We start from the raw sequence: 111,685 nt of genomic DNA, 5'->3' as shown, positions 1-111,685 counted from the left end.
TGGGTTTACCTCTGTTTCCTTTTAAAATCTAAAATGATAGTAAAGACATAAAACATATATGTCCATAAGGATAAACAAACTAGAAGGGAAACAGGAATAGACCAGAGAGCCTGAGGACATGCTGAAAGATGGGAAGAGACGGCTCATTTCCTCTCTTACCAGAGAAGTAGAAGTTAATTCCTAGAGGGAGGGGCCGAGAGGCAGCCAAACTGCGCCCCAGGGCCCTGGAGAGGCTCAGAAACTCCTGGCACCAAGAAGGCAGGGCTTGGGACTGACAGTAGGGACTGACCCAAAGTCTGTATGAGAAGCAGCTAGGTCACCCCTCCCCACCCAGGGTCCCCTTGCAGCCAGGCAACTACCCCTCTGAGGTACAGGTGGGGGTCACCTGAAGAAGCTTGGGGTCTCAGGGGAGGGTGGGGGGTGAGGGGCTGGACCAAAAATGGGGTTAAGTGAGAAAGTCTACAGTTGCTGCCTGGGGTGGGGGAGATGTCATCCAGTGATAGCAGGCCTGTCGCCCAGGAACCCTCAGAGAGGCCCAACCTTCTGACAGGCCCTGTCCATACCCACAGAACTTTGAGCTGCTAGGACTTCTTGGTTTCCCCAAATGGCATGTTCAATTGCTAGTTCTTAACAGTTAGGAATGTGGCGTGCCTGGCACTTGGTGCTGCACAGAAGCATTGGCCGACTTCTTGTTTCTTCCTCTGCTTTCTATTGTTTTTATTAAGTAGTAAGGAGATGCAAGAAAATATTTATAAAATAAACTCCCTCCCTCCCCCCATTTAAGAAATAGAGACCCTTTGAAGCCCCTCTGGAAGCCCCTGCTGTGCCCTTCCCGGGTGGAGAAAACACTGCGCTGTCTGAAGCATTCCCTTGCTTTGCCTTGTAGTTGTATTACCTAGGTTTGTATTGGTTTTGCATGTATTTGAATTTCATGTAAATGGAACCATACCGTGTTTATTCTTCTGTGACTTGCCTTTTCACTCAATATTATGTTTCTGAGATTTATTCAGATGAACGTGTACAGCTGTAGGGCATTCATTCTCCTTGGTGTATAGTGAGCCACTGACTATACCACAATTAATTTTTCTACTTTGTCCACCTCTATTGTATGACTCCTTGTCTTGGTCCTTGCTCTTCCATATAAATTTTGGAATGCACTTGTCAAGTTCCAGCAATAAAAAATCCCTTTGAGATTGTGAATGAAACCCAAGTGAATCTATAGATCAGTTTGGGAAAGATCAACATCCATATGAAATTGAAATTGCATTTTTCAGTTCATGAACATGGTATGTCCATTAAATGTTTTCAATAAAATTATATACTTTTTCTCATAAAGATCATGCCTTTTTTGGGTTAGATTTATTATTATTTTGAGAGAGAGAGAGCATGAGTGTGGGGACAGAGGGGCAGAGGGAGAGAGAGAACCAGGCTTCCCTCCGAGCAGGGAGCCTGATGCGGGACTCGATCCCAGGACGCTGAGATCATGACCTGAGCCAAAGGCAGACGCTTAACTGACTGAGCCACCCAGGCGCCCCACAGATGGATTTTTAAAAATCTAGACAAGACTTTCTTCCAGTTAAAACATTTGGTCACTTAAATTTATTGCAATTAATGTACTTGGGTACATTATTTCTACCACTTGAGTTTGTGCTTTCTATTTGTCTCACCTTTTGTAGTTCTTAGTTTTTTACCCTTTTTATTTAAAGTTCCAGGGTGCCTGGGTGGCTCGGTTAAACCACTGCCTTTGGCTCAGGTCATGATCCTGGAGTCCCAGGATCAAATCCTGAATCAGCCTCCCTGCTCAGAGGGAGTCTGCTTCTGGCTCTGACCCATATCCACCTTTGCTTCCTCACACACTCTCAAATAAATAAAATCTTAAAAAAAAAAAAAAAAAAGTTCTATGGGATGGAGTCCTGCATCGTGCTCCTTTCTCAGCAGGGAGCCTGCTTCTCCCTCTACCTGCTGCTCCCTCTGCTGTGCTTTCTGACAAAATCTTAAAACAAAAAAAGTTCCTTTTTGCTGGGTGCAGAATTCTAGGTTAATAGTTATTTCCTCTCAATATGTTAAAAATACTGTTCTGTCTTTTGGTTTCCATTGTTGCTGTTACATCAACTGTCATTTTTTGTTTTTCCTTTGAAGATACTTTTGTCTCCAATGCTTTTAGGATTTTTTGTCTTCAGTATTCTGCAGTTTACTGTTAAGTAAACTCACTGCGTGAGTTTGGTTTTCTCTGTATTTACCCTCATTAAATTCCTTGGGTTTCCTAATTCTGTGAATTGATGTCTTTCATCAGTTCTAGAAGATTCTTAGTCACACCTTCACATATTTTCTCTGTCCCGACTGAAGCTCTGATGAGACCTTTCTACTCCATCGTCATATTTTCTATATTTGGAATTCTGGATAATTTCTACAGATCTACCTTCCAGTTAGGTCTTTGTTCAGCTGTGAAACCCATCTATTGACTTTCTTTTTTTAATGGTTGTGCCCATTCCTCCATGAGTTTTACACATCAAATATTTTATTCTCATTTCTAGTTTCGTTTACTTCTTTTTCAGATTTCCTTGTTCATTTTATATCTTCTCTTGCTCTCTACTTATATTTTAGGTTTTTTTTTTTTTTCTTTAAATATATTGAAGACACACATTTTACATTGTTTGGTAATTCCAATATTTTAAGCCTCTGAGGCCCGAGTACACGGGCTATTGTTTACGGTTGCTCCTCTTCACAATGTCTTATTTTCTTGCAATTTGTGGGTTTGACTAGGAGTTCATATTTCTTGGCATTTTATCAAGAGGGATTGTTTTTGAGAATGGGTCAATAGTAAATTCCTCCAGAGAGGAAAATGTGTTTCTCAGTCACCAGATGACAAATCCTGCACCACTTTATTTTTAAAAAAGATTTTATTTACTTGGGAGAGAGACAGCAAGAGAGAAAATATAAGCAGGGGGAGTGGGAGAGGGAGAAGCAGGCTTCACGCTGAGCAGGGAGCCCAATGCGGGGCTCAATCCAGGACCTCAGGATCACGACCTGAGCCGAAGGCAGACGTTTAACAACTGAGCCACCAAGGTGCCCCTGCACCACTTTATACTAACTTTTCAGCTGTGGGTCTTTCGGACCACCCAGGTATTGTCAGTTTAGGTTGTAAACCTAGTCAGGCGGGCTTATGGGCAAAAATTCTCAGGAGAGGTTTTCCTCCTGCTTCTACCTCACATTAGACTGGAGATAAGCAGTTGCCCTGCTGGTTTTGATGAGATTTCCAAGAACCAGCTTTTAGTTTTGTTGATTTTGTCTACTAATTTCCTGTTTTCAATTTTATTGATTTCTGCTCTAATTCTTTTTTCTTTTCTTTACTCCTGCTTACTTTGGATTTATTTTGCTCTTATTTCCTAAGAAAGTTAAGTTATTGATCTTAGATCTTTTTCTTTTTTAAAACATGTGTTCAGTGCTGTACATTTCCCTTTAAGCACTGCTTTTGCTGCATCCCACAAATTTGGTAAGTTATGTTTTCATTTTCATTCAGTTCAAAAGATTTTTAAAATTTTCTTGAGATTTCTTCTTTGACTCATGTGTTATGTAGAAGTTTGTTGTTTCATTTCCAAGTATTTGGGGATTTTCCAGCTATCCTTCTGTTAGTGATTTCCGGTTTAATTACATCTTGACCAGAGAGCAATGTATTCTTTTGATTATTTTAAATTGGTTAAGGCATATTTTATGGACCAGAATGTGGTCGGTTCTGGTTATTGTTCCATGTGAGCTTGAGAAAAAAAATGTGTATTCTGTTATGATTGAAGTAACTCCCTAGAAGTCAGTTGTTGACTGATGGTTTGCTGGGCTCAACTATGTCTTTGAAGAGATACTATAGATAAAGATTGAACAAAGAACAGAAAGAGTTGAGAATTAAAATAATGGAATTTTAAAAACAGTTCCAGAGAAGAGCAGAAAGATAAAAATCCCTCATACAGACACTGTAAGAACAGAGAGAATTAAAATAGACAATCAATCCTGTTCTCTCTGGAATTAACCATTTATCAGGTGCTGGGTTTAATGAGAATTCCAGAGTGAACAGAGACAATGGGAAGAAATAAAGAAAACAAGTGTGTAGAAATGAAGGATAAACATCTCTACCCCACAGCACAACAAATAATGACACACAGTAAGGCACATCCTGACATTTCAGAACCTCAGAGAAAGAAAAGGTCGGGAGCAAAAATGGTATGGAACTTCTCAACAGCATTACCAGGAATCTGAACACAAGGGAATAACTGCCTTAAAAATGATTTTTTTAAAAAAGATTTTTATTTATTTATTTATTTGACAGACAGAGATCACAAGTAGGCAGAGATGCAGACAGAGAGGGTGGGGGAGGCAGGCTCCCTGCTGAGCAGAGAGCCTGATGCGGGGCTTGATCCCAGGACCCTGGGATCATGACCTGAGCCGAAGGCAGAGGCTTTAACCCACTGAGCCACCCAGGTGTCCCAAAAATGATTTTGTGTGAAATTATTTTCAACTTCTAATTTTATGACCTGCTATCACAGGTGGATGAATGGAATAAAGATTTTTTTAGACTATGTTTAAAAACTTTAAGTCTAGTGACTTTTTAGAGAAGGTACTTGTGGATATGCTTCACCAAACGAGGGATAAAAGAACTATGAAAGATGAAGACACGGGGCCCGGGAACCAGAGGATCTCGTCAGAAATGCTCTGCCGCAGTTTTCGGGAGCAAACAGTTCTTACTGAGGCAGAGGATGAAGGAAAGTGTCCAGAAAGAAAGAACTGTGAGACTGGATGCGGGAAGAATGAACAATTGGTATATACAGAAAACGAAGCAAAGGAAAGAAAAAAAAAGGCTATTGTTAACTCCATGAAAAATTCAAAAGTAATCTAATTGTCTCCCAATTTTTGACTCTGCAGTGAATAACTTTCACATAGTAATATAAATAGCAATTGAAACAGTGCGTATTAATTTACCTAAAAATTGGGGCAGGAAGGGAGCAAGGTCCTGTCACCAGAGAGCTGAAGGCTCATCTGTTACAAGAGAGCCAACAGTGTCTAGAATGAGAAATCAAGCAAGAGTAGTATACGCAAATATATATATATGTATTTTTTCATTTTTTTCTTAGAATAAGAGCAGGGGGCAGAGTAGGAATAGAGGGAGAGAGAGAGCTTTTTCTTTTTCTTTTTTTTTTTTTTTTAAGGATTTTACTAGAGAGAGAGTGAAAGAGCTCAAGCAGGGGGAGGAACAAAGGGAGAGGGAGAAGCAGACTCCCTGCTGAGCAGGCAGCCCGATGTGGGGCTTGATCCCAGGACTCTGGAATCATGACCCAAGCTGAAGGCAGATGCTTAACCGACTGATCCACCCAGGTGCCTGGGAGAGAAAGAATCCTAAGCAGACTCCTTGCTCAGTGTGGAGTGCGACACAGGCAGGGCTCGCTGTCCGACCCTAAGATCGTGGCCTGAGTCAAAAATCAAGAGCTGGATGCTTAACCAACTGTGCCACCCAGGTGCCCTGAAGCATATTTTTAGAAGATTTTATTTATTTATTTGACAGAGATCACAAGTGGGCAGAGAGGCAGCAGAGACAGAGAGAGGGGGAAGCAGGCTCCCTGCTGAGCAGAGAGCCCAATGGGGGGCTCGATCCCAGGACCCTGGGATCATGACCTGAGCCGAAGGCAGAGGCTTTAACCCACTGAGCCACCCAGGCGCCCCACTGAAGCATATTTTTTAAAATAAATAGCTAATGGGGTGCCTGGCTGGCTCAGTCAGTGGAGCACATGACTCGATCTTGGAGTCGTGAATTCAAGCCTCACGTTGAACTCAGAGAAATTACTGAAAAAAAAAAAAAATAAAAGCTAAGAGAACTGAAAATGACTGTAGCAAGGGAGCAGTCGTGGGTAATGGGCAGAGGCTATTTTCTTGTAAACTAACTCCATAGTTCTATTTTTTAGAAAAATACTTTTTACAAAGATACCAACCCCCCTCATCCCCAATGTCGACAGCCTCCAGAAGCTCTGACTAGTGAGGGCCCTGGGTGGCACCACCGCCCTGGTTTCCTGCTGCTCCACCCGTCCACAGCGACACAGTTCGCACGGGTACGTCGTATCACATCACACAGACTCTCAAGAGGCGCTGGGCTTTGGAAGTTTCTCCACTTTCCTCATCATGAAAGAGCTACGAACAGAATCCAGATCAGACTTTCTGTTCCAAGTTCACACAGTCATCCCTTGATTGGGGTAGAAGAGAGTCTACGGTCACGTGGCCCAGCTCACAAACCCTGCGAAGAGCTAGCCCCGGCCCAGAGACGAGGGGCTCATTTCCTTCTAGGGCAGGTCTTTCCAACTCTGCTAAGCTCCCTCAGGAAGTTCTTCAGGTTAAGCTGAAATCCCTCCAACTGACCGTGACACTCCGTTTCTCTCTCCATTTCCGGGTAAACCGCCTGCTTGCTCCAGCCCTTGGCTCCATCTAGAGAGCCCTCACCGTTCGAATCCAACTGATCTATGTCTGCGGGCGGCCGGACTGTGCACAGAGGAGGGGGATGGGCTCTCTCTTTGGTCCAGACCTCATGCTTTCCCTTTTTCAAGTAGGCTTCACACCCAGCACGGATCCCAATGCGGGGACTGAACTCCCCACCCTGAGATCAAGAGTAAGATGCTCAACCGACTGAGCCACCCACGCACTGCCCCCCCCAACCAACTTGCTTCTCTTAACCTGGCCCCAGAATGCATTCCTTGGAAGGGTTAGGGGTGGGCTGTGAGCTGTGGACGCCAATCTCTCACTGGTGTCCTGGACACAGAGGCCACTGCCTGGGCACAGCAGTTAGGTTGGGGCCCTTGGTATCAAGGGCCAGAGCTCTACAGTTATCCTGTAAAATATCTCCTTTCTGCAATTGACTTATTTCCTCTAGAGGGGCTGCCCAACTCCCAGGATGCCAGAGCTAAATCTGCTCTAACTGCCTCCTTCTACATGTGGGGAAAGCACCCCGGAAGGGATCGGTTCCTTCCCACACACCTGAGATGTCTACCACATGCGAGGCTGCTCCTGGTCAGAGAGAGGAAGATCCAGGTCCTCAAGGGGCAGGGTCCTGGCCCACAAGTGGCTCGGGGTGGCCCTGTAGCACCAGCCTTGCAGAGGGCTGAGAGGTGGGCCAGGCAGACCGGCCAGGGCTCCAGGAGGCCCCGAGGGCCAGGACTATGCATCTCTGGTCCTTGTGGTCTAAACATGTGCCTTTCCTCAAGGTTAAGCCGCACTCCGCGCCTCCGGTCCATGCCTCCCCGGCTCATTCTCTCACCCTACCGCACTGCCCAGTGAACTTCCCACCTACATGACTGATCTGGGCTCCAGGGCACAGAAGAGCCTCCCGTGCTCTTCTGGGCTTCTGCCTCCCATGCACCTCCCCAGGACCCCAGAAACACCCGTGCACCCTAGCCCCACCTCTGCTCTAACTGAGCCTTCTTCTCCTGGGATGCCCTTTCTGGGCACAAACATCTGAATCAGGATAGCAGCTGTGTGGGCTCCAGAAGCCTGGTGGGGACGGCGGGGGTCGCTAGCTCTCTGCACGGGCCCTCTATGCCCTCCTGCCCCAGTTCCTCCCGTGGGTATTGTCATGAAGCATCACAGGCCTGAGACCTTCGTTGAGCCCAAATTTCTGGAAAGCCCCCTGCGGGGAGCCAGCCACTCCCTGGGCCCCCTGAACAGAAAGAGGAGGGCCCTTGTTCAGCTCACAAGGAGAGATCAGAGCAAGTGATTTGCCTGTAATCTGAGCTAGGTGTCAGTCAAGCCTCTAGAACCCCAGGCAGCAACAGGGGGCTCAGTCTTGCTCAAGAAAAAGCTTCTGATTATCCCAGGTCAGGCCGTAGCCAATTCTGGCCTCGACCTGCAGCCACACACGAGTCAATGTGTCTAAGGAAAGCAGCGAAGGAGAAGGCTGGGCCTATGCCCCTCCTCTCGCCTTTACCACTTCCGAGATCTTCCTTCAGCCCCGGGTGTGATTCTGGAGCAAAGCGGGGAGATGGAGGAGCGGCAGGTGTCCAGGGGGCAAATGCCTGGGATTTCCTGAGGGGAAGGAGCTGAGCCTCCTGGGGACTCACCGGCCTGCTTCTACAGGTCACCCAGCAGCCAGGGTGGGGAGAAACGAGACACATGGGAGAAGGAAACTGTAGCCCCAACACTGGGGAATGGGCCTGGGGCCACTCGCTCCGCCCAGCTCGGTGCAAGGAGCTGTACTTCCTGGTCCTGATTCCGCAGGGCTCTCTCAACACCAGTCCAGGGGTCAGGCGGCTGCCAGTCCCTCGCTCACGGGCATGTTGATATGGGCACTCAGCAGCGGTGCGCTCTGGCCTTCTCGAAGCACCAGCACCTACAGAGCAAGTGCCCGTGGCAGGAGGGGCAGGCCCCTTGTCCTCCCTGCTCCCTGCAAACCCAAGCCTGGCCTGGTCTGCATTGGCCCCTGTCACAGGCGACCAGGGCTCTGTCGAAGGGGACTGGGAGGCTGCAGATAGCCACCCTGACCCGGCCGCCACCCGGGGGCCTTGTCCACCTCGGTCTCACTGGCCACTTACCTTGATGATGTCTGAGATGCCCTTGTCACTGAGACTCTCCACAAAGGTCTCCAGCGGGTAGCTGAGTCCTGGCACCAGCAAGGGGACCTGAGTTTGGCGACACAGAGGGAAGGAGATCAGCCCTCGTGCGTGGACAGTGTTTGCCAGATTCCAGGGTGCTCTCACGCCTGCTACAGAAGCTGCGTTCGCTGTAGCCTGAATCTGGGGGGCAGCACGGGCAGGGCAGGGCAAGCCCCATTCACGGGGCATGGGGTTCAGGGAGGGGAGGAGATGCTCCAGGGCCACATGGATGTCCAGGATTAAACCCAGACCTCTTGACTCTCAACCAAGTCCCAAGGTCTTTCTTGGGTTCTGGTCCTCCCAACTTAGGGTCCAATCTGGACCTGCCGGGAAAGCAGGCCCCTCACTGTGGAAAAAAGTCTCCTTGGGGCAGAAAGAAGCTCCCATTCCCACTGCAGGTGTGGCTGCAGGGCAGGACGGGCTCGGGGATCCCAGCACTAACAGGTTTCCGAGAGAGGCACAGCTGGGAGCCCGAGTCTAGCGGTTCTCTCAGAACCTTCTGTGTGGCTCCCCGAAACCTCTCTCAGGCGGGAAGAAAAGCTGCAGGGCATGTCTTGGGCATCGCCCCCAGAGGCCTCTGCCTTGCCCCAGCCTGGTCTGCGGCTGCAGCGCCCGGGCAGCTCCCTCACCACCGATCTGTTTGGGTCTGCGGGCACCTCCCCAGGCCCCAGCCCGGTCTTTCTCACTCTGTGTCTCAGTGAGGCCCGGTACCTTGAAGAAGGCCCGGGGCAGAGCATAGAGCACCTCGTTGTACAGGAAGCAGACCAGCAGCCCCAGAATGGGCCGGGCTGCTGATGTGTTCTGCAGGTGAAGCGTGAGCTTAAAGGTGGGGCCCAGGCCCTGAACCTGTGGAGAAGGTGGAGTGGGTGGAGAAAGCCCTTAGAACCGGCAGCCCTGGGCGCTGGATCCCCCGTGCCCTGCGCTCCAGCTTTCTCACCAGTGTCCTCGAGTCACCTTTTCCCACCTGCTCTGACGCATGGTCCTGCCCTTCATCCAGGGCCCCTCAGGAGGCCGGCTCCTCTTTGTACGGGGACCAGCAAAGGCCCGGAGAGGGGAAAGGGCTTGGTGCAGGCCACTCAGTTGTCAGAGGCAGAGCTGGCCTGGGGACGGAAACCCCAGCTCCCACCTGTGGCCTCACCACCGCCCCTGCCCGTCTTCCCAGGCTGTCCCCACTGCCTGCTCTCGTCCTATGGTGGCCACAATGACTTCTTTTTCCTCCCTCTTAGCCTCAGTTGCTCTGCAGCCTGTTTCCCCCTCCCCCCAACTTCCTTTAGGGAGAGAGAAATCGGAAACCCGGTTGGGTCAGGCAGCACACCTCCGGGACCCACTGAGCCCTGGCCAGAGCCCAGATGACCTCGCGGTCACTTGTGTCGGAGTGCAGGGCTCCTCCTCCTGTGCCTGGGCCAGTCTCAGGACTTCCCCTTCCGGCACCAGTCAGTCCCGACACCTCAGGCTGCCCGCGGGTACTCGAATAAACCGCTTTGTTCCTCGTCGCCTGGCTGCGAGAGTTCCTCCAGTGCCGGGAAGAAATGTCCCTTAGTAGCCATTAATGTCCCTTCGCAAGCCACTACTTGCGAAGCCTGGCCCAAATCTAGGGCCTTGTGTGAGGCACAGCATGGGCCAAAGGAACTGGGGAGTCTGGCCCACTCTGCAGCCACTGAGGAAGAGGCAGCACAGCAGAGAGGAGAGAGGGCGCCCGCTTGAAGGAAGATCGAGACTTGGTCTCTGGGCCTTCGGGGCTGAGACGCAGGCACAAGGCCTCGTGGGCTCTGAATTGGCTCTGGGGCTGAGGGGTTCCTACTCACCCTTGACCTCTGTCCCTCCAGCCCTGAGGTGGCCTGACCCCCCCCCCCCCCACCGGGGTGTTCACTCACCACAGCGTGCAGCTTGAGGGGCTCCCGGGCCGTCACGGACACGGGGTTCAGGCTGGACTCGAGGGCCTGCACGTAGGCACGGGCGGCCCGGAGGCGCAGCAGGTAGAGGTCGGTCTGGAAGGCTCGGTGCATGGCTGAGGACAGGGACACAAAGGGCTGGTGCCAGAGGTCAGGAGGGAAGGAGGGGGCAGGGGTGGGGGAGAGGGGTCTCCCGCGTGGGCGGCCGCTCAGACACGCGAGGGGAAGGCCGCCTCTGCGCGCCAGGGAACGTGGGGAAAGGGAGGACAGAGATGACATGGCCTGGCCTCCCGGTGACACAGGGCGCTGTGGGCCACACGCGGCTCCCTCCTTCCTGACTTCCGACCACCGCGCTGCCCTCACGCACAATCCCGGTCTCCCCGACCGCGCCTGCGATTCTGCCCGAAGGGCTGGTGTCCTCTCGAGTCTCGCCCTCCATCCGCCTCCTCTGAGCAACCCTGACGTCCCACCGACACCTCACCCTCAGCACCGTGCAAACCCACCCACCAAGTCACCCAGGTCCTGCCCTCGAGGCTCGTCATTCGCCAAGGCTGGAGGCCTCTCCCTCAAAGCCGGCCCCGGAGTCCGCGCTCCCTCTCTTCCCGCTGGGAATCTTCCAGACTTCGCATGCTCGTTTCCCAGGCTGATTCTGCTCCTTTCCTTGTGTGCAGGGCCTTCTGCCGCTCAGAAGTTCTCTGTCTTTACGGTAGCCCACCATTAATCTTTCCTTTCTCCTCTGGTGCTTTTATAATTTATTTTAGTCTACCCAGAATCAATGTGTTTGGTTTGAAGTAGAGTTCTGTTTGGTTTTTCTAGAACCAAATTGTCCTAATCATACTTTTTGGACAGTCTCTCCTCTCCCCACTACTCTAAAACAACACCTTTAACATATATGGACCTTCCACTTGGAGGAGGGTCCGTTTTTGGACTTTCTAGATGTGGCCCGGATCGGCGACAGTTCCCGTAGTCCCACCACTGCCGATTCCTACAGCCTCACAGATCATTCTCCTGACGGCCAGGTCCCCTCATTCTTTAACTCCCCCCTCCCCCTGCCAATTCTTAGATTTACTCTTAAAATCAACTGGTCAGGGGTGCCTGGGTGGCTCAGAGGTTAAGCCTCAGCCTTCAGCTCAGGTCATGATCATAGGATCGAGCCCCGCATCGGCCTCTCTGCTCGGCAGGGAGCCTACTTCCGTGTCTCTCTCTCTGCCTGCCTCTCTGCCTACTTGTGATCTCTTTCTGTCAAATAAATAATAAAAATAAAATTAAAAAAAAAATTAACTGGTCAAGTCCTCAGAGTAAACCCTATTGGGATTTGCCCTGTAACATCGCTATGTTCCTAGATTAATTTTAGAAGCTATTAATCAACAGCTTTAGGCATCAGGTCCTGCTACCCTGAGCCTTGCGAAGTCTCATCATTGAAATATTCCGGTAGTCTTTTATGTCCTGGAGAGTTTTGTAACTTTCTTTCTTAGACTGCCATTTTCTTGTTAAGTTTATTTCTATGGGTTTTGTTGCTATTGTGAATGGAAACTCTGCATTATATTTTCTGAATGGTTACTGTTGGTATAGACCAAATTACTGATTTTTTGGTATATTTTACACTTGGTTACCTTACAGAACTTCCTAATTATTTCTCAAATGTTTCAACTGCTTCTCTTGGATTCTCTAGGCTGTAATAGCCTGCTAGCTCTTTTATCCTCTAATTTCTCCCTTAAAAGTATAAGCAAGGTCCCTTTATGAGACAGAGCTGGCTGAGTTACTGTATTTTTCTGTTTGACATCCTTCCCAGCCCCCACTACCTAGAATCGTCCAAATATCTTAGCTCTGCACTCCAGGCCCCTCGGAGTCTGCTCTGACCTGCCTTGCCAGCCTCTGCTCTGGTCACCTTCTGCTTGGGTCGCCTTCCTGCACGGCGCCTGGGACTACATGCAGACACTCCTTGGATCCAGGTAGCGTCCTGTGCCTGAATCGCCCTTACCCACCCCTTTCTGGTGGGTGGACTTGTAATCATTTCAGGGTGAAGTCCAACGTCAGCTCTCTCTGAAGCCTCTCCCAGGCTCCCAGGCCAACTCCCTCACTCCTGTGAGCCCCACCAGAGACCTCTCCTATACCTCCCATGCAGCATGAAATTAGCAAGGCGGACAGAGCTCCTTGGGTCGGGCCTAGCCTATTTCAAGGCACTGGCAGACGCTGGGCATAATCCCAGGTATTGGATGAATGGAAGAATGATGCTAGAGCAGGGAAAAACCGAATAGGAAAAGGAAGAACCCTGGTCCAGTTCTACCTCTCTCGTAAGAATTCCTGCATCTGGAAGCAACTGTTTTCTCTTCCGCATTGATAAGGCGCAAGCCTTCACCCCCGACATCGTCCACCTGGAGGGAGGTACTGCAGACAGGCTGCACCTCCTAGGCTCTCTCTGTGCTTCCAGAGACCTGCCTGGCTGCCCACGTCTCCCAGGGCTTAGGGCACCCAGGTGGGTTCACTGTTTCTTGCTGCTTCAGAGCCACGAAGAAGGATGAGAAAAGACCTAGTCTGAGTCTCACCGGTGCCAGCCTCCCGCTCTCGCAGTGTCTGATCCACATAAAGCCGGGTCTTTCGGGGCACACTGAGTTTCATCGCCTGGGCTGGTGGGGGGCCCACCTCACCTCCTGCTTCCACAAACACTGCCGTACGCTTCAGGATCTTGATGATCAGGCCACCGCCTGGGGACATGGACACACAGGAACAGGTCTATCCTTCCTAGTTCTACCCAACCTTCCCGGCCTGTCCTCCCCAAGCAATCTGCCTCAGATAGAGCCATTTCTGTCCACATCTGTTTTCCTGCTGAGATTCTGGGTTTCTAGAAGTAATACAGTGTGTCTTAACAGTGTCTTTTCATTCATTCATTCAGCAGTTACTTATGGACTGCGATGTTCCTGGCATTGTGTAGGCTCTGGGGAGACTGGGGGTTGCTGGAGACACTGTGTCTGCAGGCCTTGCTTCCAAACGCAGGCCTGGCTGGGCGTCACAGCCACCTCTTCCTTCCCAGGATCTGGCCCATCACCTTGGCGCCTAACTCTAAAACCCCTGCCCGGCCTGAGTCCGCTCACCCCGTGTAGTCATGATGAGGGTGTTGTCTTCCCGCCCGTAGCGGCCGAAGCAAAGGCTGGTCACTGCATCCTAGGATGGAGACACCAGCGTTTGGGGGGGAAGATAGCTTGGAGAGGAGAGCAAGACTGGAGTGGGGTGATAAGGCCGGGAGACCCCAGATATGAGATAATAAAGAGATGTCCGGTAAGGCCTGGGGCAATGAGGCCTCCCAAATAAGCCTTGTATTTCTCACTGCCTTTCAACCTCACTGCCGCAGCCACGGTTCCAGAATAAACGTCACTGCGCTTCTGGGGTCAGCTTTCTAATAGGCCCCCAGCCTAGTGTTTCTCCCCAGGCTGTCCTTCACACTGCTGCCTTTCAAAAATGTGATCGTGTCTATTTTCTGCCAGAAAACTTCCAGTGGCTTTTATGCTTCCCGTTAGAACAATCCAAGGCTTTCCGCATCTGACTCCAACCTGCCTTTTCTGTTCTCCTCTACCATTCCCCCAAACGCCCCCCCCCCCCCCCCCCCCCGTCTCCCAACAGCCTGCGGTCCAAACCAGCTGCTTTCAAACTTGACACTGTGACGTAGGACACTTTATATATATCTATGTGCAAGTTCACATGTGATATACTCTGAGCTTTCTTTCTTCTGCTGCTGGTTGTGACCCATTAAATGAGTCGAATAAGTCACAACTCAGTGTTTGAAAAACTCTGGTCCAAACTCATCAAACCACCTGGATTCCTTGATCAAAAATACTTATACCTCTCAGCCTTTGCTCATGCTGTTTCTGGTCTAGAAGTTTCTTCCTCCATGTACCCACTTGCCAAACTGTTTTGAGGCCCAGCAGAACTGTCACTCGCTCTGGGAAATGACTTGCGAGTTCCACCCCATGCTCCCCCACCACCCCAGTCACCAGGTCCCCTGAGCTCTGTCAGTCCTCTGCTTGGCTTTAGTCTTGCTTATATTTGAATTAGCTGTGTCTCTGGTTGGCTGTCACCTCAGATTATAAATTCCCCGAAGGCAGGATTTAGACATCATTTTATCCCCAGAATACAGTGAGTTATGCTTATGAGATGCTCAACAAATGTTTCTGAAATACATCAAGGGACACCTGGGTGGCTCTGTTGGTTAAGCATCTGCCTTTGGCTCAGGCCATCATCTTGGGGTCCTGAGATCGAGCTCCATATCAGTCTCCCTACTCAGCGGGGCATCTGCTTCTCCCTCTCCCTCTGCCTGCCTCCCTATGACCCCTGCCTCTGCTCATGCTCATGCTTTTTTTCTCTCCAATAAATAAATAAAATCCTTAAAAAAAAAATGCATCAAAAGTCAAGGTCATCAGGTGGAGAAGGATCAGGAGAGGCAGCCAAGAAGCCCCAGAGGTGGGAAGCAGGGCCAAGAGGAGTGAGCAGCTCACCGGGGTGCGGATGACATTCAGCAGGGCCTTATCATGGTAAATGCGGACTTCTCCATTGGCCAGCCCAGCCATGACGGCCTGCAGGCCCCGCGAGCGCTGCTCTAGGAGGTTCATGGTCAAGATGGCTGCTGGCATCTGCACTGTCCACAGCTTCTTACCCTGGGAGGGAAGAGCTTCTTAACTTGGGAGGGTTCAGGGCACGGCGTGGAAAGAAGGGGCGGCTGGAGTTGCAGGGACAGGGACACCAGAAGGAAGCGCTTGCCGAAGGGGAACCAGGGAGACATACGTGGACGGGGTGGGGAAAGCCACACCTTGTGGGTGAAGCCATGCAGGCTCTCTTGGGTGCTGCCCACCACCAGGACCTTGTGTACCCGGACGAGCCCCACAGGCTGGGCACTCAGCTCGATGCAGTACTTGGGGCGTGTGGAGTCTCTGTGGGATAAAGACACACTCTCCAAGCCCCAGAGGAACCTTCCCTCTTTCCCTGGCAGCCCTCCTCTTTCTAAGCCTCACAAACTATCCCAGAAGGAACCTTGGCCCCAAAGTAGATGACCGTAGTATTATTTCCACCTTTACCACTTAGCTCCTGTGTGACCTTGGATCACATAAAGTGTGTTTTCTTTCCCGGTCTCCCTGCTGCCTTCATTGCAGTGATCTGTGTGAGAACCTGGCCTTGAACAGTTTACCGTGAGTGGACCTTAGGCTAGATGAGGTGCTAGAGGAGGCAGTTCACCAACTCATCAGAAATGCATGCGAAGTCTGCTCTGTGTAAAATGCCCTGTTTTCGGTTTCCTGGCTTCTGAATCTTAGTTTCTCTTATCCAGAAAGAAGGGGTAATTCCAGCCAACCAATCACAGGCTATGGCTCCCCTTTCTTCATCACCAAGTCTGATGATCATATCCCATCTGAGAGCCTCCCTCTGGTCTCTGGCCTCCTTCCAATCTACTCTCCAGCCAGCAGAGCAATCTCTTAAAAATATAAATGGCTCGCGTCATTCTTCTGATTAAAACCCCATAATAGTTTTCAAATTCTAAATCCGTAGCATGTCCTAGCAGGGCCATGCACGAGTCAGACCTGGTCTCCACGCACCTCCTTGCCCGTCAAGCTTCAGGAGCGCACACCAGTATCTTTCCCATCCTGCGTTTGCTCAAGTTTTCTCTGCCTACAACACTTCTTCCCCACTTTTCGAACACGTGGCTCCTTCTTAACCTTCCACGTTATCTCCGCAGACGGGTGCTCACCGATCACCCTGGCCCCGCTATTTCTTCCCCCTGAGCTTGTATTTTTCCTCCAAAGCACGCAGGGACTCCATTTATACCGTTTAACAATACATCAATACATCCCTGATGCCTTACATAATGCTTAATACAGAGTGGGTGCTCAAAGATATTTCTGGAATTGGAAGACGAATGTTGTAAGGAATATCAACCTAGTGCATAAAGACACGTTCCATACCTATAAAGCCAGACGGCAACAGGAGGCTATTTCTACTTCTTCCCATCTCTGGCGGTACGTCTCATGTGTTATAGCTGCCCTGCCCAGTCTCTCACTTCGCCAGTCCCCATCACACAAGCCTCCAGATGGCCCCCTACGCACATGAGCTCAGCCTTCTCTGTCAAGTTCCCAGCTGGGGAGCTGCAATGGAAAGAGCTTTTCCACTCCCGAATACCAGCTCCAAAGCCCCTAAAACCACCGGGGTTCTGAGATGCTCCTCCTGGCCCCAGAGACCACGATGCAGCTACCTTCTCAGGATATAGATGTTCCCGTTGCGGCAGGCGGCGGCGAGCCGGAACTCCACATCGAATTGGCCAGAAACCTCCAGGAAGACGGGCACGCTGGGTAGGCTCATCTGCAAAGGAGAGGCTCAAACATTCCAGTTTTCCTGGCGCTCCTGTCCTTCCTCACCTTGAAATAACTCCTCTGAGTGGGTTCCTTGTCCTAATTCCCAAACTCCTCAGTCACCGTGGGTCAGTTTAAGCTTATTCAGTTTTTCTGGAGGGAAACTCGGCAACATGCAGCAAAAGCTTTCAAGTCTATCCCCTTTGATGAAACACTGCCACTTCTAGGAATGTATCCTAAAGAAATATTTAGATGAGGATGCACAGAAATCTTTAGAAAAAAAGGAGGGGGTACCCAGGTGGCTCAGTCATTAAGCGTCTGCCTTCGGCTCAAGTCATGATCCCAGGACTCTGGGATGGAGCCCCATGTCACTACCTGCTCAGCAGGGAGCCTGCTTCTCCCTCTCCCTCTGCCCCTCCTCCAGCTTGTTCTCTCTCTCTCACTCGCTCACCCTCTATCTATCAAATAAATAAATTCTTTTAAAAATCTTTAAAAAATGGCTGGTTTGGTTTTATATATACATATGGACAGACATTGATGGGCTACCATTATGTGAAAAGAGGTTACACGATCCTCTACCACTAAGTCATTTTTGTAAAAAAAATGTATTTATAGGTTATATATCTGTGTCGCAATATGAAATTTCTGGAAAGACATACCAATACTTTAATAGTAGATTCTGTGGGTGGTGGTATTTTCTTGGACGTGTATTTTTTTCTTAATGCTTATCTATATTTTATGTTTTCTACAACATGTATTACCAAGAACTACGGGCAGGAGATGTGGGGGAACAGAGGGAGGGAACGCAGCCTGGGCCTCAGCTGTGCCCAGGGCCAGGCCCCACACTGACCTTGGTCAAAATGGTGAAGGCCTCCGGGTCCAGTACCAGGAGCTCCTTGTTCTCGGTGCCCAGCACCAGGCAGGACACAGCATCTTCGTCGGCCAGGTTCTTCTTTAAGGTGGTCATGGTGGTGATGACTGTCTGCAGGAGGCCTTCAGGAGTCACCCAGGGGATCCCCAAACGCCATCCCCACAGACACCCCCAGAATACCAAAGGAGGGAAGAAAGAAGGCAAAGGAGGAGGAAGAGCACCAGAGACGGGATGGACGTTTCACGCGCAAAAGCGTTAATTGCGACAAATCTAATTTTCTAAAAAAGAGGCTTGTTTAAGTCAATTACAAATTTCCATTTGATCAAAAACCATGTAGTGACTTTAAAAATCACATTTTAGGGGTGCCTGGGTGGCTCGGTGGGTTAAAGCCTCTGCCTTCGGCTCAGGTCATGATCCCAGGGTCCTGGGATTGAGCCCCGAGTCGGGCTCTCTGCTCCTCGGGGAGCCTGCTTCCTCCTTTCTCTCTGCCTGCCTGTGATCTCTGTCTGTCAAATAAATAAATAAAATCTTTTTAAAAAATAAGTAAAAAATAAAAGTAAAAATCACATTTTAAAGGAAGATCCAATGACAACCAGAACATTTCTAATGTACTAAGAGAGAAAAATAGGTAAAGCGTTATGTTAGTATAATCCTAGTTTAGAAAATATCTGAATAAAAAACCATGCCGGAAGGCTAAACTCATAAATACAAAAACTGGTTATCTCTGGACAATGAAATCACAGGTGATGTTTAATTCTTCATTGTGCCCTTCTAGAATTTCTACAGTGTGCACATGTTCCTTTTGTGATTGCGATTGGAGAAAAACAAAAGAAAGAGGATGGTCCCTTTTTTAGGAATTTCTCCTATGAAAATAATCTAGCGGGACCAAAATACCTCTTTTGTAAGATAAAACTGCTCATTGTGTGATTATCTTTAAGATTAAAAAAGAGGAATCATTCTAATGCCTGGTGGAAAAAGAAAGGTTATAGAAATGTGGGTAGTAACGGCGCCCAATTATATAATCATGACATATACATCTTGGAAAGATTTCTTCCCTCCCCCAAACTGCATCTTTTAAGCAATAATTAATTTATTTCATGATTTTGTAAGTGCTCAAAGATATTGGTAACTGTGGATCCAAGCTGCTGGTCGGCAGGAGAGAACAGCGTTGGTCTAAGGCTTGCCAAAAACTAACGCATGCATTGGTCCATGCGTTTGGTTCGAGTGGCTTCTACAGAAGGGGAGGGTTCTCATGAGGCTTTCTAAACCACAGAGAGCAGCTCTGGAACTGGACTGAAGGTCAGCCCCTAGGTCAGTAACCACCAGACTTTCATGAACACGTTCACCAATAAAACCATTAAAATCATAACTAAGAAAAACATGAAGTGAATAAAAGGGATACATTTCTTATCTAGTATACATGAATAGTTCCATAAACTAGGAGTGGAATAATTAATAATCAATTAAATAATTAAGGGACCATTAAGAATAGAGTTCTGGGGGCGCCTGGGTGGCTCAGTGGGTTAAAGCCTCTGCCTTCGGCTCGGGTCATGATCCCAGGGTCCTGGGATCGAGCCCCGAATCAGGCTCTTTGCTCAGCAGGGAGCCTGCTTCCTCCCCTCTCTCTCTGCCTGCCTCTTTGCCTACTTGTGATCTCTGTCAAATAAAATAAATAAAATCTTAAAAAAAAAAAAAATAGAGTTCTTAAAGACTATTTAAATGCTCAAGATACACTGTTATGTACTCAAGGGAAGCAAATTATAAAGCATATTTATGAAGAAAATGTACCCAAATAGTAAGAACGAAGACCTCTGGGTGGTGAGATTATAGTCATTTATACTTCTCCTTTATACTTCTCTTTATTCGCTAATGAAAACATATTACCTTTACTCTTAAGACAAGAGAAGGGATGTAAAGTTATGCAACTATATATCAATTCAAAGCTGCCACTGTCAACCGGACACGGAGAGGCGCCGCAGCTTTGTGACCGTATACGTGTGCCACAGGCCGGAAAGGAAACTGCAGAGCGATCTGAGTCGCGTTTGGTTGCAGAATCTACCACTGATGTTACATTGTCTTTTAAAAACTGTCCATATTTTTTTAGAGGGAAATCAAAAGAGAAGGGACGTTACCTGCCGCTTAATGGACTTGGACTTGTGCTGGCTCACGAATGCCTCCATTTCACTCAGCTCCAGCTGTAAAAACCTGTACGCAAAGAGAACTGGCAGGTGCATGGCCTGGGCTACTTTCCTCCACAGGCCACTCCTCAGCCACCCCTCCCCCCGGAGCCTCGGGAGCCCTGACCCCCCACAGGGCCCTTACCTGAGGGACTGTACAGACAAAGGCACCTCTGCCTTCTCCCTGAAAGGAGAGGGGCAACCATGGCCGATTTAGCGGAGGAACAGGACCCTGGGGGTCAGACGGAGAGCACGGGGATGAAGGAGAGGGGCTGGGGGCTGCGGGAGGGGTGGGAGGCATATGAAGGGGTGAGTGGGCTCTCACCGGATGCCTTCCAGCATCTCCTTCAGGGTCAAGGGGTCAATCCGGTCCTACGACAGCAAGGAAGAAAGGTAAGCCTGTGAGCTCCAGAGTCAGGCAGGGAATGAGGACTCAGTGGCTGCCTTTTTGCCTTCCTCTTCCCACCGCTGACATCACTTACCTCCTTGGCCTGGTTCCAAAGATCTTGCTCCAGGGGGTTTGGAGGCAGCTGGGGCAGGCTGAACTTGAAGTAGGGCCTAAGATTCTTATATACATACACACAAGGGCCTGAAGCGAGTGCTAGAGCGGGCGTCCGGGGCTCGTGTTGCTCCATGAGGAAGGTGGCGGCCGCAGCTGGCAGTGCAGGTAGAGGACTTTCAGTCAGCACTGCGGGTCCCTTGAGCACCTTCAGGCGGGGGTGCTGCCCACCGGGGCCAAGGTCCCCCACCACCAGCTGTAGAAAGAGGCTGGCTTATTCCAGGCTCAAGATCTAAAGACCCCTCCACTGACTCCCTTCTTAGGCTTAGACTTGTTTTATTTTTTATTTATTTTTTTTTTTAAAGATTTTATTTCTTTATTTGACAGAGAGAAATCACAAGTAGATGGAGAGGCAGGCAGAGAGAGAGGAGGAAGCAGGCTCCCCGCTGAGCAGAGAGCCCGATGCAGGACTCGATCCCAGAACCCTGAGATCATGACCTGAGCTGAAGGCACCGGCTTAACCCACTGAGCCACCCAGGCGCCCTAGACTTGTTTTATTTTATTTTATTTATTTATTAGATTTTAAAAATGTTTTTGGGCTTAGCCTTTTTACTGGTGCACATTCATTCACTCACACACCAGTGTGCCAAGTCAGGGGCAAGGAGATTTTGTAATAAGGCTTGCAAGACGTGTGACCTTGGGAAAGCTGATTAAACTCACTGAGCCTCAGTCTTCCCACCCGCAGGAGGGGACTATCTACCTCATGACGCTTGCAGTGAAAATCAAACGAGGTAATGAATTACGGAGCCTGGTGAGTGCTAGTGAGGAGGGGGTGGCAGACAATGTTTTCATTATTCATTCAGCAAACATTTCTTCAGAGTCTGTTCCACGCCAGGCACTATTCTGGACAGTGGAGGGTGGCTGAAGTCAGTGGGGTGCTGGAAACTCCTATCTGGGCCTCTGAGGCCTGGTTTCCAGATGGGAACCGAGCCAAGGAAACACAAGCACGCACGCAGAGTACGATGTGCTGTGTGGACAGACAGGAGACTCCAGCTCCTCGGCCTCTCTTTTCCACCTTCTAATCCACCGTCCAAGCCACTGTGGCTGCCACGCAAGCCCATTCTCTCGAGTGAGGCTTTCAAGGCCTCTTCGATCTGGTTTCCAGCTGCTTTTCCATCACCTTGCCATCCATGCTAAGCTCCAGCCAGAATGCGGGCTGCCACAGAATGGCTCGATTCTGACAATGCTCAGTGTGCCAGGAGCCATGCCAGGAACCCCATGCATCCTTTCATTTAATCCTTTCAACGATTTATGAGACAGATGCTGTAATTAGCCCCATTTCGCAGATGGGGAAGCTGTGGCTCAGAGATGGTAGGTAAAAGTCACTCACGTAAGTGGTAGAGCTGGGACCAGACTCTAGGTTTGTCCCAATCAGTGGTCTTAACTACTATTTTATATTGGTTTCCACTTTCCAACTCCAAATGTACTCTTTCCAAATATGCTACAAACTTCTAAGCCTCTGTGCCTCCGCTTGTTCTGTTCCTCTGACTGAAATGCTTTCCCCTCCTTCCCTCCATACCTTCTTCATCCATTTCACTCATTCTTCAATACCCAGTTCACTTATCACTGCCCCCTGTCACCTCCACACAGATCTCACCATTCTCTCCCTGCTGCTCCCATCCTTTCCATATTTTTGATTTCAGCATCCACTCGTTTACTCCACAAATATTTACTGAGGACCTAATGTGTGCCAGGCACTAGGGCAGATGCTGGGAATCAACAAACTAACCATTAAAAAAGTGATTACACAAAAGCAGCTTATGTTTCATGCTAGTTATTGAGGCTGCGATTTCTCTATACACCCAGTGCCAAGCAATCAGTCACTATTATTATCTTGATATTGACCAATCAGTCAATATCATGGGTAAACTGAAGCCAGTGTCATATCTCCTCCTGACAATGTACTGATTCATTTCTTAGTTTAGTGTCTGTACAACGTGTGACACAAAATTGGGGTTCGCTGGACGCTTGCCAAATTGCAGAATGCTTTATGGACTGGAATTTGGAGGCAAAAGTCCACCGAATTCTACTGTATTCGCCATGAAGGATGTGATTCCAGAGCTATCTTCTTACAGCCCAAACAGCATGCCCACTGTGGGTTCACTGCCCACCACTGAGCAACAGTGGAATAAACACATGACCGGGAATGTGACAGGCCCAGGTCTGCCACTTTTTACAAATTCACTAAGTTTACTTATCCTCTCTGAATCCATTTTCCCATTAACAAATTGGGAACAAATAATATCTATGTATGGGAAAATGCTCAAAGAGGGTCTAGCCCGGGAAGGGATACTAAAATAGGTTAACTTCCTTTCTTTATGCCCCAAATATTTCACAATCTTAAAAAAACCAAAAAAACAAAAAAACCTGTACCTTTAATTTTTAAAGTAATTAACATTTCATTTATCTTTTTTTTATATTTAAAGATTTCATTTATTTATTTGACAGAGATCACAAGTAGGCAGAGAGGCAGGCAGAGAGAGAGGGGGAGGCAGACTCCCTGCTGAGCAGAGAGCCCCATGCGGGACTCGATCCCAGGACCCCGGGATCATGACCTGAGCTGAAGGCAGAGGCTTAACCCACTGAGCCACCCAGGCACCCTTATCTTTATGTTTTATTTTTTTATTTTTTATTTATTTATTTATTTATTTATTTATTTATTTGACAGAGAGAGATCACAAGTAGACAGAGAGGCAGGCAGAGAGAGAGAGAGAGGAGGAAGCAGGCTCCCTGCTGAGCAAAGAGCCCGATGTGGGGCTCGATCCCAGGACCCTGAGATCACGACCTGAGCCGAAGGCAGCGGCTTAACCCACTGAGCCACCCAGGCGCCCCTATCTTTATGTTTTAAATTAAACTTAAAATTTGACCTTTTTATTATGGAAGGATTCAGACAAATACAAAAGCAGAGAGACTCATGTAAGTGAACCTCCAAATACCCAGCTTTCAGCTTCAACAATTATCAGCTCATGGCTAATCCTAAAATCTATGCTCTTTCAATAAACATAAAACTCCCACTTTCCTCTCTTCTCCTTTCTCTCCAGATTCCAATGCCACACCCCCAACCAAGGGATGTGCCCTTCCAGCAAAGAATTACAAGTCAACGAGATTAAGAGGCTTTGTCTTAGTAGAATCCCCAACGGCATTTTGTTCTGCTTTCCTTTGTGCAGTCCACTATGAAATCAACAGGTTCTCTGGACTATCCACATAAAAATAACATTGCACACTAAATGTACTTTTTCAGTGTACACTTGGGTTCCAGATTATGCTGAACTCTTCTGGAGCCATCAGGAAATGTCAGTTCTCACGCTCCCCCACGCCCCCCCTTCTCTTTCTTCCCGGGGTCAGGTGCTTACCTTGTACTCCCCATCCCCGTGCAAATCTGCCAGCGCTGGAAAACACAAAAGGGCCATAAGCCAAAGTTTCCCAATCCCTGAGACTTCGCTACAGAGCCGTTATTCCGCTCCATCTCCTGGTCGCAGAGACTCACCCAAGCAGGCGGAAAAGGTATGGATGTTGGCCATGGGGTCGTAGTGTGCGTCCAGCCATTTCGAACTTGCCTCGTTGCTGCGACAGGAGGGGAAAGAGGTGGCGGCTGAGTCCCAAGGGAGGGGAAAAAACACTTTGCGGGATCTAGTCTCTGAGCGTGAGGTGTGCAGGGGGCTCTGAAATGGGGGTACAGACGCCTGAGGCCAAGTCCAGGCTCCTCCAGAGACTCACTGAGTGACCTCGAGTCACTCACACAAGCACATTCATTCACTCCTCGGGGCTCAGTTTCCCTATTGGTTCCCTAAGATCCCTTCAAGGGCTGCCAGCGCTTTTCGAGAAGCGAAGGAGCCCAGATCCCGGGGTCCAAGCTCCCCTCTTTACATCTGTAGGAAAGGCGGCCTCGAGGACCCCGGCCTTCACCTCTCAGCTCGGCCGCTGTCGGAATCCGACGAAGACGCAGCAGCCATCTTTGCAGGCGTCGCCTTGGTAACCGGCTCCGGCCAGCCGCCGCGCAACGCCCAAAAGCGCCCGGGCTCTGGGAAGTGCGCTGGGAGGAGCACGTTCAAAGGTTCCGGGCGCTCGGCTTTCCTGCCCAGGTCTGAGAGGCCACCAGGCAGGCGGGGAATGCCGGCCTCTTAGCTGGTTGAGCCGGCTGAGGCGCAATCCCTCATCCCAGATCGTATGGTTTCTCTCTGCTCCTTCCCAGCTGGAACCGCTGGGCCCTGCGATCTCTGGATTATTGGCAGGACCCTCTCGCCTGGAGAGCAGCCCTTCTAGTGTCCCTGAGAAGTGAAACTAATCCCACACCCCTTTATCCTCACGGCTAACCCGGCTGTAAAGGGGTATGATCTTTCTTCCCATCTTATTCTACAGGTCTGGGTTCAGAGAAACAAAGCACAGGGTTGAGAGATTAAATCCTAGGATGGACTGAAATGGAGAGTTTCCGGTGTCAGGGTTCCTGGAATATTTTTAAATACAGGATATGCCACAAAGGAGGACTGTAAAAATAGTGACACGTTCCTCCTTGTGCCTGTGTCTCATCCTTTAGAGGCGATATCAAAATCCTGTTGTAGAGGGACCCTAAAACTGACCTTCCCCAGGCTTTGATCCCTCTACCCTGCTGGGAGCAAAAGAGAAGTGAGGCAAGGATTCACACAAATCGCAAAGATGGTCGTTGTTTCTTGTGTTTATTTTCTGGTTATAAAAGCAACACATGAAGAGCACTGGATTGGGAGGCATTTTGAGTCCTGTAGCATCTAGACAGGTCGCTTCTCAGAACTTCCATTCCCTCATCTGGGAAGCAGGGCAAGGAGCTGGGTGGGCCTTGCCTACTCTACCAAGGGCAGTGCAGATCAAATGAAGTAACGCAGGAGAAGCGCTCGGGACACTGGAAAGTGCCGACAAACGGAAGGGGCTAGTGTCACCACCCTCGGCTGAGGTAGCACCAAGGTCCAAGCTCCAGCTCCTCCCCAGCACACCCAGGAAAGGGGGGGCTACTTGTGGCCCTGATTTGATGGAGTTGGGGCAGTTGCTGCATAAATCTGTCTCAAGCCTGGCCAGATGGGTTCTCACTGGGGAACCTCCAGAAGCGGGCATCGGCTGTGGCCAGCTGGATGAGGACCTCCTCCAACTCAGGCCCATCCTCTGGGAAGCGCTCAGAGAAGGATCGGATGAGGCCAGCAGCCGAGGCCTCGTACTCAAGAAGCTGCACTTCTGAACCTGCAGAGACGGAGAAAAAGCAGCAGGAAAAGGTCTTAATAGGAAGCAGATAATCACAATCATAACCATAGGAGCAGGTGGTTTTTCCTGACCTCTTACCCTGTGCCAAAATGTGCTCAGTGTTTTATTATCTTATTTAATCCTTGCAATAACCCTATGAAGAAGGAAGCATTAAAGGGGGAGTATGCAATGAATTGTTACATTCATTCGCTCATTCATTCACTGAATAAGTATATACTCTGGTGTCATATTAGGTTAGACAGACGGTCCTTGGCCTCCGGGAGCTTACAGTCCAACAATTGTTTTCTCTCTGTCTACTGTGGGACTTTGGGCAAGTTTCACAACCTCACTAAGCCTCACTTTCCTCATCTGTAAAGTAGGGGTGAACACAATATGTCCTCTCTCAAGAAGCTACCATGATGGGGCACAGTAATGCCTTGATGAACGCTCGAGCACTAGCTACCAGTAGCACCATTCTCTTGAGCACCCAGCAGAGCCAAAAGGGTACCCACTGAACTCATGGGCTGTTCCAAAGGTCGCCTGAACGCTCATAGGAAGCATTTCCCTCCAACATGGTTCCACTACTCCACCCACTCACAGGCCCTGCTGTGCTCCGTGGCCCTGTGGGGTATACGTGGCTAAGTGCACAGCTTTTGGGTTCAGACAGTACACGTTCAAATCCTGGCAAATGCATGGCCGCTCAGTGTCTCAGTTTCCAACTGAAATATGGGGGCAGTAACTTCCTCCTGGGGTCGATGAGTTCATCCATACAAAGTTTTACCCAGTGACAAGCACACAGACGTCCTCAAAATTCCTTGTCATCATCACCATCATCATCCTCATACCTCTGAAAACCCTACCTGCTCTACAGGCTTAGTTTAACCACTTCCTCATCAGAACCTTCCCTGATTCCCTCAAAGGTGAATGGGATCTTCTCTAAGTGTTCAGACCACTGTTTGGGCCTCTTGGATGCTTACCAACACGCCCTGGGTGTAATCATTTCTCTCCAGGTCTTATTCCTAATGGACTATGGACTACTTGAGGCAAGGGCCTGGGTCTGATTCATGTGTCCATCCGCAAGGGCCCACAACAGGGCCGGGACAATCAAAGCGATGATGTTTTAATGAGCACTTAACTATGTGCCCAGCATGATTTGTCCATTTCCTCATTTGAAATGCACTGAGCAGCTTGTGTGTGCCAGGCCCTATGCTAGCTACTTGCTGGGGATGTGCTGTTCCCGCTAATGTGGAAGCAAAGCAGACGGGAAAACAGCAGAGTGACGGTGCATCAAGGGATTGCTTTAGGAGAAGGGGTCAGGGACAGCCTCTCCCAGGAGGTGTCATTTAAGAGAGGCCAAAATGACAGGAAGGACAAACCAAAGACTGGGGGAGGACTGTGCCCAGCGGAGGAGACAGTGAGTGCAAAGGCTGTGGGAGCGGGCCAAGCTCAGGGGCTTGGAAAATGGAAAGACATGAACCTGGAGGGAAGTGAGCCAGGAAGAGGGGTCCCTGAGTCCTGCCAGGGGTCAGGACCAAATCCCCTGGGACCTCTGGAGTGTAGCACAAAGAGTCAGAAATAAGCCTCGCAAATGTGTTTTCCTTGCTAGTAGGAGGTTAACTATTTCTCTTAACCTTCACAACTGCCCGTGACTATGGGAGCGAGAAGCATTCTTTTTTTTTTTTAAGGTTTTGTTTTTGTTTTTGTTTTTGTTTTTTAATTTGACAGACAGAGATCACAAGTAGGCAGAAAGGCAGGCAGAGAGGGTGGAAGCAGGCTCCCCTGAGTGGCTCGATCCCAGGACCCTGGGATCATGACCTGAGCTGAAGGCAGAGGCTTCAACCCACTGAGCCACCCAGGTGCCCTGCGAGAAGCATTCTTTTTTTTTTTTTTTTTAAAGATTTTATTTATTTATTTGACAGAGATCACAAGTAGGCAGAGAGGCAGGCAAAGAGAGAGGAAGGGAAGCAGGCCCCCTGCTGAGCAGAGAGCCCGATGCGGGACTCGATCCCAGGACCCTGAGATCATGACCTGAGCCGAAGGCAGCGGCTTAACCCACTGAGCCACCCAGGCACCCGCGAGAAGCATTCTTAATTTAACTCTAAGTTCCTCCAGTAAAGAGCCATAAGCCTCGAGAGATTTTTGTCTCTGGGCCTCAGTTTTCTTAACTGTAAAATGTAAACTGTAACTATCTCATTGGGTTATGGTGAGAATTTGTTTTATTTTATTTTTGTAAGTGAGCTTTATGTCAATGGTGGGAGATGAGCCCGGGAGCGCTCATCTCCCACCTTTAGCAATTCACAGCCAGCTCCCTTTTATCCCATATATTTCTCCATCGTATTCTGAAGCAAATAACTGACATCATAATACGTCATCTTCTGCAAATATTTTGTTATGTATCTCTTACAGATAAAAAAAAAAACAAGACCGGGCCACCTGAGTGGCTCAATGGGTTAAGCCTCTTCCTTCAGCTCAGCTCATGGTCTCAGGGTCCTAGGATCGAGTCCCACATCGGGATCTCTGCTCAGCAGGGTGCCTGCTTCCCCCTCTCTCTGCATGCCTCTCTGCCTACTTGTGGTCTCTGTCAAAAAAAAAAAAAAAGTAGGGTTCGAACGCAGGACCCCAAGATCAAGCGTCACATGCTCTACTGACTGAGCCAGCCAGGTGCCCCCATGGTGAGGATTCAGAGAGTGAAGCCACAGAGAGCAGTAAGAGCTTGAAGGAAGGACCTCATTCGGGTTGGTTGCAGCCTCACACCTGCACATCAGCACACAGGCTTTATGGACAAAGACAAGGTCACAGCACAGCTCTAACGCTACCTGTACCACCTCGGCTGAGGTGCCTCAGTGACAGGTGTCAGGAAGACGGATCAAGAGAGAGGAAAGTGAATGCAGCAGGGGGCTTCTAAGACAACAGGTCCAAGTGCAGCCTGGCCAGGGTCAAGGCTTTGGAAACAGACTCATCACTTGAGAAGGGGGCGCATGGGGCTGCTCATCTCTCTCTTGGGCTCTAGAGAGTCACACTGTCCCCTGAGTTCCACCAGCCTGCTGGGCTCCACCTCCTGCCTGCCCCTCACCTCGACTCCACACACCGACAGGCCTCATCCTCCAGGACTATGCCTGGCCTCCCCATGCGCCTGGGGTCCGTCTCTTCCACTTGGCCTGCAAAACTCCGGTTGCTGTCTTATAAACAGCACGGCCCTGTGTTGGGGGGCTGGTGGTAACAGATGCTAAGGTTTGGGCCCTAGGTTTGGGCATGGGGAGGCCTTGGGCAGGGAGGGAGAGAGGCAGAAGTCACCCCAGGTAGCCTTTCCTGAGCCCTGGGATGGGTTCCAAGCCTCCTTTGCCCATCAAAGGGAGCTCGGGGGTCCTATTACCTTCAAGGCGAGTGTTGGGCTGCACGATGAGCTTCCGAGATTCCTTACGGAGCAGGACTGTGTCCCTGAGGGTGAGGAAGCACTCAGGGGGTGCATCAGTGACAGCTGCATACCCCTCATACAGGGCCCGGCCTCCAGCCACATCTCCTGTGGACTTCAATACCTGCAGGAAGGCAGAAGGAATTAGTGCCTACGAAGGGTAACTCTCCCCGCATCCAGGGGGCTTTGCCAGGGGCCCCAGCCGCTTGGGCCCACCTTGGACAATACCTGCTCTCTCCATATAATTGTGCTTATTAGGGGAGAAATACAGATCAAGGGCTTAGCTCCTGGTAAGGACCTAGGAAAGTGAAGCTAGTGTTTCTCATTTGAATTTCTCATTTGAACTGGAGACAGAGAAAGCATTACCATCATGCTCTTTAAAAAAAAATTTTTTTTTCACACGTACAAAATATGTAGTATATATATAGTAGGTTATAATATGTAGGTTGTAAAGAATACTTAGGTTATTGAAAAAAAAAAAAAAGACACCCATATAACTAGCACCCAGCTTAAGAATTAGTTCCCTCCTTTTTGTAAATTAAAAAAATCTTTTTAAATTTTAGTAGGCTCCATGCCCAATGTGGGGCTTGAACTCACAACCCTGACATCAAGAGTTGCAAGCTTGGGACGCCTGGAGGGCTCAGTCGGTTGAGTCTCTGCCTTCGGCTCAGGTCATGATCCCTGAGGCCCAAGATCGAGTTGTACTTGCAAACACCCCAAAGGCGAACCCCTTCCCAGGACAGGGGCCGCTTCTGCTATGCGCCACTCAGTTGTGCCACGGACACCCTGGGCGCCTCCTGACGGATGGAAGGGACAGATGCGGGTTTCTCCGGGAGAAGCCGTGGTCTACAAGCCAGGTGGACGCTCCACCTTAGACAAGCCCACGCGCCCACGTCGCTCTCCCGAGGTGCTGCACAAGCTGATGCTCCCGGAGGCAGCGGCTGGCGGTCCTCACTGCTCTGGATGCCAGGCTAGTGCTGGCACTATCCGTGTTTGCCAAGCTGGTGGGAATCAGGCTCACGTGGTTTCAGCTGTGCTTTCCTGATCGTTCAAGAGGTTGAACATCTTCCCAGAAGTTGATGCTTTTTTCATTTTCCTCTTTGGGTCATGAGTTTTGTTTACTTTTCTGCACGGTTGTCTTTTCTTCCTGACCTTTTTTTTTAAAAGTTCTTTATATATTTAAATACTAACCTTTTGTTCACACATTATGTAGTAAATATCCTATCCGCGTTTAAGACTTGTCTTCTCACATTCTTTATGGTAACTTTTGATGAATAAAAGCTACCATTGTTTGTATTTTTAATTTTATTTATACATTTATTTATTTTTAAAAGGCTTTATTTTTAAAGCCTACACCCAACATGGAGCTCAAACTTACAACCCTGAGATCGAGCCACATGCTCCACGGACTGAGCCAGCTAGGCACCCCCCAAAAAAGCTATTTTTCATGTAGTTAAAGGGTCTGATCTTTTCTTTGATGGCTAGTGTTTCTTGTGCTTTGAGAAATTTTCCTTTACTCTGAGGTCCTAAAGATACTCTTCTCAAAAACTTTGCCTTTTCTATATAAACTGTTAAGCTCCTAGGATTGTCTTTGTGTATGGTAGAAGGTAGAAATCCAGTCTGTCTCTCCATGAGGATAACGGGTTGTCTGAGCACAACTTGCGAACGGTCCCTCCCTTCTCTACTGGTCTGCAATGTCCCTTCCATTATATACCCCAGTCACTGCTGCTTCTTGGCTCTGTTCCACTGGTCAATTTGTCTATTTCTGCCCCAGGGCCACACGGAACTTAATTATCTTAGGATAAATTCTGGTATCTGGTAGAACGAGTCTCCCAACCTATTTTGCTTCAGAAGTGTCTTGGCTCTTACTGGTGATCCTTTATGCTTCTGTCTAAATTTTACATTAGCTTGTCAAGTTCCAGAAAAGCCCTCTTGGGACTTGGGTTTCTTTGTCTTTTTTAATTTTTTTTCAGCTTCTTTTCTTTTTTTAAAGATTTTATTTATTTGAGAGAGAGAACAGAGTGAGTGAGAGAGAGCATTTGAGCGGGGGGAGGGGCAAAGGGAGAGGGAGAAGCAGTGGTGTTCAGTGGGGCTCCATCCCAGGACCCTGGGATCATGACCTGAGCTGAAGGCAGATGCTTAACCCACTGAGCCATCCAAACACTCCCGCTTTAGGACTTTATTCAACCTTGTGAAACTCGCTGATTTCATTGATTTGTTTGTATATTCTTTTGACTCGCTTAGCCACATAATCTGCAACGTAGAGTCTTAGTTCTTCCTTTCTAATGCCTAAACTTCACAATTCGGTCTTGTTTCCTTCCAAAAGCTAAGCCCTTCGGCGAGCTGTTGATCAGAAGTGGAACTAGGGAACATTTTGGTATCTTTTTATGATTTTATTTAATTAATTATTATTATTATTTTTAAAGATTTTATTTATTGATTTGACAGAGATCACAAGTAGGCAGAGAGGCAGGCAGAGAAAAGGGGAAGCAGGCTCCCCACTGAGCAGAGAGCCTGATGCGGGACCTGATCCCAGGACCGTGAGATCATGACCTGAGCCAAAAGCAGAGGCTTTAACCCACTGAGCCTCCCAGGCGCCCCTGTCTTTTCTGATTTTAAAGGGAATATTCCAGTGTTTGGACAGAGGACAGTTACTGTATTTTCATTTTCTGAGACATTCTTTATCAGTTAAGAAAATTCTTACTGGGGCACCTGGGTGGCTCAAGTCAGTTGAGCCTCTGATTTTTGGTTTTCACTCAGGTCAGGATCTCGGGGGTCACAGAATTGCGCCTCAAGGCTCTGCACTCAGTGGGAATTCTGTTTTCCCCCTCCCGCTTTACTTTTTTTTTTTATTATTAAGATTTGTTTATTTCATTGTATTTTTAATTTGTATTTATTTAATGCCTCCTCCCACCTTCTCGCTCTCCTTTCCTCTTGGGGATCCGTTTACACACCCTAGACTTTTCTGCACTGGTCCCCACGACCCTTAATCTCTCTTAAATTTTTTAACTTGGTCTCTGTGCTACATGCCATATACTTTCTTTTATTTTTAGCTGGATCTCAAACCTGTCTAACCTATTTTTAGTTTCAGTGGTGTTGCAGTTTATTTCTGGGAGTTCCATTTGGTTCTCTTCCAAATATCTGACATTTTGTGGGTCTGATCCTTACTTGGGCTGCTTGGCAGGTGGTGAAGTAGGACTCCCCCTAGGGCTCACTCCAGCTAAGCCTCCCAGTGCAGAGCCAGGGTTACAAGGATTCTCCAGAGGGTTGTTGGGGGATCCTCCAGGGGGACAGTTAAAGAGAACATCTTGCCTTCCTCTCTTCCCAAGAGGATGGAGCACACAGAAGGTAGTGGAGACACACTCATGAAGCTGATAGATCGGATCCTACCAGCTTAAACCAGAGAGCTGGTAACCTTGATGCCAACAGGAGGCAGGACAGAGAGTTTGTATATGCCCCTCGGCTAGCTTCTCCTGTTGTTAACACTGTACAAAACTGGTGCATCACTATCAACTAAACTCTAGGCTTTTTTAGATTTCATTAGTTGTCCCATTAATGACCTTTTTCTATTCCAGATCTAAGACCCATATTGCATTTTGTGTCTACTGATTTTGTTTAAGATTTTATTTATTTATTTGAGAGATAGAGTGCGAGCAGGGGGAGGAGCAAAGGGAAAGGGAGAGGGAGAGAATCCCCAGCCCACTCCATGCTCTTTGCAGAGCCCAGTGTGGGGCTCGAGCCCAGGACCATGAGTTCACACCTTGAGCTGAAATCAAGAGTTGGATACTTAACTGACTGAGCCACCCAGGCACCCCTGCAGCTAGTGAATTTTTTTTTTTAAGATTTTATTTATCTAAAAGAGAGAGCAGAGCCAAAGAGAGAGCACATGAGTTGGGGAGAATGGCAGAGAGTGATGGAGAAGCAGACTACCTACTGAGCAGGGAGCCCGATACAGGATTCGATCCCAGGACCCTGGGACCATGACCCACGCCAAAGACAGACACTTAACTGACTGAGGTACCAGGTGCCTGATTTTCTTTTATTAAAGATTTTATTTATTTATTTGACAGAGAGAGAGAGAGAGAGAGAGAGAGAGAGCACGAGTAAGCACAAGCAGGGGGAGCGGGAAAGGGAGAAGCAGGCTCCCTGCCAAGCAGGGACCCCAATGGAGGGCTCGGTCCCAGGACCCTGGATCATGACTTGGGCCAAAGATAGATGCTTAACTAACTGAGCCACCCAGGCACCCCTAATTTTTAATTTCTAATTTTCTTTTACTTTAATGGCCAAACATATATCTTTCATTAAAAAATGCCTTAAATCTGGAGCACCTGGGTGGCTCAATGGGTTAAGGCCTCTGCCCTCAGCTTAGGTCATGATCCCAGGGTCCTGGGATCGAGCCCCACATCAGGCTCTCTCCTCAGCAGGGAGTCTACTTCCCCTCTGCCTCTGCCTGCTCTCTGCCTACTTGTGATCTCTGTCAAATAAATAAATAAAATCTTTTTTCAAAAAATGCCTTAAATCCTTCCTGGAAACAGATGTGAGTATAATCATGGAACTCCTTGCAGAATTGAAGATTAGGCCTTCTATCAGTTGAAAAAGCCAGCAGGGGGTACCTGATTGGCTCAGTCATTAAGCGTCTGCCTTTGGCTCAGGTCATGATTCCAGGGTCATGGGATCGAGCCCCACATCCTGTTCCCTGCTTAGCGGGAAGCCTGCTTCTCCCTCTCCCACTCCCCCTTCTTGTGTTCCTGGTCTTGGTTTGTCTCTTTCTGTCAAATAAATAAATAAAATCTTCTAAAAAAAAGGAAAAGAAAAGCCGGCAGGACCCAGCTCCAAAGGAAGGTCCTGCACAGTAAAGAGTGGGTCTTGAGTGGTTCTCAAACTTTGCTGAATGTCAGACTCACTTGGCAGGCAGCTACACGTGCAGCTTCCTGAGTCATGCTCTCACAGTTTCTGAATCAGGTCTGGGCTGGTTGCAGGAATCTGCATTTGTAGGTTGCTGCTGGGTGATGTGGATGCTGCTAGCCCACGGACCACATCTAATGTCCTACTGACTTGGATCCAGAACATTCTCCTTGCTCAGTATGTTGTGTCATTTGCTTCCTGCCAGGTGAAGCAGGGGATGTATCCCACTTAACAGATAAGTGGGGCCCAGCAAGGCAGAGCAGGTTGCCCTAATTATATGGCTGGCTAATACTGACATCAGAACCCCCAAAGGTTCCTAATGGGAGGGAAGCCAGGGCCATGCGACCACTGTCCTTCACCTACTAAGCTCCAGGCCTCCTTCTGTCCCTCAACCCACAAAGCTCATTCCAGACTTTGAGCATTTGTTTCTTCTGCTCTCGGACCTTCTCATAGCTGGTTCCTGCCTGGCACTCAAATTGCAGCTTAAACGCCATCTCCTCCAAGAAGCCTTCCCTGACCACCCAGGCTAAGGAGGCTCTGCATTCTTTTCCCCTCCAATTACACTTGTTATCATATCACCAAGTTTTATTGTCTTCACAGCTCTTGTCATGATTTGAAATCACCTCATTCACTTATTGTTTATACGTTCACTACAACATAAGAAACTGCTCACGGCTTATGCTCAGTGCCCCGCATGATAACACTCTTTATACACGCTTGTCCGATGAAAGAATGAATGAATGAATGAATGAATGAGCTGATGATCAGAAGGCTCCGCGGCAGTGCTAGAGGGTGGGGAGACAGGGTGAGGCTGGAGGGCAAAAGGGCTCCGCTTACCTGAAGTTTCCTCAGGAACCGCTCCAGGGCGGGCTTGCCCACAGGCCGGATCTTGTCACGGTCCAGGCGGACCCGGGCATCTGGGCGCCCATCAGCCCCTGTGGTGGGAGTGACAGTAACGAGTCCCTCGCCAGCCTCCAGCAGGACTCTCAGGATCACAAACCGGGCCTGCATGTGGGCCTGCCAGAACCAAGAAGAAAGGAGTCATTTACATGCTGATAAGGCCTATCAAAAGTCTGCTCCAAAGCCTCATGTACAGTATGTGCTCATTAATTAATTGTCGGTTATTCTTACTACTTCATTCTCCCTTACCCTGTGGGTCTTTTTCTGCTCTACTCATCTTCCCTTACATATTTCCTCCCCTCTCTGCTCATGAGGGAAGGCAGGCTGCCCTGGAAAACAGGAAGGCCATTTCCAGGCAGGTCCCAGAGCCCTGTGCTCCCCCTTGCCAACCACCGTGCCCTTCGCTGCTCCCGAACACCCCCCAGATGATACCAGATACCCACAGGGGTCTCCCACAGTCCAGGTCCCCAAGCACTCTCTCCTCTACAATCTTGTTTGCACTCAACAGTGGGACCAAACGGGCATCATGAACCCCAGTACAGATGACAAACCATAGCCCCAGAGAGGTAAAGTGACTTGCTCAGGGTCACACAGCTGTTAAGAGAGATCAAGGACTCAGACCTAAGTTTCCTAACTCTAAAACACAAGACTGACATAAGACTGATGACATAAGTTTATCAAAACGTACTTGTGTGACTTTGAAGAACACTCCTATTGTGAACCCTATTTCCCATCTCATAAGTGAGCGGCCTCAGCTAACCGCTCTGGAAGCGGACTACTTGGATTTGAATCCTGGCTTTGCTACTTACCAGCAAGTTACTTAATGTCTCTGTGCCTCAATTTCCTTATCTCTAAAATGAGAGTAATAATAGCACCATGTCCTAGGGCTGACATGGGGAACAAAGAGTTAATTCAGGTAACGTGCTTAGAACTGTGTGTGGCACAGAGGAAGTCTGTCGCAAGCCAGCTATGAGCGGTCGAGGTAAAATCAGCTGGTCTGGTTTCGCCCTCAGAGGTGGGCAGGGAGATTATTACCCCCATTGCACAGACAAGGACACTGAGGCTCACAACGGTGTGACTTACCCCCATAAGGAGTGGAGTCTGGGATTAAACCCAGTTCATGTGCCTCTTTGGTAGGTATGGTTGTCCCACCCCCATACCCAGAATCCTGACCTCAGACCCCACTGCAGGCCTCCTCCCAACCCCCAGCTCCCTGCTGGCCCCTACCTGTCTCCAGCTGGAGGTCTCTGGGGTATAGAACTCCAGAGCAAGCAGCCCAGCCCGAACCATGTTGAGCCAGTTTACGTAGATCACGTCTTCTGCGTCAGCCCCCTTGAAGCCGAAGATCCTGGCAGAGGGACAGGAAGGAGGCAGGGGCAGTCAGAGGCTGCGTGGGTGCGGACCCCCGCCAGTATGCCCTCCGTCCACAAGGGAGGCCCGACCCCCAAGCCTGCTGCCCATACTCCAGCACTTGGGGGTTGAGGCAAAGGTAGAGGCCCACACTTTCAGCCCGGCATTCTTCGTAGCTAGAGGCGATGGTGCTGAACTTGCTGTCCCAGGTCTCCCCGCTCCGGTACCAGCTCTGAATCTGGGAGGGGAGGCCCAGGAAGTAGGCTTAGGAACAGCTGCCACCCCAGCCAAGCCCAGCCCCCCAGCACCACGGGGGTTCTGCTGAGGCCGCCCTCACCTGCTCTCCTGTCTCTGGATTGATCACGGTCTCCTGGTCAAAGTTAAATGCTCCTTTCTCGTCCTGCACAAGCATCAGGACACGGGGCAAGTGAGGGAAAGGTGTCTCTGCCTCACCCCAGCACCTCAGCCTGGGGATTCCAGCACCATCCACGTGCTGCCGCCTCCAAATCAGAGTCCTGTGTCCCTGGCTGCTCTCCTCCCACCCTCAAGCCACATCAAAACCCAGACCTGGGACCCCAGATATGTGCCAGTGGATGGGCTAGAAAGCTTGGCTGCTGCTCCCCCTACGCGCTTCCCACGCCCTCTCCCCATGCCGGCAGAGGCCACAGCCTGCGACTCTCTACCTCCAATAAGCATCGGCCTCACTATCCACTCCATGTGCCAAGTGTCTTACGCACCACCCACTTATTCCTCACACCCCCAACCCCCGGAAGGTTCTATTACCCCACTTCACAGAGGAGGAAACGAGGCTGAGACTATGAGCCCCAGCGTGGAATCGAGCACATAACCTCCACGCACACTATCTCTTGACAGTAAACCCACTTCCAAAGGATCTACTGTGTCGGCAGCCCTAGGGCTTTGCTTTTATTCCTCAGGATGGCCCATATGGTAGGAGCCAGGGTCCCTGTTTTACAGATGGCCCAACCGAGGCTCAGTAAGGAGGACTGACTTGCGGAAGGACACAGAGTGGCCACATTTGTCCCCCACTTCCCCGTGACTTCAAAGCTTGGACAAGGCTCAGGGCCAAGCCGCCGCCCCCATGAGCTGCTCTCTGAATGGTCCTGACCTCCAGCCCCTCCGGACTCAGTGAGGAGCCCCACCTCACAGGGAGCAGACCCAAACAGAACCCCGCTCTCTCTCATGCCCGGGCTGTGCCCGCCTCTGGCCATCCCATCTGGCACAAAGGCTGCCTGTCGTCTTTGTATCCCCTGAGTGGGGGCATCACAGGGGCTCCAGCCACTCTGATTGGCTGGCAGGGAAGGCGCTGCTCTCGCGAGAAGTGACTCACTCCTTGTTAATATCTGGAAAGGTACGGGTTCCAGGGCATAGTAGTCCCAAGACAGACCATGCTGCAGCCTCAGGACTGGGAGCTGCAGAGACTGCCCTCACAGCCTCCCTGACCCTGCAGCTGAGTCACACCTCCAGGGCAGGCTTCCCGGGCCTGAGCCAAGCCACCCCTTCTGCGCAGGGGACCTCAGCTGGACTGTCCTGCAGGCCCCATGCCCTTGGGGCTCCTGGGACATCCTGGGGGAGGATGAGATAGGAACTTCCCTCCTTTAGGGGCCATTTCCCCCACCTAATCCGAAGCCGGTGAGGGCAAAGATGCTGCGGCTTCACCCTGGGTGGGGTTGATCATGGAGGAGGGAAGCTGCGGGCGCGTTCTCACCTGCACAAAGAGCTTGCCGCTGCCATGGCCCAGCAGCTCGTGTAGTCCCACCTGCACGTCAAAGGAGGGCCCCTTCCAGCGGATGTACAGGTCCTGCCGAGACAAGCGGAGGCCGATGCTGTCTGCCGCCCCACCGCAGCCACACGGCCTCCTGCTGCCCCTGCTGCCAAGCTGAGGGCCAGTGGCTTCCTTCCCACCAGGCTCCACGGGGGGAGGGGGGGCCTCTCGCTTCGCCCATCGCCTCTTTGCAACAACCCGGAGGAAGGGACCACCTCCACCGTTTGACAGGTGAGCAAACAAGCCAAGTCACAGGGCCCCGTCTTCCTGTGTCCGCCGTTAGTCCAGGCCCACGCCCAACCCTTGGGCTGCCGGTGCTCACCTTGTCCTCCTCCTCCAGGAAGGTCAGCTTCTCCCGCTGTGTGGCGTAGGCCACAGCCAGCACATTCCCCAGCGACACATTCTTGAAGCCGTCCGTCTGCCTCAGGTCGTCATCTGCAGAGGGTGGGGAGGGAACCAGGGAGAAGGGGCAGAAGTCAAGGGCCACGGATCAGAAGTCTAGACAAGAGGACCAGGCTGGGATGGAGAACTGAGTGGGGCATGTGGCCGGGCCAACTGTGTGCCGGGAGAGGGGGGACCTCTCAGGGGACACGGCTGCGGCTTAAGGAAGCTCACAGTTGGGGATGTTGATGCCAGCAGGGATGCCAGAGCCAGAGAAGGTGAGAACGTCCAGGGAGGTGAAGTCGGGGGTGAGGAACTTGTCCTTCTCGAAGGCCGGAGGCCAGGGCAGCTCCTTCAGCAGCTGTTCTGCACTTGCCACCAGGCACTCGAACTTGGCACTCATGGCCTTGTTCACCATAGCCACAAAGCCTGTAGGGAGGGAGGTGAGCTGTGGGCTGGCAGGGTTTGGGAGGGGTCCTGTGCCCCACTCCACCCTGCGACCCCTCCAGCCATCATGCATGTTTCAAAATGTCCACTGTCTGCAGTACCCTTTGCGGGCCGGTGGGGAGAGCAGGGACCCAGGCCTGGCCCTGCCTTCATGGAGATTACTGGAGGGGGTAGATGCAGAAAGAAGGCTTCACTGGATAACCTCTGCCATGGATCTTAAAGGAGAGGGCAGGGAGCCCATAGAGGGTGTGGGTAAAGAGCAGATTCCCAGTGGAAGGGACTCCTTGAGCAAAAAATATGTCCTTCTTTTGGGGGCAACTGAACGCTCCTGTAAGGCTTCAGTATTTGGCTTATGAGGGGGTGACTGAGGCTGTGCACAGGAGGCCTGGGATTGATCTTTTTAGAGAGCCTCACTTCCATTTCTGTTACCAAAGCTACTCCATAAAATGCAGTTTCTATGAGAGCCTTCCTAAAGCAAGAGCTTCCTGGTCAAATAAGTTTGGATAATTCTATATGCTCTATCTCTAAATTCTTAGAGATTCCTAATGTACTTCTGCATATTAGAGATACTGAAGAGTCCTGCAGGCAAGACCCTTTGCCTCTCTGCACTGAACCCTTCTTGGTGTAATTCCTGGGACCCCTACAGGAACTCTATTGTGGAAAGGCCCGGCCTAGACTACTGCATGGTCAGGATCCTGCACAGAATAGATTAACTTGGCCAAGGGGTTAGACCTGGCAAAGCCTCCCTGTCTGGAGCCACTGTGTCAGGTAGAATTGACATACCAGGTCAGGAAGACAGGATGATTAAAATAGCAAAGAAGAGGGGGCGCCTGGGTGCCTCAGTGGGTTAAACGTCTGCCTTCAGCTCAGGTCATGATTCTAGGGTCTTGGGATTAAGCCCCATGTCGGGTTCCCGGCTTAGCAAGGAGTCTGCTTCTCCCTCTCTCACTGCCCCCTCCTCCGCCCACTTGCCTACGCTCTCTCTCTCTAATAAATAAAAAAAGAAAAATTTTTTAAAAAAGAAAAAGGGGGCGCCTGGGTGGCTCAGTGGGTTAAGCCTCTGCCTTCGGCTCAGGTTATGATCTCAGGGTTCTGGGATTGAGCCCCACATCGGGCTCTCTGCTCAGTGGGGAGCCTGCTTCTTCCCTCTCTGCCTGCCTCTCTGCCTACTTGTGATCTCTCTGTCTCTGTCAAATTAAAAATTAAAAAAATTTAAAAATAAAAAAATAGAAAATGAAAAGAACAGGGTGGAGGGAGTCCAGCTGGCTCAGTCGGTAAAGCACGTGACCCTTGATCTCAGAGTCATGAGTTCAAGCTCCATACTGGGCGTGGAGCCTACTTAAAAAAAAAAAAAAAAAAAAAACTAAAAGGAACATCGTAGGTCTATATGTACTGATATGAAAAGATACCTGAACTATTTGGTGAAAAAAAGCAGGTGGCAGTACAATCCATAGAACATACTTGCATCTACTTGGATAAGTTAAGTTTCACGTGTGTGCTTAAACAAAGCTCTGGAAAGACCTATACTCAATTGTGTAAACTGTGCTGACCTCTGGAGAGGAGGGGCACAGGGGGCCGATTTCACATTTCATCCTACATACTTTTATATTATTCCAATTACTTACAACAAGCATGGATTTTTAAATCACACACACAAACACACATTTTAAAGCATTATTAGCTCTATCTAAAAACAAAAAAACAGGGGTGCCTGGGTGGCTCAGTTGGCTGAGTGGCCAGCTCCTGGTTTCAGCTCAGGTCATGATCTCAGGGTCCCGGGATCGAGCCCCACATGGGGCTCTAGGCTCAGCCAGGGAGTCTGCTTGTGGATTCTCTCTCTCCCTCTGCCCCCCTCCACTCTATCTAAAATAAATAAATAAATAGGGGGAAAAAACCCCGACAATGTACACTCCCATTTCTAACCTTAAAGTGGGAACAATCACGGATGATATTTTTAGTATATTTTCCAAAATTTGTGACCCTGAACATGGACTTTCCCTTTTTATTTTTTTTAAGATTTTATTTTTAAGTAATCTCTACACCCAATGTGGGGCTCGAACTCACAACCCCGAGATCAAGAGTCACACACTCTACTGACTGAGCCGGGCAGGCGCCCCTGGACTACTTTTCTAATAACCACAGTGAGTTAGGTAAAGAGATGAGCCTCTGAGATCAAGGCTGCTCAAGAGGTTCTGGGGTGTTGGCCGTCAGAGAGGCCTGGACAATCAGGACCCAGGCAGAGAAGCTGCAGGTGTGCACATCTGTCCTCCCTTCTGGTCCCTGAACCACATGTGCCCTGGGCCTGCATCTCTGGGCTTAGATTTAAGCTCCCCACTGGCTGCTGGGGCCTGTCCTCTCTCCTCCCAAGCCAATCTCTCTGGCTTCTAGAAACTGGATGCTCTAGACTCTGTCCCCAGAGGCTGGGGAAAATAAGGCTTTGTACAGAAATCTAACTCCTCAGGCTAGATGCCTGCCTCCCACAAGTGGGTCCAGTTGGGGTATGGCTATAGGCATGGGGCGGGGCCAGGGCCGCCTCCCACCTGCCCTGGGATGACAGCAGCCAAGTCAAGTTCACTATCATGATGGCAATTATGCTCCCGTTCACCCAGGACCTTTTATGTGCCTGGAAATCTGTTGAGCAATGTCTCTTCCCAGGACACCCAGAAGGGAGTGACCAATGCTCAGATATGGGGTTTACCCAGTTGGGGAGGTCACACAGCGGATGAGCGGCAAAGTTGGGCTTGGAATGGCCGTAGCCTGTGCCGGGATCAGACAGCAGAGGCAGCACAGCAAAGTGGTTCAGAGCCAAGGTGCTATGCTTGGCCACTCACCAACTATACCTCCGTAGCCACTTTATAAAGTGAGGATAGCAATTGTCACGGGAGGACAGTGTCCAGATGAGCTCCTGTAGCTAAGTGCCCAGTGTCTGATCAATCGTCCACACTGGTTCTGGTTATTTGTATTACTATTGCCAAGGGCGGAGGGAAGAACCCTCAGGGGACACGGGATAAGCATTTGCAAGCTGACCCCCCTCCTCCCAGAAGTTACCTTCAAACTCTCCACGGGAACCAAAGGGGTCTCGGTAGCTCTCGATGAACCCGATGTAACTGGGGGGAGCAAAGGGCAGAGATGGAAGAGGTCCAGGCAGGACGGGGGCAGCCAGGGTGCAGAGCCAGGAGATGCCTCACCTCTCCACGATGGGGCCTTTGTCCTGTATCCAGAAGCGGGAGCCCCTCTTATGGGCCTCGATGGAGCCCTGGGTGAAACTCTCTATGTACTGGGCCAGCATCTGTTCCTGCCGGCTGTTGGCTGCATACGCCTGGGGGTGAGCAGGGGCCGGTCAGCCTCAGGCCACCCACTCGTCCCGACACGTCTTAGCTGCCCAGAGGGATCTGGAGCTTGCGACCCTCAGCCCCCAGCCAGCCCTACCTTGGCCTTCTCCAGGTGCTCCACCACCTTCTGGAGGATAGGGGCATAGTCCCCCCGAGTCACCTGGAAATGGCTCCCCCGGAATTCGTAGCTCTTCAGCTTGGAAGTCATTTCAGAATGCAGAGCAGGCTCTGAGGGAAGAAGGATCGCTTGGGGAAAAGGCTAAGACACTCCAGCAAGCTTCTCACCATGACGCTCTTACTCTAAGATCTTCAATGACTCCCCACTGCCTACAGAAATGGTGTAAACTTTCATTTTAAAAAAATGTATATATATATACGTGTGTGTATATATATATATTAACTATGTATATAGTTAACTCATTTAAGCCTCACTTCTACTCTGGGGGGTTATCTCCATTTTACAGATGGGGAAACTAAGGCACGGAGAGGTAAAGTAAGTTTCCAAAGGTTGCCAAGAGCAGGATTCAAATCTAGGGTGGCAAATGTATTTAGAAAGACAGTCAACCCGAAATGTAAGGAGCCTTATAAGGAAATGAGAGGGTGAAGAGGAAGTAGGAGACGGGATGAAAGAAGATGCTGGAGAGAGGGCAGGAGGTGGATGGCACAGGAGCCAAAGAAAGCAAGCAGCCTCCTGAAGCTAAGAGCCAAGGAAACAGACTGCCGCCTGGAGGATCCAGAAGGAACTGGAGTCTTGTTTCTGACTGTGGACCCCCAGAACAGCAACAGAATAAATTTACGTTGTTTCGTGCCACTACATTTGTGGTGATTTCTTGCATTTTGCTTGTTATCCCTGACCAGTAGCATACACTTCTAGGTTATGTCGTAAAAAAGAAAAGAGCAGCACGGTGTCTCCCACCTCCCAAGGTGACATGCCCCGGGATGCGGGGGCTCTTTGCCCTCCTCTGGAAGCTGGGCAGGCTTGTGACTCTAGCAGAAGTGACACCAGGGACTGCCGAAGGGGGTCCAGCTTCTGGCTGGCTCTCTCTGCAGGCTCCCTCAGGGAGGCCAGCCAACAAGAGCAACGTCAGGAAGCCACGTGGGCCGTCCCGGCCCATAGCCCCTGCGGAGGTCCCAGCTGACGGCCAGCATCTTCCGCCAGGCGTGTGATGAGTGCGCCTGCGGGGGATTCCAGCCTCTGGCTGCTGATGGCACCCTGGCCTCCGAGTCTCCCAGGCTGAGGCCCCAGTCATTGTCACCAGGCACAAGCTGTTCTGATCGTGCCCCATCCCGATTCCTGACCCACAGAGTCTGTGAGTGTGAAGAGGTGGATTTATGTCCCTAAATGTGGGGGGCAGCTGCACACAGCAGGAGGTAACACAACCGGTACTCGGGCCCCAGAGCCTCCCTCTAGCACCCTGTCTTGCACACAGCGGAGCATACGGAAGCATGGGCTCGGCTTACGTTCCAGCGTGATCGATTCCTAGTCCCATGGACCTGGCGTCCTTTTCCTTAGTCAAACCCAACAACGTGCCAATTGCTAAACTTTCCCTCTGCCATGCTCTGTGCCCCCCACCAAAGGATCGGGTGCCATCTTCATCTAGTCCCACACCAAAGATCTGAGTTTCTGCCGAGTGCTAGCCACTGGGGGGACCGTGGTCAGTGAAACACACAATTCGTCCTCCTGAGAAGCCCGCGTCAACAGTGACAACAAAATGCCCACACAGCTACTGGGTATGATGATGGAAAGGGGAAGAAAGTCATGGAAAGACCGGGCAGGGTCCTGGAGTAGCTAGTGAGGTGTTCGTCACGTGTAGATGCGAGGCAGGGCTTTGAGGTGGGAAAGGGGACAGACCGGGCGAAGTTCTGGACAGCAGATGTGACAACAAACATGGGGTTTTCAGGGCCCTCTTTCTGCTGGAGTGGCCAGGCTGGTGACTATCAGGCCCCGTGTGGGAGGAACACGCCGTAGATGAAGTGAGAGAGAGGAGGCCGGAGGCCGAGAGAGAAATCCTGCACAGCAGTGACCACAGCGGCAGGAAGTCCACCGTCAGCGTCTGCAGTGACTACCGTGCCTGTCACTCCCGGCAGGACCCACTAAGCCCTGCCCTGAGTCTGGCCCGGTCCCTGCCCCGGGGCAGAGGTGCTGAGGAGGGAGCAGAAGGGCCGTGGGAAGCAGCTCACCTGCGCCAAGCACCGAAGCCAGCCGCACCTCGTAGCACGGCTTCCCGTCCTCGAGGACGCCCTTGAAGAGTCGCGTGTTGTAGGCACTGAGGTTCTGGAAAAGACCAGGGCAGGGATTGGGGGAAGAAGAGTAAGTCCAGAGCGGGCTACAAGGCGGGAGGAGGGAAAGGGGTTCACACCAGGAAGGGGAGGTCCGCAGGCAGAGCAGGCTGGGGCGTGCGGGGGAGCCTGACTGAGTCCACAGCGAGGGGAGTGAGCGGGTGGGCAGCCCCTGCCGGGCTCTCGGAGACGCTCTGCTCTGGGCGCTGAGCGCCAACCTTTACTAAGTGCTGACCCAGGGCGAGGCGATGCAGCAGACCCGGAAACTGCTTACACAGCTGCTGGGGGGGTAAACGCCACAAGTGGACTCCGGAGCCCAACCGAAGTGGCTCTGAGGTCTCCGCTGTCCTGCCCGCATTCTGTCACCAAGGCCTCCAGCCTGCGGCGGGCGGCGGGGGGGGGGGGGGGGGGGGTGCTCCGTCCCTGGCACATCTGGGAACATCTGCCTCACTGGAGCCAGGCCAACTCTTAGACAAGGATTCCCAAGTCTTTCCTACTTCAAACGCTCAGGATGCTGTGTCTCTGGACCCAAGCTGAGACCCCAGAGTGGGTGCCAGTGGCAAGGGGACCCTGTGAACCCCCGTCCCACGTTCCCTAACCCTCAAACCTGTGAGTCCAGAAAGTCCTGGGCCAGCTTGGCGTCTTCCATGGTACAGTCCCCAGAGAAGTAGGTGGTGATTCCCTGTCGGGGCAAGGGACAGGTGGGAAGGAGGAACTGCCGCGGTTGGGACACACTCCTTCCAGCTCCCACCCCTCCTCCCAGCCGCCTCTCCCCTGCCCCCTCATCTCTTTCCAGGGGACAAAACTGTAACACAAATCGCACACAGAGGCCCATCTCCAGCCCTCCTGCAGCTCTGCTCCAGCCTTTCGCAGGCTGGCCCGCCCCGGAGGCTTGCCATGTCCCTTGCACCACGTGGTGGCCAAATGGCCTCCAGAGGCGGGAAGCCCAGGCTCCTCCCTTTCCCACCTACCCCTCCGCAGCTCCCTCTCCCAGCTCCTCTCTTCCTCCCTCCTGCACACACCACCCCGGGCTGTCGGAACGGGAAGGGCATTCAGAAAGCATTGCATCCAACCTGCTTCCTAGCTTACAACTGCCAGAACAGAAGCCCACTGCCTCCCTGCCCAGTACCCTTCCCTCCATGCCAGGTGACTTCCAAAGGATGCCCTCCACTTTCCTGCATGATGGGGGGTCCTCACCTCCTTCCCCAGCCCAAGGTGTCGAAGCCGCGGCTCCAGAGAGAACATGAGCTCCCCGCAGGTCTGCCAGAGGCTCCTGACTTCTTCCGGGTGCTGCCCGGCCGCCTTACTCCCCAGGATCACACGTTCCAGCTTCTCCTGCAGGGGAGGAGGCCACTGGCTGGGCCACAGCGCCCAAGCCTGTCTTCTGCACCCTCCACATCCACCCCCCAGCTCTTCTCCCGAAGCCTAAGGCCAGGCTCAAAGTGCAGCTGAGCGACGGGCAGCGTCAGTGCTGTTGAAGGAATGCTGGAGCTCAGGCCCCCCGCAGACCTGTCAGTCAGAAGCTGCATTTCAACAAGACGGCCAGGCGACTTGTGTGGACAGCGAGTGCTGAGAGCCGGGGAGTAAGAACTGCTGATGCCCAAGACGGGCCCGAGCTCCACAGTCCTGGCCCGCAAGGGACTCACAGCGCCCCGCCTCTCCACCATCCCCAGGGATGAGATGACCAGGCTCCCTTTTTGCAAGCACTGAAGTTCACACGCCCTCAGGTCAGCACCGTCAGGAAGACACACTGCTTTCCCTCGCTAGGTGAGGAGCATGGCAGTGACCAGGCCCCCACTACTGTCCCACCGGCCCCAAATTCCTCACCTCCCCCGGCCTGCTCTCAACTTACCTTGGGCAGGTTGGGAACAAACTTGGTGTCGCCAAAGGACTTGTAGTTGCCCATGTTGGAGTAGATACCCGCCGCATAGACCAGGAATGCCTGAAGGGAGGTGGGCATCAGAGACCCAGAAGCACAGTGTCTCCCCACGCCCCACCAGACCCCACCTCAGGGAGGTTCCTGCCTGAGATGTTAACACCCAGAGGAACCAGTACAGGCGAGGCTGGGAAAGCTGGGGGCAGGACCCAGATCCCAGGAGGCCCCAGTCTGGCCCCAACATACTTTCACAGACCAACTTCACACGCCCATTGTCCAGCCAAACTGGTCTTCTCAGCAGCCCCCAAAACATACCCAACCTTTGTTCGTACTATGCCCAGCACCCTCTCAGCCACCCACGGCCATTCCATATGACCTCTGAAACACTGTGCCTCTGCCTCCTTGTGCAGAAAGCCTGCCTTCTGCTCCCAGCCAGCAGGCAGCTGGCATCGGAAGCATCAGATGTTAGAGCTAGAGGGCCCTTGGTCATCTGGACATCATCACAGGCCCAAAACTCAGTCTCCCTTCCTCCGGCAACAAGACCTCAATCTTCCTCTTGTGAAGGTGGAGGGATCTCCCTTCCCTGACTCCGGGGGTAGGCTCAGGCTCACGCTAGACAGTAAGAGCCCTACCTAGGCAATTTCCTAGTGCCAAAGAGCCTCTGTTTTTATACAAGGGATCATAGAGCCTGGGACCCCTGGACCTCCCCTGCTGCAGTGAAGAAAGAAAGCCCAGCTGAGAGATGAAGACTGCATCAGCCCAGCTGAGAGATGAAGACTGCATCAGCCCAGCTGAGAGATGAAGACTGCATCAGCCCAGCTGAGAGATGAAGACTGCATCAGCCCAGCTGAGAGATGAAGACTGCATCAGCCCAGCTGAGAGATGAAGACTGCATCAATATGGTATCCCTGAGCCCCTGAATCCAGCCATGACTGAAGCCTGCTCTAGCCCTGGATTTTTCAATTATATGAGCCAGTAACGTTCTCTTTTTCGAAATAGACTTTATTTTTTAGAGCATTCTAGAGCCACAGCAAAACTGGGCAGAAAGTATACAGATTCCCCACGTACCCACTGACCCCCCCCCCCGACATGAACAGCCCTCCCCATCATCAACGTCTCCCACTGGAGTGGCACATTTGTTACAACAGGTGAACCTACCTGGACACATCACCACCCAAGACCAGTCTACATAAGGGTTCACTCTTGGTGCACGCTCTGTGGGTTTGGACAAATGGATGGCATATGTCCACTATTACGTAAGGCATGTTACTCTGTACTACAGAGTAGTAGTTTTAGCACCCTACGATCCCTCCCCTCAATGCCTGGCAACCACTGATCCCCTCTCCTATCTCCATGGTTTTATCTTTTCCAGAATATCGTATAGATGGAATCACATGTATGTAGGCTTCTTGCAAGATTGGCTTCTTGCATTTAGTAATACGCATTTGACCTTCCCATGACTCTTCATGGCTTGATACTTCATTTCTTTCCAGCACTGACTAATATTCCATTGTCTGGATGGATCACAATTTGTCAGCTCAGCTACTGAAGGACATCTTGGTTGCTCCTATCGTTGGCAATTGTGAATAAAGCTGCTACAAACATTCATCTGCAGGCTTTTGTGTGGACCTACGTTTTTACCTCCTTTCAAGATTTCACTTCCGTCAATAACCAAGAAGCATCACTGTTGGATCCCACAGGAAGAGTACATTTCTTTTGCAAGAAGCTGTCGAATGACCTCCCACAGCAGCTATATGATTCTACATTCCCACCAGCAATGAACAAGAATTCCTGGTGTTGCTACCCCTGCAACAGCATCTGGTGTCGTCCGTGTTGTGGATTTCGGCAAAGCTAATGGGTGTGTAGTGGTTCTCTCATTACTTTATTTATTTGCAATTTCCTAATGACATACGATGTAGAACATCTTCTCACAGGCTTATTTGCCATCTGCATTCTTCATTGGTGAAGTATCTGTTACAGTCTTTGGCCCATTTAATTGGGTTGCTTGTTTTTCTTATTGTTGAGTTTTAAGAGTTCTTTATGTATTCTGGCTAAGAGTCCTTTATCAAATATTACCTTTTGCAAATATTTTTATCCCAATCTGTGGCTTGATTTTTCATTCTCTTTATAATTTCTTTCACAAAGCAGAACTTTTTAATTATACTGAAGCCCACTTTATCAACTATTTCTTTATGGGTCATACTTGGTGTCGTACCTAAAAAGTCATCTCCATACCCAAAGTCATCTAGATTTTCTATGTTATCTTCTGGGAGTTTTACACTTTTGCATTTAACATTTAAATCTCTGATCCACTTTGAATTAATTTTTGTGAAAGATGCAATGTCCATGTCTGGTCTTGATTCTTTTTTTTCTCTTCTTTTTTTCTTTTTATCAAGTAGATGTCCAGTTGCTCCAGAACCATTTGGTGAAAAGACTATTTTTAGGGGCACTTGGGTGGCTCAGTGGGTTAAGCCTCTGTCTTTGGCTCAGGTCATGATCTCAGGATCCTGGGATAGAGCCCCACATTGGGCTCTCTGTTCATCAGGGAGCCTGCGACCCCATCTCTCTCTGCCTGCCTCTCTGCCTACTTGAGATCTCTCTCTCTGTCAAATAAATAAAATCTTTAGGGAAAAAAAAAAGACTATTTTTACTCCATGATACTGCTTTGTTCCTTTGTCAAAGATCAACTGACTGTATGGGGGTCTATTTCCAGGCTCTTTATTCTGTTGCATTGATCTATTTGTCTGCCCTTTTGCCAACACCACACTGTGTTGATTACTGCAGCTTTAGAGTAAGTCTTGAAGGTGAGTGGTGATCCTCCAGCTCTGTTCTTTTTCCCTCTTTCCCCAATATTGTGTTGAAAATAAAATAACTGGGATTTTTAATCACATTGCATTGAATCTATAAATTTGGGAAGAACTGACATCTTTTTTTTTTTTTAAGATTTTATTTATTTACTTGAGACAGTGAGCGCATAAGCAGGGTGAGGGGAAGAGGGAGAAGCAGACTCCCTGCTCAGCAGGGAGCCCAACGTGGCGTTGATTCCAGGACCCCAGGATCATGACCTGAGCAGACACTTAACTGACTGAGCCACCCAGGTGCCCCAAGAACTGACATCCTTATAAATCTGAATATTCCTATTCATGAACATGGACTATCTCTCCACTTATTAAGTTTTTTGATATCTTTCATCAGTTTGTAATTTTCCCAAGTTTTAAACACGCTTTGTTGTATTTTCGAACTATGTATTTCACTTCCTTGTGTGCTACTTAGAAATAGTATTATGGTTTTCATTTTGAATTTTTATTGTTCCTTTCTGGTATATTAAAAGCAACTGACTGGGGCGCCTGGGTGGTTCAGTGGGTTAAAGCTTCTGCCTCCGGCTCAGGTCATGATTCCCAGGGTCCTGGGATTGAGCCCTGCATCAGGCTCTCTGCTCAGCGGGGAGCCTGCTTCCCCCTCTCTCTGCCTACTTGTTATCTCTGTCTGTCAAATAAATAAATAAACAAACAAATAGATCTTAAAAGAAAATAAAATAAAAGCAACCGACTAGGGTGCCTGGGTGGCTTAGTTGTTGAGTGGCTGCCTTTGGCTCAGGTCATAATCTCAGGATCCTGGGATCAAGCCCCACGTCGGGCTCCCTGCTTGGCTCCCTCTGCTTGTGTTCTCTTTCTCTCTGTCTCTGTCAAATCAATTAAAAAAAAAAAAAAAGCAACTGGTTATATCTATCTATCTATCTACATATTTAAAGATTTCATTTATTTATTTGTCAGAGAGAGAGGCAGGGAGAGAGCACAAGCAGGGAGAAAGGCAGGCAGAAGGAGAAGCAGGCTCCCTGTTGAGCAAGGAGCCCAAGGTGGGACTCAATCCCAGGACCCTGGGATCATGACCTGAGCTGAAGGCAGACACTTGATGGCTGAGCCACTCAGGTGCCCCTGACTTTTGCATATTAACTTTGCACCCTGCAACCTTGCTATAATCACTTATGAGTTTTAGGAGTTTTTTGGTCAATTCTTTTGGATTTTGTACGTAGATGGTCAATCATATTTTCTGTGAACCAAGACAGTTCTGTGTCTTCCTTAATCTGCACACATTTTATTTCCTGTTCTTGCCTTATTGCATTAGCTAGGACTTCTGGTAAAATGCTGAAAACCAGTGAGGGGACTTCTCTGCCTTGTTCCTGATCTAAGTGGGAAAGCGTTGAGTTTTTCACCATTAGATATATTAGATGTAGGGCTTCTGTAGATGGGTTTTATCTTTATCAAATTGAGGAAGCTCTCCTCTATTTCTAATTTGCTTGGTTTGATCGTGAATAGGTGACGGATTTTGTCAAATGCTTTTTCTACATCTACTGATATGATCATGTGGTTTTCTTCTTTAGCTTGTTGATGAGACGAATTATTTATTTTCAAATGTTGAGACAGATTTGCATGCCCAGGGTAAATCCTACTATGTAATGGTGTATGGTTTTTTATACATTCTTGGATTTGATTTGCTAATATTTTTGAGGATTTTTTTTTTATCTATGTAAATGAGAGAATGGTCTGTAGTTTTCTTGTATTGCCTTTGTCTGGTTTTGGTATTAGGATAATGTTGGCCTCATAGAATTAATTAGGAAGGATTTCCTCTGTTTCTCTCTCTCTCTTTTTTAAAGATTTTATTTATTTATTTGACAGAGAAAGAAATCACAAGCAGGCAGAGAGGCAAACAGAGAGAAAGGGGGAAGCAGAGTCCCCGCTGAGCAGAGAGCCCGATGTGGGGCCCGACCCCAGGACCCCAAGACCACGACCCAAGCCAAAGGCAGAGGCTCAACCCAATGAGCCACCCAGGCACCCCTGGCTGGTAGCTTTTTCTTGCAATACTTCAAATACTTCAATCCACTCTCTTCTTGCTTGTGTGGTTTCTGAGGAGCTGGATGAAATTCTTATCTTTGCTCCTCTAAAAGTAAGATCCATTTTTTCTCCAGCTTCTTCTAGGACTTTTCTATGTTTCCTGACTTCTAGCAGTTTGGGTTCTTTCTTAGGATTTCCGAGTCTCTGCCTACCTGTTCCTGCATGTTGTCTGCTCTCTCCATGAGAGCCCTTCAGCGTATCAACCATAGTTGTTTTAACTCCTGGTCTGGTAAGTCCAACATCCTTGCCACGTCGGAATCTGCTTCTCATGCTTTCTCTGTCTCTTCAAGCTGTGTTTTTTGCCTTTAGTATGTTTTGTCATTTTTTCTTGACAGTCAGACATGATGCACTGGTAAAAGGAACTGCTGTAAATGGGCCCTTTAGTCGTACAATGGTAAGATGTAGGAGCAGGTGAAGCATTCTCCAGTCCCACGATTAGGTCTTGGCAGTTTCTCAGTGAACCTTTACCTCAAAGAACTTCACATGCGCCTCTGTGTCCCATGTCCCCGCCCTCCTCCTTAGGTGGGACAGGACAGTTCTTGAACTGTCTGAAATGGGATATTCTCCTCCACCCAGGTCAGTTAGGCTCTAGGCTCTGCTGATACAGTTTCTCCCGAGAGCTAAGTGGGAAGAATAGAATGTTCTGGCATTTTTCAAAAATGGTTCCCCTGCCCCTCCCTTGGCCAGAAGCACAAGGGGCTTTTTCTCTGAAATCCAATCCATTGTGAGGACCAAGATCCTAGAGGTAAAATTCCCCAAATTCTTGAAAGTGTGGAGACCCCTCCTCTGACTGGATTCTCCTGGAGTTTTTAAACTCTTAGAGCTTCCCACACTGAGCCTCCAGCAATCTGTCTATCAGGTTTTCAGCACTGGTTCTGGGGGAGGTTTCTGCTCATGAATTTTTGCACTGGTGAGTTGTGATTCTCTGTACCCACCTGTCTATCTCTCCCATGTGGGGGCAGCAGTTAGCCCTGTGGCATCACTTACTTAAGGACAGATGAAATGTTACTGATTTTTCCAGCATATTCCACCTTTTACTTGCTAGGACAGCCTGGTGACTTATGAGCTCCTTACATGCTGGACTGGAAACTGGCAGTCATGATTTTCATTTCCACTCAAGCCAGTTTGAGGCGGGTTTCTGCTATTTGCAAGCAAAAGTGTCCCACGGAGAATAGCAACACTCAGGTCGCACTTCCCCAGCCATTAGCTCTTTTAATAAGTCAAGGTCTAGAGATGGGATGTGATCACTAAAAGTTAAAGAAAAGGAGAAGAAACAGCCTGGGCCTCAGCTCAGAGATAAGCAATTCAATCCCTTTATTTTACATGTAGAAACACAGGCCACTTTCTCATACATTGTTGGTGAAACTTTTATAAAAGATGACCTAACAACATCGATCACTTGTAAATGTACAGAGCTTTTGACCCAGCAATGCTACTTTTAGAAATAGAGCCTCCTCATACATGCACACAAGTATGCTCACTGTGGCACTAGTTCTAAGAAGAATCAGGAACAATCCAAATGTCCAACAATATAAACTGATTCTGGTGTACACTGCAGTGAAGTGCTTCACGGTCAACAAAAAGGATGAAGTGCCTTTCTATGTACCCCACGGAAGTTCTCCAACACATGGTGTTCAATTAAAAAAAAAAAAGGTAGGACTCCAAAGAACACGGAGAGTATGATCCCATTTATATAAAGGACAAAAGAAGGAACTGGTGCACATGCTCATGTACACGTAGAGGAATGCAATACACAGACAGAGGACTTGAAAGGCTGAACACGCCACCATCGAATAGGCGATGTTCATGTTTCATTTTGGGTCTTTCTGCACCGCAGCAATGCACTACGAATGCGTCTAAGTAATTCTTGGCCAATGAACCCACAAACAAAAGCCAGGGCACAGGCAGGGACCCACAACATGGTAGAGGAAGATCTGGTCCGAACTCAGACCTCCTGATTCCTACCCTGGACTCCCTCCTCTACCATCTCTGAGTGTCCATAGCTGTTTCCTTTACTCACAGTGGCCACTATTTATCTTGGAATCAGGTCACTGCAACCCCAGGAGGTACAGACTACCCTCATGTGCATTTTCTAGATGGGAAGACTGAGGCTCCAGGAGACGTTCCTATATTTGTAGCCCTTGGTCTACTCTACAGAGAAGGACCTTTGTACTCCTGCTTGTGGTCCCTCATACCCAGAAGCCATTCAGGAAATGCCAAATGACCTAAAAGAACTGACCTGATACTCCTCCTCGGTAAGGCCCTCAGCCAGGGCAAGCTGGCGCAGCTGGTCGGGGTCCTGGGCGCGGAAGAGGCGGCTGAGCAGGGCATAGATGTAGGGGGCCTCAGGAGAGGTCTGCAACAGTACTGCCAGGCCTCCATACCAGGCGGCCCGTGACAGATGGTGGGCATAGAGGCGTTCTGTGGGCGACAGCAGGCGGAAGGCCTCCCGGCAGTCCAGGCTAAACACACCGATGTCATTGGGCAGGATGTACTGGGCGTCCGCCATGGGCCCTGCTGAGAACCAGCGCCATCATCACAGCCATCATTTACTGCATACTGACTACACACCTAGCTACGCGCTCTCATGGTCTCACTTAATCCTCCCCCAAACCCATTCGCAGATATGTTAACTGAGGCTCAGAGGTTAGGCAACACACGCAAAGATATTACAAAATACGCTGGTAGGTCATATTTGGCCTGGGGCCCTCAACCTTAAAGACTGAATTAAACTACCTAGTATTACCGATGGGGAAACTGAGGCCCAGAGAGGCTAGGAGCTTTGCCTACTAACACAAAGGGAGAGGTCAGAAGCTGAGACCTGAATCTCTAGACTCCCAGCCCAGGGCCCTCAGGCAGCCCCTACTCCTGCCCTGACTTCTTAGCCTCCTCTTTAGAATTCTCCTATAAGTTCTTCAATTTCACCCAGCACTGTGGTGGCAAGGGTAGAGTTTCAGGCCACCAGCTGGAAAATCCAGGTTCCAAACCTGATTCAGCTCTTAGCTCCTAAAACCAAGTCAGTTGTTTGACTTTTCTGCGACTCGGTTTCCACCTCTATAAAATGGGGGCGATGATAAGGCCGACCTCACCAGGAGGGTGTGCAATCTGTCTCGCTCTCATCCTTCGAAACACCTTTTCTTTGACCTTCCATCCTCCAACCCTCTCCCTGTGCTTGGCCAGGGGAACTACAGAGCCACGTTAGTTCGGAGCTGGAAGAAAACTCATTTTACAGACAGTGAGACTGAGGCTTAGAGAGACCACGCGACTTACCGAAGTCTCACAATCCCGTTGGGATACGGGATCTCCCAACCTAGGACATTCTCCACACCGCCCTCCCGTCCCGGGACTGAGAGTCCAGCCTCCCCCACCGCTCCGGATGCCCCGCCGCAACAGCACAACCCTCGGGGTTAACTCTTTGCTGCCCGGAGGGTTCCTTGGCTCGGGGCCGCGGGGAACGTGGAAGGGGTCCTGGATGGAAGGCAGAAAAGGAATAATCCTGCCTTCGGTCCAGACTCGCCCTGTCCCCCGAGGATGACGCATTGTGACCCCGAAACCCGGGCGCCGCTCCTCACCTGCAGCAGCTGCTTTCATCGCAAACTCACTTCCTGCTTCCGGCTCCCCCATTCATTGGGGCTCCGCGAACTCCGCCCCCCGCGGCCAATCGTCGGGCTTCGGGGCCCGGATGGACGTCAGCTCCGGCCAATAGGCGCCCCTCGGCGCGCTTCGCCCGCCCGCCGCTCTCCGCTCCCGGGCCCTACTGGGTCGCGCGCGGCATGGCCCCTGCGGCCTTGGCCTTTGTTCGCGAGGGTGCGGGCTCGGCGGCTGGGAACCGGAGTGGCCCGCCCGGCCGCGGCCTAGTCCCGGCAGACCGGGCTGACGCTTCGAGTCCGGGCGGGGCGGCATGGATGTCATGTACGGAGCAGCGGGGACTTCCCCACAGAGCCCCAGCGCCGCCCCCCTTTGGGTCCCGGGACCTCAGTTTTGCAGGTGGGAACCTGCGCTCGGGAAGTGATGTGACTCTCCCTCCCTCAGTGGATTCGAGGGTCAGGAGCTGGAGACTTTTAGGACACTGGGAACCTACAAGGTCAGCTGCGGATGAGCCGAGGCGATCACACCCGTGGGGGGACAAGTGCTTCACTGCACCGCCATCCATTCGCCAGGGGTTGGAAGGCAGCCACTAAACGTCTCTGAGCCTCAGTTTCCTCAGCACAAAGACGCGAGGGGCCTGGAACTTGTTGGTGTTCGCCCGATGCCTGTTGGGAGAGCTGCCTGGGACCCCAAAAGGCGGACCAGGACCGAGCTGGGCCTGAGGTCCAGCTTTGCACCTCTGCATTGACTCACAAGAGGACAGCCTGGGTCAGGCATGGCATGTCCAAGCGTTGGTGCCAGGCCTGGGCTCAGTGGAGAATATTGTGAGGGGCCTGGGTCAGCGTGGGCGGAGCCAGGTCATCTAAGGTCAAATCTGGTCACCATCATCTACTGGCTGTGTAGCCTTGGGCAGGACCCTTTACCTCTCTGAGTCTTAGCTTCCTCAGCCAGAAAACCCAGCTAACAACTGCCTCCACTCCCAAGGATGCTATAGCTGGGAGTAAACTGATGACTGGGCAGTCTGCTGCCTAGTGTTGTGCCCGGAGGGGCTGACTCCGATGATGACTATCACCATGGAGAAAAGCTCAATAAATTCTCTATGTCCTTAGGAAGGTCACACCTCTTCTTCCCTGTGTCTCAATTTTTATTGTCTTTAAAATGGGTATACTCCCCTGACTTGGGTGAATTTGAGCGGGGCACCAGTAAGGGAGGTGGCGCTCTCTAGCCATCAACAGGCAGCTCAGGCTCGCAAAAGATCTCAGGACTCCTGGGATCCTCAAAGAAGCCACGTTTTTATGTTCACGGTTAACACACAAGGTCCTATGCCACCAGCTTAACATGGAGGCTATTTCATTCTTGTAAAAACCCTGATAGGATATCACCATTTTACCCATTGTAGGAGATGGAGAAACTGGGACTATTAGTTTCATTGACTTTCTTGAGGCCACCCAGTCCCTGAACTGGGGTCTAGCCTTCCTAAGAACTTCCACCACTCTGTCTCCTCCACTGGCCCCAGTATGCACACATGCATAATCACACGGAGAAATCCAGTCACTGGAGCCTCGGCCATCCCTAGCCCTGGTTCTTCCCCATGGACATGCAGGAAGGGCAGGTGAGGAATGAACATTAAATACCTGCTGTGCTACAGGTGCTCTCAGAACATTCACTGCCATCTGGTCATATAGGAATTGCTATTCCATTTAAAAGGTGAGGAGACGGACGCTCCAAGAGCTGGAAAGGGGCAGAGGTGGGCCAAGATCAGGGCTGTCTTACTGCCACCACCACCTCCAAGTTCTCCCTGGGGCGGCACCATGCTCTGTGCTTGCCTCTACTCTCTCCTCTCCTTACTGGAAACAGGATCGGAACATCCCTTACCTGGTTCCCAACAGGGCCAGAAGAGAGAACTGGATTATCAGTGTTTTGTGTGTGCATGTAGGGCTCGCAATATTCCCACAGATGCTTGAGCCTCCCCATCTGGGCTCCCCCACTGTGGTATGTGGGGGCCCGGGAGCAGGAATCTCACCAGATCCCCTTTTCACCACCCTCAGGAGCCCTCTGTCCTCTCGAGAGCCCCTGGTCTGGTCTCTGTGGCCCCCACCAGCTGTGCGGCCTGCAGCAGGCCCTCCCCTTGGAATCTATACTCTGTAAGGCTCTGGCGGCTGTCTTCAACTGGGGATGATGCCCAGGAGGCCTATACTTAGCAAACTCTTTTCCAGATTTTTTTATATTTCCAGAATCTCCATCTCCCAGTCTCCCTAGCTTGCTCCCCCCAGGAATGGTCTAAAAGCAACCTCAGCAGCACACTGAGCCTGCCTTGGTTCTCAGGGAGAGGTGCCGCTTAGCCAAGATGAGTCAGGGTCCGGTTCCGTCTTGGTCTCCATGGCAACCAAGGGCCACCAGACCCCAGCCCAATGTCCTCACCTCTCATTTCTCCTTTCTGCCCCTCCAGACCCGACTCCTTTGTGGGTGAAGCATATTCCCTGCCACACATTCGCACACGCTGTGCCAGTGACCTGGGCTGCCCGCCCCTCCCCTCCCGCCCCCATCCAAGGAAAGCAGCCCAGGGTGATGGAAGAGGCCAGGCTGAGGCCAGGCAGGCAGTCACGGATCTGGGTCCTGGCTTGGCCACTTTCTAGCTGTGGGACTTGGCGCCTGTGCCTTAATCTCTCTGTAAACAGAAACGGTAACCCCTCCCCGCCCCCACCCCGTTACTGTGAGCATTAAATAGCAAAAGCTTCTGGTTAGTTAATAGATAGTTATTAGCAGCAGCAGCACAGTGAAGGGCACAGTGGGCACTTGGTAATAGTGGCCCTTCTGTCACAGCCAGCACTCCGGGACCCCGAGTCCCCTTCCCGCCCCCGGCTCCTGACTATCCACAAATGAGGTTCCAAAGCCTCCATCCAGCATCTTCCCTGTCAGGGCAGCCCCAACCTCTTGCTCCAGCCCTCTGCAACCCCTTCTCCAGCCCCTCACTCAGGTCCCTGCTTCCTGACACCCTCGCCTGTGCTCAGCCTCCCCACTGCCCAGAGCACCCTCCCCTTCCTGTAGGGAGTTCCCACGCAAGCCTCCCTCACTCTCGCGCCTGCTTGGGAGACCAGCTCTGCAGCCCTTGATGATTCTCTGATCCTGGTGCCCAGGAAACCGTGTTGTCATTCGGTAATCAGGTCTGTCGTCCACTAGACTGTGCCTTCCACCGGGCAGGGAACCAAGTCCGATCGTCTCTGTGTCCCCAGAGCTCACGTGGCGTGGAGTCCAGCCTGGAGTGGGTACCAGCAGATGCCGGCCCCGGCCTGCTGCCCACCCCTCACTCATGCAGGGGCTGGCGGCACCGCACGCATGCCGGACACGCAGGATCTGTGAGGGCAGGCTGAGCAGCGAGATTTATAGAGGAACCCAGGGCAGCAGCGGGGTATCTGGAGCTGGGTCGGCAGGCTCAGGGCACGGCCAGCCTAAGCTGGGGGTCAGGAACCCACGGCCCCTTCACGCCCCCAGGGACACAGTGTAGGCGGCATGATGTGGGACACCCCAGGAAAGGCCAGGGCACAGGGATGGGCTTCCCTCCATCAGCCCGGGACAGAGCTGGTGCTGAGGGCCCCGTCATTCCGACCGGGGTAGGGGTTTCAGGGACCAGAGTTAAGAGGGGAGGAGCACAGCCCATCCATCCAACATGTCCATCTGGTGTGGCTATGTGCCAGCGGGTAGAGTCCCACATGCAGAGCTCCCTCTGGGCTGCAGGAGGTGGGGGATCTAGGTGGGCAGGCGGGCGTGGCAGCCGGGGCCCCGAGGGAGCCTAGTCCAGCGGCCCCTGGAAAATGAGCCGGACGCAGCCATGCTCGCCGGTGAGCCAGGCCCCACAAAAGGGGCAGGCAGCATGGAAAGCGTGGGTGCCGTGGGGCAGCGGCGTCTGGGCCCAGTAGCGGGCAGTCTTCTCCGAACACACATGGCCACAAGGTGCAAAGGCATGGCTCGGCGGCCCAGGGTCCAGACAGAGGCCTGCCTCCTGGCCAAGCCACAGGGGGACGTAGGGTCCCACGAGGCGACAGAGAGGACACTCGCGCTCCTGGGGGCCCCGCTCTCTCCTACAGCCCCAGCCGTGGTAGCCGTGGACGTGGCCACACCGGACGTAGACCCAGGGCTGCTGCTTGTCGGGTGCTGTGCGGCCCCGGGCCGGACTCGGGAAGGCCAGGGTGCTGAGGCCCACGGGGCACTGGGGCCGTGCCGCGTTCGCCTCCTGCCGCTGGGCCTCCAGCTGCTTCAGCGTGGGGGCCCTCAGCAGCCCTGCCGGCGTGCGCCACAGCAGAGTGGCCCCACACAGGTCAATGAGGGAGCCGTCCTGCAGCACGTTGGACTCATTTTCCACCTGCCAGAGACAGCAGAAGGGCCTTACTGCTCAAGAGGCCGCTCAAACCCTGGCCGTTGGGCGGCCATCCCCTCAGCCAAGCCACCTGTCCATCCCACCAAACCTCCCTGGAGAACACACCCTGCACAGGGGGGCCAGCTAGGCCAGAGGAGACAGCGGGGCGGGGGCAGGGCTGGGGCAGACTAGCGGTGAGGATGGAGGCAGAGCAGCCAGGAGAGCTGAGAAGCCACACAGGAGGGCAAGTCAAAGTCCAGGCATGCATTGTCCCTCACAGTGGGGCGGGGACTTAGTCATGTCAGCGGTCAAATCAGGAGATCTGGACCAAAATAAAGTTTCCCCCCAGGCTCTCCCCTAAGGGCACAAGTGGGAAACTCTTCAATCTGAAACTTGGGGACTCGGCCCAAGGCAGCTGTCCTCTTGGCTGTGGCTAAAAACAAGGACTCTAGAGCTAGCCTGTCTGGGTGTGAATTCTGGCTTCACTGTCTATAACTCGGCATCTGTGGTCAAGTTACTGAACCTCTCTGCGTCTTCATTTCCTTATCTTCAGGCTGGATGCTACTTCCCATACTTCCCATTATCTCAAGTGGTTCTCAGGAAGCAATCACTGTAAATGCTTAGAACGGAACCTGGAACGTTGTGGATACTCCGCAAGCGGGTGCTAGTGAAATTTACATGCACAGTGTTTTTAAAAGTAACGTTTTCCCAGGTCTCCTGGTAGAACTGATGCTCTGGAAAGAGAAGCCCTGCTCTTCCCTGCGATTTTGCCTCCATGGGCCCGATGTGCTCACACGCTGAAGAGCTCTGCCTCATGGCCCATTTGACGAGCTTGGCCCCGTGACCTTGGGCTGGCCCCTACCTCTCTCTAGGACTCTCTCGCAGCTCTGAACCTGGGTTCTCTCATCTGTGCCACGTGGAGCCTTCACTGTCCCCTCAGTCAGAACTCCTCTAAGGGCCCTTCCGGCGAGGCGAGGATAATAAGGCTAAATCCGTCTGAACGTGAGAGACACCTTACAGACTGCCAACACTTTGGGCTATAATCCGCTCACACATGGGCCAAGTGTCAGCCTCGTGAGAGGCTGTGATTCCTCCCTAAAGCCACCAGGTACTGCAGCATTCACGTCTGCTCTAACACACGCCACCCCAGGGGCCTCCAGCAGCACGTGGGCTATGTTCTGGAGATTACGGTCTGGCCCTTTCTGTGGGGCAAGTGGGGCATGGCCCCTAGATGGAGCCTGTTGGGGCTCCTTTGGATAGGAGGGGAGGAGATCAGGGGGAAGGGCCCGGCAGGGATGAGGGGAGAGGGTGGGCAGGGAGCAGGCTGCCTACCAGCTTCCCTCGCTGCTGTGCAGAGCGGCTGTCCCTCAGAGTGTACACGTTCCCACAGACGGATATCTCCCTCCAGACACCAGGGGCTGAGTCCTCCGAGAAGCCGCCTGCTGGGTGCATCACCAGGACCCCATTGGTGGTTAAGCCGTCCATCAGGCCGTCGGGGGTCCGCCACTTGGCCGCCCGCTCCTGAGACCACACGTGGGATCAGATCCTATTTCCGAGTGGCCCCCCTCCAGCCAGCTGTGAGCCAGGGATGCTGCCCTTCTACCCTCACGGTCAGAGGCGACCCAGAGAGGACTGGAATGGACACTGCACAGCCGGAACTCTCAGAGCCTCTCAGTGCTCATTTGTTAAGTGGCATCACCGGTCCCAGCACAGGTCCTGGTTAGGATGGCTGCCGGCTGGTCCATCACCCAGGGCGCTGCCCCTCCCTACCCGACCCTTCTACTCACTCTCAGATGACATCCCAGTCCCTGCCTGGGGGGCTCACTCACTCCAAGGAAGATGTTGCTGGAGGCATCAAAGCCAGCGGCATAGATGCGGGCAGTATAGGGCGGCCGGCGGTCACACAGGATGCGGCAGGCGTAGCGGGAGATGGTGCTCTGGGCTGAGGGTCCCTCAGCAGCCCCTCCCCCGGGGGATGTGTCTGTTACCACAAAGTCGATCATGTTCTCTGTGGAGCGGCCGATCTGGGACGAAGAGGGGAGCAAGCCCAGATATGCTATGTGTGCAGGTCAGTCCCAAGGGTTTCCCCCAACCTCCGCCAGCCCGGGTTCCCGGCAGCTGCTCTGTAAGCAGGGTCACCAAACAACGAGGAGGGAGCAGTAACATCCCAGCTCCCCAGGCCCTCTGGGCTCTCAGCTGGCGTCTCCAAATCCAGTCACTGGGGCCTGGGGCTTCTCTGTCTCCCCTACTTAATAAACACGAGTTGATTTTTTTTTCTTTTTTTGAATGATCAGTGGAAAGGTGACACCCAGTCTGGAAGTGAATTTTTTGTAGGTACTAGATACCAAGCCCCGCGCTTCACGTGCAGTATCTCAGCTGATCTGCCTGATAGTCCATGGAGTGGTATGTTATGGGCCCACTGTAGAGAGGAGGAAACTGAGGCCCAGAGCGAGTGAGTGACTCTTACCCAAAGTCACCCAGCTGGTAAGTGATGGAGCTGGGATCTGCCCCAGGCAGTGTGACTCTCATGTCACACTCTGAACCCCTAAGCTGCCTGTGGCCTGGGTGTCTGGTCTTGGGTTTTTTAAATTTTGATGTGGCCACCGATTTGCTGTGTGACTCCAGGAAGTCAACAGCCTTCCCTGGACATCCTGCTTCTTCATCTGGAGCATAGTCGACTGTACTGGGGGCCCCCAGAGCAACTTCACCAGGGCCCTGGTCTTCCAAGTTCACCCTGGAACACCCGCAGAGCTGGACCTCGAGGCCTGGTGGCCCAGTGACCAAGAGGCATGCAGAAGGGCCTGAGCATACCTGGAACATGTCCGTATCACTGTCATGTGTGTACTCAACGATGACCGAGTGGCTCCGGGACAGCGTGTACGAGATGCTGTGCTGGCCGCGGTTACTCAGTGCCTGGTGGGGAGAAAGGAGAAGTCATTTCCCAGGGCATGTGGCCAGAAGAAGTATGGGCCTTGGAGCCAGAGGCTAGAACCCAAGGCTTGCTGACCAATCCCAGCAAGGGGCCTGCTCTACCTTCACCAAGGAAGTGCTGTGTGGCTGGCACTATATGCAGGTTACCTTACTTGACCCCTACAGCCACCCCAAGAAGGAGGCATCGTTATCATTCCCATTTTATAGCAGAGGGAACTGCAGCTCAGAGAGGAGAAGAAGCTGGCCTAAAGACACACAGCTAGACACAGGAGAGCTTGTATCTTAACCCCAGTGCTCTGAAGCCAAAGGCTTTTCCTTTGCCATTGCTGTGTGACTGTCATGCCCCTCCTCTGAGCCGTGGCTGCCTCAAAATGATGCTGACCGTTTCCATTCAATGGCTGGGGTCTGGTCATCCAAGAAATATTTTGTGAATTGTTACTACGGTGCACTACAAGGGATCCCTCCCCTGCACCATTTCTCTGGCAGCCCAAGGCCATGAGTGAGTGAAGACACAAGGCGGCTCCCCTGCTCCAGTGCCGTCGCGTGGGGGTAGGACCCAGAAGGCCGAAGACCTGGGACTTGGGCAGAGAGCACAGGACCTTTGTCCAGGTCCACTGGGATAAGCTGCTTGCCTTGGAGACGAGCGGTGTGGAAATGTGGTGCATAACGTCGGGCTTCACACCATTGGCATGGGGCCGGCGGCTCAGCGCCAGGCGGCTTCTCCGGCGGCCCTTGTCCCCACTTGCCAGACACCCGTTGTAGCTGTGGGTGTAGGGGGTTATCAAAGAAGGGGTTGCCGGGAGAAAGAAAGAGAGAGAGAGAGAGAGAAAGTGAGCACCTGAGCGATTTGGAGGAACTGCCAACTTCTGGGCAGTCTACCTTCATAAACAAGCTCTAGAACCAGCGGAAACTAGGAGACCATACCCTACCAGTCTGCGTTTGGGGAGAAGGATGAAGGGCAGAATATCTTCAAAAGGTCTTTTATTCAATTATCCAGTTTCCTGGACACCTGACTGGTCAGCTGCTGGGTGCTGGAGTGCCACAGGGGGCACACCGCAGGTCAGTTCTGTCTCCTTGGTGGCAGGGAAGGGGTGTCCTGAGCTTTTCAAGGAAGCTGGGCACGAACTGTATACCACAGGCCCAGAGGCAGGAGAAGGGAATTCTCAGATCAGGTTTCAGAGAGGGGGAACACCTTGAAGAACGGGAAGGAATTCACCTTTACTGCAAACTTTCATTTACGACACCACAAGTACGAATGGAAACCAGAATGAAAGAAACAGACAGACCCACAATGCCACCAGCTCCATATATCCATACATGTCAAACTTCTACCTTCCTTCCAGCTTTTATCCAGAGGGAGTGACTGTGGAAGGCAAAGATGGGGTGAGTCACAGCCTTGATCACTGCCATGGACGGGAGCCTCCTGTGTTCCTGGAGTTTCACGTTATTAATTACCTAATGGAATCTGTGCAATGTCCTGCCAGGCAAGTATCTTTCTTCCCATTTTACAGATAAGGAAAATTGAGGCTCAGGGAGGTAAATTGACCTGCCTGAGGTCCCAGGCTAGTAAGTGAAAAAGTCAGAGATTTGAACTCGGGTCTGTCTGACTCCAGCCTCTCTTGCAGAAGTCCTTCCAGAGGGAAGGCTCGCCCCAAGCGAAGGGCCTGAGACTGGCAGGGTTTGGTGAGATCAGGGAGTGGTGACTTGGGTGTTCAGCTGAAGTCGAGGCAGGTGAAGCTGGGGGAAGGGCTCTGAACACCAAGCTTAGGAGTCTGGACTTTATTCGGTGAGACTAGGGAGCTACAGAAGGTTTTGGAGCTAGGAGTGCCAGGATGAAGAGGTGCCAAATACAGACAAAGACCACTTGATTCAGAGTTTTCTTGTGGGCTTGTTAAAATGTAGATTCCCTGGCTCCACCCATGAAGACTCTGATTCTGTAGGTTTGGGATGGGAGTGTCAGGGGGTCTTTTCAGTGTGCTCTCCAGGTGGCTCTATCCAGCGTGGGGCTTCATTGCTCTAGCAAGCATAAACCACAGCAAAGAGGGCCTCTACCCTTAGGTCTTCACTCTCCCTCATCAGTGGCCTCGCCCTCAACTGAAAGTCTGCCCTTCCTTTGGGACACCCAGCAGCTGTTTTTCTCACGCAAGCAGCCCTGACAGGGGCAAAATCACTTTTGCCCTCCTAAACTCTTCCCACTTAGGGGGTGTGGGCCAGTTCTGGACACAGGCTCGGGACTCACAGATGGGCCTGGCTTCAATCCTGGCTCTTCCACTTATCACATAACCTCTGTAAAATGGTGCTAATTAATCGGGACCTACCTCGCAGGTTCATTGTGAGAACTAAATGAGATAAAGCATTTGAAAATGCTTGGCACAGCGTCTGACATATACAGATTGCAAGCCCTTGATAAATGTTAACTTATTAGGAAAAAGCACATGACGTGTACATGTCAGCACACGGTAGCCACTATTATTTCTAAATAATCATAATGATAGCATAGCTCATCAAATATCTTCTTCCAGGCAGATGGCAGAGAGAGAGGCCAAAAGGAAGTGTGGATGGGGGAGGAGGAAGAGGGATCTGCGCCTGGGGGCAGCGCTAAGTGGGTGGTGCAAGGCTCCTGGTCAGGGGGAGACCAGGAAGGGAATGAGGTCTCCCCAGCCACCAGCTCATATCGCTTCCCTCCTCCTGGCCTCGGTTTTCTCATCTGTAGCATGAGGGTCAGCTGTGGCTTAGTCAAAGTGCACTCGACCTGGAGTGAGAAAGACCTAGGTCCGAATCCCAGCCTTGCCACTTACCAGCTGTGTGCCCTTGGACCAGTCACTTCCCCTCTCTGAGCCTCGGTTTCCTCACCTCCTTCCTCACAGCATCTTTGTGAAGATTGAAATGAAATAATGTCCATGAAAGGGCTTGGCACAAGCCTGCCTCCCAGAACACCTGATATGTGCCAGGCACTGTCCTACGTGCTTTACAGAAATCTCCTCCTTCATTCCTCTGACAACCCTCTGAGGTATCGTTATCGTCCCTACTTGTAAGATGGGGAAATGGAGGCACAGGGAAGTTAAGCAACTTGCAGAGGCAGGATTTGAACCAAGCATTTTTGCTGGAGAACCAGAGTTCTTCACGCCAGCCTACATCTGCTAGGTGCTTTTGAAAGGCAGATGGTGCTGCTTTTTTTCTGATCAGAAACTTAGGTGGGCAGTAAGAGATTTCTCAGTAATTTATAAAAAATGGGAAGATAAATTAACAAGAATAGAGGTGGGTTTGATCAACTCTGTCTCTCAGTTGGGAAGGTGAAGAGGGACAAACAGCAGAAGGTCATACGTGGGGAGAGCTGGGGCCCTTGGTCTGTTGCCCTGGGGGTGCCTGGTGCCCTGCCCCACCTGGACCAGGGTCGCTCACCCCAGGACGATGAGTTCGCCATACTTGATGGGCTCCTCGCCTGGCTGTGCATCTTCACCAGGAGAAGAGAGGACACAAGAGCCCTGGGTCCCTGGACGCCGGAGGTCTGAGGTTCGGGGAGACCCCACTTCAGGGTTTCCTTCTAGCACCATTCTGGGCAGAGTGGGAGAGGAGAAAAAGAATTTTGCAACCTCCCATCCCAACCCCCCTCAATGCCAGCTCAGGCCTGCTGCAGGGCCACCTAGGCTAAGTGACCTTTCACCACCTCTGTTGCTATGGCAACTGCTCCACCTCTGCCTCCTTTAAACTGTCCCGGCGTTGCCAGGATACCGGTGAAGGGAACCGGGTGGGATGGAACCAAGGGGAGAGGGCCCCCCATTCAGAGAGTCAGGATCTTTGGTGGGGCCATAGGGGTGGACCAACACGGCGTGGCAAGAGGCTTCTTTTTGGCCAGGACACCAACCAGTCTGGGATCTGCTTGGAAGAGGGACACCTCAGGAGTTGGAGGACCCTTATTCCTCATCTTAGACTTAGTTACTGGGTTGGCTCTTGGCCCAGTGGCCTCCGAGTAACCCTTCTGGGGGGTCTTTAGAATCTATTTATCCATCTTAATCATTCAGATCCTTTGCAGGTCTAGGCCTCCTGTCTGTCTATCTTTTTTCTCAATGACTCTCTGCCCTCCTGGGCTGTCCTTTTTCCGCCGTCTCTCTCCTCACCCTCCTCCCCATCTCCGTCTGTCTGGCCACCTTCCTCTCCCCATCCATCTGCCTCAGTCTCCCCACCTTGGCCTCACCGGGGCGGGCAGGCCTCTGGACCCCTCCCGGGTGCGCGCCCCCTCCCTCCCTCAGGTGTCTGTCTGCAGTCCCAGGGCCGCCCGGGTCTCTGGAGGCCTGTGGGGGCGGCGCTCCCCCCTCCGGCTGGGGCTGCAGCAGAGCCCGTCTCCGCAGGAAGCCTGTTTGGAAAACATCCCCGCGCAGGAGGGACTGCGCCGGGGCAGGCCCGCGCCCCGCGCTGGGGGCAGGCACAATGACGGCCCAGCGCATACGCAGATACACACCCGGCGGCCCCTCGCCACAAACACGCGCGCGCACGCACACAGTCCCGCACACCCCGAGTCCCGCAGGCAGTGCCCGGACGGGGGCCGAGCCCACCCGGGACCCGAGAGCGCGCAAACAGCACCCCGGCGGCGGCCCTCGGACCCACTCCCCCTGCCGCCCCCAGACACGCAAACACGCCCCCCGCGCCCGCCGAAGCCCGCCCGGCGCAGCCCCCGCCCCCTCCGCCCCGGCGGTCTCACCTGGCCGCGCTCCCGGTCCCGCTCGGCGCCTCTCCCTTCGCGCCTCGCCCCTGCTTGGCCGCGGGGCCGCTGCTGCGGGATGGGCCCGGCCCGCGGCGGCTCCGCGCTGCCTCGTCACGGGGACACCCGGGGCCGGGGGAGGGGGCGAATGCGAACCGCCACACTCCGCCCCCTGTCCCGATGCCCCGCCCCGTTGGGCCCGCCCCCAGAAGCCCCGCCCCACCCTAGACCCCGCCCCCTGCGGCGAAGCTTAACGCGGGTCTACAGAGCCCCGCCCCTCTAGGGAGACCACGCCCCCTCCCTCACCCCGCCCCAGGCTCTGGAAAGCCCAGCCCACCACTCCGCGTCAGGAACTCCCTAGCCAGTCTTCACTGGTTCGGGGACTCCCCGGTATCTTTGAGATCCATCCCCGGGTTCTGGCTCCCCAGACCCCGCCCTCATTTCTGGGGACTTACGGGTTCTCCCAGAGACACGGGCACCCCCCCACACACACACCGCAAGCCGGAGACTTCGCCCTGGGCGCGAGGCCCCTCTTCCCACCTTTGGCTGCGGGACTCTCCACCTCCTGCCCAAGACCCCGCCTCCCAAATGGGAACCCGTGGAATTAGAGGAGAGAAGCGAGGGCTGAAGGAGAGGAGGAAAATACTAGAGGAATCGGAGGAGAGGGTTGTCCGTTAGCAGGAAGGACGAGGAAGAATGCTGCTATTGACTCGACTTGAAGACCTGTCTTCAGCCTAGCTCAGTCACTTTCTCGCGGGGTGACCTCTGGACCCGGGGTGTCCGGGAACACCTCCCTCCTTCCCTCTAGCACACACACACTACCGGAGAAGCCAAAAAGAGGATGGAGACCTTGGGGAGCACGCAGCTCCTTCCGGTCCTGCAAGAGATCTCTCAGTCTATGCCAGGTGCCATGTTCTGTGATTTGAGCGCAATAAGACTTGATTTCTGGGAGGCAGGCACGATAATCCCCCATTTTACAGATGAGGAAACAGAGTTGTACAAACTTAAGTTGGAACGTGGTTATCTTGCTAGAAAAGGAACAGGAGTAGATCTCAGCTGTGTGACTCCAAAATCTGGCCTCTTAACTTCTATACCTTGTTGTTATGATGAGGAATGACAGGATGGGGTTCAGAGGTACTGAGCAGGAGAGACTCAGAAATGCATCAGATAAGATCCCTACAGCACATTATTTCTCACATTATAACCAAGAGCTGGGGGAAGCCCACAGGGTAGACCCTTAAATACTCTCTGGAGTATTTATTGAGGAAATCAAGGAAGGCTGTACGGAGGAGGTGTCCTTTGGCTCCAGTCATGAAGGAGAAGTGAAAGTTTGTCCATACATTCTGAAAGAGAGCATTCTTCCTCGTCTCCCCCCATCTTGTTGCTTGTGAAGCAACTGTCTCCTGGACCCCCCTGGGCCCCACCACATCCACACACCCCACTAACTCCTCCACCTAAAAATAGTCCATGATGCCAACTGCTTTGCCAACTGTTTGGGGGGCCCAGCAGCCAGATGAAACAAGAAGGCAGCTAGCAGCACGTCCTTTAGGGACAAAGAGAGGCTCCCTGAGAGGCCACCACTGAGGAGGCCAGACTGCTGGGCTGTCAGCAGCAGATCTTACAAATCCTGCATCACAGGAGAGCTGCCATCCCTGAATGCCTGTTCTGTGCCCACCTCCATGCCACGTACGTACAGCCACCATGGGACACGGGAACAGTGGGACAGTCTCACTCCTCTTCGCATTCCCAGCTTCCAGCACATTGCCTGCCAGAACAGGCCCTCAGTAAACATGGGCTCAATAACTATCAGAATCTCCAGTTTACAGATGAGGAAACTGAGGCTCGGGGAACCGGGGAAGAGATACTTGCCCCAGGTCACACACTCATGCAAGCACACAGCTGAGCCCCAGGGCTACCATCTGACAGCGGACTGCAGGCAGGAAGGACAGAGAAAGATTCCAGGGCACTGCAGGAGGCAGAGATTTCTCCGGTGGTACAGTGCACCTTGGAACAGAGCCGTGTGGTGAGCACGGCCAGACCACAAAAGGTCTCCTGAACCCTGGGGTGAGCCTGGTCCCAGCATTGTCCAGGTGGGAGAGAGGAAGGAAGACACCAACAGACACAAGTGCCCAAGTTCCAGCCTTGACTTCTGGCTCTGTCTTAAGAACTCCAGCTCCTGGGGCACCTGGGCAGCTCAGTGGGTTAAAGCCTCTGCCTTCAGCTCAGGTCATGATCCCAGGGTCCTGGGATCGAGGCCCATATCGGGCTCTCTGCTCCGTGGGGAGCCTGCTTCCTCCTCTCTCTCTCTGCCTGCCCCTCTGCCTGCTTGTGATCTCAGTCTGTCAAATAAATTTTAAAAATATTTAAACAAAAAGAACTCCAGCTTCTTAATCTCTCCAGACCTCATGTTCCTTATTTATAAAATGGGAATAATAGTAGTGCCTGCCTATCATGGGATACAAATTTGCACTATTGTTCTCTATTTCTTTAATTCTTGGGTCCAAGTGTCTGAAGACAAGTGGCTGGCATTAAGTTTGGAAGAAAATTTGTGTATATACTTCAGAAAAGATGCTGAAGAAAAACCAACAACAAGGAACTCTCTGGGCTAAGAGATCTGGAGAGAAGGAAGGGCTAAGATGGTGAGCTGTACCTCTGAGACCCTTGTGTGTGAGAATGGGGGCTGGGGAAAAGAATGAACCCTCGGGTCGATTCGGGGATCCAAATCCTATCCCTTTAAAGAGACCAAATTTGATTGGATCAGTTTATGGAGAAATTTATGTCCCAGGACATTGTTGAAAACAATAGAAGACTTGGCTAGCATTGAGTGGAGTTTAACCGCTGGGTGTGGCCAGGGAAAGAGTCAGTCAAGGAGAGCGCTGCCCAGACCACGGTCATCCCAGGGTGACTGTGGGCACACCCAAGGCTGCACTTCCTCAGGATCAAGGCAGGCTTTATATTTAGACTGGGAAGTGGGGGAGTTAGGGGGAGAGAGACTTCACTAAAATGACCCAGCCAGGGGCGCTTGGATGGCTCAGTGGGTTAAAGGCTCTGCCTTCGGCTCAGGTCATGATCCTGGGGTCCTGGGATCGAGCCCCACATCAGGATCTCTGCTCTGCAGGGAGACTGCATACCCCCCACCCCCGCCTCTGCCTGCCTCTCTGCCTACTTGTGGTCTCTCTGTCAAATTTAAAAAAAAAAAAAATTGTAAAATAACCCAGCCAGGGGCGCCTCGGTGGCTCAGTGGGTTAAGCCTCTGCCTTCAGCTCAGGTCATGGTCTCAGGGTCCTGGGATCAAGCCCAGCATTAGGCTCTCTGCTCAGCAGGGGGCCTGCTTCCCCCCCACCTCTCTGCCTGCCTCTCTGCTTACTTGTGATCTCTCTCTCTCTCTGTGTCAAATAAATAAATAAAATCTTAAAAAATAAAATAAAATAAAATAACCCAGTCAGTCACTAAACAGACAAATGACCATAACAAGCCTCGGAGAGGGTAGACCAGCACTGAGTTGCTACAATATAGGAATTTAAATCTTCAGTTTCCAACAACAACAAAAAATAAAATTCATGCAAAAAAACAGGAAAGGATGACCCATAGACTGGGACAAAAGCAGGCAGACGTTGTCCGGATGTGGGGAATTTGGTACCTCACACACTGCTCACAGGAGTGTAAAATGATGCAGCTGGTTAGGAAAACAGACCAGCAGTGCCTCAAGCAGTTAAACATAGAGTTACCACATGAGCCAGCAATTCCACTCCTAGGTGTATACCAAGAGAAATAGAACGTTAGAAATCAAGAAATTTGGGGCGCCTGGGTGGCTCAGTGGGTTAAAGCTTCTGCCTTTGGCTCAGGCTCAGGCCATGATCCCAGGGTCCTGGGATCCAGCGAATCGGGCTCTCTGCTCAGCAGGGAGCCTGCTTCCCCTTCTCTCTCTGACTGCCTCTCTGCCTACTTGTGATCTCTGCCTGGCAAATGAATAAATAAAATCTTTTTAAAAAATTAAAAAGTAAAAAAAAAAGAAATAAAGAAAGTCAAGGAAGTCAATAGTGTAAAAATCAGGAAGGTGGTCATAATTGGGAAGGAGCTTCCAGAGGGGTGGGGGTGGGGGCTGCACGGCTTCAGGGAGCTGTCCCTGGTGCTGTTCAGTTTCTTGACTGAGTGGTACTCACCTGGGTACTTGTTTTGTAATAGTCAAGCTGTACATTTATGTTGTGTAGGCTATTTGTTTGTTTATTATATTTTAAAATAGAAGTGTTTAAAATAAGAAGATTTGGTTCAACCAAGCTCTCACACTCTGCAATTTGAACAGGCAGGGACTTGTTCCAGCTGAAACTACAGGGGCTTTCTTTTTCTTTTCCTTTTTCTTTTTGCCCATGAGCATTAGTAAGAAAGACATTTTTATTATGGTCCCATAGACACACAGGCACACCAAACATCGGTGTGACGAGACAATACGTATCTTCTCTCCATGTGATGTACTTGGTTGTGTTCTATTCTGTTCCATTCTATGTTGTTAAAAATGTTATTTGAAATCAATTTGATAGTCCACTGATAGTCCACAATGCTAGTTTTTTAAAAAGTCTTGTCTGTGGGTGCCTGGATGGCCTCTGCCTTCGGCTCAGGTCATGATCTCAGGGTCCTGGGATCGAGTCCCACATCGGGCTCTCTGCTCAGGAGGGAGCCTGCTTCCCCTTCTCTCTCTGCCTGCCTCTCTGCCTACTTGTGATCTCTCTCTCTGTGTCAAATAAATAAACAAAATATTTTAAATAAATAAATAAATAAATAAATGAAAGTCTTGTCTGAGATCAAGATGTCAGCAGGTCTGGTTTCTTTTGAGGCTTCTCTTCTTGGTTTACAGATGACCACCCTCCTGCTGTGTCCTCACGTGGTCTTTCCTCTGTGCATGTCTGTGTCTTGATCTCCTCTTATAAGGACATCAGTCAGATTGTTAGGACCCAACCTAACTGCCCCATTTTAACTCACCTACCCTTTTGGTTTGTTTTATTTTATTTTAAAGATTTTATTTATTAATCTGAGACAGAGATAGGGGGCAAGAGAGGGAGCACAAGCTTGGGGAGGGGCAGAGGAGGGGGGTAGAAGGAGACTCCCTGCTGAGCAGGGACGAGGGCTTTATCCCAGGATCCCTGGGATCAGGACCGGAGCCAAAGGCAGACACACTTAACCAACTGAGCCACCTGGGTGGCTCCTACCTCTTTAAAGACCCATCTCCAAACACAGTCACATTCTTAGGTACTGGGGGTTAAAGCTTCAAGATATTACTTTGGAAAGAAGAGAATTCGGCCCATAAGAAACACCTTCCTGAGGGGTAGGGAGGCAGAGGGAGTCAGGAGAAAAAGGAAGAAAGAATTTCCAGGTCTATACATCTACAAATGGGGGGTATAGGGCAACAAGGGAGTGTACACTCTGGTTGATTGGTCGGTGAAGTACGGAATATGAGGTTGGAGAAGGTGGCAGGGGCTATGAAGTGTAGACTTTAGTTTGAAGAGTGTTGAGTCCCAGCAGGATCCCCTGGGACCCTGGAGGGAGATCCCAGAAAGCTGAACTTAACAAGCCTTTCAAATGGATCAAGACCCACACCTGGGAAAAGAAGCTGTAGGTGTCACTGACAAGTTTTAGATGGGGCCTGACACTGGCTGACTTGGAGAGGATAGACTTGGGGCGGGGGGCAAGAACGGAGGCAGAGAGGCCATAGCAGGGGCTGCCCTGAGTACCCAAATGCCAATACTAGTCGTTAGCTTTCATAGAGTACTTACCCGATGCCTTGAGCCATGCCTGAGCTAAGTACCCTGTCTATGGAATCATGCTAAATTCTCTCAACAGTCCTGTATGGTAGGTGCTTTTAAATTCTTATTTCGCAGTTAAGAAAACTGAAGCCCAGACAGCTGCAAGGATTCGCCTCAAGTCACGGAGCTAGGGAGAAGTGTGTGTTTGGGATGCCAGCCCTAATCTCTGGCAGTCACAGAGGAGATGGCAGAATTGGTGGGATCAGTGCTGACATAAGTGGGTGGGATTCAGGACAGATTGAACATGGGGGCTAAGGGAGAGGGGTGAACTGCACGTGGGCAGTTCTGGGTCCTTAATTCTCCATATCTGCAATCGAAAGTGGAAGGCAGCTCAGCTTACTCCTTCTCCCTCTGCCTCCCCCTTCTCTGCCTGCACTTCTGTGCTGCTCCAGGGTCTCCCAGGGTACCAGGAACAGGGCTGAATATTGTTTGCATGGCAGGTACAGATCTTAGGTCATACTTCCTGCACATAAGACACAGAATTTGCTTTTTTCTGACTCAACCTCATCTGTTTCTCTTGGTGGAAATTCGGAGTTCCTTCCCTTTAGCCCAGGAGGACACAACTGGCACCCAATGCTGTCTGTACACATGGGTCCCTGATGAGATGGCTGGACAGGACCTCCACCCTAAGAAGGCCTCTGTCCAGGCAACCTTCGTCTCCATGGCTGGTGGCTTCTCTGCTCTCTCTCCATTACACCTCAAAGCACAGGAGCCTTTCTGCTGCGCCGGGGCACAGGCATTCCTGCCTAGAATGCCTTTGTGACTACACAGCTGTTCCCTCTCTAAAGTCTTGTGCCTCCTTGCGGAAGGGGATCAGCCACCCACTGACTCCTGGCCTAAACCGCTTTTCTGGGGTCCACTACCCACCTGGAGAGCTGGCCTCAAGCTTTGCCGCTGGGACCTGCTAAGTCTCCCTGTCACACCACACCCCTCTTTTCTTCTCTTCCGTGCAGCCCAGCGAACCCCTCTATGCCAGGTACGGTGGAGTCACAGTATAAAACCCCGACTTACAATGTATTGTCCCGGCGTTTTCATTTTCTGCTGGGCGCAGGCTCAGTGTTAGCTTGAGTTCTATTTCTTCACTTCTTTTTCTCAGACTGCTCTCCTGCAGCTTCCGATACCCCACCTCCTGGCCTTCCTACTCTGTGGCTGCTCCTTCTTGGTTTCCTTTGCTTGCTCTCTCTTCTCTTCTTTCCCCTTTTTAAATGCTGGCTTCTCTTCTTTCCTCCTTGGGTGAGCTCAGTCCTGGCCCTGGCCCCAGGGACTATCAGTCCCTATGCTACAGATGCCAGCATTTCTGTGTGCAGCTCAGGCATCTCTCCCAGACCAGGCCCTGTGGCTGAGGGGCCCACATGCCACACACGCAACCCTGTTGTGTGCCAGTCCCAGCTCCTGACAACCAGTGTTGCGGCTGGACAGGCCTGGTGTTTTCTGTTTGTTTGTTTGTTCACTGTTGTTGTTTAGAGAGAGTGGCGGGGGGAGGAGCAGAGGGAGAGGGAGAGAGAATTCTTTTTTTTTTTTTCTCAAAAAAACTTTTTAAAAAAGATTTTATCTAGTTATTTAGTTGACACACAGAGAGAGAGAGACAGTGAGAACACAAGCAGGGGGAGTGGGAGAGGGAGAAGCAGGCTTCACACAGAGCAGGGAGCACGACGTGGGGTTCATCCCCGGACCCTGGGATCATGACCTGAACTGGAGGCAGATGCTTAATGACTGAGCCACCCAGGCGCCCCGAGAGAGAAAATTCTAAGCAGGCTCCATGTCCAGTGTGGAGCCCAAAGCGGGGCTCAATCTCAGGACACTGAAATCATGACCTGAACTGAAATCAAGAGTTGGGCATTTAACCGACTGAGCCCCCCCAGGTGCCTCCCACCATATGGTTTGTATTTTGAATGGACGATGCCTTCAGGAATACCATCAGGGAACTTGGCGGGGGGGGGGAGGTTATTACAAAAAAATTAAAAAAGGTTATTACTCACAGGTCCTGGAAATTGCATGGCACACCTGGGGCCACACAACCAGTTCTCAGAAGGAGAGAGAGAAAGGGGACCATCTTGAGTTCTGCTTTTATTGGGGTCCAGGGTGGGAGCCTAAAATTTCACAGACACACTATTTACTGGTGAATTTAAAACAGAAGAGCTGGAATCCAAAGCACGCAAAGACTAAAATCAAGCAGTTTGAATGCTCAGTTACCAAGATCTCTAAAACAAAGGAGCCTCACGGAGAGAGGGGACTTGACCTGAGTCTTTATATCTAGACTTGTGGCTGGCAATGTGTTTAGATAGCCATCTCTGAAATGAATGTCTCCTTCAAGGGGATGCCTCCATAACGAAAGCTTAAGCCAGGCACTGACATTACAAAAAAGAGAAACCAGCTGTCTAGGTTTATATTATACTTCCTAACGCAACTCACCATCTTCCACCCACACCTACAGCTCCCGTGTTCCAACACTGAGAGTGAAAGACCTTATCATTCATTTGCCCAAACTCTCCATGCCAGAATCTGGAGTATCATCCTGGATTCCTCTCTCCCTCTCCCCAACAAATCACCCACCAAGCACTAAGTTCTGTTGATTGACAAGGCAGCCTAGAGAGTGGTCCGGTGCACTAGAACCAGAGGTCTGGGTTCAAATTCTGACTCTGCCACTTTCTAGTAGCATAAATTTGGACAAGTGACTTGACCTCTCTGGGCTTTGGTTTTCTAGTTTTAAAGTGGAGAATAATAATAGCACTTATACTTCATAGTATTATAATGAAGTATACTTGAGTTACTATTCATAAAGACTGACACAGTACATATTGCACAAGCATTTCTTGACTAAAGTATATTTCTACCTTCTAAGTATCTCTTGAATTGGTCCCAAGCCACTAACATCTTTCCACTGTCTTCCTGCCCTGGCCTGATGGGTCTTCCTACATCCAGCCTTGCCCTCCTCCAATCCCTCTACCTACCCAAGCTAAGGTCACCTTTCAAAATGCAACTACTTAACTCTCTCCAGTGATTCCTGCTGCAAGCCACAGCCTTAGCAGGGCTGACAAGACTTGTATGATCCGACCCACACTCGCCTGTCGCACTGACATTTTCACCTCTGAACACTCTGACCTCACATGTTCCCAAAGCTAGAATAGGGAGTTGCTTCCTTAAAATCTGTAAGAGCTGGAATAATCAAAACTATCCTTCCATCGATAAAAAGTGGAAATTGGCAACAGAACCCACTTTGTCCCAAGCAGCTTTCTTGGCTCCCTGAGCACCTGCCATGCCCATCTGCTTCCTGATTCCTCCATTTAGGAAGGATTTATGTCTTTATTTGTAGATAATTTGTAAGTAAAGGCTGGGCGGTGTGGGGTGCCCAGAGATAAATCATATGTAGCTGGGCTTGTTCTGGACCGGACTCTCTTCTAAGCACTTCAACTAAATTCACTAATTTCCTGGGAGGTTGGTGCTATTATTAGCCTCGTGTTACTAGTCAGTAAACCAAAGCACGGGGAAGTTAATTATTTTGCCCAGAGTTTTACAACTACTAAATCAAAGAGCCAGCTTGATTGCAGATTCTTGCTGAGGCTAAGGAGGTAGAGCATTATAGAAAGACCTTGATAAACTTCAGAAGCAGGAACACATTTAATTAGCGGGAGTCCAAAAAAAATCCACAATAAAAAAATCTCACAGTTTACAGTGTGGTTTAACACAGATTATCTCCTTTTACTAGATGAGGCAATACAGAGTCATGGTATATGGCACAAGGTCTAGAATCAGATAACACCAATATTTATTTCCCAGCCTTTCACACACATGGTAAGTGTTTTTTACTTTTTTGTGCTTCAACATTCTCATTTTTTAAGGGTTATAATAAAAGAATTTACCTTTATATGAGATAATAATGCCCTTAAAGTGCTCAGCATTGTGCCTGGAATGTAGCAACTGCTAAAAAAATAAAAAATCAAATGACATAGTAAAACGCTCCCTTATTTTTATTTTATTATCTTATTTTACCAGGCATGGTGCATCAAACATCACTCACTCACTCACAACAGCCCTGTGAAGGTTTTGTCCTCATCGTAGAGTTCATAGCACATGCTTACTAGGTGCCAGGCATTGCTGTAACACTTTGGTAACTCAGACCTCACTACAATCCCTGAAGCTATGTCTACATACTATAATCCTCACTGAACACGGGGAGGAAACTGAACTTAAGTAACTTGAACAAGTTCACAGCCAGCAAGGTAGTTGCTTCCTGGGTGTGAACTCTTAACCATCGTGCCTTTCAACAACCAGCGAGGAAACAGGCGAGGAAAGAAAAAAGAGATTCTCACGAGAAGGTGATCTGTGTTCCTTTCAAATCCAAGGATTATAATCACATCCAGCAGATGGCGCGCCAGAGCGTAGCAACGTGCGAGAGTCGCATAAGCGGTCAAAACTACCATGCCCACAATGCTGTGCGAGCATTAGGTCCTACTCCGCCTCCAGTTTAGCCGTCCGAGGTATTGCCTATGTGTGCTGCAGGAGGAATGTGTGTATCTGAACCATTGCGCCTTCCCCTATCTCCGTTTCGCGAGTTAAAAGGTTTTTCCCCTTCATATTGCTCTCCTCGTCTTACTGGTTGGAGTGGAGAAGGGCTGAAATAACGCTCCTTTTTATTGGCCTTACCTGCCCAAACCTAATTCGAGGACCCTTGACCTCTGACCCAGGATGGCGGCGCCCGAAGCCGTCGCTCTTGCTGTCTCCCTGAGGTGATCTAAGGGCCAGGATCCTCGCGTCATGTCGAAGCTGAGTCGGGCCACTCGGGCCCTCAGGAAGCCCGAGGCCAGCGGCGTAATCCGGACCATCGTGCGGGCAGGCCAGGCCATGCCCGGGCCCCCACTAGGCCCCATCCTGGGTCAGGTGCACCCGCGGCTGGAACTGGGAGCGGGAGGCGCCGTGGGGTGGGAGCTAGGACGCGGTGGACCGTGCGGGCTCTGACGCCAGGGAGGCTTCGGCTTAAAGCTCGGCTCTGCTGCCCACACGCTTTTTGTCTTGGCGTTCGTTCCGTAACCTCTTCGAGCTTCCTCGGTCCTTCCTCAGCGGGCTGTTGGGAGGAGAGGGGCTGATGCGTGCAGGTCGTCGCGCGGGGAGTGTCAGTGGAGTCTGGGTAGCGGAAGGCGTGCGGGGACGTCCGGGGGTCAAGACGAAGAGGGAAGCGGGCGGAAGACTCTCCTGGATGTCCTCGCCGCACTAACGCCCGTGCTTCCCACCCAGAGAGGTGTTTCCATCAACCAGTTCTGCAAGGAGTTCAACGAGAAGACAAAGGACATCAAAGAAGGCATTCCTTTGCCTACCAAGATTTTTGTGAAGGTGCGCGGTCGGGACTCTGATCCTGTGTGGCTTTAAGTGTTTAGTTTAGTCCCAGTCAGTATGCAGTGTTATCTTCGTTCTGGGTGTCCAGTGTAGGGATTCATCAGTTCTGTACATCACCTGCCCCGTGCTCGTTGCCACGAGTGCTCTCCTCAGTCCCCATCGCCTAGTGGTCCTGTTTCTTTTTCTTTGCCTTTAGTCTTCTTAGTTCCTGAGGAACTGGTCCCCTGGGGTTGCTGCTCTGCTTCTAACTTTGGGAGAGGCTCTTCCCATTAGGGACTCCCACTTTCCCCATTTACAGGGTGGAGACGAGGCGGTATCTTTTCCTTTTTTTTTTTTAAGATTTTAATTTATTTGACAGACAGAGATCACAAGTAGGCAGAGAGGCAGGTAGAGAGAGAGAGAGGAAGGGAAGCGATCCCAGCACCCTGGGATCATGACCTGAGCCGAAGGCAGAGGCTTAACCCACTGAGCCACCCAGGCGCCCCGAGGCGGTATCTTCTCTGAACCCATCTTGCCATATTGCAGTTCCTCCCTTTGCCTCTCCATTTCACTGGGGCTTCTAGAGCAGAGTTGGGCCTGGACTAGAGGTGACTAAGCTGTTAGCTACAGATTTATTTTCGCTGTGGTTTCATGGTCTCTTAGATGGACACCGTTGGAAGATGAGTCAAGGGAAGAGGGGACAGAAGTTAGAGGTTCTCTGGGCTGAGGCAGCAGCGGTTAAGGGAGACAGGAGATATTCTCATGTATTTTCTTTCCTATGAAGCCTGACAGGACATTTGAAATCAAAATTGGACAACCCACTGTTTCCTACTTCCTGAAAGCAGCTGCTGGGATTGAGAAGGGGGCCCGGCAGACAGGTAAGGGTCAGGGTGGGCACCTGGGATTCTGGGGGGCTCTAGAAGGAAGCAGGGACACCTGAAGGCCGACTTGTTTCTTCCTCCCAGGGAAGGAAGTGGCAGGCCTGGTGACCTTGAAGCATGTGTACGAGATCGCCCAAGTTAAAGCTCAGGACGAGGCCTTCGCCCTGCAGGATGTGCCCCTGTCTTCTGTGGTTCGCTCCATCATTGGCTCTGCCCGTTCTCTGGGCATTCGTGTGGTGAAGGAGTGAGTGTCTCGGGAAGGTGCAGGGTGAGGGCAGGGCTTGGAAAGTTCTTGACTCTGAGGCAAAGCCGAGAGGGCCTATTACAGTGGGAGGGTCAGCTTCTGAGTCAAGGACCTTGGATTCTTGCGAATGGGGAGCCTTATTCATCCGTGTGGAATAAGAATATTAAATACTTGTTATGGGTTAGACGTTGTTCTGGACATTGGATACAGCTAGGAACGAGGTAGCCATGCTCGGCCCCACTCCCACAGAGCTCCAAGTTCAAGGCTGGAGGCAGATGCTAAGTGGAGAATTAGGCTGCTGAATAGTCCGTGTTGACAAAAGGAAATGCAGGTGTCTGGAGAACAGAGAATAGAGTTCCTGATTTGGCCTGGCGTGTCAGTGAGGACTGCAGAGAGGAGGTGACATCTAAGCAGAGACTTGGAAAAGGAGGTCAAGGACTGGGGCAAGCATTCCAGGCAGTGGAAGGTTCCCTGTGAAGGACAGAAGGCGACAAAGGAAGCAAAGAAGTGCTGTCTGCTCTGGCGTGTGGTGCTGGAAGCAGAGTGGGGAATGGGAAGAGAGGTGAGGCAGAAGGACCAGTTGGGAAGGCTGGAAGCTGTTTCTAATTGTCTCAAGTTCAAAACTGATCCCAAGGCCAACAGGGGGCCCCCTCTTGGATGACCTCAGGGATTATTTCTTTGAAGTGAGTTGGCTAGGAGGGCATCTGACTCAGACAGCAGCAGTGGCAGCACTTGGTCCTTCATGGGCCTCTTGCTGCTGACGTCACATCCCATGCTGAGGCCTATGGTTGTTTCCCCGAGGGAAGTGGGGGTTAAGCACGGTATAGGGATAGACTTGACTTTTTGCAAACCTTTGCTCTTACTAGGAGTGCAGAGGTGAGTCAGTTTGACCCCCGCTTTTGGTGGGCACAGGTGCACAGCCTGATGACTTCTTTGTACAAAGTGTTTGGGGGCCAGAGGAAGGGGGGCTGTTAATCTGGACTGGAGTATGGCAGAGGCCTCAAAGGACTGGTGGGACTTTACGAAGGGAATATAAGGTAGGGGTGGGGGTAGGGTGGCGAAGCTGTGGAGGGTGGGGAGTTCAGGGAGGGAGAAGGGGCTCTGAGACAGGGGCGTGGGCCCTGTGAGCTCCCCAGGAGTGACTGGTCACTCACTCTGTTTTTCTGCACCTGTTTTTCAGCCTCAGTCCAGAAGAGCTGGCAGCTTTCCAGAAGGAGCGAGCCGAATTCCTGGCTGCCCAGAAAGAGGCAGATTTGGCAGCACAGGCGGAAGCTGCCAAGAAGTGACCCCTGTCCCCCACGCTCCAGGGTTTTGAAGGGAGCAGCTGGCATGGAGGCCAGTTGGAAAAGCTGTGCCAAATGGGCGGAAGGGAGGCAACACCAAGCTGATTATTGTTTCCGTGACTTTAAATTATATATTTTTACGTGTATGACAGTATCAAGAGATCAAGCTTAAATAAACACCCTTTTGTCACCCACTCTTGACTTTTGCCTTGGGACCCGAGGGGAAAAGGACCAATGGCTATGGTAGCCAACATGGACAGACATTAGCTGCCATAAGGAAGCAGGGTCTTCATGCTGTTCTCATGCTGTGTAATCCGATCCTCAGCCAAGCAGAGCACCGTGCCCAGGTTCTGAATCGTGGGCAGAGGTAGCAGAGCTCCAGCCTCCTGACTGAAAATCCGAGAGAACCGGTGGAGGCCGGGGATGCGGAGGCTTAGATGTACAGAAGCAGCACAGGTTGCTTATGCCTCCATCAAAAATAGCTCATCTCTTTGGAACTCAGCACCTCCCCAGAAACAGACTGCCCTGGGGACTAAGTCACAGCCCCAAGCAGAGTTCCTGTGCAGAGCACCTCGGGTCCCAGGGGCTACTTTCGGCCCATCTACTAAGGTGACTCTTGTCCTGGGAGAGGTGCTAGCTGAAAGTGAACTATTGTGGAGTTCATGACTGTGGGCCCACAGAAGCAAAGCTTCAGTGCACCTGCCCAAGCGGGGGGAGGCCTTTGGGAAGACCCTGGCCTTTCGTTTTCCTCATTATCCAGAATATCAAGGATTCCTGTCTTCTCAAAGAGAGGAGGAGATGGGGTGGAAATGGGGTTCACGTTTACTGGACATCTCTCTGGTGCTAGGAACTTTGTTTCACAACAAGATTTGGAAAGCATAGAAGAACACAACAACTAACCTGTAATCCCACCGCCCAGTGAGACTCCTGCTAGTACTTCGGTGTATATCTTTTTTTTTTTTTAAGATTTTATTTATTTATTTGACAGACGGAGATCACAAGTAGGCTGAGAGGCAGGCAGAGAGAGAGGAGGAAGCAGGCTCCCTGCTGAGCAGAGAGCCTGATGTGGGGCTCGATCCCAGGACCCTGGGATCATAACCTGGGCCGAAGGCAGCAGCTTAACCCACTGAGCCACCCAGGCGCTCCTGTATATCTTTACTGTGTTTCTTCGTGTGCGTATATAAGTATGTAAGACTTATTATGTATAAATATATAAAACTTTTTTTCTTTTGAGAGAGTGGAGGGTGGGGGAGAGGGCAGAAAGAGAGAGAGAGAATCTGTTTTATTTTTTTAAAGATTTTATTTATGTGACAGAGAGAGCCCAAGCAGGAGGAGAGGGAGAAGCAGGCTCCCCACTGAGCAGAGAGCCAGACACGGGGCTCAATCCCAGGACGCTGGAATCATGGCCTGAGCCCAAGGCAGAGGCTTAACTGACTGAGCCACCCAGGCGCCCTAAGAGAGAATCTTAAGCAGACTTCACGTTCGATGTGCAGCCTATCGCAGGACTCAGCCTCAAACCCTGAGATCGTAATCTAAGCCGAAATCTAGAGTTGGATGCTTAGCCGACTGAGCCCCCCAGGTACACCTATATATAAGATTCTTTTTTTTTTTTTTTTTTTTTTTTAGTATATATGATTTTTTAAGAAAAAAAATTGGACTCATACTCTGGATACTGTTTTGTTCTGCTTTTACTTGTTTTTTTTTGTTTGTTTGTTTTTTTGTTTTTTGTTTTTAAGTTGAGGAGTTTATTAGGGAAATATGAGAGGCAAAGAATACCCCAAGTGACAGAAAGAAAATTCTGAACCTGTCCCTTCAAGCCAAGTAGGGGCCTGGAAGGACAAGAACTGGTGGGTTAGCAACAACATTCTCTGGCGGCCACCTTGCCAGGGCATAAGTGTCTCGGCCAGGACTGCCTCCCAAACCCCACCAAAGGTGAAAAGGAGACAAAGACTGTTCCCAGAATCAATGCAGAGTCCATGAGAGCTGTAAGAAAAGTTTGAGAGAAAGAGAGGTGGGGAGGACCTTAACAGAGTTCCAGGCGTCTGGCTCTGAGCGCCTCATACATTGACGGATAGTTCTACAAAATGTTACTTCAAAGATAAAATGCCTAATGTTGGTTCCAAGAGCTTCCCTGGATGTCTTCCCACATGCCCCATCACACACCGACGTACATGGCAGAACCCAAAGGCCACACTTTTGAAAAAAAGCCTTTCCCACGTCGGCCTGCGTTCCATGAAGCAACTTCCCAGCAGCAGCATGGCGTAGCTCTAGGTGAGGGTCTCACCTTTTGTCACCCGCGCTTCAATGTACTCTATTCTCCGTTCGAGGGCTGTCAATTTCTCGTTTAGTGTTGCAAGTCTTGAACGACAAGACATATCGAATGAGTTGAGAAAGTCCGCGATTTTCTTGATGCTGCTGGTGATGACCTCAATGTATTCTCGGTTCGCCCAGTCCTGGTGAATCTCCCGCTGCACCGGATCCTCTTGACCCGCCATGGTTGCCGCCTGACGACGAACCCTGCTTTTACTTGTTTTTTAAAATTATTTATTTTTTTTATTAAGTAAACTCCTGGGGCTCAAATTCAAAACCCAAAGATCCACAGTTGCTCTACTGGCTGAGCCAGCCAGGTCCCCTCAGTCTCTTTTTGCTTTTGAGTTGGCAACTATTTAGGGGGACCTGGCTGGCTCAGTTGGTCGAGCGTCTGCCTCTGGATGAGGATGTGATCCCAGAGTCCTGGGATCGAGCCCTGCTTTGGGCTCATGACCTGAGCAGAAGGCAGATGCTTAACCTATAGAGCCATCCAGGCATCTCTAATTTTTTCTATGCCTATGTTTTATTTTATTTTTTATGTCTATTTTTTAAAGATTTTATTTATTTATTTGACAGAGAGAAACAGAGAGGGGACACAAGCGGAGGGAGTGGGAGAGGGAGAAGCAGGCTTCCTGCTGAGCAGGGAGCCTGATGCGGGGCTCGATCCCAGGACCCCGGTGTGGTAAGCCACCCTCCAAAACTGTCCCCAAAGATTCTCACCTTTTGGTCATTAATGCCCATCCACATTGCTCCAGGGTTGGCCTATGTCACCAGTAGACTACGGCAGAAGTAATGTTATGTCACTTCCAAGATTCGGTTATAAAAGACCCCATAGTTCCCATCTTGGTTGCTTTCTCGTCTTTGTTGTCAGACCCACCCGCCCGCCTGCTAGCCCTGGTCCTTGCAGCCACCAATCTGTTCTCCACCTCCCACCTCTGTGTGAGAGAGGTCTTTGTTCTCATTTCTAGAACGTTATGTAAGCGGATTCATACAGTATGTGTCCTTTTGAGATTATCTTTCTTCTCACTCAACATAATGCCTTTTTAAAATTTAATTTCTTTTCAGTGTAACAGAATTCATTGTTTATGCACCACACCCAGTGCTCCATGCAATCCGTGCCCTCCACAATACCTACCACCGGGCTCCCCCAACCTCCCCCCCCGCCCCTTCAAAACCCTCAGATTGTTTTTCAGAGTTCATAGTCTCTCATGGTTCATCTCCCCTTCCAATTTCCCTCAATTCCCTTCTCTTCTCCATCTCCCCATGTCCTCCGTGTTATTTGTTATGCTCCACAAATAAGTGAAACCATATGATAATTGACTCTCTCGGCTTGACTTATTTCACTCAGCATAATCTCCTCCAGTCCCGTCCATGTTGCTACAAAAGTTGGGTATTCATCCTTTCTGATGGAGGCATAATACTCCATAGTGTATATAGTCCACATCTTTATCCATTCATCTGTTGAAGGACATCTTAGTTCTTTCCACAGTTTGGCGACCATGGCCATTGTTGCTATGAACATTGGGGTACAGATGGCCCTTCTTTTCACTACATCTGTATCTTTTTTTTTTTAAATATTTTATTTATTTATTTGACAGAAAGAGATCACAAGTAGGCAGAGAGGCAGAGAGAGAGAGAGAGGAGGAAGCAGGCTCCCCGCTGAGCAGAGAGCCCGATGCGGGACTCGATCCTGGGACCCTGAGATCATGACCCAGAGCCGAAGGCAGCGGCTTAACCCACTGAGCCACCCAGGTGCCCCACTACATCTGTATCTTTGGGGTAAATACCCAGTAGTGCAATTGCAGGGTCATAGGGAAGCTCTACTTTTAAATTCTTAAGGAATCTCCACACTGTTCTCCAAAGTGGCTGCACCAACTTGCATTCCCACCAACAGTGTAAGAGGGTTCCCCTTTTTCCACATCCTCTCCAACACATGTTGTTTCCTGTCTTGCTAATTTTGGCCGTTCTAACTGGTGTAAGGTGGTATTTCAATGTGGTTTTAATTTGAATCTCCCTGATGGCTAGTGATGAACATTTTTTCATGTGTCTTTAGCCATTTGTATGTCTTCATTGGAGAAGTGTCTGTTCATGTCTTCTGCACATTTTTTGACATGGTTATCTGTTTTGTGTGTGTTGAGTTTGAGAAGTTCTTTATAGATCCTGGATATCAGCCTTTTGTCTGTACTGTCATTTGCAAATATCTTCTCCCATTCCGTGGGTTGCCTCTTTGTTTTGTTGACTGTTTCCTTTGCTGTGCAGAAGCTTTTGATCTTGATGAAGTCCCAAAAGTTCATTTTTGCTTTTGTTTCCTTTGCCTTTGGAGACATATCTTGAAAGAAGTTGCTGTGACTGATATCAAAGAGGTTACTGCCTATGTTCTCCTCTAGGATTCTGATGGATTCCTGTCTCACGTTGAGGTCTTTTATCCATTTTGAGTTTATCTTTGTGTATGGTGTAAGAGAATGGTCGAGGTTCATTCTTCTGCATATAGCTGTCCAATTTTCCAAGCACCATTTATTGAAGAGACTGTCTTTTTTCCACTGCATATTTTTTCCTGCTTTGTCGAAGATTATTTGACCATAGAGTTGAGGGTCCATATCTGGGCTCTCTACTGTGTTCCACTGGCCTATGTGTCTGTTTTTATGCCAGTACCATGCTGTCTTGGTGATCACAACTTTGTAGTAAAGCTTGAAATCAGGTAGTGTGATGCTGCCAGTTTTGTTTTTCTTTTTCAACATTTCCTTAGCAATTCGGGGTCTCTTCTGATTTCATACAAATTTTAGGATTATTTGCTCCAGCTCTTTGAAAAATACCGGTGGAATTTTCATTGGAATGGCATTAAAAGTATAGATTGCTCTAGGCAATATAGACATTTTAACAGTGTTTATTCTTCTGATCTAAGAGCATGGAGTGGTCTTCCATCTTTTTGTGTCTTATTCTTCAATTTCTTTCATGAATGTTCTGTAGTTCCTTGAGTACAAATTCCTTACCTCTTTGGTTAGGTTTATTCCCAGGTATCTTATGTTTCTTGGTGCTATAGTAAATGGAATGCCTTTTTTTTTTTTTTCCAAAAAAGATTTTAAGTAATCTCTACACCTAATGTAGGGCTTGAACTCACAACCCCAAGATCGAGTCACATGTTCCACCAACTGAGCCAGCCAGGCGCCCCTTGGCATAATGTCTTTAAGATCCATCTAAGTCATCGTGTATCAGTAGCTCATTCCTTTTTATCGCTAAATAGAATCCCCACGCATGGATGTACCAGCCTGTCCATCATCCATCTGTTGAAGGCATTTTGTTGTTTCCACTTTTTTATTATCACAAATAAAGCTCTTAGGATCATGCCTGAAAGACCAGAATTTTCATTCCTCCAGACAAATGTCAAAGAGCACAATTGTTGAGTTGTATAGTAAGTGTATGTTTAGTGTTTTAAGAAATGGCAAAATTTCTTTTCAGAGTAACTGTATCATGTCACATGCCAAGCAGCAACACGGGAGAGATCCAGTTTCTGCACATTCTCACCAGTACCTCATGTTACCATCGTCATCGTTCGTCTTTAGTCCTTCTGATAGGCGGTTAGTGTATCTCATTGTGCTCTTAATTTATGTTTTCCTAGTGGTTAGTATTGTTGAGTATCTTTTCATGGGCTTATGCATATATATATTATACATATATGTTCTTTGGTGAGATGTGTCTTCATGTCTTTTGTCTGTTTTCTCATAGATTGTTTTTGTTTTTGTTGTTTTGTTTTGTTTTTACTGTGTGTCTCAAGAGTTTTAGGTAGGAGTCTTTTGTCAGTTATGTGGTTTGAAAATATTCTCTCCCACTGAGTAGCTTGTCATTTTATCCTCTGAACAAGATCTTTCACAGAGAAAACTTTTGAATTTCAATGAAGCCGATTTTTCAAAAATTTTTTCTTTGATGGATCTTGCTGTTTGTGTCACAACTAAGACCTCTTCACCCAGCCCCTAGTACCTAAGTACCTAGGATTTTCTTTTGTGTTTTCTTCTACAACTTTTTAAAAAAAACTTTTTTTTTAAAGATTTCATTTATATATTTGACAGACGGAGATCACAAGTAGGCAGAGAGGCGGGCAGAGACGGGGGGAGGGAAGCAGGTTCCCTGCTGAGCAGAGAGCCTGATTCGGGGCTTGATCCCAGGACCCTGGGATCAGGACCTGAGCCAAAGGCAGAGGCTTAACCCACTGAGCCACCCAGGTGTCCCTTCTTCTACAAGTTTTATATTTTATAGTTGTTATGTTGTTTTGTTTTGTTTAACTCTCTGTCTGCACCATAAAAACTTTTTTTTTTAATGGCCATGTCCTCTTAAACCATATCCACAGTATAATTATGTTTTACATTTAAATCTGTGACCCATTTTGAGTTAATTTTTGTTTTTGTTTTGTTGAATTAATTTTTGTAAAAGATGTCAGGCTTAGATTAATATTCTTCCCTCCCTCATCCACCCCCGCCCCAAGGATATCTAACTTGTACCATTTGTTGAAAAAACTATTCTTCTGCCATTGAAGTGCTTTTGCAGTGTGAAAGGGCCATTTTTCTTCAGCTCTGAAAGACTAGGGGGAATTCCATTCTGCCCCTCAGGGAATTTGAGCTTAGCATTCCTTCCCATGCAGGTTTGGAATCTGGCAATTGTCTTGATGGGGAGACTGACCATGTGTTCGGACAGGCTCTCTGCCTCTTAAGCGTCTTTTGTCTTTAGCACCATGAGACTAGGGGGGATTTTTTTTTTCTTTTAGCTTTCCTCTCAGTCATCCAGTCTTTCCACACCCCAGTCTGGAATATAGCAACTATTCCATGGGGGAAAACAGACCATGCATTTGGGGGATCCTCTAATTTCCAATCCATTACACCAGTCCCTGCTGGCCACCCCAAAACTCATTACCAGTGGATTCCCTCTGTGAGGACTAAACCAATCAGCCTGCACCCAGAATAGGAACATTTCTCCAGGGAAGAAGATGATGGGACTGTCAACTCACACATGAAAAGGCTCTCTCCTCTCTGGGATTTTAGTAATTGTAGCTGTTGTTTCTACATTCCGCACACAACAGCCAGAGGGATGCTTAAACGTGTAATCATATCATGTCATTCACCTGCTCAAGTGTACTCAATGGATTCCTATTCCATGTGAAATCAAGTCTGAGCTTCTTACCAGTCGACACCCTTGATAATCTTTTCCCTTTGCTGACCTTGACCCAGCCACACTGATGTCCTCGCTATTCCTTAAACAGGTCACATCTTTTCTTTTAAACACCTCTTCTCTGGCCTTCCTTTGGTCTGGAACATTCTTATTTCTGTTTCTCACCTTTTAGGTCATAGCCCGATGTTAACTCCTTATTTTTTTTAAATATTTTTAAAGTTTTCAAAAGTAATCTCTACACTCAATGGAGAGTTTGAACTCACAACCTGAGATCAAAAGTCACACGCTCTACTGATTGAGCCAGACGGGTGCCCCAATGTTACCTCCTTACAAAAATTTTATTTTCCTTTTTTTTTTTTTTAGAGAGATTTTATTTATTTATTAGAGAGAGAAAGGAAGAGAGCACAAGCGCGGGGAGCAGCAGGCAGAAGGAGAAACAGACTCCCCACTGAGCAGGGAGCCTGACCTGGGGCTTGATCCCAGGACCCTGGGATCATAACCTCAGCTGAAGGCAGACACCACTGACTGAGCCAGCCAGGCACCCTAATGTTAACTCCCTACAAAATTTTTTTCTGACACCACTCTAAGTTAGGTGAGTGTCCAGACTAGAGCTGTGGTTCTCTATCACCGGACCCTGATGCTTTCCCTTATTGTACATTCTGTGCACTCTTTAGAATGCTTGTTTATTTTTTGTTATGTCTCCCCACAACTAGAACATGAGCTCTGTGGGTCCAGCGACCTTGTCTGTCCTGTGCACCACTGTGTCCCCAGCACGCAGCACATTTTCTGGCACATACAGGTATTGCAAGTTTTTATCACATGGAAAAACGAAGCTGCGGAGTCAACACTTGAACTCAGTCTTTGACCCCAAAACTTGAGCCCTTTCTCCTACCTTCTGCTCTCAGGCCAGAGTTGGGACTGGTGGGAAGAGACTTGGCTGAGAGTAGAGCTGGCTTCTGCAGTGACTCCGGGAGAGCCATCGTGCAAGTCCTTTCCTCTCTCCCAGACTCAGTACATCCATTTGTTTCTAGTTGTGATTCTCTGAGCCACAGGGACCTTGCTGGGGAGAACAGAAACAGATCCCTCTCTGTCCAGCAGGGGGAGGAGTTGGCTTTCCTATTTTTTTTTCTCTGTGCTGGACAGCGCTGGCGCCTCCCGGGGACCTCTGGTTCGGGATGTTCCCCGGTGCCTCCTCATTAAAACGCTATCACCTGCCACCAAGAAAACCACCAGTAAGGTGATTCTTTTTTCTCATATATTTAAATTTTTAAATTTTCATTTATTTGATTTTTACTTTTTAAAAAACTTTTAATTTCAGCATAGATACAGAGTCATAGGAAAGTTAAATATACTCCATGCCTATTATTTCTGCCATTATTAACATCTTACACTTATTGGTACACTTGTCACAATTAATGAGCCAATACTGATACATTATTATTAACTAGAGTCCATAATTTATTGGATTCCTCCCTCTCTCTCTCTTTTTAACCTCTGTCTTTTTCTGTCCCGGGATCCCATCCAGAATAACACTGCGTATCTCACTGTAATTTTTTTAGGATCCTCCGACTGTTTACAGCTTCTCAGATTTTTCTTTCCTTTTTGATGACCACCAGGGAGGTTTTTAGATGGGACTCTAGTGTGTGTCTTGAGCTTATGTTCACTTATAATTTGAAGCTGAGAGTTACAACCTTTTGCCTTCTGGGGAACTCAGGAACAAGTTTTTGGGGTAGAAATTGGTGACTTTCTACTCAAAGCCTTGGACTGCTCTTCAGAAATGGTCCTCTCAGTCAAATATTTCTCGTGTGCCTGCTATGAACTCAGCCCTGTCTGTGCATGGTGCCTCAGGGGAGGGAAGCTAAGACCAGGTCCTGGGGCTTACAGTTCAGTTCTTCTGCCCAAGTGGGAGGACAGATGCACAGGAAGGCAGAGGGCAAGACTTTGCCTTTCCTGTTTCTCCCAAGGATAAATCCAAGGTGCAAAAGGGATGACAGGTCCCTGGAATGTCTTCCTTCCTGTGGGACCCTCTCAAGGGCATGATCCTGGGGCTGGAGGATTTGGAATGAGAGGAAATTTAGGGGATTCTCAGTGTCATGACCTCAGCTCCTGGAGTCCAGCCCAGTATTTCACTGGAGGACGACTGGAGTGTCCTTCCTCTCCTTGAGAAAGAAACTTCTCTGAGACTCGATGGTCACCAGTGCTTTCTAACTCACTTTAATAAGCTAAGTCTGTTCTGTACTCCTCAGCTTATAAAGACCCAGTCGAGTTCTAGCAACATCTTTGAGAAGTTCACACCTTTTCCTTCAGTCCCGTTTTACCTGTGAAGAAACCAAGGCTCAGGTCTCACTCAGCAAAAAATTGTTGGAGGTGGGATTTGAATCCAGGTCTGTCTCTTTTTTCATTCTCCCGCCTGCCACCACACCCTGTGGCCATTGGGCACTCAAGTTTGGAGGAAAATAGCATTTTTGAAAAGTTTTTCTCTTGACCCAGTTAGTTATATTTTATATTCCACACCCAAGCTGGGGGTCTTCTCTAGCTTGTAGACCTGGAGGGAAAGAGGATCCTGCCCCAGCCCAAGTCTGACCTTCTCAGGTGCTCTGGAATGGGACAATATGAGATGGTGATTCAGCAGCTTTGGGAACAGAGAGGACCCCCCAGAACTCAGATGCATTGATGTGGGTATGTTGCCCACCTGTGTGGGGCAAATCACTTGTTACCTGAGATCCGCAGTTTCTCCATTGGTGAAATGGTGCTAATATGCCTGTCTAGAGGCTTTATTGTAGTGAACAAGGGATGTGAAAGTGTTTATCCACGGAAAGTCCTATCAGAGATAACGCAGGTGGTTATCATTTCCAGCGAGAAGATGCAGAGCCCCAAAGGGAAGTTGCTTCCCTGCAGGACCAGGCTGAAGACAGACTCATGTTCTGGAACTTCAAACCCATGTGCTGGAAAATGTCAAGTTGAATCCCCTGCCCATCCCCAAGCCCTTCTGCTCCCTCCCACATTGTGAGCACTGTGAGCCTGGAGCAGGAAGGAGGCTCCAATACCCTCTAATATTTTATGCCAAAACATCTTGAAGGCAAGAGGCTGCATCTGTTTGGGCTCCAAACTCTCCAGCTTCTAGCACAGAGTGGGCCACACCCTGCACGCTCGTGTTGAGTGAAGGAATGAATGAGTGCGTGAGTGAAGGAGGAAACCCCAGGGCTCTCAGTAGGTCCAGACTTTGCCTCCTGAGCTGCAGACTCCCACCTGGGCCTCCCAACCTTCTCCGAGCCCCACCCTTCCTTTTTCAGAGCAGTGCATGACACCATGGTACCAAAAAGGCAAACTGGACTTTATTATAAAGTTGGCTACAAAGTCACCGCAGCACCACGCAGTGGCCACCTGGGCAGACCCAGGCAGCCTGGCAGCCGGGTGAGTCCCGCACCGGGTACACGCACTCGTGCAAGCACACGTGTGACAGCGGCAGGTCTGCCTTCCTCCATCGGAAAGGAACGTAGCGTCTCTTCGCGCCCCCCACCCCAGGCGCGGGGCGCAAAAGTCACAAGAAGGGCCGCCAGGGCGGCAGAGTCCATCGGAATTGAAATCCCGTTACTGGTGTGTAGAGAATTCTACGTGGGTGTCAAGAGCCCCTGAGGGCACAGGCTGGCCCAGGTGGGCGCTGCCTTTCCCCCACCAAGGCCCAGGGGTGGCTTGGCCCCCCAGGAGTGGAGAACTGGCCCAGGCCCATGGGGTAGTGCGGGGGGTGGGGAAGTGAGACTCCCCCATTCTCCGCTTGAAATCCCATTCAAGGAAACTCACTACGAGTGAATACAGATTGAAATGGAAATTGGGATTGCTTGAAGTCTCTAAGTTTTAAAAAGAAGCTCCCCTCCCTTGCCCTCCCACCTCCCCCCCCCAACATCCTGCAGGGCCTGGGGAATCAGATATATCCCCCTCTGGCCCCCAGAATCCCCCCAACAGTCCCGGGGGGGTGGAGAGCGGCTCCACGTCTTGATGACAATATGCCATACTTGACGACGTTAAGTCACAGACTTATTCAAAACGTTGGTTCCCCTCCACTTCCATCTGGAGAGAGAGAGAGAGAGAGAGAGATGACAGTCAGTAAGATCATTGGGGAAAACAGGTTGAGGATGCGGCACACTGTCGGCACATAGCACAGGCCTCAGTTATGTTGGTCCAATGACTGAGTGACCACCAGAGGCTCAGCAGGAGAAGGGACCAGTCTGGGTGAGGGAGTGAAACTACGACTACTGTTTAGGAAAGGAGGGAGCCATGGGCAAGGAGCTTCCAATGGGCCAGGGGCTGAGTTTCACTTTCCTCCTTTCCCAAACTCTTGCAAACTCTTGCTCTGTATTCACTTTAGGGGGCAGGAATACTGAGATAGAACTCTAATCCCTCTTCCCTCAGTTGGTTGTATGACCTTAAGCAAGTTCCTTTAACTCTGGGACTTTCGTTTTCTTCACCTGTGAAATAGGTGGTGATGGCTGATCTAGGTCCCTCACAGAATGAAGAAGAACAAGCCATTAACCAAGGATTCTCTTGCACTTTATGCCTCATCCCTGACCCCTGCCCTCTAGGCCTACTTGTCCAGAACGTCTATGCTAAGTTTTTTTCTAGTTCTTCTCTTCTTCTCTTCTACTACCCTGGGCAGTAAAGGTTGTTATGCCTTTAATAAAATTAAGGTACAGAAAGGGGAATTTTTACTCGTCTAATTCTACCAGCATCTCATTGATGGGGCAGGGACTTAGGGTCCCAAACACTTTGGCCGGACTCACCTTCGTGGAAGCTGTCTTGAACTTGGCTCTGGAGTTGATGCAACTCATCAGTAAACCCATCGTAGGGGAACGCTGAGACACCTGTCTCAAAGGCGGTTTCGTATGTGGCCAGGTCCTCCAGGAAGCTCTGGTCTTCTGGGGACAGGTTGTTGCAAGGCGGTGAGGCCCCTCCTGGGACCGCTGCCTCAGGATCCCCTGAACTCCATTCCCCATTGGGGTCTGGGGTAGAGAGATCCATGAAGATGTCTTCCACGGGCGTCTCTTCCAGGAATATGTTATCAGGGTCAGCCAGGAAATCCAGCTCCTGGCATTTCCAGGGTTTCAGGTCCAGGCTGAGCACAGGGGGACCAGCCCCCGGAAGGGACAGGTTGGAGTCCAGGGGTTCCAGACCTCCAAGTGGCTCCAGGCCACCCGTGCCAGCCTCAGCTGAGAAGGGCCTGTCCATGCCCTGAGCCAACTGGCTGATCTGCTGGATGAGGCGGTCTATCTCATTCTGCTCCTTCTCAGAGTAGTGGAAGAAACTCTGCTTGACTGGAGAGGCCTCAGGTGTAAGCAGGCCTTCGGGCACCAGAGGGACGTCCACAGAGAGGGGTCCCCGCAGCTGGGCTAAGGCCAGGAGCGTGCAGTCCCCATTACCAGGGCTGCTAGGACTTGGGGGCAACTTCTCATAGAGAAAACTGCATCCCTCCTGGGTGAAGTAAGTCTTGGTGGGATTGGGGCTCAGTTGCTCTGGGAAAGTTTGGCTGGGGCTGTTGAGGTGTGCTTGAAATGCTGTGCTGGGAGGAGTCAGCTGCTCATGGGCGGGGCTGCCCAGAGACTCTGGGAAGGTAGCAGTGCTGGGAAGGAGCTGGTCTGGGAAGGCAGAGGTGCAGGGAGTCAATTGATCTTCATAGCTTCTGGCTGAGGTTTCGGTCAGCTGGCCCTGAAGTGGGCTGGTCAGTGGATCTGGGAAGGTTGCACTGCTGGGCGTCAGTTGATCAGAAAATGTTGCGGTGCTTGGAGTCAGCTGTTCTTGGAGAGAGCTGGAAGGAGTGGACAGGTGGGTCTGGAAGGGCTCGTGGAGGCTGAAGAGGAAGGCACAGCCTCCTGGCTGGTGAGGAGTGTAGGGTGGGGTGCACACAAGATCCTTGCTCAGGTCTGCTTGAAGAGAAGGCTGAGAGCCAGACGGGAATGCCAGGTAACTAAAACCCAGCTCTTTTTGGGATTGGGGAAGCTCTTCTGATGTTGAAGCAGCACCCAGTTCTGGAGCACTAGGGAAATTGGTGCTTCTGGGAACCCCCAGGGCTGGGGTGAAGAGTGGGTTGGGGCTGGAACATTGCTCTTGGGAGAGGATGTTCTCAGGGAATGAGGGCAGCATTGTTGGGGTGCCCAGGACATAGGCTGCCTGGGTATTTTCAGAATTCAGCTGCTGGCGGAGGCTCCAGGCTTCCGTGTCACTGGAGAGGAGAGAAGAGGCAGATGGTAAGGGCTTGGTGGTCTTTCCCAGAGAAGTTCCCCGATTTGTATCTCCTCTATGTCCATCTCAGCTGTCCTCCAAGCCCCTGCAGTGCAGCTCACCTGATTGGGTAGTTATTAGCAGTAATGGGGCCCTCTGGACCTTCTGAGTATAACAGGCAATAAATCCATGCCCAGCCTCCAGGCTTGGCTTGCAGTCTCACGACCATCTCTGCCTGAATATCTCCACTCTCAGCCACTGAAGGGAAAGAAGATATGAAGAATTAGGACGTCCATCAGGCAACAACACCTGAACTCCCCCTTTTCTGGCCTCTCCACTGAATTGGGATATCAATGACATCTCTATTTCTGACTACCCTGACCTGCACCACTCAGCTCCCCACCTTGACCTCACCACTTGGAGTCCCCCAGTTCTGATTCTATTCTCACTTTGACTCCTTACCCTAAAGTTCATCCTATAGTATCCAAAATTGTTGGCCTCTGGCATCTCCCCAGCTAAGTCTTGAACACAGCCCTTCTTGGTTGGGTCTCCCATCACCTTTCCCAGCTCCCTGTCTTGTCCCCAGCCTCTCTGGACACTCACACAGGCGGTAGTGTTGAGCAGAAGCGTGGGCCAGGTCCTCAGGGTGCAGAAGTCCATACCATGATTTACAGAGCAGTTCACTGCGCTCAAAGCCCAGGTAGATTAGGACACTGGGAAGGTGGAAAGGGTGAGGTCAGCTTTCTGTTTTCCCTGCTTTATACCAAGGCATCTCACTCCCTCCCAGGCCCTCTGCCCCCTTATACCCCATCCTCCCTGCCCCTGACTCCAGAATCTAGGGTCCCCTCATCTCTGGCTTGCCTTCCTTTTGGAGTCTGAATGTTCTTGGCTTACCTCTCAGAGATGTCCAGTAGGGCCAGGTCCTTAGCATGACGGCTCTGGAACATGGCCAGGAAGAGTGAAGCAGGGCCAGGGCCAGGACCAGGACGAGGTCTTGGTTCCAGTGGGGCACAGAAAGCTGTAAAAACGGGGTTTCCTGCCCAGTAGGCTCCAGGCGGATGAGCATGGAATCGGCCTCGAATAAGCACCAGTTTGTTGCCTGCACTCTGGCGCCTGAGAGACTTGGAGGTGTTGAAGCGACAGCGGAAGAGGCGATCTAGGTACATGAAGAGAAAAACTGATAAGAAGGTGGATCGTTGCAAGACATAGCAGGTGGGGAGGAGCAGGGAAGCAGGAAGGAGGTTTAATTGAGGGAGGGAGAAGGGATTCTTACCAGTGTCCAGGGCAGAGGGCAGAGTGAGCTGCTGGCGCACAGTTAGGTGGTCAGCTGGGTCAATGATGTCATAGATACTGTCACCCTGGGCAACCAGGTCCACCTGAAAAAAGGTGAAGAAGAGAGGAGATGATATTTCATGAAGGAAGCAAGGGCCAATCCTTGATACATAGCGTCTGTCAAGGTATAACCCCCCCTCTCCTCAGTAATTCTCAGATTCTCAAAAGTGGAAAACTCATTGTGTCCCATATGCACCCCAGCCTAAATTGAGAGGACTCTAACCACTCACCATGGAGTGGCCCAGATGTTCGCTCACACTCTCAGACAGATAAAGTAGCTTTCCCTCTGCTGTGAACACGAGTAGAAATCCAGGTAGTGCCGCCACTATGTCTTCAAGCTCTTGAGATGAGAGAAGTCCTGTGGGGCCCGCCAGAGGAGTGCCTGCAGGGTAAGAAGACATGGTGGGTCAGGAGTAAAACTGGGAGGCAAAGCGTAAGTGAGGAAAGCATGGACTGAGTTTCAGAAAATCCGGAGGAATTTTTCATGAACCTGCCTCTGCACGAACCTGTTGACCCGCTGCCTGCAGCTCTTTCCAGGGAACCTGTTGCTGGATCTCCCTAGCCAGAGAGCCCTTTGACTCCTAAGTCGGGGCTGGATCTTTCTTAGCCCCGAATTTCAGACCCACGGACAGCGCTCAAAAACCGACTGGGTGCTCAGCACCGCGGGCAGCGCCTTGCTGCACGGTCGCGCTATCAGCACCGCGGACAGCGCTGCAAAGGCGGCAGAACAGCCCACTTTCCTCGTAGACAACCGTGGAAGCACTTGCCCGGGTTTTGGTATCCATCCCTGCAACTTCCCGGGCTCCTGGAGCGCCTCTGCGCTTGTGGGAACTAGGGCCATTCTTTCCTGGCTCTCCTCCTTCCGTAAGTCTGGCACCGGGGACCTTATCCAGGCTCTTACCCACATCTAGAACTAAGGCGAGGTCTGAACAGAGCTCATAAGGAAAAGTAGGAAGTCCTGAGTTCCCCAAGTCTCCCTTCTCTCCCCAGCTCTCCGCCACACTGCCCTGGACATGCAGCAGTCTCCGTGGGTTCCCTTAGCTCCATTGCTCCCAGTTTCCAGCAGCCCCGGTTTGCTCACCTCCAGCGAAGAAGACGCCCTTGCGGGTGTAGATGCAAGCAAGGCTCATAATGTGCAGGTAGGACAGCCGGACCTTGTCCGCTTCGGCCAGAGGCAGCAGCTCCTTGAGGTTCCGGATCTCAGCGTTGATCTGGTCGCGGCGCGCCTTGGAGGCGCCCTTGGTGGAGCGGTACATGACTAGCGGCTGCAGAGCTCCAGCTCCGGTGCTCCGAACACCTGCGCTCCGGTCCAGACGCACCGGTGGCTTCTTCCTTCTTGCTTCCCCGTCTCTCGCTCAGGCTCTCTCTCTCCTTCTCTCTCCTCTCCTGGGCTCCGCTCGGCTGCGCTGCCCCCGTCGCCTGCTTCGTTCCGCCTTATATAGCTCCTGCTAGGCGTGGGGGGCTCGCTTTAGAGAAAGGGGGGGCGGGAAAGCAGGAGGCTGGGCTAAGCAAGCTGCAGCGGGAGCCGCTGCCTGGGGAGGGGGGAGCGCTCCTCCTCCCTCCCTGGCTCCCAACGTCATCCCATGACGTAGAATGAGAGCGGGAGGGGGGACGGGAGGAGGGGGAGAACGGAGGCTGCGGAGGGGGCCGCGGCTGGCAGCAGCTGAGCTGAGAAGCAGGCGCTGCGCTAGGAAACCCTGAAAGGGGGTGCAGGGCGCCAGGGGTCCAAATGTATTCAGCTGAGGGAAGGGACAAGGGCAAGGGTTAGGGCAGTCTGAAGCCCCTGGCAGGAGAGTCTGTAGAGGGGAGGGAGGGACTATTTCCGACATCAGTTTTTCTAAGGTGATAAGGAATGGGGGAGGCGCGGGGTCGTCTACAAATTCTTCCCTGCTATTCGCCAGACAAAGGTCACGTTCACACGTGGAGAAGTAGGACCCTCCTTGGCCTCTGTGGGATGGGTCGCAGCTGAGGTTTCTCTCTAGGGATTACTCAATCTGGGATTCCCTTAGTCACTTTCAAAGAACAAATCTCCTCCCCCAACCCTTTCGAAACACAGGTCTTGGCATTTAGCGGGGGGCATTACATGGAAGTCTAAGTCTCTAGGGTGGGGTGAAAAGGGGGTCCTGAGGGAGAGGGACTGGCTGAATTTGGCCTTGGTTCTAGTTTCCCACAACCAAGAATAGCAACGCCAACACCAACGCTGTAGTCTGCAGTGATTCTCGGTTTCCCTGTCAACTCATTAACTGCAGTCACTAACAAGGGAAACTGAGGCAGGGTCCCAGGGCACCGTGAGGATCTCGGTCTGCACCTAGGTATCCCTTCCCCCACCCCGTTGCCAGCCCCCAGAGCGAGCGGTTCCCCCCGCCCGACTGCAAGCCTCGGTCTCCCGGCGGGCCGGGGGCGGGGGCGGGGCCGGGGGAATCCCAGCTCCATATTAGGACAGGAATCCTCCGGCGGCTGCCGCGGCGGCGGCGGCGGCGGGCGGGGCCTGGCTGCCTCCGCACCGCTCCGGAGGGCTCCCCCCGTCTCTGGCGGGGAAGATTGGGAAGCAGCAAAGAAACGAGGGGGCTGTGCTGCACCATCCGAGATCCCTGCACCTGCCAGGGACCCCGTAGTTCCGTCGGGCTGTCCTCCGTACCCCTCTCCAACCCCCTCCCCATCTTCCGCACTAGGACTCCTTGTTCTGTCTCTTAACCTTCAACTCTCCACATCGTCCTCCTTCGGCCCCGACTAGTTTATGAATCTCATTGCCTGCCTGGTGTTCTGTTTCAGCTTTGAACCCCCCCCCCCAAGAAAAATTTCCCCTTCTACTCTCTCCAGATTCCCCGCCTCTCTTCATCAGTTTTGTCTCCACATCCTGTCACCTTTGCCCTCTATCTTCTTCTTTCTTTTTTTCTCTTTTCAGCACAGTTAGTTGCTGTCCACAGGGGCTGAGGGGATCCTTTCTTTCCCCTAGACTTCCATAAAAGGAGAAGGCTGTGGTCTAGGGGACATTTTATGTGAAATCTTATGGTAGACTAAGGATCTGTGTGAAAGTATGAAGAGGCTGAAAATAAGACCACTTAAAAATTGGGGGAGAGGGTCTGGCCTGATGGTAGAAAGTCACATAGGAAGGGTGGAGATAAACTTTGGGGTCAAAGCAAAATTTGGGGTCAAGAAACTCCTCATCCCTTTGAGGAAATGTGGTGGCAAGAGAGACAGAGTAGGGGCAGAAGACAGCTGAGGAGAAGTGTGTCTCAGAAGAAGGCATCCGGGCACCCAGTCGTGACCTTTTGTGCCATTTTGGCAGAGGTTGGGGCCATCTCCATCATCCATCCTGTGTTCAGTGGTGCGACTGGGAGGAAGGGAAGAGGTGTGTGTGCCTGTCTGCCTGCCACTATTTCTAACCCTATTTATCTGGATTACAGAGAAATAATTCCCTCAGGAAGTACACCTCTGTTCCACTTCCATCTGTATCTGACCTCTGGTGCACCCACCCACCCCTCCCTCAAGCTTCTGTTTGGACAAGCCCTTTGGTCCAATGATCTTTGGACCATTCTTGTATGAAAATCGGGGGCAGTGTTCCTGATTTCTTCACCTAGTGATGCTTTAGCCTTGGCTGGGAGACAATCTTAGCATCCCCTTCTAGGATAAGAACTGTTGGTCTTGTCCATCCAGTCTCCAAGGAGCTGAACAGAGAATGGGGCACTGACCGCTGTCCATGGTTCTGAAAAAAAATCACCCGGAAAAATAATTTGGCCATGATTAAAGAAGAGCTTGAGTTCACACAAGCCTCAGAATGAGGTCCCAGTTATTTAATCTCCTTAGAGGATGAATGGGGGGGGGGGGTTAGGGTCCCAAGGCTTCTGAGCTGGAAGAGTAAAATTAGCATGAGAGAAGAACTAGCTCAAGGGAAGAATCCTTGCATTTTTCCAGAATGGGCTGGGGGGAAGTCCCTCTGGAAGGAAAGAAGGGTCTAGAAAAGGATAAGGGAGGGGGACGAGAAGGGCTCATCCTATTTCACCCATTCTAATTCAAGTTGAGAAGCTCTGTGTGCCCCAATGTCTCTTCTCCCTAGGCCAGCTCCCACTCCCCTTGCCTCCCACCTCCGTGAAGCTATTTTTAACTGAGCAGAACCAAAAATAGCTTGGCAGCAGCTTCAGGCCGTGGGAGAGGAGCTATTTATATCACCAGTGACGGTTCCAAAATAGCAAGCAGGAGGAGGGGGGCGGCTGGCACGCTAGAGAGCTCCTGGCCGCTGCTAAAAATACTGGCAGTGTGAGTCATCCCGGCCAGGCTGAGTCACCCCACTCTCCCCCTCCTTGAATCGGCAGGCAGCAGCAGCAGCAGAACAGAACAGGCTAAGAATTGGAAGCTTGAGATGGGGGAGGAATCAGAGCCCATTGGCTATGGGAAAATGGGCAAGAAGTGAATTGAAAGAGGGGCTTTGGCTGGGGTGTCTGGGTGGCTCAGTCAGTTGAGCATCTAACTCTTCATCTCAGTTCAGGCCTTGATCTCAGGGTCCTGAGTTTGAGGCCTGCATTGTACTCCATGCTGGGTGTGGAGACTACTTAAAAAAATAGGGGCTTAGGGGTGAATGTGCAGAAGGAATGGGGAGAACAGGAGCCACCCCGCTAAACCCCATGGTTTGAGCCTGCAGTATTCTCAGCTATGCACTGCTGTTTAGTAATTCTTGGGCAGTTGAAGAGAGGGAGCCAGACTGAGGGTGTGCATGTGTCCATCTGTCCATTTGACTGTGACTGTATTTGTACGTCTGCGTCTGTCTGCATGTGTCTTTGTAGCTGTGTGTCTGTATCCCTGTATACCTATGCACTTGCCTATGCCTGCATCTGTATCTGTCTTTGTAAAAAATGTCCTCCACTTCCTGTGCTGTATGTAGTTCTATGTTTGTGTATGTGTTCATATGTTTGCAGTTTTCTGTGTGCCTCCCTGTCTGTGTGTTTGCATCTATATGTGAGCCTGCTCTGTGCCTTTCTTTCTCAGCATTCAATGGAGAATGTGAATTTGCATGCATCCCCAACCTCAATGCACCTTCTGTTGCCCTCTCTGATATCACTCATTGGGCTTTTGCACAACGTATCCCTTACATTTCTTCACCTGGCACCTTCCTTTCTTTCCAACACTTGACCCCCAACCATTGGTGAAAGTCTGTATTGCATGTGATCTCTAGTAAAAAAGATGGAGGAAGGGAGCCCCATATGACCTCTCCCTTTTTTCTTGAATTATCCTGAATCTTCCCCGGCCTGCAGGAGTAAGTGGTTTTCCATCGCTCCATATTTGGGGAGCTGAGGGAAGAGAAGGGCTTTCTTTAGTTCTAAAAAAAAATTCCTGGTGTGGGCACAGGCATGCGCAGCACGCACACACACACATACACACACAACTGAGAGAGAATGAGAGAGAGAAAAAAATATCAAGGTCCCTTCTTTACTGAGACAAGCTCTTTGCATCTGTTGCCATGGCAACCCGCCCACTCCTTCCCCGAAAAATCACCAAGAAGAGGTGATGGCATTGAGGACGGATTGGCTGATTTCTTTCTTTATTATTTTTTTCTGAAAAAGGTCTTTTTATAGCAAGAACAGGCTGTGAGATCCCCTGGCCCTGTCTTGCATAGCTTTATTGGGGACCTAGAAAGACATCAACCCTCAACCATTCTCAAAGAGAAGTGTATCTTTTCTAGAGATTTTGGGGATGGTGGCCCCCTGAGAAGGAGATGGAGGATGACTAGTAATGGGGGGTCTGCTTCTTTAGAACGGCATGGAGACTCCTGGTTAGGGCTGCTTTTCTGGATACTTGGGTCAAGTATCTTTCCTGGCAGAGGGTTGTTGAAGTGTATCCTGTCTTACCCTGAACAAATGTGTTTGTGATGAGAAAGAGAAAGAAAAAGGAAAGGAAGGAGGGACTGTGGGGTAGAGAATCACTTAATGGGTCTTCAGAGCAGAAGACAAGATGCTTAAGGATGCAGGATCTCCTGGTGGTCAAACCAGACAGGTGGAGAAGATGGCTCAAGAATGGTCCATTAATGCAGTAGATGGACCTGCCATCACCACCAGATTAGAGCTGTGGCTACTTGACATGTACCTCAGGGAAGCTGGGGCCATAGGTAAATGCTCTAGGGAGCACTGAAGCTCACCTTTCCTAACTTTGAGTCTCAAAGGCCTCCTGTAAGGCCTGGCCACCAGCCACTGCAGCCACATCACTTTCTCAAGTGAACTGTAGCTTCCTGCCAAATGACTGGATGGTGGAAAAGAAGGGATTCCTTGTTTCCTCCTGTGCCTGGCTTGCTGCAGAAATGGGGTCACTTGAGGCTGGAAGTTGGGAAGCCAGACTGATAATCCGACTCTAGAGAGAAACACCTCTTCCTTCCAGTGGACTGCTGCCACCCTTAGCAGACAAGGACATGGCCTTGGGAAGGGAGTTAGCTCTACTTGAAGTGATGGAGCAGAGAGATGAAAGATTTGAGATTTGCTCTGACTTGTTAGGCCAATTTTCATGGCAAATCTGACTGCTATTGTTATAGTCATTTGATAGATGGTGAAACTAAGGATCAGGCACAGACAGTGACTTACCCAAAGTCACACAACAAGTCATTGGTGATTCTGAGCCTTAAGCCTAGTTCCTGCTCCCAGCTCTTTCTCTTGCACTGTAGCGAACAGTAGGAGTCTGCAGACTCTGGCTAGCATGCTGAATCTTGCCCACTGAGTGTTTGTGTAAATAAAGTCACTGGCCCACAGCCACATGCATTTATTTATTTATTGTCTATGGCTGTTTTCACCCTACAGGGGCAGGGTTGAGCAGTCACAACAGAGAAAATGTGCCTTGGAAAGCCTAAAGTATTTACAAACTGACCCTTTGCAGAGAAAGTTTTCCATCTTTTAGAGGAAAATGAGTTCACACTAGGACTATCTCCAACTCTCTCCTTCTCAGCCAGAAGCTCTCTGGGCCCAGGGCATACCAAGCTATCATTTTATCTGCCTTCACTCTTCCAAATGCCAGAAAGCAGTAATGTTCCTACACTCCTCAAGAGAAGAGAGATTGGGAGGCTCCATGGGCTAGGCTTCTTACTGGCTTCTAGCCCCCATGGAGCATCTCCATGCAGGAGTGATGGTCCACTTCCTGTTGCCATGGCAACAAGGGTTGGATTTGGCAATAAAGGGTCAGGATACTCCACTCCATCCTTACTCCAACCTCAGTCTCAGGACTACATTTTGGGAAGAAGGACATCCCATAGTTGGTGATGAAGGTATTTTCAGGAGGACAGAAAGCCCTGGTGGTAAGAAAATTATGATATTATGGGATCTTGGGCCTCCTTGAGTCTTCAATCTGACCAAGGGGGAAGAAAGGTTTAGTTAAACCTCAGAGAGGTTTCTCTTCTCAGATAGATTTAGTTAACTTTCCCAGTGTCACACAGCTAGAATGAAATGATTCTAAAATTAGAAACCAGGTTTCTTGATTTCCACTTCTTTCCATTTTTAAAAAGATTTTATTTATTTATCTGAGAGAGAGAGAGAGAGAGAGTGCACAAGCAGGGGGAGGGAGAAGAAGCTCCTTGCTCAATGTAGGACTCAATCCCAGGACCCTGGGATCATGACCCGAGCCAAAGGCAGATGCTTAACTGCCTGAACCACCCAAGCATCCCTACTTCCTTGCATTTTTACGAGACTGTTCTTGGGTTTTAAACCACACCAAAGTTTTCTAGCAGATTCTGAAGCATCTTCCCAGGCTCAGGTCTAGAGTTTGCCCATCTGTGGAGTGGAAGCATAATCCTTATGTAGACCTGGTCTGAGCAGCGGCTGTCTTTTGTTCAGCTGCATCTTCGAAGCCTGTTTTCTTTCTCCCAAGGCCTTTTCATTATGTGATCACTCCCCCAATCTACTTGCACAGGGAGATATTCAGAACATTTTATCTATTTATGGTTATGAAATCAACAAAGCTCATGTGAAGAGGGTACATGCTGGCACCCACACATTGAGACGGTCAGAGCCGGGTGAGTGGGCTGAGCCGAGAAGGTGAGGGGCAGGGAACCATGCAGTGGGTGGGAGAGTGTAGCCAGGTGGGAAGAGATGAAACTGCTCTGGGCGAGGACCTGAGGCAGGGCAGAGAAAAGGGGCCACAAGTCATACAATGAAGAGCATGTCAGAACAGCCGTATTCCAAGGAGGGGAGGAAAATCTATCACCGAAAAGGTTCTTTAAGTGCACAGCAGGGGCCCAATGAGGAGCTGGGGGTCTGGAGGAGGAGACAGACTCTCCACCATTCATTTATTAGTTCAGCCCAGTTTCAGAGTCTTCTGCACCACGGTCTCCCGCCACCGCCCCCCCCACCCCCCGCCAAATGGTGAATTCCTCCTTGCTCGGCTCTTCCTCTTGTTGGGTCCGGGGCCCTTCCCCAATGCTACCCCAGCCTCTCCTATTTCTGCATCAGTGCATTTCTCATCCTGTACCATCATTGCTTGTTTACTTGTCTGTCTCCCCACCAGCACCTCCGTCTCCTCCCCACAGTCACAGCATCTGGCATAAGACCCGGCCCAGAGCAGGGCCCATGTATGTATTTCATTCATGCGCACACACCTGAGCGCTGGGTTTGTGCCAGGCTCTGTGCTAGGCCCTGGCACAGAGTGTGGAAACACGGGCCTGGTCTTAAGTTCATGGAGCGTCCAGGCTGGTGAGAAAGTGGGAACTCCATGAAGCCATTGAAATGACTGCCGTCAAGAAGACAGGCAGCATGTGTGGGGAGAAGCTAGAGGAGGACTGACTGAGCCCATGGAGTTTGGGGTGGCCCCCCTGTGGAGGTGTGATTGAGCTGAGTTGCTGGATGAGGTCAAACTGTGCCTTCTTGTGTGGAGCAGGGTACACAGAGGAATGCAATCATAAAGGAGAGCCCAGATGGGGACAGGTAGCCACAGAAGGAGCCATCAGAGCCAGAGGCTGTGTTAACAGGTGTGGGGAGTGAAGATGAAGAGGGGGAAGCCTCTGCTGAGGGCAGCAGGGCCCCCACCTTGACCAGGAGGCTTGGCTCCTGTGCTAAGGGCAGGACTACAAGGGGGCTGTGGGCAGGTAAGTGGGAGGGAGCCTGAGGTTCAGAGAGGCAAGAGAGGATGGGGGTCCAGTTGGGGACTCTGGAGCCAATGCCCATGTGGAGTCCTGGCTCCTTCACATTGGGCAGTTGACAACATTTCATGACTCTGTTTACCCATCTGTTAAACAGGGATGTGAGGAGAAGAACAGCTCCTGCATCCAAGGATTCCCTCAAAATTTTAATGAGTTAAATTATTAAAGCAATTGGAATGATGCCTGCCCCACGAAAGGAACATAATAAATGCTGAATGAAGGAATGCCAGTCATCGTTATTTCACCTTCATGAAAAATGGAATTTTGAGCAAGTCTTGAAGACATGGCATGTGCTGCTTGAGGACATAGTACAGGCTCTGTCACTGTAAGTGTGGAACCAGCGCCTGGACACCCACTGGCTTTTTGTAGCCTTGGCCCAGCCTGGTCTGAGAGTAGCAGATGGGCTGGGCCAGGCTAAGAGCTGCGGCAGTTCCAAAGAAAAAGACAAAGATGACAGCTGGGGTCCTGGAAAAGTTGAGAGATGCGCACAAAATCTGTGTGGGCTCTGGCCTGGGTCCCGACATGACCCTTCCCCAGGCGCCACTGGATCCCACAGTCCTCAGCACGTCCAGGATGGAGGCCCCGTGAGCTCTTTCAGTGCTCAGCGACTGAGCTCCCCTTGGATTTTTCTAGAAGCCAACCTAACCAACTTATTCCCCAACTTAAAACACTTCTGATTCCTATCACTCCCAGTTACCCCAAATTCCTCCGGGCCCCCTCCCTCTTCTGTGGTGTTTAGGCCACCACAGGCCCCGGCTCCAAGGATCTGCTTATCACCTGAACACACCTTGCCACACAAGAGTTCACTGATGCAGCACTTACCTGCACCTTATATACCTAATGCGTGCCTTATGTCACTCAAACGTCATGGCAACCTGCCACATATGGGTTCTTTTTATTCCCACTGGCCCTATACAAAGAGGAAGTCTCCAAGGCCTGGCCCACAGGAGCTCAGGAGTGACTGATGGGGCTCAAGGCTGGGGTGACCACAGGAAAGCAGCAGGCCTGGGACTAGCCAGTGACAGAGGGGAAGCCGGAGGAGCAACCAAGAAGAGACTCCCGAGAGCAGGGGGAGTGATGGTCCCCATCCCTGGAAATGCTGGAGCTGCAGGGAGCTGGTTGAACCATGGCAGGAAAGGGGTAGCTGCAGTTATGGCGGAGCAGATCCTGGAAGCAGGAGAAGATGAAGCCTGGGCATATGGGGAGGGAACACCAGGAAGCTTTCGGAGAAAAGACCATCCGGCTGAAGGGAAAGCTCGTGAATCACCTAGCATACCCAGGGGGTGAGCTGGAAGAGCCTTCTGTCAAGGATTGTCAAGGTTCTGCAGAATCGGAGGTGGGCTCAGCCTAGATCTCAGTGGATTGTGTTTGATGCAGGGGAGAGTCCTGGAGAGGAGACCAAGATTCTGGTTGTAGCCCTGCTGCCAGCCAGCTTGGGTGTTATGCAAGCTCCTTCCCCTCTCTGGGCTCAGTTTCCCTGTTTGCAAACTGGCAGTGGCAGTGGGTTGGACCACTTGGCCTGGAAGGAACCTCCCATATCTGGCATTGTGAGCATCTCTGGGCCCAGGGCTCAGCTGGCTAGTGCGTCTCAGGTTTGGAGGTTGAATGCTGCTCCCCGAGACCCGGCTTCAGGTGGGAAGAGCCCATGTACCTAGTGCTAGGGTCTAGGTGGGCCTGAAGTCTCCCAGGGAACTAAGCCCTCAGCCCTGGACAAGTAGGGCCACCTTGGGCCTTGGAGGCCTGGCCTGTGTGGACATGGGTGGTAGCAGGTACTGGCACTGACCCTCTGGTTTTCCTCCTCCAAACCCATCCCGTCAGAGGCTATTTACAGGTCTGTGCCAAGTGCACCAAGGGGACTTACCATTGGAGGGATCCAAAGGGCTTCAAAGTGTGTAAAACAGATTCCCAGGTCATCCCAGTGTGGTCTGCATAGACCATGGCTGAAGCAACTACGATCTCCTCACGGCACTCCTTAGCGTCAAGCTGACGGGAGGAAAACACGCCAGCAGTGTCCCACAGACCGCCAGAGAGGGTTGCCACAGCCTGGAAAAACACCACATTTCATAGAATCCCAGGCTCACAGTTGCAGTGGGAACCCCTTAGTCATCCCCCTTGGGTGACTGAGGCTCTAGTACAGAGAATGGTCCAGGTGGCGCAGCCGTCATTTAGTAAAGGTGGACCCTCAACCGGGTGCCTGGCTTTGTGCACCTCTCAAAGTCTAGCTGCTGGGATCAGGATGCAGATTTCCCTGCCCAGGCCAAGAGGCGGTGTTCTGGAAACTAGTCTCCACAATGCGTTGACTTGCTGTGGGACCTTGGCAAATAGTGTCTCTCGGAGGGATGCCTCAGTTTCCCCTTCTGTGCATCAAAGGCTTGGCTCTGGCAATGGATACCCCTTGGAAGAGCCATTCAGGATTCCGGGGCTCACTGCTCCAGAGCAGGAACCTCTCTCCTTTGCCAGACATGGTGTTCACATCCAGGCTGGGTCGGATGCACCCCTGGGTCCCCAGCCCTGGTCCAGAGTCAGGGCCCAGGGATGTCTGGAATGTATACAGTACCCTGGGCATGTAGAGCACTTCACAGCTGTCTTCAGGGAGTTCTGGTCAAACACCCTTGTGGGTGCTACAGGGAGAGTGCGGGCATCAGGACTGGGCACGGGAGTCCGAAGAGCTGGGTCCACATGGCTCTGGGGAGCCTGGCCAGAGCCCGCAGGCCATACATCCATCCAGAAACTAACAAGTGCTTGTCAGCAGTCTGGAAGAGGTTTGGCCCCAGAAAGTTCCAGAGAGCTGGTGAGCTGTAGGAAGCCTTCGATGGAAGCAGACGTTTGCAAGTAGCAACCTGGTTGGTTGGCCATAGCGTCCTTGGGATCCTGAAGCTTATCTAGAGTGATCAACAATCCAGAAAGCCCACCTAGATCTGGACTGTCCTGGGGAAGAAGCAGCAGCGGAGGCCAAGCTGGAGGGGGAGCCGTCTGGCTCTGCAGCCGGGTTCGGGGCAAGGGCCAGAGGCAGGCGCACTGTGTCAGCTATTCTCAAGGTGAAGAAACACGAGACTGACCTCCGGCTAGGAAGTCCGCTTCTCTGGGCTCTGGCTCACCGCTCTCCAGGAACACACCATGTGACCCTGGTCAAGTCACTACCCTTCTCTGGGCCTCAGTTTCCCTTTCAGTTTAATGAGTGGGCTGGAGAAACTGGTCAAGGGCCTTCCAGTTAGATCCTAATCGGCCCCAGGCTGAGCCCGAGGAGAAAAAGGCTAAGGCAGGAAGCTGGAGGGGACGTGGATCTCCAGAGACCCGGGGTAGCCCCGCGGTTAGTGACGTTCTCACCTGGTGTTTTCACTCTGTGGCCTTGTCCAGAGAGGATCCCCAAACGCGCTAGGCCTGGCATCTCGTTTCCTTCCAAGTCTCCTATCGAAGAAGAGTCTGCCCTGTTGGAGGGAGGAAGAGGGGGACGAGGGGCCAGGGCAGGACCCCCTTTCTCCATGGTTGGAATTCCCCTAAAGTGAGTGAAGGGCGCTAGAATGGGGGTGGGGTGTATGGCGCGGGGGGCTTCCCGGGCCCAGGCTCCGCGCGGGGCTCGCGGCTCGGGGGCGGGGGCAGCTCCCGGGCTCTAGCGGAGCCGCCACTCCGCCGGTTGCCTTTAAAAGGCGCCAGCGCGCGCGCATCAGCAGAAGGGCTGCGGCTCTCTTCCAAAATAGGCAAGAATTGGGAGGCCGCGGGAGACAAGCCGCTAGCAGCTCAGACGTCACCCGGGGCCTCCCTCCCTCCCCCCCACCACCCCCGCCTGCATCACGTCTCCGTGGCAACGGCGTACCGCGGCCGCAGATGAATGAGCTAGAGCGAGGAGAGGAGGAGCACGCAGAGACGAACGCTCGCGCCGTCAGCGCCCAGGCTGCCCCGGGGAAGGGGATGCAGATCTGGCGCTGCGGGGAAGGGGGCGCCCTCATAAGCAAAAAGACTCCAAAACCCATTCTTTCCCAAATGATCCTTTATGGCCCTAAAATCCGGAAGCTACATGGTCCAGGGACCCTTGATCCTTTGGTTTAGGGTTTCTCAAGTCTCAGGGTTCCCCTTTGCCCCCATCTCCCCTCCCATTCCGACAGCTCTCCCCGCGCCTCAAACTCTGCAGAAGAATCAGACATCCTGTGGCTTAGCGCCACCGCGTGGCCAGTGGTGGCGCGGCGTCAGGCCGGCTTGTGGCCGGGGTCCCGCCGTCTATGTCGCCCTCTGGCGTTTACTAGTGGGAAGAGCATAAAAGATCTCAACAGTCTTCCCATAAGGACCCTAATTAACAGGACATCACGGAGACATTAGTAGGTAAGGTTGAGTGAGTGCTCTGGGTGTGTCTAAGCTGCCAAGGGCTTCATTTCATTCCCACAGCAGCTCTGCAATTCAGACGATGATGATGATGATGATTACTATTGTGATTTTACAGCTGAGAATAACAGGCTGAGAGGTCGAGACTTGCTTAAGATCCCACAACTGTAAGGGGCAGAACAGCCACCTGAACTCGTGACTGTGAAAAGCAGTTGTGACTCCCTCACTTCCAAATGCATGGTCTTTGTCGATACACCCCATAGTCTCTTGAGATAAGCAAGACAACACTTACTAAAATTATTCCCATTTTACCGGTAAACAGACTGAGACTCTGAGAAGTAAAATGTTTTGCCCCAAGTTTCAGCAACTAGGGATAGAGTCCAGATCTCTAGGCCCCTGATCTAGGGATTTTTAGGAGTTGGATAATGGGGAATGCAGCACACCTCTGTGAGACCTTACTCCTTACAAGGGAGGCTAAGGAGATAGCTTATCCTGGGCTACTCCTCCTTTAACAAATGCCCAAGGACAAGAAAGGAGCAGGGACACTCTTCCACCTCTCAGAATTTTGAAGCTTCATAGGTGTTAGATGCTTGTTTATTTCCACACACATAAAAATCTATCCTGTGGGGACGCCTGGGTGGCTCAGTTGGCTAAGCCACTGCCTTTGGCTCAGGTCATGATCCCAGAGTGCTGGGAGCCTGCTTCTCTCTCTGTCTCTGCCTGCTTGTGCTCTCTCTCTCTCTCTCTCTCTGTCTCTCTGACAAATAAATAAATTTTAAAAATCTTTTTTTTAATTGTTTTAAAAAACCTATCCTGTGCATCAAATTTTAGTGTTTTTTTTCTAAGATAGTCTTCCCACTTATGCCGGGCCATTTGCACTTATCTAACATTGGCCTGAGAGAACGCTCGCTGGTTTCAACTTGCTGCTCTTAAATTGACCTGACCTGTTTTCCAGTGAATAACTGTTCTCAGGTCTATTGCCTTCTTGAGATGCTGACTCTCCTGCCCGGCTCTGGGAGCTGTTGTTAGTTTCTCCTTACTGGCTTGCATTTTGGAGCTCATGGGTATACCTCGTTATCTAGATTTGTTGCAAAACTTTGACCACGTGATTTGATTTTATTATATAGTTGCTCTGTTTTAAATGGAGATTCGGAATCTGTGCCTCCACTGTGGCTGCCTCGCTGCTATTCTTAGCTAGCCCACTTGGGGATGTCAAGGTTTTGAGTGTAAACCGCTAAAGGGAACCCAAGTCACAGTTTCTAAAGCTCTAGTTTAAAGTCACTGCGACCAGTGTGGCTTAGATCTTTCAGGAATTTGCGGTGAACTGTCAGGAATGGGCATGTTGTCCCCATATGCGTGACAGTAACTCCACTTACCAAGATCCTGGACTTCCAAGGTCCATTAACGGCTTTCTTGTCCCCACTCAAAGGGCACCAACTCAGTCAACATCTTTCCTTCACTCTGGATGGTTCTGTTGTTTTCCCATGAGGTTAACAGGATTTTCTGTCATTGTGGCAATCCTGAAAGGGCTGCTGGAAAAATCCATCTAGATGTGATCTTTACTTAGATTTTCCCAGATGTGTTCCCAAATTTCCAAATAGCTTCTTCGAAATGCTTTCCTACTGTTTCCTCCAGTAGGAAATGCTGGAGGGTATTGGGGTGTTCCCTCTTCTTGGCCCCAAAGTTTTTCTCCTAAGGTACATTTATAGTTGCCTACATAGATCCACTCTGCCTCTTGACATGAATTTTCTCTGGAACAGCCAGTAACTCCAGGAAATCTACAGGATTGGGACAATTTAGCACCAGCTGGCAAATTCCCTACACACTCACAGTTCCAGCACTAGATTATAACCATCCATGTGTAATTTCTTACCCATCCCTTATCCGCCCCCAAGTGGCTCCCAGGGGTGTGCTCCAAGCCCAGGGTTTTAGCGTCATAGTGGTGGCGGTGGGGATGGGTGCTGGGATGTGTCCTCTCATTTGGTTTTCCATAACTGTTCAGTTCTGGCTTCTATCAGGCAGAGAGCCAAGAACCATGATCACTTTCAACTGGAGCCATATCTAGTAAATTCTCATAAACCAAGCACACTTGGGAACTTTTTCACCAAAAAAAAAAAAAAAACTCTGGTACTGGATATTTTCCATTTGCACCTGCAGACCCACTTGCTGTCTTCTTGAGCTTGCTTCGAGTGTAGGGAGGGGGATATCTGTGATGGAACCAGTGGGTTCCTTTGCCCATTTGTTGCCAGGTGATGTGACCAACAAGAATCATTGGCAAGAAAATAGAAGGATGGACAAGAGTGAGGCAGAGGTATTTAGACTTCCTAGCTTCATCACTGCTGGGTGACCATGGACTGGTGGCATTTCTTCATCAAAGACTGAAGCCCTGGGGTGTCTGGGCGACTCCGTGGATTGGCTCCATGGAAGGGTCTGCCTTCAGCTCAAGTCATAATCTCAGGGTCCTCGGATCGAGTCCTGAGTCAGGATCCGTGCTCAGTGGGGAGCCTGCTTCTCCCTCTCCCTCTGCCCCTCCCCCCACTCATGCTTGTGCACCCACTCTCCCTTTCTCTCTCTCTCAAAAAAAAAAAAAAAAAAAAAAAGACTGAAACCCCGTCAGGCACTCTGTCTCTGCAGCCTCCCTCTCTAGGTTCAGGCTGACGTGTGACCCTGTTACCACTAGTCTGACTCTTGTTTCTCTATAGCTAGAGACCTCTGTTTCTCCAGGTTGAGTGTGCCATCTGCTTGTACCTCAAGAGCCTGAGAGATAGCCCCCCCCCGACGCATCTTCCCCAGTGACTCATTGGCTTGAATTAAATTGCCTATTTCTGAACCAAAACATAAAAGGAAGGAACAGCAATGTAAAATGATTATAAGAAGGTAATAGAAGGGGCACCTGGGTGGCTCAGTCATTAAGCAGCTACCTTTGGCTCAGGTCATGATCCCAGGGTCCCGGGAT

At 50.8% G+C, this 111,685-nt stretch overlaps 6 protein-coding genes and 1 long non-coding RNA gene across 14 annotated transcripts; 1 reads left to right on the top strand and 6 right to left on the bottom strand.

The window, feature by feature from the left end:
- Window positions 1-8,125: 8,125 nt before the first annotated feature.
- Window positions 8,126-24,477, bottom strand: BBS1 (Bardet-Biedl syndrome 1). Its single transcript, XM_059148335.1, has 17 exons — window positions 24,350-24,477; window positions 23,931-24,007; window positions 23,797-23,831; window positions 20,367-20,639; window positions 20,210-20,256; window positions 20,030-20,068; window positions 19,840-19,912; window positions 17,687-17,818; window positions 16,740-16,846; window positions 15,309-15,429; window positions 14,998-15,156; window positions 13,600-13,669; window positions 13,054-13,212; window positions 10,490-10,623; window positions 9,327-9,461; window positions 8,556-8,642; window positions 8,126-8,353 (listed from the first exon to the last, which is right to left on the bottom strand). The coding sequence occupies exons 1-17, from the start codon at window positions 24,394-24,396 to the stop codon at window positions 8,267-8,269; spliced, it is 1,782 nt and encodes a 593-aa protein (XP_059004318.1). The 5' UTR covers window positions 24,397-24,477; the 3' UTR covers window positions 8,126-8,266.
- Window positions 24,478-25,099: 622 nt separating this feature from the next.
- On the bottom strand, window positions 25,100-54,854 carry DPP3 (dipeptidyl peptidase 3). Of its 4 annotated transcripts, none has more exons than XM_059148292.1 (18): window positions 54,779-54,854; window positions 53,446-53,723; window positions 46,291-46,380; window positions 45,636-45,773; window positions 45,046-45,120; window positions 44,340-44,433; window positions 42,256-42,386; window positions 42,015-42,145; window positions 41,875-41,933; window positions 38,614-38,808; window positions 38,321-38,433; window positions 37,942-38,034; window positions 36,553-36,615; window positions 36,329-36,453; window positions 36,093-36,213; window positions 34,803-34,982; window positions 29,022-29,184; window positions 25,100-25,648 (listed from the first exon to the last, which is right to left on the bottom strand). In XM_059148292.1, the coding sequence occupies exons 1-18, from the start codon at window positions 54,828-54,830 to the stop codon at window positions 25,476-25,478; spliced, it is 2,274 nt and encodes a 757-aa protein (XP_059004275.1). In that variant the 5' UTR covers window positions 54,831-54,854; the 3' UTR covers window positions 25,100-25,475. The 4 variants fall into 4 exon arrangements, with proteins under 4 accessions (XP_059004275.1, XP_059004286.1, XP_059004295.1 ...); XM_059148303.1 differs by having other exon boundaries at window positions 53,446-53,720; window positions 54,779-54,802; XM_059148312.1 differs by lacking the exon at window positions 54,779-54,854 and adding an exon at window positions 54,477-54,603.
- A 3,053-nt stretch (window positions 54,855-57,907) lies between these two features.
- On the bottom strand, window positions 57,908-66,954 carry PELI3 (pellino E3 ubiquitin protein ligase family member 3). 3 transcript variants are annotated; one of them, XM_059148346.1, is made up of 8 exons: window positions 66,779-66,954; window positions 65,482-65,634; window positions 64,878-64,949; window positions 62,712-62,841; window positions 61,960-62,061; window positions 60,978-61,172; window positions 60,481-60,669; window positions 57,908-59,154 (listed from the first exon to the last, which is right to left on the bottom strand). In XM_059148346.1, exons 2-8 carry the CDS (start codon window positions 65,631-65,633, stop codon window positions 58,585-58,587), a joined length of 1,410 nt encoding a protein of 469 aa, XP_059004329.1. In that variant the 5' UTR covers window position 65,634; window positions 66,779-66,954; the 3' UTR covers window positions 57,908-58,584. The 3 variants fall into 3 exon arrangements, with proteins under 3 accessions (XP_059004329.1, XP_059004339.1, XP_059004348.1); XM_059148356.1 differs by lacking the exon at window positions 64,878-64,949 and having other exon boundaries at window positions 66,779-66,953; XM_059148365.1 differs by lacking the exons at window positions 64,878-64,949; window positions 65,482-65,634; window positions 66,779-66,954 and adding an exon at window positions 63,397-63,418.
- Window positions 66,955-77,228: 10,274 nt separating this feature from the next.
- MRPL11 (mitochondrial ribosomal protein L11) lies at window positions 77,229-80,488 on the top strand. The gene is made up of 5 exons (XM_059148265.1): window positions 77,229-77,454; window positions 77,809-77,904; window positions 78,671-78,764; window positions 78,852-79,011; window positions 80,192-80,488. The coding sequence occupies exons 1-5, from the start codon at window positions 77,332-77,334 to the stop codon at window positions 80,295-80,297; spliced, it is 579 nt and encodes a 192-aa protein (XP_059004248.1). The 5' UTR covers window positions 77,229-77,331; the 3' UTR covers window positions 80,298-80,488.
- A 2,009-nt stretch (window positions 80,489-82,497) lies between these two features.
- Window positions 82,498-82,807, bottom strand: LOC131816011 (probable protein BRICK1). Its single transcript, XM_059148278.1, has one exon. It carries the CDS (start codon window positions 82,787-82,789, stop codon window positions 82,562-82,564), a length of 228 nt encoding a protein of 75 aa, XP_059004261.1. The 5' UTR covers window positions 82,790-82,807; the 3' UTR covers window positions 82,498-82,561.
- Window positions 82,808-91,095: 8,288 nt separating this feature from the next.
- On the bottom strand, window positions 91,096-96,778 carry NPAS4 (neuronal PAS domain protein 4). Of its 2 annotated transcripts, XM_059148243.1 has the most exons (8): window positions 96,388-96,778; window positions 95,537-95,688; window positions 95,248-95,350; window positions 94,869-95,130; window positions 94,578-94,687; window positions 94,097-94,232; window positions 92,540-93,975; window positions 91,096-91,829 (listed from the first exon to the last, which is right to left on the bottom strand). In XM_059148243.1, exons 1-8 carry the CDS (start codon window positions 96,560-96,562, stop codon window positions 91,801-91,803), a joined length of 2,403 nt encoding a protein of 800 aa, XP_059004226.1. In that variant the 5' UTR covers window positions 96,563-96,778; the 3' UTR covers window positions 91,096-91,800. The 2 variants fall into 2 exon arrangements, with proteins under 2 accessions (XP_059004226.1, XP_059004234.1); XM_059148251.1 differs by lacking the exons at window positions 94,578-94,687; window positions 95,248-95,350; window positions 95,537-95,688; window positions 96,388-96,778 and having other exon boundaries at window positions 94,869-95,040.
- Window positions 96,779-102,882: 6,104 nt separating this feature from the next.
- LOC131815988 (uncharacterized) lies at window positions 102,883-108,115 on the bottom strand. Of its 2 annotated transcripts, none has more exons than XR_009347913.1 (3): window positions 107,740-108,115; window positions 106,274-106,455; window positions 102,883-103,389 (listed from the first exon to the last, which is right to left on the bottom strand). It is a non-coding gene; the product is annotated as an uncharacterized LOC131815988 (long non-coding RNA). The 2 variants fall into 2 exon arrangements; XR_009347912.1 differs by lacking the exon at window positions 102,883-103,389 and adding an exon at window positions 104,692-105,798.
- Window positions 108,116-111,685: the final 3,570 nt, after the last annotated feature.

This window comes from Mustela lutreola, chromosome 1 (genome assembly GCF_030435805.1).
Source record: "Mustela lutreola isolate mMusLut2 chromosome 1, mMusLut2.pri, whole genome shotgun sequence".
NCBI lineage: Eukaryota > Metazoa > Chordata > Mammalia > Carnivora > Mustelidae > Mustela > Mustela lutreola.
The sequence above is the reverse complement of the archived record's forward strand: the minus strand, read 5'-3'. Positions and strand labels throughout refer to the sequence as shown.

Excerpts from the sequence above, each read along its gene's own strand:
- BBS1 (XM_059148335.1), bottom strand. The coding sequence starts at position 24,396 with ATGGCTGCTGCGTCTTCGTCGGATTCCGACAGCGGCCGAGCTGAGAG. Across the intron at positions 24,008-24,349 it reads GACAGCGGCCGAGCTGAGAG|CAACGAGGCAAGTTCGAAAT; the intron begins GTGAAGGCCGGG and ends CTCCTGTCGCAG. Across the intron at positions 13,213-13,599 it reads CCTCATCATGACTACACGGG|GCGGTGGCCTGATCATCAAG; the intron begins GTGAGCGGACTC and ends CCATGTCCCCAG.
- DPP3 (XM_059148292.1), bottom strand. The coding sequence starts at position 54,830 with ATGGGGGAGCCGGAAGCAGGAAGTGAGTTTGCGATGAAAGCAGCTGCT. Across the intron at positions 38,809-41,874 it reads TTCCCGTGGAGAGTTTGAAG|GCTTTGTGGCTATGGTGAAC; the intron begins GTAACTTCTGGG and ends CCCTCCCTACAG. Across the intron at positions 34,983-36,092 it reads AGACCTCCAGCTGGAGACAG|GCCCACATGCAGGCCCGGTT; the intron begins GTAGGGGCCAGC and ends TGGTTCTGGCAG.
- PELI3 (XM_059148346.1), bottom strand. The coding sequence starts at position 65,633 with ATGGTGCTAGAAGGAAACCCTGAAGTGGGGTCTCCCCGAACCTCAGAC. Across the intron at positions 64,950-65,481 it reads GGCGAACTCATCGTCCTGGG|ATGCTGTGAGGAAGGAGGTG; the intron begins GTGAGCGACCCT and ends ATCTTCACAAAG. Across the intron at positions 62,062-62,711 it reads CCACACCGCTCGTCTCCAAG|GCACTGAGTAACCGCGGCCA; the intron begins GCAAGCAGCTTA and ends TCTCCCCACCAG.
- MRPL11 (XM_059148265.1), top strand. The coding sequence starts at position 77,332 with ATGTCGAAGCTGAGTCGGGCCACTCGGGCCCTCAGGAAGCCCGAGGCC. Across the intron at positions 77,455-77,808 it reads TAGGCCCCATCCTGGGTCAG|AGAGGTGTTTCCATCAACCA; the intron begins GTGCACCCGCGG and ends CTTCCCACCCAG. Across the intron at positions 77,905-78,670 it reads CTACCAAGATTTTTGTGAAG|CCTGACAGGACATTTGAAAT; the intron begins GTGCGCGGTCGG and ends TTTCCTATGAAG.
- LOC131816011 (XM_059148278.1), bottom strand. The coding sequence starts at position 82,789 with ATGGCGGGTCAAGAGGATCCGGTGCAGCGGGAGATTCACCAGGACTGG.
- NPAS4 (XM_059148243.1), bottom strand. The coding sequence starts at position 96,562 with ATGTACCGCTCCACCAAGGGCGCCTCCAAGGCGCGCCGCGACCAGATC. Across the intron at positions 95,689-96,387 it reads GGGCGTCTTCTTCGCTGGAG|GCACTCCTCTGGCGGGCCCC; the intron begins GTGAGCAAACCG and ends CTTACCCTGCAG. Across the intron at positions 94,688-94,868 it reads CTACTGGACATCTCTGAGAG|TGTCCTAATCTACCTGGGCT; the intron begins GTAAGCCAAGAA and ends CCACCTTCCCAG.